Below are 144,179 nucleotides of genomic sequence, written 5' to 3' on the forward strand. Positions count from 1 at the left end.
TAATACTTCAGACATTTCTCTAAATATAAAGAGTTTTCTAACAATCTCAAAAGGTATATTTTTAAATGCCTGCCTAGTATCAGATTATTATCATAGCTACAATTGTTTTTGAGAAGTATTTATGCTTCCACATTTGTAAAATATGCTGAGTGCTTCTTATTTCTGGTGTCACTCATGCAGGCTGAAGGAGTCTCATGATATGTCATTTGGTATTCATTGATTTTAAAGGAGCTGTTGAAAAAACAAGCCAGCTCATGCCTGCTGAAGAAGTCTCATGATATGCCATTTGGCTGGGTTGTTGAAAGGAAAAAGTTCCAATGATTTTCTGTAGCATACAAAGGCCACATCAATCAAGTTCTCCAGTTCAAAGCAGTGACCAAGTACATGGAGAGCTGTCTCTATATGACCGCACCCTCTACTCTCAACACTTACATAGTTGTATAACTTGTCTAGTGCTTCACGTTTTTTTACTTGTTTTCCCATCTGTCTAAATGTGAGATATTGCAGGTAGTACAGGAAGGGCCCTGAATCCATGATTGTCAGGCCTATCCAGTTTTTCTCCTAATGGATGTCGTTGAGCATCTTCTGGACTGATTGTACCATGCATCTCATATACAAGGAGCTCAGGTATACAGCGTATTTCATGTGAATTAAAAATAACACTGCATGCAACATCTCCCTCTATCACTTCTAAAAAAGAAAGTTTATAAGCCTTTTTCAAAAACCTCTCGGTGGGCGCATGTTGCGCACGTCCGCCACACGAACACCACTGCAGCAGATCGGGATGCAGAAGCCTCTCGGTGTAGGACAACACAAATTCTGACATTTCGTATTGACTACTGCAGTACAACATGGATGCAAACTTCAATCTGCTGGAGGTGAGATCTGAGTCCAAGGAAGCCTCATACAAACGGCCAATGTCTCGTGGGGTGAGTTGGTTCCTTTGCAGACACGCGGAGGCCATCATGGTTGCAATATATTGGTATAGAAACCTTTCTGCATGCTGTATTTCTGATCTTACATTGCTTTCAGGTAGAATCTCCCGAACTCGTATGATATAGTTCCAAATTTTTGAAACGTCTTGCATATGTTTCGTCATTTCCCAATATATATCAATTATTCCGAGAATGTTAGATTGGAAACAAATGTCAACTGTTCCTAGAATATTTTCGTTCCTGGTCCTGACAGCGCTGAAACCGCCACTGATCCTCTCCCCTATCTGGTCCATTTCTATCTGGTAAACATAGTCCAAAATATTGTCTATCATGTCAGACAGAACTGTACACAAGATAGGAAACTCCCATATTTTCAGTTTTCCCACAAACAGGTCAACTCCCGAGATCGTGTAATGCGGACAGAAACGAAGTTTGAACCACCGTTGAAGAGTTTTCAAGCAATATGTATCGCACTGCAGCAGGTTACGTTCCTGCCATATATCTGGAGGATATGTCTCTATGGTGAACAGTAAAGCCGTTTTGAAATGGAACGTGCTCAGTCTGTCACCAACTATGGGTTTGAAGAAAGACTTTCGTAAGATTTTAAGAAATGTATAAACCTGTATTTGCAAAATATTGAGATCAAACATGAGCAACCTTTCACTTAGTGACGTAGTGAATCTCCATTCCAGTTTTGACTGATCACTTTCAGCGTGTCCCTGGGGGACAAGGAATATTTCACACCGATGGGCCTTTGTGAGTATTTCAGGTCTCGGCCAGTGACCAGGCTTTGGTCTTGTAAATAGGAAATTGCATTCTAACAGACGTCAACTGCATCTAAACGCGACAATGTGATCAAACTCATTGACAGAACTTCGTGACGGCCCTTGTTTTCTAAAAAATCGACCAAAGACTTGTTTCAGTACACCATCCGCCCAAGTGTTTTTCAGTAGCAACCTGCCGTTCATGTCCACCTCTGCATCCAATTGTGCTGGTGCCATGTTTAGTGTTTCAGGCAATGGACTGTCACGCTTAAGTAACTGCAGACAGCAGTGCTGTGGCGGAGAATGTTCGTTCTTTATCATCAGAAGACACATCTTCCCTGGCTACTAAAAGTGTCCTCACAGACCAGTTCATCTAGGTCTGAATTCATGCCTAGAGTTGTTGTCGCTTCCGATTGGCTACCGAAGACAAAACATTGAGACCGACAATTATCTTTTATATTGTGGACTACCCTATTCATCTTTTCCTGTATCAGAAATGTCCTTCTCCTCCGGGCGACCAGATGTCTGGTCACGCCAATGTCACTCAGAACTCTGGACAATCTCAGGGACATCACATGTTGGCCTTCAGGGTCGCGGTCCATGGTCTGAAAATAAGCCAACGCAATCCTTTCGAGTAATTAATTAAGTCCAGTGCAATGTGTTCAAGCTATTAATGATATCGGTTAATGCAATTATTAATGTGTGCCGAAACAAACTACCAGAGCGTTGGCATACACAAGTGTGTTCATCCGTTTTTTTTTTTAAATACTTGTAAACTGTCTTTCAGCAATTTTAGCCATAATAAGTGTGCCTTTAAACATGTTCGGCTCCTTAAATTGTACCCGTATGGTACCTGTGTTAGCAACTAACCATGTTCAGATATTTCGATTGTCCCTGTATTGTACATGTCATCGCAACTTACCATGTTCACATACTTCGATTGGACCGGTGTTGTACCTGGGTTATCGACTTACCACGTTCGGCTAAAAGAATTGTCCCTGTATTCTACAGCTTATCATGTTCGGCTTCTGTGATTGTCCACGTATTGTACCTGTGTTAGCAACTTACCATGTTCAGCTATTGTGATTGTCCTCGTATTGTACCTGTGCTAGCAACTTACCATGTTCAGCTATTGTGATTGTCCACGTATTGTACCTGTGTTAGAAGTTTACCATGTTCGGCTACTGGGATAGTCCAAGTATTGTACCTGTGCTAGCAACTTACCATGTTCTGCTACTGGGATTGTCCACGTATTGTACCTGTGTTAGCAACTTACCATGTTCTGCTACTGGGATTTTTTCACGTATTGTACCTGTGTTAGCAAGTTACCATGTGATGCTGCTGGGATTGTCCAAGTATTGTACCTGTGCTAGCAACTTACCATGTTCGACTACCGGGATTGTCCACGTATTGTACCTGTGTTGGCAACTAACGATGTTCGGCTGCTGTGATTTTCCTCGTATTGTACCTGTGCTAGCAAGTTACTAGGTTCAGCTATTGCGATTGTCCTCGTATTGTACCTGTGTTAGCAACTTACCATGTGATGCTACTGTGATTGCCCACGTATTGTACCTGTGTTAGCAACTTACCGTGTTCAGCTACTGTGATTGTCCACGTATTGTACCTGTGTTAGCAACCTACCATGTTCTGCTACTGTGATTGTCCACGTATTGTACCTGTGTTAGCAACTTACCATGTTCTGCTTCTGTGATTGTCCACGTATTGTACCTATGTTAGCAACTTACCGTGTTCAGCTACTGTGATTGTCCTCGTATTGTACCTGTGCTAGCAACCTACCATGTTCTGCTACTATGATTGTCCAAGTATTGTACCTGTGTTAGCAACTTACCATGTTCTGCTACTGTGATTGTCCACGTATTGTACCTGTGTTAGCAACTTACCATGTTCTGCTACTGGGATTGTCCAAGTATTGTACCTGTGTTAGCAACTAACCATGTTCGACTGGGATTGTCCAAGTATTGTACCTGTGTTAGCAAGTTACCATGTGATGCTACTGGGATTGTCCAAGTATTGTACCTGTGTTAGCAACTTACCATGTTCGGCTACTGTGTTTGTCCACGTATTGTACCTGTGTTAGCAACCTACCATGTTCTGCTACTGTGATTTTCCACGTATTGTACCTGTGTTAGCAACTTACCATGTGATGCTACTGTGATTGTCCAAGTATTGTACCCGTGTTAGCAACTTACCTAGTGATGCTACTGTGATTGTCCAAGTATTGTACCTGTGTTAGCAACTTACCATGTTCGGCTACTGGGATTTTCCACGTATTGTACCTGTGTTAGCAAGTTACCATGTGATGCTGCTCGGATTGTCCAAGTATTGTACCTATGTTAGCAACTTACCATGTTCGGCTACTGGGATTGTCCACGTATTGTACCTGTGTTAGCAACTAACCATGTTCGCCTACTGGGATTTTCCACGTAATGTACCTGTGTTAGCAAGTTACCATGTGATGCTACTGGGATTGTCCAAGTATTGTACCTGTGTTAGCAACTTACCATGTTCTGCTACTGTGTTTGTCCCCGTATTGTACCTGTGTTAGCAACCTACCATGTTCTGCTACTGTGATTTTCCACGTATTGTACCTGTGTTAGCAACTTACCATGTGATGCTACTGGGATTACACGACTGGTTTTCAATCACCAGGTACAATAATCAACAACGAAATTTCATCTTCTATATTTCTATTTTAAGCTTTATTCGTCATGGTTAGAGGCGATTGGTTTTGCATCATAACGTACGTATGTTAAATGCCGATATGTTAAATAGTAAAATTATTTTTGGAAAACCACATTCATAACATTAGCAGTGACGTGACATTTATTTCATAAAATTATTCACAAAAGGAAAATTATTAATATGCACAAGCAGCAGGTATCCATACATTGTATTACATTAACAAGAATGTAACATCACATGGACGAATCGGCTTAGCAAGTTAACCTGTTTATACAGATATTTAAACAAATGGAGGACGAGACAGTACAGAAAGTTCACCTTTTTATATCGAGCGAGTCCATAACGTACACCTGTCAGATATAATATAAGTAAATTATATTAATTGCAAATATACATACTGAGAATTAAAAATCGAGCAAAAACAAACTGATTTTTACACTTAATTTTATAAGTTTTATTTTATAAGTCATTCTTGATACTGTTAAGTCCTGTTTTTTAATTTGGTACTAATATTTTATTGCGAAATGTTTTTTGTTCACCTTTAACTCTCATTATTGTCTAACATTATTCAAAAGCATAAATGAAAATGTGAACACATAGTTTAATGTATTTAAGAATACAGCTATGGCATAAATGCATGTTTCATAATGCTGATGCTATCATTTTTTTTATTTCTGACATCATCTTATATGTTTCTTTTGTTTATGCCACCAGTGGTTTGGCGAGACATGTAATTAATTTCCTATCTGTAAGTTGAGCCCATTCTTAATGTAAAATATTCTCTGGATTTTAATTTAGCTCTGCTAATTATGCATCATTGACTACGTTACACATGTACAATTTACCCCAATTTTACCCGTGCTAAATTGACTACGTTACATATGACACAGTCACTCGATCATACAAAACTTAATTGACTACGTCACGCATGTAAAAATCCACTCAATCATACATAAATTAATAGACTACGTCAGGCATGTACAAATCCACTCAATCATACATAACTTAATTGACTACGTCAGGCATGTACAAACCGCTCGATCATACATAAGTTAATTGACTACGTCAGGCATGTACACATCCACTCAATCATAAATAATTTAAATGACTACGTCAGGCATATACAAATCCACTCAATCATGCATAACTTTATTGACTACGTCAGGCATATACAAATCCACTCAATCATGCATAACTTAATAGACTACGTCAGGCATGTACAAATCCACTCAATAATGCATAACTTAATAGACTACGTCAGGCATGTACAAATCCACTCAATCATATATATCTTAATTGACTAAGTCAGGCATGTACAAATCCACTCAATCATACATAACTAAATTGACTACGACACGCATGTACCAATCCGTACAATCATACATTACTTAATTGAATACGTCAGGCATGTACAAATCCGCTCGATCATACATGACTTAATAGACTACGTCAGGCATGTTCAAATCCGCTCGATCATACATGACTTAATTGACTACGTTAGGCATGTACAAATCCACTCAATCATACATAACTTAATTGACTACGTCACGCATGTAAAAATCCACTCAATCATACATAACTTAATAGACTACGTTACACATGTACAAATCCACTTAATCATACATAACTTAATAGACTACGTCAAGCATGTACAAATCCGCTCGATCATACATGACTTAATTGACTACGTCAGGCATGTACAAATCCACTCAATCATACATAACTTAATTGACTACGTCAGGCATGTAAAAATCCACACAATCATACATAACTTAATAGACTTCGTCAGGCATGTACAAATCCACTCAATCATACATAACTTAATTGACTACGTTACACATGTACAAATCCACTCAATCATGCATAACCTCATTCACTACGTTACACATGTACAAATCCACTCAATCATGCATAACTTAATTCACTACGTTACATATGTACAAATCCACTCAATCATACATAACATAATTGACTACGTCAGGCATGTAAAATTCCACTCAATCATGCATAACTTAATTCACTACGTTACCCATGTACAACCCACTCAATCATGCTTAACTTAATTGACTACGTTACACATGTATAAATCCACTCAATCATCCATAACTGAATTGACTACGCCAGGCATGTACAAATCCAATCAATGATGCATAACTTAATTGACTACGTTACCCATGTACAAATCCACTCAATCATGCTTAACTTAATTGACTATGTTACACATGAACAAATCCACTCAATCATCCATAACTGTATTGACTACGCCAGGCATGTACAAATCCAATCAATGATGCATAACTTAATTGACTACGTTACACATATATAGATTCACTGAAATATAATCATACACATGGACACATGTGGAATACAAACCTTCACTGTGAGGGAGCAAAAACAATCACGTGACCACAAATGCGAACGACCACGGAGAAATTGAGACAAAAAAACGTATGTTTTTGACGTTTTCTTTATTATCTTGAATCCAATTAAAACAAGACCTAGCCCATGGTACGGCACATAATTTCCGATTTCTTGTGGTATACTGTCTGATATTCTTGGTGTCGTAGTTTTTGAGAACATTCAATAACAAATTTGGAATCGAGGATGCAGACGACCACACATTTTGTATATCTTGCAAAAACAATGATAAAACTGCTAGTTTCAACTGGTTCTTTACGAAAAACACAAAACGAAAGCAATATATACCATTTAGAGTACCTTTGCAAGGGGTATTGATGTTTTGAAGGCAATATCAAAATATCAAATTTTGCGAACGACCACACTCGAGAATTTTAGGCGAACGACCACACTTTTTGAATTAAATTTGAAGGGGGTGCGAATAAAGCCTTCGTGATCTCAATTTTTTTTCGCAGGACCTTTGTATCCGCACAGGACGCACACACGTGTATAATCTTCTCGACAAATCCGACATGTCAACACCAGAATGTGACCGAGATTGTGCGGCATGCGTTTCGAGTCATTCGACCATTGTAAAGGAGATAATTGTCAAGTAAGATGCTGATAGAAGTCACTTTAGGATGTGTGTCTAGAATGAAAAGAAGTACTAGGGCAATTTTCGGATGCCAAGATCTAACGTACATTTAATAGGGCTAAAACCCACCCAAATCCCATGACACCTGTATCTCTAAGTACATGTATGTCAATCGTTAAACTTGCTAAAACACCAAATTTTGTATTGTAAGATGAAGAAAACATACATTTAATTTATCTCATCCACACAATTTCAGGGACCGTATGTTCGATATACGTTCGACGAAAAGTAAGAAGAGTGGTACAGTATGTCTGGATCGAAATTCATTACAAAAAGGGGCACTGGGTGTCAGAAGGGAAAAGGCGAGGAGAAATGATTGAAAAATGTAAGTTACATCCTAAATAGGATTCCTAAACATTCAATGTTGACTATCGATATGATCATATGGAACTTCTAATGCTACTGGGTAGTTCATTTATAGCCGGCGAATGACATGTGTAGTTATTACTCAATTACAAGTTGTTTCTGATTAAATATGTGTTGTGCCTTTATTCTTTATTGACACGTCACTTATATGGCAATAATCAGTGTTATTATATGGCAATAATAGTGAAGATTAATCAAATAAAACTGATAATTGATAACGTTTATTGTCTTTATTTTAAAACTACAAACGGATCACAGTAAACACAGAGTATAAATCACATCAATATGAAACAAAATGTCCGCATTTGTTTGTGAAACAATCGCATTTATAAGATTGATATAGCATGTAATACTGATCAGGCTGTTTACATGTAAAACTTAAACATACAAATGTAATCACAGCAAATCACAAAAAGTGAAATGAATCACCTACAATAATCTTTTATGCTAACTATCGACTCAAAATAATACAAGAATTTACTAATGAAGTTCTGAAAAAAATCATCACAAAAATAAAATTAATCACAGTGCAATGATCTTTTATAATAAGAGCTGTCACAGAGACAGCGCGCTCAACTGTTCCGTCGCTTTTAAGTTTAGATTGCAAAGTTTTGGTATATGCAAAACCTTAACCAGAATCTTTTAGTCGAATAATAAAGGGCCATAATTTATATTTTATGCAAAATGGAGCTATCTTACTTGATTAAGTAAGTCTGTTGGATAGTTGGAAACGCCTGTCTGAAGTTTCAATGCAATACATGTATTTGCTAAGATAATGACTTAAAGGTGCTTACATGCAAAACCGTAACCAAAGTTTGACGCTAGGGTAAGTAGGATAGCTCTCGTTAGTCTTCGAATAGTCGAGCTAAAAACCCATCGCCTCAAACAAAAGCAAGAATTTACTAAAACAGTTCTGAAAATGCCTTCCTGGTTATGTACTTACGGCGATTACTTTTCAAAAACAAAATATTGTTAGAAAATACAATGTTTTCTAATAATATATGTGCTGTTTCGTGCTGCCGCAGTGTTGAAATGTTCGAAAGGACCTTGCCACAATATCTGCAAACCTGAGGTTGTCGACTCTCCATCTAAAAGATATACCATACACATTAACAAATAAAGTATTTGAAGCTTTATTCACACTCTTATCAAAATTAGATTAAAAAGTGTGGTCGTTCGCCTAAAATTCTAGTGTAGTCGTTCGCATAATTTAATATTGTACGATTTCTTTCAAAAACATCATTTCGCCTTGAAAATGTATTGTAAATGGTATATATTTACTGTTTATATATCTTTTTGTAAAGAACCAGTTGAAATTAGCCGATTTATCATTGTATTTTTGCAAGATAAACAAAATGTGTGGTCGTCTGCATCGCCGATTCCAAATTGTTGTTGTATGTTCTCAAAAACTACAACATCAAGAATAACAGACAGTTTACCACATGAAAGCGGAAATCATGTGGCGTACCATGGGCTAGGTATTGTTTTAATTTGATTCAATTTAGTAAAGAAAATATACACAAACATACCTTTTGTTGTGTCAAGATCGCCGTGGTCGTACACATTTATGGTGACGTGCTCCCTCACAGTGAACCTTGGCAATTTTAATATAAAATCAGCACGTCATCAAAGTTTGACATATGGCATTTTGGAAACAAAGCACACATTCTAGTACTTATGACCAAGTATTCGTATTAAAATCTACATTTAACGCTAAAACACATCAACTATTTTGTACAATATGTTCAAATGAGTTTTCTAATATAAGGCGAATACTAATTTCTTTTTTAATGTTTTTCTCCGTGTATGCAATAAAACATCGAAACGTGGACATTACATAATCTCAAACAAACGTTGAATTACCTTTTTTAGGACTATATTATCAAAATGATTCAAGAATATTAAACCAGTTTAATAGTACAATGGAATCTGCAGGACAAGACATGGAACCTAAAACTAATGACAACGCTTACCCACAATGAACTTGCATTGTCACTGATCGCTCCAAGGCGGTAACCCGAACATTGTGTATAACGATAAATAACTGAGTTTCTTTTATCTTTTGACATTGTGTATATCATATTTGTCTATAAGGCACTGATCCTTGAGCTTTCAATTACCGTTAACATAAATGGTTGTCTGCTTTGCCTTCCCCTGTAGTCTCCTTTATTGTGTTGCAATGATTTACTACAGCTGAACGGCTTGCAAATAAACTTAAGGCAATATTTATATGAAAAACTACAGAAACAAGTCGAGTAGTCGAAAGTTTAAACATAAACCCCGTTTAATGGCATAGGGTCAATGCCTCCATGAAACCCAAATAATACATGGTTTAAAATTTGATTGGGGTATTTTGGGTTCCTCCCCTAATTTAGGCTTTCGGGATGCATTTAGTTTGAAATTGTCTATTATGTTGTGTACTTTTCATATATAACGTAGAAATAATTACGTGAGTCAACATTTAATTGTTAGGGTCTTTGGCTTGAAGGCAACATTTTGCTTAAAATAAAGACTTAAATCAAAGATAACTTTTCTTTTACAACACCATTTTAAATAAAACAAAGGGCAGTCAATGCCGCGTAAAGAGCCCCGCTTTCGTTTTATTACCGAAATTTGATAAGGTGATTAGTTTCATCAAATACTTCGACAACCCTATTTCCAAAATAATGTTTTAACTGTGCTCCGTCAGACGGCCGTATTGTGAAACGGTTTGTCAAAGTGTACACACACTGACTTTGCGTGTTAGAAAGATTAAACATACCATTCAACAAATACGAGTATGCTTAATTGAAGGCATTAAAGGCTTCCGTTCAAACTATAAGATCATTCCGTATATCATCTTGCGTGAATAGGTACGCCTTATGTTTTAGTGTGAAACACTTTCTGAAAGAATGTTTGGAGAATTTCAGGCATAGAAGATAACGGTATTTACGAGGGAACATCCAAAATAACACAGATGTTTACATCAAATCTCACATTTTGATAACTAACAAATAGTAATTTACATCAATGCTTATCGGAATCATAATGTTATCGAGTGATAAAAGTTCGAGAATAAATTGGTAAAATGAAATTAATTTATTTAAATAACCATGGTGACGCATACAGGCGCAGTCTAATTTCAAGCAGTTTTGCTTGGGTATTTTCACAAATTAAAATCACAATTCAGTATTAATGCAACGGCTCTACACTTAAATCCCACTTACAATCGATTTATAAGCGTATTCCCTAATAAATACATTACAATGTTTGTAGGAATAATACATAACATGAGAATAAAAAATTCATTTCGAAATGATTTTATTGAAAGAGAATTCTGTGAACGGAAAATTTAGGTATTAAAATAAGAATAATTATTTAAGGAATTCAGTTAATTGTATAAGAAATGAAAAACTCCATCATTTGAAAAATGATATGTGTACCATATAGATGGGTGATGATAGAAGTCGACAATTTTCTAAGCATGACATGAAAACAGAATGCTTTTAAATGCGTAATAAATTGCTGAATAAAAGCAATTAATTATGTACGAGGGATGATCGGGAAGTTCGTTGACTATTGCTCAAAAAATAAAATAAATCGCTATATACTTAGAAAGCATATATATTTTTGAAGGTTGATATAATTTGTCCACGATGTAAAAATATTAGGTAAATATATTTAAAATGAAAAAGTTACAGCAATTAACAATAACACAGTAAGGCGTACCCGGAGCACGTCAGAGTACAACAAGCGACGTCATGAAAACTTCAGAGATTCAGTCACACTTTTTCAACGTAATCACCACTGGTTTGAATGCATTTTATATGTCTTTGTAACCATTTAGTGTAGGTGTCGCTGAACCAGTCACTGTCGTATGACGAAACAACATTTTGCGTGCACATACGAAGCTTACTGGCGTCCTCAAACCGCACGCCTCGTAGCGCTGCCTTGATTTCCGGGAAAACTCTGAAATCCATAGGGGCAAGATCGGGACTGTAGGGTGGATGCTGAAGAATTTCAAAACCAAGCTGTTCCGTGTTATTGCTTGTACAGACAATCTACCTTATTTTGAACCTTCCCTCGAACATGAAGTGCCATATAAAACCTGCCTGGCAGAATGGTCGTTTTTTTTTAACTTTTCTGCACATTTTTGAAATCGCACCATAATGCTACAAGATCATGTAAAAAGAAAGATTATTCACAATATGCTTCTGCACAGCTAGTCCTACATCTTGCAGGGAAAGGTGACTGAAGGACTTATATCTGCCGGTTCTTTAACAACAGTGGAGACATTAAAATACAGTAAAAGAGCTAGGAGTAATTGCTTCCATCGATAATTGCCTGACCACGTGTTGTGTAAATGAACTTTCTTTTAGCCTTACAAACTCAAACAGCATCTAAGTAAACGAATGACTTTTAATAATTCTTTATCATTTGATGACATTATTCTTGTTTCTTTTGGACCTGGCATCTAAGGGAAACAAGAAAAAAGAACATCAAACTATATGTCATAAATCTTTTACAAACAATCAGTTTCTTATTCTATTTGTACTTATCAGACAGACATAATCATACCACTTCTCTTCTGTCTAGCATTAAGTATGGAAAGGTCATTGCAATATCGTCCTTCTTTCGAGCGGAATGTGCGAACAATGCTACACAATACATAATTCAAAGAAATAAGGAGAAGAGTATGGACGTAACTAGGCAAGACGGCGGTGAAAAATCTCAGAAACACTATAAAATTATTTAACCTCGGAGAATCATAATATATAGTTGTGATTTTTAAGCTGCATCCTCACAAATTGAGTGCTTTGACATTTGTCATCACGTTTTAGCCTGAGCATCGTCTCAGATTTTTGCACCCAATTCAGTCATATCAGATAACTACAAACATATCTCAAAACTGCCGAAAATTTAAATTTTCTGAAAGCGTTAGTAACGCTTTTAGCCATAAATATCAATGTTCGAACATAAATATGAAAAATTGCGAACTAGTATTTTGTCAGCAGTATTAAAACACTTGTTTCCAGACATTTAGGCTCAGTGCAAGACAAAATATGAAAAAAAAAGTTGTCCAAACGTTCAATCTGTGATAATGCAGCTTCAAACAATGGCTTTAAATAAAACTGTAAAAATCTCTTTGCAAGTCTTATTAGCACTCATGAATCTGTTGTCGACAATAAAGTTGAACAGATGAAGATAAACATTGCTACTTAATAAAATACTTATATCTAAAACTGAAGAGAATGTCAGTTATTTATCATCTGTATAGAAATCAAAGGTTATTAGCAATATTTATACCTTTTTCACCCTGTACAGAAGGAGGATTATTAATGAGGTTTTTTAAAACATTTGGCATTGATAATATTTTAAAAACATTAAATAACTCCTTAGTGGATTTAAAACTGAGCAAAGTTTACGTTGACAACATAAAGTTTAATGTAAATGCAAGATATGTATCGCGTTATTAATACGTTTGTGTTTCTAGTTCTTTGTCATTATGGCCGTTGCCTTAAGCCTCTTCACAGTTTACCTTTTAATGTTCGACTACTGGTTTAAATGGTCTTATTGTACTTCATGAGCAATAGGAGGTCAGATAATTTTCACTACTTATATTACGCCTTGATAAGTATGCAAACATTTCTAATAACTAGAAATATGTCATTCATTTAAATAACTTTGATTATTTGAAAGTTTGTCTTAAGCTGTTACTGTTTAGATAATGTATGTTTGCATTTTAAGTTTAAATATGATTACATTTAAGTTCATTGGTTGTCGTCACCGGCAATTCCAAAAAGACACATAGATAATTGAAATCTTTCTGGCAAGGCGTAAATAAAGATATCTATCAATTGATCTATCCATCTATATTCATATTAATTTATATTTACATTTATATTTACCCATCTGTGTTATCTATCCATGTACATGCCAGTTAATTAATGTAAAGTGTAAAGACTTGTATGAAACAAAGTACGAGCAAGTTTTAATATGTTAATAGCACTATACAAATTATTGACTTTATATGACATTGACAACGTGGAACCTACTTCCGTGCGTACCAAACATGTAGATACACGTTATATCGGTTTGCCTATATGGATACCACATTCGTGCGTACCAACCATGTATATATCAATTATATCGGTTAGCCTTTATGGAACCCATATTCGTGCGCACCAACCATGTAGATGCAAGTTATATCCGTTTGCCTATATTGAACAAACCTCCGTGCGTACCAACCATGTATGATGCTTTGTTATTGATCGTTGTGCCTTATGTAGAAAATCATATGTGTTGTTGTAACGTACCAACCATGTAATGCAAGTTATATCGCTTTGCCTATATGGAACCCACCTCCGCGCGTACCAACCATGTAAATGCAAGTTATATCGCTTTGCCTTTATGAACTCACCTCCGAGCGTACCAACCATGTAGACGCAAGTTATATCGGTTCTCCTATATGGAACTCACCTCCGTGCGTACCAACCATGTAGACGCAAGTTATATCGGTTCTCCTATATGGAACTCACCTCCGTGCGTACCAACCATGTAGATGCAAGTTATATCGGTTCTCCTATATGGAACTCACCTCCGTGCGTACCAACCCTGTAGACGCAAGTTATATCGGTTCTCCTATATGAACTCACCTCCGTGCGTACCAACCATGTAGACGCAAGTTATATCGGTTTTCCTATATGGAACTCACCTTCCGTGCGTACCAACCATGTAGATGAAGTTATATCGGTTCTCCTATATGGAACTCACCTCCGTGCGTACCAACCATGTAGACGCAAGTTATATCGGTTCTCCTATATGGAACTCACCTCCGTGCGTACCAACCATGTAGATGCAAGTTATATCGGTTCTCCTATATGGAACTCACCTCCGTGCGTACCAACCATGTAGACGCAAGTTATATCGGTTTTCCTATATGGAACTCACCGCCGTGCGTACCAACCATGTAGACGCAAGTTATATCGGTTTTCCTATATGGAACTCACCGCCGTGCGTACCAACCATGTAGACGCAAGTTATATCGGTTTTCCTATATGGAACTCAACTCCGTGTACCAACCATGTAGACGCAACTTATATCGGTTTTCCTATATGGAACTCAACTCCGTGCGTACCAACCATGTAGACGCAAGTTAATCGGTTTTCCTATATGGAACTCACTCCGTGCGTACCAACCATGTAGACGCAAGTTATATCGGTTTTTCTATATGGAACTCACTTCCGTGCGTACCAACCCTGTAGACGCAAGTTATATCGGTTCTCCTATATGGAACTCACTCCGTGCGTACCAACCATGTAGACGCAAGTTATATCGGTTTTCCTATATGGAACTCACCGCCGTGCGTACCAACCATGTAGACGCAAGTTATATCGGTTTCTCCTATATGGAACTCACCTCCGTGCGTACCAACCATGTAACGTACAACCATGTAAATGCAAGTTATATCGCTTTGCCTATATGGAACCCACCTCCGCGCGTACCAACCATGTAATGCAAGTTATATCGCTTTGCCTTATGGAACTCACCTCCGTGCGTACCAACCATGTAGACGCAAGTTATATCGGTTCTCCTATATAACACACCTCCGTGCGTACCAACCATGTAGACGCAAGTTATATCGGTTTTCCTATATGGAACTCACCGCCGTGCGTACCAACCATGTAGACGCAAGTTATATCGGTTCTCCTATATGGAACTCACCTCCGTGCGTACCAACCATGTAGACGCAAGTTATATCGGTTTCCTATATGGAACTCACCTCCGTGCGTACCAACCATGTAGATGAAAGTTATATCAGTTCTCCTATATGGAACTCACCTCCGTGCGTACCAACCATGTAGATGCAAGTTATATCGGTTCTCCTATATGGAACTCACCTTCGTGCGTACCAACCATGTATATGCAAGTTATATCGGTTCTCCTATATGGAACTCACCTCCGTGCGTACCAACCATGTAGACGCAAGTTATATCGGTTTTCCTATATGGAACTCACCGCCGTGCGTACCAACCATGTAGACGCAAGTTATATCGGTTTTCCTATATGGAACTCACCGCCGTGCGTACCAACCATGTAGATGCAAGTTATATCGGTTTTCCTATATGGAACTCAACTCCGTGCGTACCAACCAGGTAGACGCAAGTTATATCGGTTCTCCTATATGGAACTCACCTCCGTGCGTACCAACCATGTAGACGCAAGTTATATCGGTTTTCCTATATGGAACTCACTCGTGCGTACCAACCATGTAGACGCAAGTTATATCGGTTTTCCTATATGGAACTCAACTCCGTGCGTACCAACCATGTAGACGCAAGTTATATCGGTTTTCCTATATGGAACTCACCGCCGTGCGTACCAACCATGTAGACGCAAGTTATATCGGTTCTCCTATATGGAACTCAACTCCGTGCGTACCAACCATGTTGACGCAAGTTATATCGGTTTTCCTATATGGAACTCAACTCGCGTGCGTACCAACCATGTAGACGCAAGTTATATCGGTTCTCCTATATGGAACTCACTCCGTGCGTACCAACCATGTAGACGCAAGTTATATCGGTTCTCCTATATGGAACTCACTCCGTGCGTACCAACCATGTAGATGCAAGTTATATCGGTTCTCCTATATGGAACTCACCTCCGTGCGTACCAACCATGTAGACGCAAGTTATATCGGTTTTCCTATATGGAACTCACCGCCGTGCGTACCAACCATGTAGACGCAAGTTATATCGGTTTTCCTATATGGAACTCACCGCCGTGCTACCAACCATGTAGACGCAAGTTATATCGGTTTTCCTATATGGAACTCACCGCCGTGCGTACCAACCATGTAGACGCAAGTTATATCGGTTTTCCTATATGGAACTCACCTCCGTGCGTACCAACCATGTAGACAAGTTATATCGGTTCTCCTATATGGAACTCAACTCCGTGCGTACCAACCATGTAGACGCAAGTTATATCGGTTTTCCTATATGGAACTCACCGCCGTGCGTACCAACCCTGTAGACGCAAGTTATATCGGTTCTCCTATATGGAACTCAACTCCGTGCGTACCAACCATGTAGACGCAAGTTATATCGGTTTTCCTATATGGAACTCAACTCCGTGCGTACCAACCATGTAGATGCAAGTTATATCGGTTTTCTATATGGAACTCACCGCCGTGCGTACCAACCATGTAGACGCAAGTTATATCGGTTTTCCTATATGCTCACTCCGTGCGTACCAACCATGTAGATGCAAGTTATATCGGTTTTTCTATATGGAACTCACCTCCGTGCGTACCAACCCTGTAGACGCACGTTATATCGGTTTTCCTTTATGGATCTCACATCAGTCTGATTTATACTGTTGATGCAAGAATAATTACCGTGCTAGCATGTAAATCACTTCCGTCCCTACCTGTAATGTACATGCAATATTTATATGGAAAACTACAGAAGCAAGTCCAGATAACGAAAGTTTAAACGTAAACCCATTTTAATGGCTCACAGGGCAACGTTAATAACAAAGACCGCAAAACAAAGATCCACCAACCAGAAACACGACCCGCAAAACAAACATCCACCAACCAGAAACACGGACACGCAAAACAAACATCCACCAACCAGAAACACGGACCCGCAAAACAAACATCCACCAACCAGAAACACGGACCCGCAAAACAAAGATCCACAAACCAGAAACACGGACCCACAAAAAAAGATCCACAAACCAGAAACACGGACCCGCAAAACAAACATCTTCCAACCAAAAATACGGACCCGCAAAACAAACATCTTCCAACCAGAAACACGGACCCGAAAAACAAACATCCACAAACCAGAAACACGGACCCGCAAAACAAACATCCACAAACCAGAAACACGGACCCGCATAGCAAACATCCACCGACCAGAAACACGGACCCGCAAAACAAACATCCACCAACCAGAAACACGGACCCGCATAACAAACATCCACAAACCAGAAACACGGACCCGCATAACAAACATCCACCAACCAGAAACACGGAACAATAAAACAAAACTGCACAATCATCACAGTACATATTATATATATATAACTAGTTGTGTTTATCAGAAAATACTTGGTACCGCCTTAAACCGGTCAGCAAAATGCAAATTTATTGATGGTTTACACTAGTTACTGTCACAACCTTACACTTATCCAAAAAAATCAGAACAAAACGTAGATGGTCAACTTATCAAAGTATAAAAGCAGGAAAACGATTCAGAGTATCTAATGCAAACGTTTTGAATGTTTTAAGCAGTTTAAAGTTGAAACCATAAACCCCAACAAAGTAGGTAAATAAAAGATTTAAAACTGTGTTACCATAATGTTAATAATAAAAGAAAGAAAAAATCACCACTGTACCTACTCTTGGAATAAACAAGGAAAACATTATTATAAATAAAATCAAAATATTAATTTGCTAAAATGAGTATTATCATTCTGGACAGCATATTACCTACAAGGCGGATGTAAGCTGTATGGTACTCACCTCCATCCGTGATTATACCGGAAATGCAAGTTTAACACCATTACAGCATTGGGCTCTCATCGGTACGCATCTGTAATGTATATGCAATATATATAACCTCAACATCATGGATCTAACCTTCGTCCGTCCCTAAACCTTAGAATCAAGTTCTATCCATTTGGCAGCATGGGTCATCCCTCACCCCGAACATACCTTGAATGTAGATGCAAGCTATCTCACCTTGACATGATTGAACTCACTCACCTAAGATACAAGCATTTCAAGCATATGGTACAGGATCTACCGTACGCACCTTCAATGTAGATTATATTGCATTGGAATCATCTCCGTACCCTTCTTCAATGCAGAGTTAATCGATATCACCGGCACATTTCAACAAATAGTTAATTATCCATTCTAAATTGTTTTTACAGAATATATGGATGTCATTCTGAAAATTACAATAATTTTAATTAATTTGAAAATTAATTAAATTGTATGTGTGCGAATTACTAAATTCCTTTAAGTAGAAATTACCATCAAGCTTGAATCCATATAATATATTGGAACTGTTATGAGTGAATTAACATGCGTGAAATGGGCATTTATCTAAACGTTATGTGTATTGTCATTTGTCAACTTGGAGTGGAATAAGGAGAGAGTGAAAAAGTAATGAGTGTAAAAAAGATTTAGCCGAGCTTACAAACCATTGAGATATACATACAACATTTTCACCGGTTGCTTCAAACAATGAATGTTAAACAAATGCGATCTCAAAGATATAGTCAAGCTAACAAACCATTCAGATAAACATACGACATGCTCACAGGTTGCAAAAAACAGACACTATTATCGCTAAAAACATTTTCAAATTTACATTTTTTGTCAGGAAAAAATATGATATACATAAAAAAGGATAAGAAACATAGGTTTAAAAGCTGTTTTTTTGGTACTAGGTTACATAACTTTTTAAGCTACAGATTGGACAAAAACGTTTGACGAACAGACGACTGACTGCAACGTGACCCCTATGTCTGATAAATAACGACATGTAATTTAAAGTAGCATTATTTGAGAATTGGCTAGTCTAACAATATAGTTTCTGTTATAATAAATAAAATATTTTTCTGAAAAAGGCTCTTAAAAATTAATTAAATGCAAAAATACCCAAATAATTCAATACATTTAAAAAGAAGTTTATTTATACATGTCTATGTATGCTGCAGTTATAATTATGCCTAGAAGGTCAATTCTTAGAAATACATTTTACCCAGTACATTCGGAAAACAAGTAACTTGAAAAGAATAGCGTTTACTAACCAGTGTGGATATTAGAGTTTAATCATATGTTCAATAAATACCTTAAGCTCTAGCCTACCTCATGTTTAAGACTACGTGTTGTTCCTTTACTTTTTAGCCTTTATGATACATTCATCGCCATATGTTGCTGTTTCGTTCCTTGATTTGTTTCTAGTCAAATATTTGTGCATAATTAATGCAATTCGACACTCGCCCTCCCTTGGTATTATTACAATTGAGAAAGGCAGAAACATTACCCCAAAAGCACCACCCTAGGTGTCACTTTACGTTGTAACAGTTTGCAAATTATATCGCCTGTTAATGTTGTCATCAATTCCGCCGCTGTACAAAAAAATGACATGCGAGGAAATAATTACACATCTGTGCTGGCGCTTCAAGGATTATCCTGTGAAAAATGACATCTTTAAAGAACATGAGATTTCTCTAACGACATTAATTTTGATGAATAAACAAAACTTGTCATTGTTAAATAATATTTTCTTTTACGAAGAATATTAGTTGATCAGTTTCGACCATTGTACCCCTCGACAAGACAAATATATGTATGTGTGGTCCACTGTGGAGCTTCTCTTCTTTCATTTTCTGTACCAAGTACTTGACGAATACTTTACTGATTTCTCTAAGATGGAGTTACAGTCTTAACGTAGTATTTCTCTGGCCTAGAGATACATTGAGAGATACACAGTAAAATGTATCTTTGCTAAGATATTAGATAAGTTATCTAAGTTTTATATTGTATTGCCTGCTTCGACAATGCATGACCAGATTTCGTAGACACCATGGTTTCCTGAAACCCAGAGCTGCAATTATTTGAAATGATTTTACCAAAAAAAACACAATTATGACGACTTAAACATTTCCATTTCACATAATTTAAATAACCCATGACTATGTAAATTATTGCAAACATATGCATGTTGTTGCATGCACAATAACTACTGCGCTCATTAGAAATACAGACGCCCTCGATATTGACTTTTTTGCAATATTTATAACGATTGTGTGGCAATTTGTTTGTCTAATGTAGACATGTGACTAGTAAAATGTTTTCATTGGTTCAATCGTTTTTGATATTTATATACGGATAATTCGGAGTCATGTCAATTGAAATTGCAATGCAATATTTGCTTTTGACACAAGAAAAACAAAGGTTTCAAAAAATACAATATTGGTCCTATGAAGGTGTTTTTTGCTATGATAACAAGAAAGAATCTCATTCTCATATCTCTCATATACCAATAAGCTCACGAATTGTTACATACGTCCTTGAATAAGTATCCGGGCATAACACCATAAGCAATTGACTTATGATGGTAAATTGCCTGTGTTTGAAACAAAGGGCAATTGATTTTGTTCATACACGACTACCTGTGCTAGGATACAAGGAAGGCCAGCATTTCAAAATACAAGATTGGCACGGAATTCACGAATGACTGCATCGTCCCTATAATGAGATGGCTTATTTGTTCAAACTTGATACATTTACGATTGTGCGATCTGTATGTGTTTGTTAATGATTATATTTCTCGTTCAGTGAAGTTTGAGCTCTTACCAGGTTTCTCCTACAAGGGTTTGGATATGTATATTTGACTGCTGGGCCTGACTCTGTAATTTTCATCGTATTATTGGACCACAATTTATATAAAAACAATGTGAACGTCTATTAATCCAATTAAAAAAATAACAGTCGATACGTTTTCAGGAAGATCAACATACGAGTATAAGTGTTGTCACACATACATGACAAAAATACTAAAGGTGATCATAAATGCATGACATAAATACTAAGGTGATCAAATATAATTTTTTAAATACTAGAGGTGGTCACACATAAATGTTATACGTATTAAAAATGATCGAACATATATATGTCATAAATACTAAAGATTTCACTCATGTATGTCATAAATACTAGAGTTGATCACACATATATGGCATAAATACTTAAGGAGATGACACATATATGTTATCAGAACTTAAGGTGATGACACATATATGACATAAATATTAACGGTGAGAATACATAAATTGCATAAATACATAAGGTGATCACACTTAAAGTACATACATACTGTATGATCACACATATTTGACATATGTACTTACGGTGATCACACATATATGACATAAATACTTAAGGTGATCACACATATATGACATAAATACTTAAGGTGATCACACATATATGACATAAATACTTAAGGTGATCACATATATATGGTATAAATACTTAAGGTGATCACACATATATGACATAAATATTTCAGGTGATCACACAAATATGTCATAAATACTTCAGGTAATCACACATACATGACATTAGAACTTAAGGTGTTAAGGCATAGTTGACTTAAGTATTTAAGTTGATTACAAATATATGACATAAATACTTAAGTGATCATACATATTGGAAAGAATACTAGAAGTGAGTATTATTGTGATTGTATATGTTTATTTGATTTATAGAACACAAATAATATCAAAAAGCAAAGGAAGCGGATGATCATCAGTTGTTTCAGTGTTAGTTATTCATCTTTATATTGAGTGCGTTTGGGCTTACCGGTATACAAACAAAACAATTCGTTACTATAAAGTGAAAAAAATGTTGGCGTAAATAAATAATTGAGTCTACGGAAAATCAGTAATCCCAAAGAGGGTCCGTATTAGAGATAGCAAACATAAAGTCCAATGCCGTGATGTGTAGTATCAAATTATGAGAAAAAACAGCTCTCAAATACATTTTCCAATATTGTTCAAAATAAAAAGAGTGCTGCAATTATGGAAAGCAGTTTAGGTGAATTTTGCAACATGCAAAAGCGTTATTATTTATGGTAAAATTGATATGAAATGGCAGCAGAGTAGTAACGCAACACCAAAATTGAGTTTTTTTATACTTGTTTCAGATTGATCATAGCGATGGACAAATGCTCTGTCTGGGATCATGATGGCTTGCCTTGGATGAATCGTTCCATTTGTACAGAGTCATTTTCATATCCAAGACTTTTATTGTCCTGTCACACGAACGCTAGACTACCTATCATACACACATTTGCAAAAGTTTATTTTTTATTGAATGGTAACAGTTCCTATGTTAAATATAATATAGGCTGTAGTTTGAGCCTTTCTTAAAATTGAAATTGAACAGTTCCTGTGTTAAATATAATATAGGCTGTAGTTTGAGCCTTTCTTAAAATTAAAATTGAAATTGTGACTTTAAATATCTTTTTAAGAACAAATCTAATGTTTTGTTACGACAACATAGGTCATAAGCTTACAGAAAATTAAGAATGCCAAGTTTTCATACATAGATTAATGTCATAATCAAATTAAGAAAACTGAACGTGCTAATTTTATACTTTTCGTTCCAAAACAGACAAATGAAATGGCCATAATTATTTATACATATTCGTGAGTGGCTTACTGATTTACTGAATAAAATAACAGTGAATGCCAAGCTGGCTCTCTCAGCAGAAACCCTTAAATACAGACGAAATCTCAAATAAGTGATTAGAGATTTATTATTATTTTTATTTAAATGTTGTGTTCTTATGTTGTTTAAACTTAAGCTGCACTTGTACAGAATCCGACATGTTTAGGACCTAGGCTGTCAAAATATACCATCAAAACGTTTCCATCGATGGAATGTGGCCGAGGTATCTTGTCCATATAGCCGGTGTAACATACGTGTGGTAGAGGGCAAGACGGGTAGCAGGTAGCTGCAGAAAATCAGTTTTTGAGATAGTAAGAAATTGTTATTCAACATGTGTTCAATTTTGAGGGGCATCCCAACAATTGATGCACATGAAAATACCATGTTTTCATTCGCATATCATCTAATAAAGTGGACTAAGTTGAATATTCCCTTTGTAAGAATCTGCCAGTGGCATACTTTAAAAAAGACATATTCCAGTACGCAACATTTTTTGTTACGCGTTAACATAACTATCAATGGCGAACATGGTTTTCGTAAAATACTTGCAGGGGCCATATTTTGAGTCGTGCTATAAAGACATGTATGAGCAATTTTTTAAAAAAAAACTATGTCGTTTATAATGTGAGGATAAAGACTAAACTACTCTTTTGGAATAACCACCATGGTAACGCATACTCGCCGAAGTCCAATTTGAAGGTATTTTGCAAGAGTCGAAGTCGTGAACTTGATCAGCCTCAAGTGCAAGCATAATTTCATATATTAAATACACGTTTTGCCTAATACGATATGTATTGGTTTTCGATATTTTGTATCTTCCCTCGTACACAGAGTACACTATTTGAACACGCATCGCATTGTTCAGTTCTTTACATGTGCACGAAATTAACATCGCATGATAATAAAAGCTACAAGAGTTTGTACACATAATTATTATTAGCAGTTCGTCTTTATTCGGTTACAACTGGCAGAGAAGGTGTATGAAGCAATTATAAAGCAACCGGTCTTTTCACAACAGTATGACATTAAAAATATATTGAAACCATTGGGCGTCCGCTCGGTCATGATGTATTAGGACCGACGCTTACCTGACCACATGGCGGGTAAATAAACATTCATTCAACAATACTAACTCAAACAACATCTAAATAAAATAAACGCGTGCGACAATTCTCATCACGTTCTGTCTTCTTTCTTGTTTCATGCATTCCGCGCAAGCCACAACATCAAACCATATTCCATTAAGGGTTGTTTTAATAGCAGAAGGGCTATGCATTTATTCATATATATTTTCTAACAGACATAAATAAACCACATTCCCCCTGTCTAGCATAAAGTACTGTAAATCAAAACTATAATTATTCCTGAAACTTTTATACCTTAAGTATCTATTCTTGCTTGAGTTATCATTTAGAGTAGAGATTAAAGCATAAACCGCTGCCCTATAGTTAAAAATCATTTTGGAAGATCTGTCATGGCGGACGGTGCAATTTTTAGAGTTTGTTTTTCAAGTGGAGTGATTTTTCTTAGGAATGACTTGACCCCCCTTTTTATTGGCTTAAAAGGTAATTTAAAGCTTGTACTTTAAGAATATATGTGGTTATCATAGCCTGCATTCGCTCGAAATGCCTTTAAATGTTGTCTAAAAATTATAATTTTACATTGAATTATATAGGGAATAACAATGGTGGTGTGTAACCTTCAGGATTATAGCCATGATGGGTTCGGCAAAAGTTTGTGTCGACTTCCATAGCAGGCGATGGAGGAAACGTTCACTAAATACGAAATTGGCGATTCAACGGTATATGAAACATACTGCCTGTAGTAGTGTATTTTAGAATAGCAATGTTCTACTTATTAATGTTTACTGTATTTTAAATATTCACGTGTAGCCTATATTGGGTGGTTTAACCATTTAGCGGTGTTTGTTTGTGTATTATTTAAGGTGACAATTGAATGTTGTTGTTGTTGTTTTATAACTTTTATTAGGGTATTAATGTTTCTTCTGCACTATGATAATATAAAATAGACAGTTTTTCATTTGTATTTACGTGTTTTGATGTAAAAACCACGATTGTTGTAGATAGTGTTGAGAATCGGATAGAAAAATACTATCGATTTTTAAGTTTATGAAACCGATCAATGATCGATTATTGATCGATTTAATCATTATTTAATAATCCTTGGTCATCATATTAAAGGCATGTGACAAACACAGTATATTCACCAGTTTTAAGCACCAATGTTCCCTTACAATATTGTTTGAACATTTCTTTGTATAAATTACAGTATTTATTCAGAATGCAACTATTCCGTTTACAAGTTACTATTACAGAACCTGAGACAACAGGATCTATTTTTTGTCTTACATTTAGGATTGTATATATATATATGTGTAAAATAAACACAAAGAAAGATATCAATTTCTTTTTAATAATCAGTCAGTAACAAGTACAAGAAGCAGTGAATATTCTATAAGTTTTTTCAAGAACATAATTATTCAGAAAACTGAGAAAAAACTAAATCCTTACATGGTTAAAGTGAACGGTAACATGTTTTAAAAACACTTTTAAACCAAAAACATGACAAGTTGAGCAGTTAAATTACAAAGAAAATTTGTAATAAGGTACTGTAGTAACTTACTGACTTGATAAGAATATGACTAGATAACTTAACAGAGTAACACCTTAACATTTCAACATTGACTAACATTAACAAGAAAAAGAAAATTAGTCAGAAGCGGTTACGTCCCTTGTTTCTATAATCGATTGTTCAAATTTCACTATCGATTGTCGCCGACGTAGGCCTTTGCGATCAAATGTCCATTATAATCGATCATCGGCACAACACTAGTTGTAGATGTTTTGCATAAGTTCATAGACTAGAAAATTTACTACGCGAGCAGTATTTAAAGGACACAGGTTTAATCACGCGAGAAGTAATGATTGGACAGAGGGTTCAATATTTACGGCCTTGTCTGCTTTCTAAGCAGAGAAACAACATTATGCTAGATCGAATAAACACTACTATCTGGGTAGTTTCAACCCTAGGAGTAATGCATTCTGATTGAAAATTAAACTCATAGCAACGTCGTAGCAAGTGTTGGTCCATGGAGCATCGCGTTACGTACGGCCATTAAACACGGACAGCTAATACACTCGTCAACGAGGTTCAGAGAAGCTCTAATGGAGCTGAGCCGTAGAGGCTCCGAAACTCTTAGAGCATTGGCATCGACAAAACGATAATGGGGTTGCATTTGGAACGCACGCTAATGACTGTAGCAGTGGCTTGAGATCTGTTGCAGTCGATCAGGGATTGCTGTGAATGAGCTTCGTGGTAATCAAACCACAAGACAGTAAACCTTTCTGGTCTTGTGTATATATAACATAGTGTGAACTTCTGCAATTAAAGTCACAGAAACCTTACAGCCGACCGGTTTAACACCAAGATCATAGGGCTCGGCAGCTTCATGGCATAGGCGTAGCCATATGCTGTTGGCAAACATCTAAATTATAGCAGGTCTCGAAATTGCATCCTTTGTTAAGTATGATGAACTACCACACTTTAATATCGACGATAAGGCTCACCTATAAAAGTAAATAATTAATTGAAAAGTATTGCCTTTGTCTTTAATAAGCAAGCAACCTTTTATTCTTAATCCGTATGTCTAGACATTTAAAGCCACGCAAACGTATATTACAAGTTTTTGAGGCATTATCACTTTCATGATATCCGTTGTGTTGACCTTTGTGCGAATTTTAAGAAAAAGTTACGAGATATTTCATCGATTTTTAAGCTCTGCCTAACAATAAGGTTTTATCATGTCATTGTCAGCCCCGACGCAGCAGCCGCCGCCGCTGACATACTTTTCCAGGCGGTCACCGCAACATTTAGGACAGCCTATGCGATCGATGTTTATTGTTCATTGGCGTTGTTTCTCGTTGGCATTGGGCATTGTGCCTCAAAACATGGTCCTGTCGTCGTTAATGTTCTTGTCCCTGTTTTTTCTTCTATTTAACCGTTTATCAAAATGATCATTCTTTCATATTAAGTAAGCCCTCGATAATTATGACCCAAAGATGTATAAGTGAACTTTAGATAGTAACATCGAGATTATTTTGATATTAAATTTATATTGTTTAACCATTATATTATATTAGAGTATCTTGACTATATGTAAATCGATATTACATATTATTTTATATCAATAGTATCATTCACTCGTCCATAAATGGACATACAGACAGATAAGAAAGGTTGATAACCTAATTGAAGGGTCGAATAATTCGCACTGTGAGTTGGAGCTCAGGAGAGAATGAAGAAACTATTCCTCGGTATGATATATTAACTTTTTTACTCAACGAACATAAATTTCCTTTACTTGAATGTAATTATCTATTGATTGGTTCTTATGTTTGACAAAATCTTAGAATGTTCTGCATGTAAATTGTTAAATCTTTAAAATTGCTTACTGTAATGTTTGTTGGAACTGAGCATATGTTATTCAAAACATTATATTTATTTACTATTTCCTGTACAGCCTTGTTGACCATTTCGCTGGTGCAGTGGGGAGAGTCAATCGGTAATGTTAATTAATATTTGTTTGAAATATCTAAACAATAAGTAATAGTGCATGTGTTTTATTTTTGGGCGATCCACGCCACGAGGCCATACGCTCCATCCAGAATTGGATGCTAAATTATTTGGTGTTCGACTCAATTTAACTGAAAATTTAATAGGTTGTCTTAAATGGGTGCGGTTGGTGTTTACGTCATGTAACTCAACTTAAAAATAAGTGTGTAAAGCGACCGGAATCAGGTTTTCTTAAATGGGTGCGGTTGGTGTTTACGTCATGTAACTCAACTTAAAAATGAATGTGTAAAGCGACCGGAATCTTTTAGTTTTGATTCAATTCAGAATATATCCACATGATGATAGATCAATTAAAAGAAGTATCAACAGAAAATAGACGATTAAAAATAAGTGACCGTCTCCACCATAAGAATCGGTATAAACGAAATTGAGCTACAGACAATTGGAGAGTTTCTCGACTGTCATTGGCGCACAATTAAGTAGGAACACAAATGGTCAACTTAATTATCTTTTATTGGCTACTTGGGTACTGCAACAAGCTTGTGGTGCCACAATAACATTGGTAACTATGTTGAGTATATTACTATGAACAGACGGTTTCTAATAGAGGCAATAAAGAATATTAAGTTTCATTTCGGCAAGGTTTTCATTTATTCTTACTTAGCTATAGATTGGAACATAAAAAACATATTTAAACTGTTCTTGATAAATGTACATAATATAACTCCATAATTCAATATCGTGGTCCATGCCGTATATACAAATTTATTGCATGTACCTTTTCATGTATTTTGTGTACCGATTCATTGTAAAAAAACATCTTTGTTATAAGTCTTCTTTTAGAGGATTAATTAAAGATATCTATCTACCTATGTCGTGGTGATTTAGTATATTTTCTTATAATACTATCGATATAGTTAAGGTTTAAAGTTATTGCAGAAAGTATAATGTATCCTTGTAGTGCGGGCATTATATTTACCGATGCGTTTATTTTTTCATAAACAGATGCAAATGCCTGTCAGTCTAGCCCGTGTGTGCATGGCTCCTGTTTTAGCGGACCGGCTGGTTACCTGTGCGTCTGTGATCACGGCTACACTGGCATTCACTGTGATTCGAGCATAGGTAAATCGAAAAAAAACTTTGAAACATTATGTGTTATGCGCATAAGCACTTGAAAAAACATAATAAGACTGAAAAACAACAATAATCTAAATAGCAAATTTAAAATATTTATTAAAAAAGAAGAGCAATCAGTGTTTAAACACAGCAGTAGTATGTTGTAACAGGCTGCTTATACTTATGTATATCTTTGAACATACACTTCCTGGGCCGGTATTTATAAAACATCTTAAGTCTTTTCTTAACTTAAATAAATTTCTTAAAATTTTCATAGTCAAATGAAATGAGAAGTATAAGTGTTTTTAACGTATAATATGTATTTTGCATCAGATCAATGATGATTAATTATTTCAGATCGTATAAAGTAATAATATGAAAGCATAATGGAGATACTTCATGTAAGAAAATGACTGTTATGAAAAAGTTATGAAATGAAGATTTTTGAATACCGCCCCAGTATCAGATGCACTTTTACTCCCAGATAAATTTACCATAATTAATAATATTGTTATAATATTCCAAATATGATGACTAAATGTAGAAAACAATGGTGCTTATGAAGGATACCGAGTTTAATTGGAAAGAAATGAGCATAAAACATTATATTTCTACCTGATGGGACTAAAGAAGACCACAGTTAATCTTTTAGCATTGACCAATCATTTAATATTTTTGCGCCTTCTGCTTTTAAATACACGGTTACAATCTTGTAATAAGTATTTTGCATAAATGCATTATTCAGCAAGTAGTCAAAGGTCAAACAGTCAAAATTAATGTTTGTTATACACGTGTATGATTTAAGATTGTCACTTTAAATACATGTACCAACAACGGGGACAAGCGTAGGAACCTTAGATTGAACCAGGTGCTATATTCATTACAGGGCACGTTTTCATTCAGATAGACGTTACATATTAACTGATCATACTGTTTGTTAGAGCTAAGAAGCATTCCTTTTAAAGAATTTCATCTTGGAACACCTAAAAGTTGAAATGCCACCATGACCACGGTGCCTTTAAAATTCTAAAATGGCACAGTTGCTATCAAAGGTCAATATATCTTGACAAACCAGTGACCTACTTTCACCATTACGATAACACGTTCCTAAAAATAATCACCGCATTTACACACTATCTTTTACTCTAGTTTCTGAAAGTGTGCTACTGCTTATCTGCAAGCCAGGAATAACAGGGCAGTCTAGTTTATCATGATAATACACGACAGATGCCCTCCGATGTTTTAGACATACAAATGTACACATTGTTGTTAAAATGATAATTTTTACAATTTAATAAATAGACAAATCAAATTTTAACCAGTTAACTGATTAACCCTAACATGTTTCAATGCTTCATTTTAATCAAGAAGCTTGTAAAGCAAAGTAACAGTTATTTTTCAACATTTTCTCTTTCTCTGTAAAGTTCTGAAAAGCATGCCTAAATGTTTTAGTATTAAATTTGTCAGTGTCAAAGTTTATATGGTCAGTGTCACTGTTTATTATGTCAGTGTCATAGTTTGTATCCTCAGTGTCATAGTTTATATGTTCAGTGTCATAGTTTATATGGCCAGTGTCAAAGTTTATATTGCCAGTGTCATAGTTTATATGGTCAGTGTCATAGTTTATATGGTCAGAATCATAGTTTATATCGTCAGTGTCATAGTTTATATTCTCAGTATTAGAGTTTATATGGTCAGAGTCATAGATTATATAACCAGTGTCATAGTTTATATGGCTAGTGTCATAGTTAATATAGTCAGTGTCCTAGTTAATATAGTCGGTGTTACTGTTTATATTGTCAGTGTCATAGCTAATATTATCAGTGTCATAGTTAAAATGGCCAGTGTCATTGTTTATATTGTCAGTGTCCTAGTGAATATTGTCAGTGCCACTATTTATATTGTCAGTGTCGTATTAAAAATGGTCAGTGTCACTGTTTATATTGCAAGTGTCATAGTTATTATGGTCATTGTTACTCTTTATATTATCAGAGTCATAGTTTATATTCTCAGAATCATTATATTGTTAGTGTCATAGTTTAAATGGCCAGTGTCATAGTGTATATTCTCAGTAAAGTAGTTTATACGGTCATTAACATAGTTTATATGGCCAGTGTCATAGTTATTATAGTCAGTGTTATAGTATATATTGTCAGTGTCATAGTTAATATAGTCAGTGTTGTCAGTGTCATGGATAATATGGTCAGTGCCACTGTTTAAATTGTCAGTGTGACAGTTAATATAGTCAGAGTCATAGTTAATATAGTCAGTGTCATAGTTAATATGGTCAATGCCAATCTTTCTATTGTCAGTATCATAGTTTATTTAGTCAGTGTCATAGTTAATATAGTCAGTGTCATAGTTTTTATGCTCAGTGTCATTGTTTATATGGTCAGTGTCATTGTTTATATTGTCAGTTTCATTGTTTAAATTGTTAGTGTCATAGTTAATATGGTCAGTGCCACTGTTTATAATGTCAGTGTCATAGTTAATATGGCCAGTGTCACTGTTTATATTGTCAGTGTCATAGTTAATATGATCAGTGTCATAGGTAATATGTTCATTGTAACTGTTTATATGTCAATGTCATTGTTATATTGTAAGTGTCATAGCTAATATTATCAGTGTCATAGTTAATATGGTCAGTGTCATGGTTAATATGGTCAGTGTCACTATTTATATTGTCAGCGTCATAGTTAATATGGTCAGTGTCATAGTTAATATGGTCAGTATAATAGTTAATATGGTCAGTGTCATAGTTAATATGGTCACTATGAAGTTTATATTGTCAGTGTCCTAGTTAATATGGTTTATATTACCAGTGTCATAGCTAATATGGTCAGTGTCATAGTAAATATGGTCAGAATCATAGTTAATATAGTCAGTGTTGTCAGTGTCATGGTTAATATGGTCAGTGCCACTGTTTAAATTGTCAGTGTTACAGTTAATATAGTCAGAGTCATAGTTAATATAGTCAGTGTCATAGTTAATATGGTCAATGCCAATCTTTCTATTGTCAGTATCATAGTTTATTTAGTCACTGTCATAGTTAATATAGTCAGTGTCATAGTAATTATGCTCAGTGTCACTGTTTATTTGGTCAGTGTCATTGTTTATATTGTCAGTTTCATTGTTTAAATTGTTAGTGTCATAGTTAATATGGTCAGTGTCATAGTTAATATGGTCAGTGTCATGGTTAATATGGTCAGTGTGACTATTTATATTGTCAGCGTCATAGTTAATATGGTCAGTGTCATAATTAATATGGTCAGTATCATAGTTAATATGGTCAGTGTCATAGTTAATATGGTCAGTATCATGGTTAATATGGTCAGTGTCATAGTTAATATGGTCAGTATCATGGTTAATATGGTCAGTGTCACTATTTATATTGTCAGCGTCATAGTTAATATAGTCAGTGTCATAATTAATATGGTCAGAGTCATAGTTTATATTGTCAGTGTCATAGTTAATATGGTCAGTATAATAGTTTATATTGCAAGTGTCATAGTTAATATGGTTTATATTGCCAGTGTCATAGCTAATATGGTCAGTGTCATAGTAAATATGGTCAGAATCATAGTTAATATAGTCAGTGTTGTCAGTGTCATGGTTAATATGGTCAGTGCCACTGTTTAAATTGTCAGTGTTACAGGTAATATAGTCAGAGTCATAGTTATTATAGTCAGTGTCATAGTTAATATGGTCAATGCCAATCTTTCTATTGTCAGTATCATAGTTTATTTAGTCAGTGTCATAGTTAATATAGTCAGTGTCATAGTAATTATGCTCAGTGTCACTGTTTATTTGGTCAGTGTCATTGTTTATATTGTCAGTTTCATTGTTTAAATTGTTAGTGTCATAATTAATATGGTCAATGTCACTGTTAATATGGTCAGTGTCATGGTTAATATGGTCAGTGTCACTATTTATATTGTCAGCGTCATAGTTAATATGGTCAGTGTCATAATTAATATGGTCAGTATCATAGTTAATATGGTCAGTGTCATAGTTAATATGGTCAGTATCATGGTTAATATGGTCAGTGTCATAGTTAATATGGTCAGTATCATGGTTAATATGGTCAGTGTCACTATTTATATTGTCAGCGTCATAGTTAATATAGTCAGTGTCATAATTAATATGGTCAGATTCATAGTTTATATTGTCAGTGTCATAGTTAATATGGTCAGTATCATAGTTTATATTGTCAGTGTCCTAGTTAATATGGTTTATATTGCCAGTGTCATAGCTAATATGGTCAGTGTCATAGTAAATATGGTCAGAATCATAGTTTATATTGTCAGTGTCCTAGTTAATATAGTCAGTGTCACTGTTTATATTGCCAGAGTCATAGTTAATATGGTCAGTGTCACTGTTTATATTGCCAGTGTCATAGTAAGTATGGTCAGTGTTAAAGTTTATATCGTCAGAGCCATAGCTTAAATTCCCAGTTTTTTAGTTGATATCGTCAGTGTCATAGTTAATATATTCAGTGTCATAGTTTATTTCCTCAGTATCATAGTTTATATCGTCAGTGTCATAGTTTATATCGTCAGTGTCATAGTTATTATCGTCAGTGTTATAGTTTATATCGTCAGTGCCATAATTTATATCCTCAGTGTGACTGTTGTCAGTGTCATTGTTTAAAATGCCAGTTGCATAGTTTATATTGTCAGTGTCAAAGTTTATATCGTCAGTGTCATAATTAATATCGTCAGTGTCATAGTTTTTATTGTTAATGTTGTCGAGCACTTATTCACGTTGTGGAAAAATGTGTATTTTTAATGACATCTTTCATTTTCATGTTTTTTCCCATACCATCACTCACAATAACGATGAAAAGGTTACGCTATGATTAAGAAAATAATATAAAGAATGAACATATAGAGTCAACTGCGCAGGTAAACCAAAATGGAAATGAAAGTAAATGACGACTATTAGAATGAAATGTTTTATTTCATACATATCTGTGAAAGAATGAAAAATGTAGGTGAATGATAACTTGATCATTTCACTCTGGCTCGAATGAAATGATAACATTTGATCATTCCACTCTGTATAGACAGCTCGGGACTATTTTTCCATCTCTTATAAGATTTGCTTCCCTTGACTTGGAAAAGTACATGAATTTAACATGTTGAGTACATGTTTGTTGTCGTATGTCGTGCAGTAATAGACACATTGGCCAAATCGTATAGAAATGTCAAAATCAAATTATGCAATAGTTTTAATAAAACAAACAGTTTTGCGATTAATTATAACTATTAAAAAAGAATAAACTTACCAATTTATGTATGAACTATTTCATGGAACATACTGTAAAAATATACAATTAACCCGCTTGGTAGGTATCGGTTGAATATTTACTTGGCCACATGCGCTAGTCATAGAGTTGTTAGATCATTTTCATCCTACAAACTTTAACCGCGTAAATGTATGCATAAGCATTTTGAATTTGACCAATTTCTTTCAATTGTTTACCTTTCTCAGTTCAACAATTCATTTATTTTTTAAAATAATGCTCAGATTGAAACCCAACTAGCCTTACTAGGCCATGGTGTTTTCCGACATCTTGTCGAGAAACTTTTCAAAGCCTGCGCTCCATCCTTCCCAAAAGGATCTTCGGGCACATCCTCGACATTTCTCTGGGATTTTTGTAAACACAAAATTTAACGGAAACGTGACATTCAATTTTAAAAGATATGAAACTAATTCGCTGTCTCAACAACAAAACATCATTCGGCTGCACTGAGCCTGAATTCACCACGAAAAAATACCGTACGATCCAGAGTCTGAGAGCAACAGTGAATAGATAGACAGACTTCTGTTGCTTTTACGAATACATACATTTATATACTCTATATTTATGACACACATTTATTTTACTTGTGGTCACATATTTTTTTTTTTCACTCTTGTCTACGCCACTTGTGAAAATATTTTTTCACCACTCGTGAAATAAAATACGATCTTACACTGAATACAACAAATATCCTCTATATCTTTATGGTACTCATATAAAACCGAACATAAAGCGAAAAATAGCCCAGCGACATTAATACTTTAGACTTCAACCATGCACATGAATGTTCCAGGCGGCATTGAGACGTGTCTGTCGTGCCCTGCCAGACTTACGGACGTGCCGTGTACCCACGTACAGAAGTGCTCATCGGGCCAGGTAACTTTCGAACATCCCTTACATACAGTAACGAAACTGATTCGTTGATATGAAAACACATACCAAATACTTCTATTGTCATGCTTACAATAAAACTTCGTTGAACATTACTTCAATATTGCATTTTTATGTAACATATATTTTACAACCCCAATGTTTCCTGTTATGTGCAGCAATGTTTCGCGCGTATCCTGGCAACGTCTTCAGGTGACCTGCTTCACGAGTACGGCTGTAAAGACTCGCAGGTAGAGAAACACATACCGTTATACTGTAATACTCTTGTATATGTGCTCTTGAGCATAAGCCAATGTTTCACTTAAAATGGTTAACACGACTTGTGTTCCATTTCTGTATGGCAATTTTAAGTCAGAACTAGAGTAGGTCATCGAAAGCAACCTATATTCACTCGCGGGTCCAGGAGTGGGGTGGTGGGGGTCTGAGGTTGGGGCGCGAGTCAAAGGTTTACAACCCTTAGTTACGCTCTCTCTAACTTCGTTTCCTGGATCCGCCCCTGACATTGATCCAGTGGTGACAAATTCAGGAGACGTTTCCAAATGGCTGGCCGTTTTGTTGATACTTAAATAGTTGACATGCTTTGTAAATGGCTTTGAGGGCATGCGGGAAACAAGGAAACTAGAATACAATCAATTAATGGTAAAAGGTTACATAATTGTTATTTCCACTGGTTACAGCTATGTGGTGCAAGTTCGGTGAATGGTAGGAGAGAGACACCAACGTCCATGACATCCCGCCAGACACAGACTGGTTTTCCACTGTGCGAACGATGCTGCTTTGGGACAATATGCAACATGAACATGTGTGGCCAAGCTCCAAGTACGGTTGTTGTTTGAGTTCTTCAGTGCACAAGCTGCACTCTTGTCAAAGCCTGTTGTCGACGTTCATAGTTCATTGGTCTAAGCAAAAACTTCTTTAAACTGCTTATCGTAAATCTATCTTTGACCAAGGTAGGCCTAACGCAAAAAGAATGTTTACTTAAAAGTACGAAAATTATTTTTTAAAACTGCTCAAATAAATGTAATCCATTTAGACGGAATTCCATAACAGTTTTGAAAACGTCTTTTTTTGTCAGAAACAAACTCTTTTAAATCTGGCATATACATGAATACTGTATTACAGAAGTTTTTAAAGCTGTTCGATCCCGCGAAGGATGTGGGTCTACATCCGGACTGATTTGTTATCCATTTGCCATTGCATTTATGACGATGCATCGATTTCACGTGGGCAATACAATGTTTGTATATGGCAGTAAATCCATTAAACAATGCCAATAAAGTTAATGAACATGTTTAATGAGATTTAATTACTTTTTCATCTTTTAGACATTTCGGTTAGTGGTGGTCCCACCTGTTACTCCTGCTCAAATCATACCACAAAGGATTCCTGCACGGACATACAACACTGCCCGGCTGGACAGGTACTCGGACGTTTTAATTGTTTATGAGAAGCAACCTCCATGAGCTTCATAGCAAAGTATCAAAACTAGCTGCCGGCAATAGGTTTATCTCATAGAAGGAAGAATGCATAAACATAAGTAATCCTGGTTGTATTCACATGGCATGCAGAGCAATATAAATCCGTTACAATTGGAGCTATCCTCAACTGCATTATTGCTCGTGTAGATTATAGTCTGCTTAAATCCGGTACCTAACATTAAAGAAACACAAGTGCTTAAACATTGTAAAACACACGAAATGTTCCGTTGCTCGACAATTGAGGTTACACGATTTGAATTAAAGGCGTATATTACGATTTTTAGGTTTGCCAACTTGTCCCCAAAATCTCCATTGCAACCCATACATATCACTTCGAGTCGTCCTGTGCCGTGCATGCGGTAAGTCAGCTTACTTATTGCAGTCTTCGTATATTTTGTAACTCCTCGAAATGTCCCCAATAAGACAACGAAAAAAACACACCAGTAGTCGTCTTAGCAGTGTGTGTATACCAAGTGATGGATTACGTCATAAATGCTTAAAGCATAAATAACTTCACTTTTTATTCACCACGTTAATTGAACATGACACAGTATACGCCGCTTACATAGCCCATCCTTCGGTCTTTTACTACAGTTTGATTCAGGATTTAATTTCTAAAAACACTTTGACAAACCATTTCGAATAAACGGCACTGTCAAAACATTATTTTGGAAACAGGTTTAACGAAGTGTTTGAGAAAACTGATCACCCCATCATTAAACGAAGGCGCGGCTCTTTAAGCGGTATAGATCTTGTTTCATTTCAAATGGTGAAGGAAAAGAAAAGTTAACTTTGTTTTAAATCATTATTCTTAGCAAACAGGCGCATTCCGATGTAGCATTTGTGACTTAATTTATCACGAAGTATACCCACACTTAGGTTCACTGTTAAATATACGTCAAACCTTAACCATGTATGTATTTTGTCTTTAACACGGACCGTAAACACGGGGTCATTGGGATATATTCATGTACATGGAACTCATAAAAGCAATAAAGTTTGCACCAAATGAGGCGGATCAGTGGTCTAGTGGTAACACACTTGACTATCAATCAAGGGGTCGAAGGTTCGATTCCCGTCGCATCACTATAAATCCCGATCGTCTTTCGGGAGGGACGTTAAATGGGGTCCCGTGTGACAGTGCTTTACACTGGTGCACGTAAAAGAATCAGGGAAGCTCTAACCAGGGCTACATTTTGTCTGTGCACTATGCTCCAAAAACCTAAAATGACTAACAATCTTAACGGAGCACTCGCCGAATGGGCAAGGCCCAAGTGCGAATATAAAGAAGCTTACACACCACCACCACCACTACCACCACCACTACCACCACCACCAACATCACACCAAATGACATAAACATTCCTACATGTGTATGGAACAGAGTGTTTTCGCAGTCCTCACACCCATGCCTAACTGGTGAACGTCAGTAGTAATGATGTGCTACTACCAATCATTATAGATATTGTGACCAAAATGCAATCATAAATTACATGAACACATTAATTGACTTAGCTGCGATTCTAAATACCCCTATAGGCATATAGAGACTGAACCAAATGAAAAATACAAAGTTAGCACCTTAACCCTTCACTTGCCCCCTAAAAACAAACATCCCCTTAGAGGGAACATTTAAATATATATAATTAGCATAAATACCTATTGTGCCTGAGCGACATCTTGCAATGTTACAATCATGTAAAAAATGTTTTACTCCCTGGCGCATTTTCCCCCTTATTCCATAAGACATGTAATTATTTTGTAAATCCCTGGCGCATTTCCCCCTGCTCCATAACATATGTAATTGTTTTGTAAATTTCTGGCGCATTTTCCCCTGTTCCATAACACATGTAATTATTTTGTAAATTCCTGGCGCATTTTCCCCTGTTCCATAACACATGAAATTATTTTGTAAATTCCTGGCGCATTTTCCCCTGTTCCATAACACATGTAATTATTTTGTAAATTCCTGCCGCATTTTCCCCTGTTCCATAACACATGTATTTATTTTGTAAATTCCTGGCGCATTTTCCCCTGTTCCATAACACATGTTATTATTTTGTAAATTTCTGGCGTATTTCCCCCTGTTCCATAACACGTGTAATTATTTTGTAAATTCCTGGCGCATTTTCCCCTGTTCCATAACACGTGTAATTATTTTGTAAATTTCTGGCGCATTTTCCCCTGTTCCATAACACGTGTAATTATTTTGTAAATTCCTGGCGCATTTTCCCCTGTCCCATAACACGTGTAATTATTTTGTAAATTCCTGGCGCATTTTCCCCTGTTCCATAACACATGTAATTATTTTGTAAATTCCTGGCGCATTTTCCCCTGTTCCATAACACGTGTAATTATTTTGTAAATTTCTGGCGCATTTTCCCCTGTTCCATAACACATGTAATTATTTTGTAAATTTCTGGCGCATTTTCCCCTGTTCCATAACACATGTAATTATTTTGTAAATTCCTGGCGCATTTTCCCCTGTTCCATAACACATGTAATTATTTTGTAAATTCCTGGCGCATTTTCCCCTGTTCCATAACACATGCAATTATGTTGTAACTCCCCCTCCCTGTTATATAACACATGCAATTATGTTGTAACTCCCTGGCACATTTCCTGTTATATTTTAACACACGTTGTGTGGATGTTTTTCTCTTTAGCATTCCCTTGTTATGTATATATATATATATATATATATATATATATATATATATATATGCAATTTTGTTGGAACTCCTTGATGCATTTCCCCTTGTTGTTATTTAACACATAGTTTGGTTGTATTTCCTTTTAGCTTTACCCCTGTTAAATAAAATCTGTAATTTGGTTGTTACCCTTAGATGCATTTGGTTTACCAACAACAGCAAATTACAAGTCTTACTTGACCTACTTTAATACAGGACTGTGAAGCTAAAGTTGCCGCCTTAACGCAGGGAATACTGGGTAGAAAAAGAGGTAATTAAAAATCAGCATTATCTAAATTTGCTTGTATGGCTGCTAGATAAATCAACATCTGTTATCATTTCTCCCGATTGAATCACAAAGGTTAATGTAGATAAATATACATTTGTTAGTGTCCCGCGCTTTATTCCAGACATGCCTTGTTCTATGCGATGTTGTAACACAACCCTGTGTAACCAGCTATCATGCGGTCAAGTGACAACACCAGGTATGAGCATTTTATCATTCACTTATCACGTCGATATTTTACTATAGACGTATTGGTACCCGAGTTGACATACTTATACAAGTACATTTAAAATTAAATGCTTTGGAAATTGACCTTTAGTTTTGATAGTTGAAATAAAATAATTATGAAATTCATGATGGTATAGGCACTCGCTCATATTTTGTAAAATGCACTTTTAATGAAAAATAAGTTTGTAAAAACTTAGATACTGACGGGTGGAACCCTTAAAAAATGTTGAAATATGCTCAAATATTGTCTTTAAAGTGAACGGTTTTGAATAGCGTTAGTAACGCGATTTAACAAAACACCAACAAGGGTAAATTAACCATCGTTTAGGAGTCCTTCTGTGCGAGCGGTTTAATGGCATTTTCTATTTGTTCTTTACGGTATAGGCGTGGGTTCCAATTACAGTCAGTACTTTTATTTTATTGATTTTCTGCAATAACGGTATCAAAGAGTAAAATCAATACAATAGAAGTGCTTTCCAGTGCATTGCCGGGAAAAAGTTTTGGCCATAAACATAAAGCCCCTTTAAATGATAGTGAAGTCACAGTAATGTCCTTTGAAATGTGAGAGTAATTTTCCCTTGTAAAATTAAAGAATATTGTTTCGTTGGAAATACAAGGTCTCTATCTCTATATTACAGCTGGTAAAAACATATAACGCAAGAACAAACTGATAAGTTGTGCGTCGGGTTTACCTTATCATTTTTCCGAAATGCAAACAATAACTTTTTTGCGCCCGCCCCTTGAAATTTGTCGAAACTGACTATTTTGTTCGTAGTATATTTTTGAAAAGTCATCAAAATAGATGTTAAAATATAATTTCACTATTTTGATCAAAATTATTAATGTCTATTTGTAAAAAAATAGATACGCTGTTTTGAAGAGGTAAATCTTCAAATGAACCGGCAAATTTCACCATCCTGTGGAAACGGAAGTCAATTACTTGAGGCGCAATTTCACCAATTCGGAATAGGACATTGTCATGACACTACACTCTGCCACACTTGCAGTTAATAATAAAAGGGCTGATGACCCTGCATATTTTTGCATGGTTTGAACACTGTCCAATAGAGCACTTGGTAGAGCAATTCCCCTAGGGTTCTTCTTTGCAAACAGTGCCATTACCTTGGCAATGTCGATCTTACCATCTCTGTGAATACTCAAGAGGCATATTGAGGAAATTTATCTTGCCCCATGTGGCCCTCAATTATGACTTCACTAAAGTCAGTGCACTTACACTTCTTTCACATTCACAGGAGGTTACTGGAAACACATTGCAAACTGTCTGCACTGTGTGGATGTTGGGGTACATTTTCAGACTTTTTTGTAGAGTTTCAGTAGAAAATTCCACATTTTTCCACTTCTGTTGCCAGCTATGCAGTTCTGAACCCAGAGACTGTGGTGAATGCATGTCTTCCTGGAACCAGTTCAAGTCAGCAGCATTTGCCGGATTGGCACACATATGTTTGTGCATCAGGGTAAGGCCCATGGCAGCTTTCCTCTGAAGTTACCAAATCGTTCGCTCATTTGCAGTAGCAGAGTGTCAATGAAATCAGCAGTGAGGTTTTTCCGGTATCATTCCTCTGGTGTGGATGCCTCCGCATTTGCCATCTTGGTTTAGCGTCCATATGTTCTGGGCTTTGAAGGTTCAACCCCCTGTGTCTGCGCAATTCCTGCGGTAGTCGTCGATGTGGAGAGCGTACGTCCTGAAGGGTGTCGGTGACAACCTTGACATCGGACATAGCCTTGTCAACATCAACTTCCCTGCCTGAAACATCATAAACATTTTCATAGTTGGATTTAATTGAACACTTTAAAATCTTTCTATTATTGTATGATCTATCGTTTAATATCTATTAATATTTTATTGTTTTCAACCAGTACTCGACAGTTATTGCTTTTGTAAGTGACGTCTTTATCAATTTTGTGTGTTTGCGTTGACTGAAAACACTGTTGTTATGTTCTTTATTATATGTACCTCTGATAACGGATATATTCCAAATGCGCTGGGACTGATTTCTTCGTTCCAAAAGCCTATTTAGTAATTTTGCTATTTAATTATGATACTAACCATGCAAGGAAACTGTTAGAGGCTTGATATAGCTGAGGCATCGTGTGACCACAACCAGTATGCAGATGAACTGGAACGAGGTGACTGCAAAGAGGAACCCAAATATCACTGTGGATGTAGTGGCCCTCTTCTCACCAGACATAATCCTGGGACATCGCTTCAACAATATCTGGGAGAAAATCGCTGAAAATCTCCAGCGCATCTTCTCTCTCTACCCAACGTGTGCGAAAAAGCTCCTGTAAAACTTACACATATTTAATTAAATATATTTCAAAATACAAAAAAAACAAAAAGTGGTGCTAGATTACAACAGATATATTAATATGCAACCATTGCTTTGCTTCAATAGCAGCTTTATGCCTTGGCTTTTCTTTGCAAAGTATACATGTATACCTCTTTCATTAGGTGTGCATATATTTTATTTTCATATGCATCGAGTATTTTGCATATATCATTTTTGTAGTATGATTCTTATGAGCAGTAGCAAAATGTTCCTTCAATACCGAATCTCTAGCTCCAGCTCTAAATTCCAATAGAGCCTGAAAGTTTCCGCAGTTGCTGACAGCCTCATTTATGTACTTAGAATCATCACGAATTCCACGCAATGCGATACTATGGAGTGCACAAAAATAACACTGTCTTAGCTACAGACTGTATGCTGTAGCACTTCAACTTTTTCCTCTTCTCTAGCCTTCAGGGTGGTATCCACATGCTTGGCGACTGTCGTTTTGTTCGACATAGAGGCTGTAAACAGTTCAGCTGTTGTGCCTGATGCACATTTCCTCCATCTTTCTGGTTTCTTTTAGCGTCTGTGAAATGCCCGGTGAACACTTCCAATGCCAGTATCCAATTCCGGAATGGTTCAGATGCTAACTGACCACGTCGTTTGTTTGCTCACGGAAACACTACACAGTGTACGCAGTAGTCAGCATCTTCGGAAATTCTATATTCAAGTCCTAGGAATTTTGAGAGCCAACCCCTCTTAAATGACCGTTTCAGTTGGCCACTTTGTGTTTCACTGTCTGTCAAGGAGCCCTGTCGCTTAATGTACGAGCTGACATGTTCGACATCAGCCGAGAGAAATACGTTTGTTTTCAAATTACTTGATAAATGTGTTGAATCTTGAAACTTGAACTTTGTATGGACTACTACTGACTGCTGAGGTAAAATGCCGTGTAATCATCATTAGTTTTCGACCACTCAATTAACAAGTGTTAACAAGTGGCATGCTATAGAAGTAGTTTATTCGGTGTTGTAATAATGTTCAGATTACATGTCTTCGTGCCCTGTGTCTTTCCCGTAGTCTGCTGGTGTACTAGCATTTATACTTCCCTTATGACAACTTCTTTGAATGTGTAACAATGTATTAACTATAATGGTGTGACATTCAACAACACAGAAATAAGTGTTCTTTCAATTTCAAACGCGCTGTAAAATTGACTCCATGCTGTACATGTATGAAGAATGATATAATGCTTACAAAACCTGCAAAATGTGTTTGACTCAAACATGTGAAGGTAAATAATTTATACAACTTTTCACTCGTCGTTAGAATGCGTTTTTTAAAGATCGCATTAGGCCTCTTCGTTTTATCTTTGAAATCGAAAGAAATATTTTAAATATTTGTTCGCTTGTTCGCACCATTCTTTCCCCTGAAAATCGGTAGAACAGAATATTAATTTGGTGTGACCTCATACAGGATATAGATCTTAACCTAGTGATTTCTTTTATCAACTGTCACTGTATAATGGTAGCTCGTCCGTTTCGAGTAATACATATTTGATATCAACTGAAAACTGTTCTATTGGCTCGATAACTCTTAAAACGTTGAAAACGACGTGTGGTTTTTCCAACACATCACCAAGCTGTATAATGAGGTGGAAGGTTTTTCCTCTTTTTTAAAGATGTTACGTTCACTTCAGTTGCTGATCCCTGCTCATCCAATCCCTGTCAGCGAGGCACGTGCACCAGTTCGAATGGGGACTTTGAATGCCACTGTCTATCAGGCTATTCTGGGAAGACGTGTGATATGGGTAACACGTGTTTAAAATTTAAATTTTGCTGAAATGTCTAGACTTTAATCGCTAAATTATTAGCAAGCTATCTTACCCAATAATATATATACTATATGGACTACTCGAGATAACTGATATTTATAATATGCAAAACTTGGCTAGTCCATAGGTGGTAGTATCAGCCAAGTTTGTGATATAATCATATCGAGGGGTGAAAGCGAAAAGGTTCTAAGTGACATTAAATAAAGAAGCAGATAGAACCTTTTCGCTTTCACCCTCGATATACAAAAATAAAAATGGTATCGAATGTACCTTCACCCTTTTGCTAATACTAATGAGTTTGTCAAGCAGTTACACATATGTATACAGACTTATTAACACTTTTCCTAACCTCTGACTGATAATGCAACCTTTGGGCAAGTATGGCTGTTGTCTGCAAAATTGATAAAAACACGGGGGGATAGACTCGGTAACACTTCGTCGAATAATGATAAAAAATCAATGCCTTAATTCCAGTCTGTAATTACAGGACCGTTGCCTATGGACTGTAAAGACATAATCAATCGCCCCAATCTGTTCTCGAACCGAGGTGACGGTGTGTACACAATTATGTTGCCAAGGTCACGCACCATGCTGCAAGTCTTCTGTGACATGACGTACGATTCGGGAGGCTGGACCGTAAGTGTTTAAGTACCTAGTCAGTGTGAGTCCTCTGCGACATGACGCGCGATTCGGAAGTCTGGATCGTAAGTGTTAGAGTACCTAGTCTGTGTGAGTCCTCTGTGACATGATGCACGATTCGGGAGGCTGGACCATAAGTGTTAGGGTACTTATTCTGTGTGAGTCCCCTGTGACATGACGTACGATTCGGAAGGCTGGACCGTAAGTGTGTAAGTACTTAGTCTGTGCGAGTCCTCTGTGACATGACGCACGATTCGGGAGGCTGGACCGTACATGTTAGAGTACCTAGTCTGTGCGAGTCCTCTGTGACATGACGCACGATTCGGGAGGCTGGACCGTACTTGTTAGAGTACCTAGTCTGTGCGAGTCCACTGTGACATGACGCACAATTCGGGAGGCTGGACCGTTAGTGTTTAAGTACCTAGTCTGTGTGAGTTCTCTGTGACATGACGCACGATTCGCGAGGCTGGACCGTTAGTGTTTAAGTACCTACTCTGTGAGAGTCCTCTGTGACATGACGCACGATTCGGGATGCTGGACCGTACTTATTTAAGTCCCTAGTCTGTGTGAGTCCTCTGTGACATGACGCACGATTCGGGAGGCTGGACCGTAAGTGTTTAAGTACCTAGTTTGCGTGAGTCCCCTATGACATGACGCCCAATTCGGGAGGCTGGACCGTAATTGTTTAAGTACTTAGTCTGTGTGAGTCCTCAGTGACATGACGCACAATTCGGAAGGCTGGACCGTAAGTGATTCGGGAGGCTGGATCATAAGTGTTTAAGTACCTAGTCTGTGTGAGTCGTCTGTGACATGACGTACGATTCGGAAAGCTGTACTGTAAGTGTTTAAGTACCTAGTCTTTGCGAGTTCTCTTTGACATGACGCACGATTCGGGAGGCTGGACCGTAAGTGTTAGAGTAGCTAGTCTGTGCGAGTCCTCTTTGACATGACGCACGATTCCGGAGGCTGGACCGTAAGTGTTTAAGTACCTAGTCTAAGTTAGTGTTTAAGTACCTACTCTGTGCGAGCCCTCTGTGACATGACGCACGATTCGGGAGATTGGACCGTAAGTGTTTAAGTACTTAGTTTGTGCGAGTTCTCTGTGACATTACGCACGATTCGGGAGGCTGGACCGTAAGTGTTTAAGTACCTAGTCTAAGTAAGTGTTTAAGTACCTAGTCTGTGCGAGTCCTCTGTGACATGACGCACGATTCGGGAGAACGGACCGTAAGTGTTAAAGAACCTAGTTTGTGCGAGTTCTCTGTGACATTACGCACGATTCGGGAGGCTGGACCGTAAGTTATGAGCACCTAGTATTTTTTGCTATGATTAGACCGTTGAATAGTTTTTACGTCAATGGAAATAATGTAGTTAAGTGCTAATAGTATTTTATTAGACTAAGTTATAACGATAAAAATTCTTCGATGTACCAAAGGCTATACCCAATCCGTGCATTCATTCATATTTCCAATTTATGAGTCCGGAGGCCATTTCTGTATCGCGAGAAAATAAGTTATGTAACGATTATATTCGTTAATACATGAAGACAATGAACGAAAGTCATTAAGGACGTTGGCATGCGATGCTCGGTGTTATGTCTCAACCTTATAACTACTTCTAATTTCAGGTATTTCAACGCCGCGTCACGAGCAGTCAATATTTCAACAGAAACCTTGCAGAGTACGAAAAGGGCTTTGGGGACATAAATTCCGAATTTTGGATGGGTAGTACTTTTGTTGTGTTTTTTTTATATTTATTTTTGCAGCTTTTTAGTGTTTGAATGTAAACAACATTTAAATAAATCTCATTGAAAATCATAACATATATTTGCTCAACTTTAAATTAAATTAAATTTAAATATTTAAAACTGAATTTGATCTGTTTAGCTCACCTTAGCCGTAGGCTGAGGGTGAGCTTTTAGGATCGATGATTGTCCGTCGTCCGTCGTCCGTCCACACTTAGTTTGTTAACACTCTAGGGATCACATTTTTTGCCTCAATTGTCACGAAACTTGGTCAGGATGTTTGTCCCAGTACTTACTCGGACGAGTTCAAATATGGGTCATCTGGGGTCAAGAACTAGGTCACAGAGCCCAAATATGGAAATACCTTGTTAGCACTCTCGAGGTAACATTTTCAGCCCAAATATCCTGGACATTTGTCAGAAAGGTTGTTTTGATGACTTCTAGGTCAAGTTCGATCATGGGTCATCTGGGATCAAAAACTAGGTCACAGAGCCCAATTATGGAAATAGCTTGTTAACACTCTCGAGGTAACATTTTCAGCCCAAATATCCTGGACATTTGTCAGAAGAGTTGGTTTGATGATTGCTAGCTCAATTTTGAATATGGGTCATCTGGGGTCAAAAACTAGGTCACAGTGCCCAACTATTGAAATACCTTGTTAACAGTTAGAGGTAACATTTTCAGCCCAGATATCCTAGAAATTTGTCAGAAAGGTTGATTCAATAATTTCTAGCTCAAGTTCGAATATGGGTCATCTGGGGTCAAAAACTAGGTCACCGAGCCCAAATATGGAAATACCTTGTTAACACTCTAGAGGTAATCATTTCAGCGAAATATCTTGGAAATTTGTCAGAAGGGTTGTTTTGATGATTTCTAGCTCAAGTTCGAATATGGGTCATCTTGGGTCAAAAACTAGGTCACAGAACCCAAATATGTAAATACCTTGCTGACACTCTAAATGTAACATTTTCAGCCCAAATATCCTGGAAATTTGTTAGAAAGGTTGTTTCGATGATTTCAAGCTGAAGTTTGAATATGGGGCATCTGGGGTCAAAAACAAGTTACAGAGTCCAGAGTACCTTGTTAACACTCTCGAGGTAACACTTTCATACACCAGAGAAGCCAACTCCCTGTTTTTGCCCTTTAATTATCAACAAGTTTTTAGCTTTATAGTTTTACTGAGGTGAGCGATATAGGGCCATCTTGGCCCTCTTGTTTAATGTTAAGCAGCAAAATTATTCGTTTGAATACTTTCTGTAAACAATTCCACTTTCTTTAGGATTGGAGTACCTGAAGGAAATCGTAGATTTAGGACCAACTGATGAAAAGTACCACGGAGTTGTCGTTAGTGCTGACTATAGCTCCTCACTAGAATGTCATTTTTTGATGCGAATTATCTCTCTGAGTGGTGCACCATCGTTTACAATCGAGAGAGAATCGTCTAATGGAACCTATTCATGTAAAAAATGTTTTTTTTATTCGTTTTGACTTTGAGAGGCTTAAGAAAAGATTTATATTGATCTCAAGATAGCGGTTCAAGTATATATATATAAACCTACTATATTTTACATCAGTTGTAAAACAGGTCATTTCAACATTATATTAATCACTCTCGTTGGCCCGATTTTACGCGAGTGTGCGGTCTTGTGTTGTCAAGGAAACCGGAGTACCCGGAAGAAACCCATTTGTCTGGCTTGTGAACACAAACCAAAAATACTCCCAAGCCGGAAATCGAATCCAGGTTGCCTAGGTGAGATGCGAGTATGCTAACCACTGCGCTAACCGGACAACCGTATATATAGTGATAAGTGCATAATGGCCTGAAGGTTGCATTAATAACAAATTACTGAGTGATGTAAATACCGATAGCAAGATGGGTTAAACAACATGTATCCGTAATAGCATCCAAGTAGACCCCACCCCTAAAAACAGAAAGAAACCCATCACCATTTACTTAACACGTCAAGGCCGACAAGTATGTTGTCCTTTTGACCCACGCAGAATAACTTGAAAACAGTTATGGTATAAATCAGTACACCCAGTGAGTGCTGAGGAACATGCTTTTAAAACACTTGTTAGATAAAAAACTCAGCTCAACGGACGCCATTGATTATATGAGTTGTACTTTAGAATCACACATGCAAACGCTTTCTAAAAGGTGCATCCAGCGCCACGTTATAAACCATGTCGAAGGCAAAATTGGCTACTTTACATTAAAAACATGTACAACCGACAAGGACGAAACGAATTTAAACAGTACACCGAACACAAACGCTCTGTTTAAAAAATGCATACATAAATCCCAAACATATAATGAAAAGCTGAACGCAGAAACTGACCAGACATGGACATGGATGAAAAAAACGTTTTGCTGATATATACAAAATCGACATACACCCGAGCTTTGTTGATGAACAACTTTTGACTTTGACAAGATAGGTTCAAAGTCATCAAGCTTATTCTTTCATTGGATATATATATATGGTATATTAGTGGTAACGAGAAGATAAATGATGTAACATTTAGGTGACATTATAAGTATCTTCCATGGCCGAGAGTGTAAGATAGGTTCATTCCGACCCGAGCGTAGGGTCGGGATGAACCTATCTTACACGAGCGGCTATGGTAGATGCTTTTTCTCCCACCTCAGTTAAGCAAAATTAAGTAAAAATGTACTTTTTTGCTGGAACTCTTTTGTGCTTAGTGAAAATAATTGCGTATGGGTATGCGATAGCACGTGGTTGTCATGGATATGCGCGCGATGATCCTGTTAATGTTAATAGTCAAATCGGTCTTTTTAAATTGTTCTAAGGAAAATGAAGCATTATTTCTTGAATGGTGCTTGACAACTATTTTATGGTGACATTTGAGGCGAAAAATAATTAATTAGCGTTCTAAATATTACCATAAGACAAGATTTCCTTGATGCTACTGACGACAGTCTTCAACAAGGGAGGTAATTACAATGTTGTGATCATTAAAAAAGGAGTTCCATACGGGCATTTTATCTTCGCCCGTGGGCAAGATAAGAATATCTAGCATGGTTAATTATTAGATCTTCTTATCTGAGGCGGGAGAAAAAATATCTCTTAAAGCTGTACGCTCACAGAAAAACCAGTTTTACTTTTTTATTTTTTGTCTAAGAAAGCGCATTTTTTTTGCGTAAATAAATAAGTTGTGAGAAGGCAGCTTTAATAAATAAGAATGGGCGGAGTGAGGGGATTCATCTAACTGACTTATAATACGACCTCAATGGCTGACACCATGCCGTCTCAAAATCGTAAAGTTTTGACATAAGAGAAATTTCTAAAAACAACAGAAATTTACATGGTGTTTTATATTAATGTTCAAGGCATTTGATTTCGAATACTTATTCACTTAATATTCACATAAATGCTCTCTATACATGAACGTGCTCTTGTGTTGTGGCTCAGGTGGAGTGGGCTGTTACAAGGTAGGAATTGACTCGGTCATTGGATCAACCATACCTGTGTATATAACTGTCTCACCCTCAGGTATTCCTCACAACATTATCATTATTTAAAGTATGTTTTTCACTTGCGTAAACTTTTGGTTGTTTTATCTGAATGGCAAGGACAATATGGCTGAAATATATACGAATATGATGTAAATTAACCAATTTTCAATCAAACTTATGACAGATTAACTACACAATACTTTTTTACAGGTGCAGACAATCCGTTCACGAAGGCTTATAATGGACAGACAGATGTCTCGTTTCTTTTCCCACCTGTCGCCACATTCGCCACGTACGACCGGGACACTACCGGAGGCTGTGCAGCGCATATGGGAGGAGGATGGTGGTACTACGGTTGTGTACCGTCCAGCGTGTCCTTGCCAACCAACACATATACAAGCGTTAACAGTACTTGCGGGTCACCGTTCTATCCCGGTGTACACATAGATCAAGATAACAAAGTACACTGTGCCCTAATTAATTTATACTCTGACAGTCCATCGCAATTTTTTAAAATCGTTTCGATGAACATTGAAATGATGATCCGAAGGAACAATTAGTTGACAAAGGAAATATATGCATCCTGAATAAAAAAAAACATGCAGTAAGTTGCACACTATGTAAAACTCTAAATTTAATTAAATGAAATCGGTTGATTAACATAGATAATGCTTAATTTTGTTTATTGTTGGCCAGGCTAATATATGTATTTGTCTGTATGTAGTTGTTTATGTATTTCTTTTTCTGCTATATGGGTTATTATTTGTTTTATTGAAAAAAAAAATGAACACCTAAAATTCTTTTCGATAACGCTTATTTTGGGGATATGTTTATCGATGAAATAAAAGCAGTACAACAAACGATAGTATTTAATATTTATTATATCAGCAGCAATATAAAAGCAGCAGAAAAGGATTAACAACGTTAATGGAGGCTTCCCAGCATGTTAAAATCAAATTTGGTTTATTTGGACTCATTATGGATTTTCTTTCGCACAGTGCCGATTATGTCAAGTCAACTTAAGTCATGTCAAGAAACCCTAATAAATCTCTCAGGCCACTTTATGCGGTAACATGTACAACGCCTCTACAAAGAACAGTGCTCATATATAAATCACACTAGAATTTACATGATATGGCAATGAAAATTGTCGCAACCGATATTATTAACGGAACTCCGACTTATGATTTGGGGTTTTGCATGATTTGTTTGTATGTTTGTAGGACATTGGTCGCAAAGTCGATGCTGCTGGGTTTGCCCCTGTGGTTTCTATTGTTAACATATTTATTGGAATGATTTGCTTCGGGAGGGGGTGGGGGGCTAATGTTACATTTTTTTAGTATCTTTGTATTAGTCGGCCATTGAATTTTAATTCCTTTTTCAGTTTGGTCAAAGAAGGAATCGTTGCTATTGGATGATTACAATAAAATACTTTCAATTGCATTAAGAATCTGAGCCGTTGCATTTGCTTTAATTAAATATTTATTCGTGCTATATATTGTCATGCTAAATATAGGATAATTCTTTAGTGTTCGTAATATTGATTATTTTTAATATTCTAATGATAATCAATTACTGAACACACAGAAGACGTAAAGATATAGTAGTGCGGATTACATTAGCGTATAAAGGAATTAGGAAACGCGGGTAACATACATTATTATAAAGGAGATATTGGTAAACGAAGATAAAATATAATGTGTATTGTATCAGGCCTGTCATCGTATTTTCATTGTATTTTAAAGCTTTGTTTCGGTAAGTACTTTTTCAACGTTTTTTTCTAAAAACACACACAAAATTTAAGACCCCTACATGCACATGCACATTTTTATCACGGCGACAGTAATGACATATTTTTGTTTGGTGACATCAACACAGTCTGCTATTGTGAACTATATTTGACCTCTACGGTCCATTCTTCATGACCCATTCTAACCTTGTTTATTTCCATATGTTCTGCTTACTGCATTCAGCAGACTTTAAGCAGGCTAATATTAGTGACTCTTTCCAAATCATTCGGAACTCTTCGGCCATTTTTATCGAAAACAACCTCGGATGTATGCCGGTACATCAGTTGAAGTAGTTCGTAATTTTTAATTAAATCATTAATTGAATGTAGTGTTTAAGTTGTATTTATTGATCTAAGTTTAAATAGATTGTTAGTGAAGTGTATTATTGCAAACATAATCAAGGTTCCCAAGAGTTAAGTCATTAAGTTTAACTGCTTAATTAAATCACTAGGCGATCTTAAACCTGAATTTAACCAGATACCGGCACTCGTCTGTGTTGTCCCTGTCGGGACCCAGGACTGCGCCCGCAGCCCGGCAACAAACAACAAACCGTAAATAGGGTACGTCCCTAAGTTACGCCTCCTCTAATGTCGAATCCTGGGTCCGCCCCTGGACACTGTATGAATCAATAGGTCTAAAACTAAATCTATTGAGGCGAGCTATTTGCATGCATGTGTTGTATCTTTGTGAAGCTAGCACTGTTGATTCGAATGGCAGAGCAACATTAGTTGGCAATTTAATTTGGCGACACAATATTTCAAGCTATTTTAACGTCTTGATATTAGTTCCTAAAATTTTGAAGACGTTATTATATGACAAAATTGGTATTTTATGAACTGGAACACGAAAGACTCCAGTTATTTTAATTGTTATTCTATAATTCGAAACGAAATCGAGGTACTTTGGAACGCGCACAATATAGATTGATGCCAATTTTGTTTTCTATTGTATTGCATTGTTATGTTTACTCATACGAATTTAATAATATGAGAAAAAAACAAACAAAAAAACCCAACATCTGATTGTTGTACTTATAAAATAATATTAGCGACATTTTGACGCCGTTTTAACTGGGAAAATTGTGACCACGTAGCTATTAATTGGAAAACACATATATAAAAGCTAATATATATGTATTTAAGTCAAATGAGTTAAACACACTAAAGCAGTTTTTGCATCTACCTATATATTGCAATATTTAATTTTAAACGTACCTTTTATCATCTATATCATGGACCATCTTTACGAAAAATGATAATGACTAGACGTAATGTTTCTCGATTTAAGGCCATTGCAAAAAAGACTTGTGATTAGGTTTAAACAACTCACGTGTGATGAACTTCCTTAATTTAGCTTCCAAACGTGCCACCTTAAGACGACATTTGCACGTTCGTACCTAGCCAGCCATTAGGGACGTGCTTGTGAAAGGTTTAATCTCCTCTAGGCAACAAACGCTTCCTTAAAAACACTCGCTTGACATGGAAATACATCTTTTGCATACTGTAAGGCAAGCACAGGATCTCGCCGTTTGATCTGCCGATGCCTCGGGCAGCGGCGTTGAAGCAGTTTTGTAACAGCAATATAATGAGACTTGCCAGTTAAAAGCTTTTGGAAACGGGAACAGAATTGCTCCTAAATAGCGATAGAATGTTTTGGAATGGCGCTTGAAATAAAGATGATCGAAAAATCTCCGTTAGCTCACAGAAAAAGGAAGTGGAAAATACGTTTGGCATTATCCTTGCAGAACTATACTTTCAGGAATGACGTCACCATTACGTCATATGTACTTCCGTTGTGTGGAAAATTCTCAATAAAAACAATGTTCTTATGATTGATAGACATGTTTTCACATGCTCAATACACTGTAAATCAAAACTATCATTATTCCTGAAACTTTTATACCTTAAGTATCTATTCTTGCTTGAGTTATCATTTAGAGTAGAGATTAAAGCATAACCGCTGCCCTATAGTTGAAAGGTCATTTTGGAAGATCTGTCATGGCGGGACGGTGCAATTTTTAGAGTTTGTTTTTCAAGTGGAGTGATTTTTCTTAGGAATAACTTGACCCCCCTTTTTATTGGCTTAAAAGGTAATTTAAAGCTTGTACTTTAAGAATATATGTGGTTTATCATAGCCTGCATTCGCTCGAAATGCCTTTAAATGTTGTCTAAAAATTATAATTTTACATTGAATTATATAGGGAATAACAATGGTGGTGTAACCTTCAGGATTATAGCCATGATGGGTTCGGCAAAGTTTGTGTCGACCTCCATAGCAGGCGATGGAGGAAACGTTCACTAAATACGAAAATTGGCGATTCAACGGTATATGAAACATACTGCCTGTAGTGGTGTATTTTAGAATAGCAATGTTCTACTTATTATGTTTACTGTATTTTAAATATTCACGTGTAGCCTATATTGGGTGGTTTAACCATTTAGCGGTGTTTGTTTGTGTATTATTTAAGGTGACAATTGAATGTTGTTGTTTTGTTGTTATTATAACTTTTATTAGGGTATTAATGTTTCTTCTGCACTATGAATAATATAAAAATAGACAGTTTTTTCATTTGTATTTACGTGTTTTGATGTAAAAACCACGATTGTTGTAGATAGTGTTGAGAATCGGATAGAAAAATACTATCGATTTTTAAGTTTTATGAAACCGATCAATGATCGATTATTGATCGATTTAATCATTATTTAATAATCCTTGGTCATCATATTAAAGGCATGTGACAAACACAGTATATTCACCAGTTTTAAGCACCAATGTTCCCTTACAATATTGTTTGAACATTTCTTTGTATAAATTACAGTATTTATTCAGAATGTAACTATTCCGTTTACAAGTTACTATTACAGAACCTGAGACAACAGGATCTATTTTTTGTCTTACATTTAGGATTGTATATATATATATGTGTAAAATAAACACAAAGAAAGATATCAATTTCTTTTTAATAATCAGTCAGTAACAAGTACAAGAAGCAGTTGAATATTTATAAGTTTTTTTTTTTCAAGAACATAATTATTCAGAAAACTGAGAAAAAACTAAATCCTTACATGGTTAAAGTGAACGGTAACATGTTTTAAAAACACTTTTAAACCAAAAACATGACAAGTTGAGCAGTTAAATTACAAAGAAAATTTGTAATAAGGTACTGTAGTAACTTATTGACTTGATAAGAATATGACTAGATAACTTAACAGAGTAACACCTTAACATTTCAACATTGACTAACATTAACAAGAAAAAGAAAATTAGTCAGAAACGGTTACGTCCCTTGTTTCTATAATCGATTGTTCAAATTTCACTATCGATTGTCGCCGACGTAGGCCTTTGCGATCAAATGTCCATTATAATCGATCATCGGCACAACACCAGTTGTAGATATTTTGCATAAGTTCATAGACTAGAAAATTTACTACGCGAGCAGTATTTAAAGGACACAGGTTTAATCACGCGAGAAGTAATGATTGGACAGAGGGTTCAATATTTACGGCCTTGTCTGCTTTCTAAGCAGAGAAACAACATTATGCTAGATCGAATAAACACTACTATCTGGGTAGTTTCAACCATAGAAGTAATGCATTCTGATTGAAAATTAAACTCATAGCAACGTCGTAGCAAGTGTTGGTCCATGGAGCATCGCGTTACGTACGGCCATTAAACACGCACAGCTAATACACTCGTCAACGAGGTTTAGAGAAGCTCTAATGGAGCTGAGCCGTAGAGGCTCCGAAACTCTTAGAGCATTGGCATCGACAAAACGATAATGGGGTTGCAGTTGGAACGCACGCTAATGACTGTAGCAGTGGCTTGAGATCTGTTGCAGTCGATCAGGGATTGCTGTGAATGAGCTTCGTGGTAATCAAACCACAAGACAGTAAACCTTTCTGGTCTTGTGTATATATAACATAGTGTGAACTTCTGCAATTAAAGTCACAGAAACCTTACAGCCGACCGGTTTAACACCAAGATCATAGGGCTCGGCATCTTCATGGCATAGGCGTAGCCACATGCTCTTGGCAAACATCTAAATTATAGTAGGTCTCGAAATTGCATCCTTTGTTAAGTATGATGAACTACCACACTTTAATATCGACGATAAGGCTCACCTATAAAAGAAAAATAATTAATTGAAAAGTATTGCCTTTGTCTTTAATAAGCAAGCAACCTTTTATTCTTAATCCGTATGTCTAGACATTTAAAGCCACGCAAACGTATATTACAAGTTTTTGAGGCATTATCATTTTCATGATATCCGTTTTGTTGACCTTTGTGCGAATTTTAAGAAAAAGTTACGAGATATTGCATCGACTTTTAAGCTCTGTCTAACATTAAGGTTTTATCATGTCACTGGCAGCCCCGACGCAGCAGCCGCTGACATACTTTTCCAGGCGGTCACCGCAACATTTAGGACAGCCTATGCGATCGATGTTTATTGTTCATTGGCGTTGTTTGTCGTTGGCATTGGGCATTGTGCCTCAAAACACGGTCATGTCGTCGTTAATGTTCTTTACCCTGTATTTTCGATCTATTAAACCGTTTATCAAAATGATCATTCTTTCATATTAAGTAAGCTCTCGATAATTATGACCCAAAGATGTATAAGTGAACTTTAGATAGTAACATCGAGATTATTTTGATATTAAATTTATATTGATTAACCATTATATTATATTAGAGTTTCTTGACTATATGTAAATCGATATTACATATTATTTTATATCAATAGTATCATTCACTCGTCCATAAATGGACATACAGACAGATAAGAAAGGTTGATAACCTAATTTAAGGGTCGAATAATTAGCACTGTGAGTTGGAGCTCAGGAGAGAATGAAGAAACTATTCCTCGGTATGATATATTAACTTTTTTACTCAACGAACATAAATTTCCTTTACTTGAATGTAATTATCTATTGATTGGTTCTTATGTTTGACAAAATCTTAGAATGTTCTGCATGTAAATTGTAAATCTTTAAAATTGCTTACTGTAATGTTTGTTGCTAAACACTTGCTTTCTTGAAACAAGGAACTGAGCATATGTTATTCAAAACATTATATTTATTTACTATTTCCTGTACAGCCTTGTTAACCATTTCGCTGGTGCAGTGGGGAGAGTCAATCGGTAATGTTAATTAACATTTGTTTGAAATATCTAAACAATTAGTAATAGTGCATGTGTTTTATTTTTGGGCGATCCACGCCACGAGGCCATACGCTCCATCCAGAACTGGATGCTAAATTATTTGGTGTTCGACTCAATTTAACTGAAAATTTAATAGGTTGTCTTAAATGGGTGCGGTTGGTGTTTACGTCATGTAACTCAACTTAAAAATAAATGTGTAAAGCGACCGGAATCAGGTTTTCTTAAATGGGTGCGGTTGGTGTTTACGTCATGTAACTCAACTTAAAAATGAATGTGTAAAGCGACCGGAATCTTTTAGTTTTGATTCAATTCAGAATATATCCACATGATGATAGATCAATTAAAAGAAGCATCAACAGAAAATAGACGATTAAAATAAGTGACCGTCTCCACCATAAGAATCGGTATAAAACGAATTGAGCTACAGACAATTGGAGAGTTTCTCGACTGTCATTGGCGCACATTAAGTAGGAACACAAATAGTCGACTTAATTATCTTTTATTGGCTACTTGGGTACTGCAACAAGCTTGTGGTGCCACAATAACATTGGTAACTATGTTGAGTATATTACTATGAACAGACGGTTTCTAATAGAGGCAATAAAGAATATTAAGTTTCATTTCGGCAAGGTTTTCATTTATTCTTACTTAGTTATAGATTGGAACATAAAAAACATATTTAAACTGTTCTTGATAAATGTACATAATATAACTCCATAATTCAATATCGTGGTCCATGCCGTACTCCAAATATAATATATACATATGTATTGCATGTACCTTTTCATGTATTTTGTGTACCGATCATTGTAAAAAAAACATCTTTGTTATAAGTCTTCTTTTAGAGGATTAATTAAAGATATCTATCTACTATTCGTGGTGATTTAGTATATATTCTTTAATACTATCGATATAGTTAAGGTTTAAAGTTATTGCAGAAAGTATAATGTATCCTTGTAGTGCGGGCATTAGATTTACCGATGGCTTTATTTTTTCATAAACAGATGCAAATGCCTGTCAGTCTAGCCCGTGTGTGCATGGCTCCTGTTTTAGCGGACCGGCTGGTACCTGTGCGTCTGTGATCACGGCTACACTGGCATTCACTGTGATTCGAGCATAGGTAAATCGAAAAAAAACTTTGAAACATTATGTGTTTATGCGCATAAGCACTTGAAAACAAATAATACTGAAAACAAAATAATCTAAATAGCAAATTTAAAATATTTATTAAAAAAGAAGAGCAATCAGTGTTTAAACACAGCAGTAGTATGTTGTACAGGCTTATACTTATGTATATCTTTAAACATACACTTCCTGGGCCGGTATTTATAAACATCTTAAGTCTTTTCTTAACTTAAATAAATTTCTTAAAATTTTCATAGTCAAATGAAATGAGAAGTATAAGTGTTTTTAGTATAATATGTATTTTGCATCAGATCAATGATGATTAATTATTTCAGATCGTATAAAGTAATAATATGAAAGCATAATGGAGATACTTAATGTAAGAAAGACTGAAGTTATGAAATGAAGATTTTTGAATACCGCCCCAGTATCAGATGCACTTTTACTCCCAGATAAATTTACCATAATTAATAATATTTTTTTAAATATTCCAAATATGATGACTAAATGTAGAAAACAATGGTGGCTTATGAAGGATACCGAGTTTTAATTGGAAAGAAATTGAGCATAAAACATTATATTTCTACCTGATGGACTAAAGAAGACCACGTTAATCTTTTAGCATTGACCAATCATTTAATATTTTTGCGCCTTCTGCTTTTAAATACACGGTTACAATCTTGTAATAAGTATTTTGCATAAATGCATTATTCAGCAAGTAGTCAAAGGTCAAACGTCAAATTAATGTTTGTTATACACGTGTATGATTTAAGATTGTCACTTTAATACATGTACCAACAACGGGGACAAGCGTAGGAACCTTAGATTGAACCAACAACTCAGGTGCTATATTCATTACAGGGCACGTTTTCATTCAGATAGACGTTACATATTAACTGATCATACTGTTTGTTAGAGCTAAGAAGCATTCCTTTTAAAGAATTTCATCTTGGAACACCTAAAAGTTGAAATGCCACCATGACCACGGTGCCTTTAAAATTCTAAAATGGCACAGTTGCTATCAAAGGTCAATAATCTTGACAAACCAGTACCTACTTCACCATTACGATAACACGTTCCTAAAAATATCACCGCATTTTACACACTATCTTTTACTCTAGTTTCTGAAAGTGTGCTACTGCTTATCTGCAAGCCAGAATAACAGGGCAGTCTAGTTTATCATGATAATACACGGCAGATGCCCCCGATGTTTTAGACATACAAATGTACACATTGTTGTTAAATGATAATTTTTTACAATTTAATAAATAGACAAATCAAATTTTAACCAGTTAACTGATTAACCCTAACATGTTTCAATGCTTCATTTTAATCAAGAAGCTTGTAAAGCAAAGTAACAGTTATTTTTCAACATTTTCTCTTTCTCTGTAAAGTTCTGAAAAGCATGCCTAAATGTTTTAGTATTAAATTTGTCAGTGTCAAAGTTTTATATGGTCAGTGTCACTGTTTATTATGTCAGTGTCATAGTTTGTATCCTCAGTTGTCATAGTTTATATGTTCAGTGTCATAGTTTATGTGGCCAGTGTCATAGTTTATATTGCCAGTGTCATAGTTTATATGGTCAGTGTCATAGTTTATATGGTCAGAATCATAGTTTATATCGTCAGTGTCATAGTTTATATTCTCAGTATTAGAGTTTATATGGTCAGAGTCATAGATTATAACCAGTGTCATAGTTTATGTGGCCAGTGTCATAGTTTATATTGTCAGTATCATAGTTTATACGGTCAGTAACATAGTTTATATGGCTAGTGTCATAGTTAATAGAGTCAATGTCCTAGTTATATAGTCAGTGTTTCTGTTTATATTGTCAGTGTCATAGCTAATATTGTCAGTGTCATAGTTAAAATGGCCAGTGTCATTGTTTATATTGTCAGTGTCCTAGTGAATATTGTCAGTGCCACTATTTATATTGTCAGTGTCGTAGTTAAAATGGTCTGTCTCTGTTTATATTGTAAGTGTCATAGTAATTATGGTCATTGTTACTCTTTATATTATCAGAGTCATAGTTTATATTCTCAGAATCATTATATTGTTAGTGTCATAGTTTAAATGGCCAGTGTCATAGTGTATATTCTCAGTAAAGTAGTTAATACGGTCATTAACATAGTTTATATGACCAGTGTCATAGTTATTATAGTCAGTGTCATAGTATATATTGTCAGTGTCATAGTAAATATAGTCAGTGTTGTCAGGTCATGGTTAATATGGTCAGTTCCACTGTTTAAATTGTCAGTGTTACAATTAACATAGTCAGAGTCATAGATAATATAGTCAGTGTCATAGTTAATATGGTCAATGCCAATCTTTCTATTGTCAGTATCATAGTTTATTTAGTCAGTGTCATAGTTAATATAGTCAGTGTCATAGTTTTTATGTTCAGTGTCATTGTTTATATGGTCAGTGTCATTGTTTATATTGTCTATTTCATTGTTTAAATTGTTGGTGTCATAGTTAATATGGTCAGTGCCACTGTTTATATTGTCAGTGTCATAGTTAATATGGTCAGTGTCACTGTTTATATTGTCAGTGTCATAGTTAAGATGATCAGTGTCATAGTTAAGATGATGAGTGTCATAGGTAATATGTTCAGTGTAATTGTTTATATTGTCAGTGTCATAGATTATATGGTCAATGTCAATGTTCATATTGTAATGTCATAGTTAATATGGTCAATGTCATTGTTAATATGGTCAGTGTCATGGTTAATATGGTCAGTGTCACTATTTATATTGTCAGCGTCATAGTTAATATGGTCAGTGTCATAGTTAATATGGTCAGTATAATAGTTAATATGGTCAGTGTCATAGTTAATATGGTCAGTATCATGGTTAATATGGTCAGTGTCCTAGTTAATATGGTTTATATTACCAGTGTCATAGCTAATATGGTCAGTGTCATAGTAAATATGGTCAGAACATAGTTAATATGGTCAGTGCCACTGTTTGAATTGTCAGTGTTACAGTTAATATAGTCAGAGTCATAGTTAATATAGTCAGTGTCATAGTTAATATGGTCAATGCCAATCTTTCTATTGTCAGTATCATAGTTTATTTAGTCACTGTCATAGTTAATATAGTCAGTGTCATAGTTATAATGCTCAGTGTCATTGTTTATTTGGTCAGTGTCATTGTTTATATTGTCAGTTTCATTGTTTAAATTCTTAGTGTCATAGTTAATATGGTCAGTGCCACTATTTATAATGTCAGTGTCATAGTTAATATGGCCAGTGTCACTGTTTATATTGTCAGTGTCATAGTTAATATGATCGACATTTCTCTGGGAATTTCGTAAACACAAAATTTAACGGAAACGTGACATTCAATTTTAAAAGATATGAAACTAATTCGCTATCTCAACAACAAAACATCATTCGGCTGCACTGAGCCTGAATTCACCACGAAAAAAATACCGTACGATCCAGAGTCTGAGAGCGACAGTGAATAGATAGACAGACTTCTGTTGCTTTTACGAATACATACATTTATATGCTCTATATTTATGACACACATTTATTTTACTTGTGGTCACAGAATTTCACTCTTGTCTACGCCACTTGTGAAAATATTTTTTCACCACTCGTGAAATAAAATACGATCTTACACTGAATGCAACAAATGTCCTCTATATCTTTATGGTACTCATATAAAACCGAACATAAAGCAAAAAATAGCCCAGCGACAATAATACTTAAGACTTCAAACATGCACGTGAATGTTTCAGGCGGCATTGAGACGTGTCTGTCGTGCCCTGCCAGACTTACGGACGTGCCGTGTACCCACGTACAGAAGTGCTCATCGGGCCAGGTAACTTTCGAACATCCCTTACATACAGTAACGAAAACTGATTCGTTGATATGAAAACACATACTAAATACTTCTATTGTCATGCTTACAATAAAACTTCGATGAACATTACTTCAATATTGCATTTTTATGTAACATATATTTTACAACCCCAATGTTTCCTGTTATGTGCAGCAATGTTTCGCGCGTATCCTGGCAACGTCTTCAGGTGACCTGCTTCACGAGTACGGCTGTAAAGACTCGCAGGTAGAAGACACACATACCGTTATACTGTAATACTCTTGTATATGTGCTCTTGAGCATAAGCCAATATTACACATAAAAAGATTAACACGACTTATGTTCCATTTCTGTATGGCAATTTTAAGTCAGAACTAGAGTAGGTCATCGAAAGCAACCTATATTCACTCGCGGGTCCAGGAGTGAGGTGGTGGGGGTCTGAGGTTGGGGCGCGTGTCAAAGGATTACAACCCTTAGTTACGCTCTCTCTAACTTCGTTTCCTGGATCCGCCCCTGACATTGATCCAGTGGTGACAAATTCAGGAGACGTTTCCAAATGGCTGGCCGTTTTGTTGATACTTAAATAGTTGACATGCTTTGTAAATGGCTTTGAGGGCATGCGGGAAACAAGGAAACTAGAATACAATCAGTAAATGGTAAAAGGTTACATAATTGTTATTTCCACTGGTTACAGCTATGTGGTACAAGTTCGGTGAATGGTAGGAGAGAGACACCAACGTCCATGACATCCCGCCAGACACAGACTGGTTTTCCACTGTGCGAACGATGCTGCTTTGGGACAATATGCAACATGAACATGTGTGGCCAAGCTCCAAGTACGGTTGTTGTTTGAGTTCTTCAGTGCACAAGCTGCACTCTTGTCAAAGCCTGTTGTCGACGTTCATAGTTCATTGGTCTAAGCAAAAACTTCTTTAAGCTGCTTATCGTAAATATATCTTTGACCAAGGTAGGCCAAACGCAAAAAGAATGTTTACTTAAAAGTACGAAAATTATTTTTTAAAACTGCTCAAATAAATGTAATCCATTTAGACGGAATTCCAAAACATTTTTGAAAACGTTTTTTTTTTTGTCAGAAACAAACTCTTTTAAATCTGGCATATACATGAATACTGTATTACAGAAGTTTTTAAAGCTGTTCGATCCCGCGAAGGATATGGGTCTACATCCGGACTGATTTGTTATCCATTTGCCATTGTATTTATGATGATGCATCGATTTCACGTGGGCAATACAATGTTTGTATATGGCAGTAAATCCATTAAACAATGCCAATAAAGTTAATGAACATGTTTAATGAGATTTAATTACTTTTTTATCTTTTAGACATTTCGGTTAGCGGTGGTCCCACCTGTTACTCCTGCTCAAATCATACCACAAAGGATTCCTGCACGGACATACAACACTGCCCGGCTGGACAGGTACACGGACGTTTTAATTGTTTATGAGAAGCAACCTCCATGAGCTTCATAGCATAGTATCAAAACTAGCTGCCGGCAATAGGTTTATCTCATAGAAGGAAGAATGCAAAAACATAAGTAATCCTGGTTGTATTCACATGGCATGCAGAGCAATATAAATCCGTTACAATTTGAGCTATCCTCAACTGCATTATTGCTCGTGTAGATTATAGTCTGCTTAAATCCGGTACCTAACATTAAAGAAACACAAGTGCTTAAACATCTTAAAACACACGAAATGTTCCGTTGCTCGACAATTGAGGGTACACGATTTAAATTAAAGGCGTATATTACGATTTTTAGGTTTGCCAACTTGTCCCCAAAATCTCCATTGCAACCCATACATATCACTTCGAGTCGTCCTGTGCCGTGCATGCGGTAAGTCAGCTTACTTATTGCAGTCTTCGTACTTTTTGTAACTCCTCGAAATGTCCCCAATAAGACAACGAAAAAACACACCAGTAGTCGTCTTAGCAGTGTGTGTATACCAAGTGATGGATTACGTCATAAATGCTTAAAACATAAATAACTTCACTTTTTATTCACCACGTTAATTGAACATGACACAGTATACGCCGCTTACATAGCCCATCCTTCGGTCTTTTACTACAGTTTGATTCAGGATTTAATTTCTACAAACACTTTGACAAACCATTTCGAATAAGAGGCACTGTCAAAACATTATTTTGGAAACAGGTTTAACGAAGTGTTTGAGAAAACTGATCACCCCATCAATGTTCCGGTCATTAAACGAAGGCGCGGCTCTTTAAGCGGTATAGATCTTGTTTCATTTCAAATGGTGAAGGAAAAGAAAAGTTAACTTTGTTTTAAATCATTATTCTTAGCAAACAGGCGCATTCCGGGAATGTAGCATTTGTGACTTAATTTATCACGAAGTATACCCACACTTAGGTTCACTGTTAAATTTACGTCAAACCTTAACCATGTATGTATTTTATCTTTAACACGGACCGTAAACACGGGGTCATTGGGATATATTCATGTACATGAACTCATAAAAGCAATAAAGTTTGCACCAAATGAGGCGGATCAGTGGTCTAGTGGTAACACACTTGACTATCAATCAAGGGGTCGAAGGTTCGATTCTCGTCGCATCACTATAAATCCTGATCGTCTTTCGGGAGGGACGTTAAATGGGGTTCCGTGTGACAGTGCTATACACTGGTGCACGTAAAAGAACCAGGGAAGCTCTAATCCAGGGCTACATTTTGTCTGTGCACTATGCTCCAAAAACCTAAAATGACTAACAATCTTAACGGAGCACTCGCCGAATGGGCAAGGCCCAAGTGCGAGTATAAAGAAGCTTACACACCACCACTACCACCACCACCAACATCACACCAAATGACATAAACAATCTTACATGTGTATGGAACAGAGTGTCCTCGCAGTCCTCACACCACTGCCTAACTGGTGAACGTCAGTAGTAATGATGTGCTACTACCAATCATTATAGATATTGTGACCAACATGCAATCATAAATTACATGAACACATTAATTGACTTAGCTGCGATTCTAAATACCCCTATAGGCATATAGAGACTGCTGAACCAAATGAAAAATACAATATATATATATGCAATTTTGTTGGAACTCCTTGATGCATTTCCCCTTGTTGTTATTAAACACATGTAGTTTGGTTGTATTTCCTTTTAGCTTTCCACCTGTTAAATAATATCTGTAATTTGGTTGTTACCCTTAGATGCATTTGGTTTACCAACAACAGCAAATTACAAGTCTTACTTGACCTACTTTGATACAGGACTGTGAAGCTAAAGTTGCCGCCTTAACGCAGGGAATACTGGGTAGAAAAAGAGGTAATTAAAAATAACACTATCTAAATTTGCTTGTATGGCTGCTAGATAAATCAACATCTGTTATCATTTCTCCCGATTGAATCACAAAGGTTAATGTAGATAAATATACATTTGTTAGTGTCCCGCGCTTTATTCCAGACATGCCTTGTTCTATGCGATGTTGTAACACAACCCTGTGTAACCAGCTATCATGCGGTCAAGTGACAACACCAGGTATGAGCATTTTATCATTCACTTATCACGTCGATATTTAACTATAGACGTATTGGTACCCGAGTTGACATACTTATACAAGTACATTTAAAATTATATACTTTGGAAATTGACCTTTAGTTTTGATAGTTGACATAAAATAATTATGAAATTCATGATGGTATAGGCACTCGCTCATATTTTCTAACATGCACTTTTAATGAAAACAAAAATTTGTAAAAACTAAGATACTGACGGGATGGAACCCTTAAAAAAATGTTGAAATATGCTCAAATATTGTCTTTAAAGTGAACGGTTTTGAATAGCGTTAGTAACGCGATTTAACAAAACACCAAAAAGGGTAAATAAACCATCGTTTAGGAGTCCTTCCGTGCGATCGGTTTAATGGCATTTTCTATTTGTTCTTTACGGTATAGGCGTGGGTTAGCTTCCAATTACAGTCAGTACTTTTATTGTATTGATTTTCTGCAATAACGGTATCAAAGAGTAAAATCAATACAATAGAAGTGCTTTCCAATCATTGCCGGGAAAAAATGTTGGCCATAAACATAAAGCCCCTTTAAATGATAGTGAAGTAACAGTAATGTCCTTTCGAATGTGAGAGTAATTTTCCCTTGTAAAATTAAAGAATATTGTTTCGTTTGAAATACAAGGTCTCTATCTCTATATTACAGCTGGTAAAAACATATAACGCAAAAACAAACTGATAAGTTGTGCGTCGAGATTACCTTATCATTTTTCCGAAATGCAAACAAGAACTTTTTTGCGCCCGCCGCTTGAAATTTGTCGAAACTGACTATTTTGTTCGTAGTATATTTTTGAAAAGTCATCAAAATAGATGTTAAAATATGATTTCACTATTTTGATCAAAATTATTAATGTCTTTTTGTAAAAAAATAAATACGCTGTTTTGAAGAGGTAAATCTTCAAATGAACCGGTAAATTTCACCATCCTGTGGAAACGGAAGTCAATTACTTGAGGCGCAAGTTCACCAATTCGGAAAAGGACATTGTCATGACACTACACTCTGCCATACTTGCAGTTAATAATAAAAGGGCTGATGACCCTGCATATTTTTGCATGTTTTGGTTTGAACACTGTCCAATAGAGCACTTGGTAGAGCAATTCCCCTAGGGTTCTTCTTTGCAAACAGTGCCATTACCTTGGCAATGTCGATCTTTCACTAAAGTCAGTGCACTTACACTTCTTTCACATTCACAGGAGGTTACTGGAAATACACTACAAACTGTCTGCACTGTGTGGATGTTGGGGTACATCTTCAGACTTTCTTGTAGAGTTTCAGTAGGAAAATTCCACATTTTTCCACTTTTGTTGCCAGCTATGCAGTTCTGAACCCAGAGACTGTGGTGAATACATGTCTTGCAGGAACCAGTTCAAGTCAGCAGCATTTGCCGGATTGGCACAATCAACATCAGAAACATTTTCATAGTTGAATCTTATTGAACACTTTACAATCTTTCTATTATTTTATGATCTATCGTTTAATATCTATTAATATTTTATTGTTTTCAACCAGTCCTCGACAGTTATTGATTTTGTTAGTCTTAATCAATTTTGTGTGTTTGCGTACCAGTAGCGTTGACTGAAAACACTGTTGTTATGTTCTTTATTATATGTACCCCTGATGAGCGATATATTCCAAATGCGCTGGGACTGATTTCTTCGTTCCAAAAGCCTTTTTAGTAATTTTTGCTATTCAATTATTATAATAAACATGCAAGGAAACCTTTAGAGGATTGATATAGCTGAGGCATCGTGTGACCACAACCACTACCCGGATGAACTGGAACGAGGTGATTGCAAATAGGAACCCAGTTTATCACTGCGGATGTAGTGGCCCTCTTCTCGCCAGACATAATCCTGGGAAATCACTTCAACAATATCTGAGAGAAAATCGAAAAAAATCTCCAGTGCATCTTGTCTCTCTACCCAACGTGTGGGACAAAGCTTCTGTAAAATTTACACATATTTAATTAAATATATTTCAAAATACTTCAAAAATATACAAAAAGTGGTGCTAGTTAGATTATAACAGATATGGTAATATGCAACCATTGCTTTGCTTCAACAGCAGCTTTATGACATGGCTTTTCTTTGCAAAGTATACCTGTTTACCTCTTTCATTAGGTGTGCACATACTTTATTTTCATATCCATCGAGTAATTTGCATGGATCTTTTTTGTAGTATGATTCTTATGAGCACTGGCGATGTTCTTTCAACACCGAATCTCTATGTTCAACTCTAAATTCCAATAGAGCCTTAAAATTTCCGAAGTTGCTGTCAGCCTCATTTAGGTACTTAGAATCATTACGAATACCACCGTAATGCATTATTATGGAGGGCACAAAATAACACTGTCTTAACTACAGACTGTAGGCTGTAGCACTTCAACTTTTCCCCCTTCTCTCGCCTTCAGGGTGGTATCCACATGCTTGACGACTGTCATTTTCTTCGACATAGAGGCTATAAACAGTTCAGCTCGAACCTTACTGTACATATGTGCCTGATGCACATTTTTCCTATCTTTCTGGTTTCTTTTAGCGTCTGTGAAATGCCCGGTGAACACTTCCAATGCCAGTATCCCATTTCGGAATGGTTCAGATGCTAACTGACCACGTCGTTTGTTTGCTCTCCGAAACACTACACAGTGTACGCAGTAGACAGCATCTTCGGAAATTCTATATTCAAGTCCTAGGAATTTTGAGAGCCAAGCCCTCTTAAATTACCGTTTCAGTTGGCCGCTTTGTGTTTCACTGTCTGTCAAGGAGTCCTGTCGCTTAATGTACGAGCTGACATGTTCGACATCAGCCGCTGTCAATGAGCTTGGAAAAATAGAAAACATTCTTAAAAATGTTTGTACGTAATATACTAGAATAAAACATTTTTGTCATATGATATGTTTCTCTTTGTGACAAATATAATTTAAACATTTTGCTTAACGCTTGTTTGTCCATCCTCAATGTCAACTTAAACAATATTTAATACAAATTTTATGCGTAAAACACTGATTATTACTAGTAATCATATTATATCTGTCGTGTCTCACATTCAAACTTATGGCGTTATCGTTCTATATATGTATAATTGAATTCATTTTTTTGATAATGTAATAAGGAATACGTTTGTCTTCAAATTACTAGATAAATGTGTTGAATCTTGAAACTTGAATCTGTTTGTATATACTACTTCTGACTCCTGAGGAAAAATGGCGTGTAATCAACATTAGTTTTCGACCTCTCAATTAATAAGTGGCATGCTATAGAAGTAGTTTATTTGGTCTTTTAACAATGTTCAGATTACACGTCTTCGTGCCCTGTTTCTTTCCAATAGTCGGCTGGTGCAGTAGCATTTATATTTACCTTATGACAACTTCTCTGAGTATGTAACAATGTATAAACTATAATGGTGTGACATTCTGAAAACAACAACACAAAAAATAAGTGTTCTTTCAATTTCAAACGCGCTGTAAAATTACTGCTATTGCAATTTGACTCCATGCTGTACATGTATGGTGAATGATATAATGCTTACAAAACCTGCAAAATGTGTTTGACGTAAACATGTGAAGGTAAATAATTTATACAACTTTTCACTCGTCGTCAAAATACGTTTTTTAAAGATCGCATTATGCCTCTTCGTTTTATCTTTGAAATCGAAAGAATTTGTTTTAAATATTTGTTCGCTTGCTCGCACCATTCTTTCCCCTGAAAATCGGTAGAACAGACTATTAATTTGGTGTTACTTCATATAGAAAATTGATCTTAACGTAGTGATTCCCTTTATCATCTGTCACTGTATAAAGCTAGCTCGTCCGTTTCGAGTAATAGTGAAAACTGTTCTATAGGCTCAATAACTCGTTGACATTAGGAGCGATGTGTGTTTTTCCTCACCTAGCTGTATAATGAGGTGGTAGATTTTCCCCCTTATTATAAGATGTTATGCTCACTTCATTTGCTGATCCCTGCTCATCCAATCCCTGTCAGAGAGGCTCATGCACCAGTTCGAATGGGGACTTTGAATGCCACTGTCCATCAGGGTATTCTGGGAAGACGTGTGATATGGGTAACACGTGTTTAGAATTCAAATTTTGCTGAAATGTCTAGACTTTAATCGTTAGATTATAAGCAAGCTATCTTACCCATTAATATGTATACTATATGAACTACAACTGATATCTATAATATGCAAGAGTTGGCTAGTCCATAGGTGTTAGTATCAGACAAGTTTGTGATATAATTATATACCAAAATAAAAATGGTTTCGAATGCACCTTTACCCATTTAGCTAATACTACTGAGTTTGATAAGCAGTTACACGTATTAAATATGGAAGCCTTTAGTTTACATAATCTTACCCAGTGCCATTAAACCGGGTTTATGTTTAAACTGTTCTTTTAAACTGAGCTTGTTTCTGTAGCTTTTCGCATTAATATTGATATTTACAGCAGTTTTGTGAGTGCCGTGTGGAAGCTGTAAAAAGTCGCCCAGTATTTACATTTAAATTGTCATAATTTGTTGTTTTACAGAGACTGAGAACGGTAGTCTTTAGTTTACATAATCTTACCCAGTGCCATTTAACCGGGTTTATGTTTAACGTTTTTGCTACTGAGCTTGTTTCTATAGCTTTTCGCATAAATATGTATACAAACTTATTAACACTTTTCCAAACCCCTGAATGTTAATGCAAACTTTGGGCAAGTATGGCTGTTGTCTGCAAAATGGATAAAAAAAACGGACGGATAGCCTCGGTAGCTGTTTGAAAAATAAAAAAGAGGCCCATGAGGGCCTATGCTCTACTGGCATGGCTTTTGTGGTCATTTTCAATCCAGAGCATGTATATATGGATAATAGGCAAGAAATATATAGTTCACTTCTTGTGTTTGGGTTGGCTGAGAACGTTGCACGTTCAGCACCAGATGACAGAAAGTGTTGTAAGCAGATTAGTTGCATGAACTATTTTAATACGTGCCAAGTAAAGGTCATCTGAGGAAAAACAATATTTGCTTTCAAAACTGTACTTTAACTGCTGTAGCTTCAAAATTAAAAAAAAATAGGTGAAAAGGTCTCATTCAAGGTCATCCGAGGATAACATTGATATTTGTTTGAAAAACAATACACACGGTACAATTTTGTTACTGAAGCTTCAAAACTAAATAAGTAGGTCAAGAGGTCACAAACAAGGTCATCGAAGTACAATGTAAGGTCGTTGTTTACAAAACAGTAAACATGGTCAAAATGTCATGGCTGTAGCTTCCAAAATAACAAAGTAGGTCAAAAGGTCACAGTCACAGTCAAGGACACCATTGATGCTCGTTTGCAAAACTTCACACGGTCTAAATTTCATTGTTGTAGCTTCAAAAATAAGAAAATAGGTCAAAAGGTCAAAGTCAAGGTCTTCCGAGGACAACATTGAAGTTGGTTTGCAAAACTGTACACATGGTCTAAATTTCATTGTTCTAGCTTTAAAAATAAAACAGTAGGTCAAAAGGTCAGAGTCAAGGTCATACGACGACAACATTGATACTCATTTTCGGAATCATACTCATGGTCCAAATTTCATTGCTGTAGCTTTTATAAAAAGGTGGTCAAAAGGGGAGGGTCCCAGCTTTAGCCCCAGGGGCATAATTTCAACTGTTTTGCTAGACGGTCATCATATGATGCTCAACAACAAATATCAAACATATGAGCCTTTTGGTTTGAAACAAGACTATTAAAAAATATTTCTTAAATAATAAACTGGCACTGCCCTGGGGCAGTGCCAGTTTTGACCGCATAGGCATAATTTGAACAACCATGGTAGCGGACCACTGAATTATGCCTTAAATAGCTAGGGTCTGTCTAGCTGTTTTAGACAAATAGATTGATTTAAGTATACACAACCTGTGAACCCGGGGACGTTTCCAGTAATGACCACAGGGGCATAATTTAAACAAACATTCACAAGCAATTGTGTTAAAATGGATGCGCGAACGACTGACACTTATGATCTTTGGCCCATAGAGCCAAAAATGGCCTTTGGCCTATAAAACTAAAAATCAACCAGCCTCTTTTAACTAATTTTGATCTCTTTCAACAAGGGCAATGGAGAGTATGACACAAGACCAACTGCACAACCAAAGAACAGGTTGTCTCCTTTAATCCTAGACTTTGCTTTACATGTTGACTTGGCTAAAAACAACATTTGTTAATACTTTCTTATTACTACTTTCATATGGGCCATACTCTAGGCATGCATGGGAGGTTTTGGGCTGGTTTTCGAAAGGAACTTAATACTGTACAATTTTCATCGAGATACAATCAAAACTGAAGACTGTACCGTGTTCACAAGCAATTGTTTATAGACGCACTGACGCACGAACGCACGGACGCACATACGACATACGCATTACCATCAGCATAAGCTCTTCTGGCCATTGACCAGTAGAGCCAAAATCAATGCCTTAATTCCAGAGAATCTGTCGGTTTTAATTACAGGACCGTTGCCTATGGATTGTAAAGACATAATCAATCGCCCACATCTGTTCTCGAATCGAGGTGACGGTGTGTACACAATAATGTTGCCAAGGTCACACACTGTGCTGCAAGTCTTCTGCAACATGACGCACGATTCGGGAGGCTGGACCGTAAGTGTTAGAGTACTTAGTATTTTTACTATGATTAGACCGTTCAATAAATGTTACTTAAATGGAAATTATGTAGTTTATTGCTGATAATATTTAAGTAAACTTATTTATAACGGAAATAATTCTACTATGTACCAAAGACGATATCAGATCTGTGCATTCATTTATATTTCCAATTTATGAGTCTGGTTGCCATTTCCGTATTGCGAGCAAATAAATTATGTAACGATTTTATGCGTTAATACATGAAACCAATGAACGTAAGTCATAAAGGACGTTGACATGCGATGCACGTCGTTTTGCCTAATCCTTATAACTACTTATCATTTCAGGCATTTCAACGCCGCGTCACAAACAGTCCAGATTTCCACAGAAACCTGGCAGAGTACAAAAAGGGATTTGGGGACATAAATTCCAATTTCTGGATGGGTAGTGTTTTTTGTTATATTTTGTTTTTTATTTCTGCTGCTTTTCAGTGCTTGAATGTAAACAACGTTTAAATAAATCTCATTGCAAACCATAACATATACTTGCTCAACTTAGATTAAATTTAAATTTTGAAACAAATTTTCATTTTTTTATGTTTTTGTAGACAATTGCGCTTTCTTCAGGTTTGGAGAACTTGAAGGAAATCGTAGATTTAGGACCTACCGATGGGAAATTACACGGAGTTGTCGTTGGTGCCAACGATAGCTCCTTGCACGAACAATGTACCTATACCATGCGAATTATCTCTCTGAGTGGTGCTCCATCATTTACAATCGAGACGGAGGCTAATACGAATTTTTCATGTAAGAAACTTTTGTTGTATTTTTTTTTCATATTCTTTATAACGTTTCTATTGATCTCTGGATAGCAATTAAAGTTTAAATTAATATATTTTACAACAATTGTGAAGCAAGTTATTTCAAAATTATATTAATCACTCACGTTGGTACGATGTTACGCGAGAGTGTGGTCTTGTGTTGTCCGGGAGACCGGAGTACCCGGAAGAAACCCATTTGTCCGACTTGGTGACCACAAACCAAAATCACATGCGTCCAAGCCGGAATTCGAATCCAGGTTGCCTAGATAAGAAGCGACTGCGCTAACCACTGCGCTAAACCGGACAACCGTATACTATTTTTCAGTGTTCTGTTCATAATTGCATGAAAGTTACATTAATATCAAAGTACCGGGTAATGCAAATACCGGTACAAAATGGGGTGAACAATTTTTATCCGGAATAGCCTCCAAGAAGACCCCAATAAAAAACAATCACAACAAAATACAAAATCATTTACTTAGAATTTCAAGGCCGACAAGTTTGTTGTCTTTATGACCAGCACCAGTTGAATTAAGGATTGCCCATAAAGGCGCACATTTAAGCAATGTGCCGTATACCAGTATGCATAAAATACCGATTGACCATTTCGTGTTTCGACAAAGCAAAATTGTAAGTAGCAATATTTACATGGGATTGGCAGCATTGTACATTGATGTGTAGTTGGTAAACAACTTATAATTAATCTAGCTTGATGGGAAAAATCTTTGGAAAGTATTGGTAAGAGAAGGCATTATATTAATCATGTAATTTTGATGTAACTAGATTTCGCTTATTATCAGAAACAGTAGCGTATAAAGACATTGTTTATCCCATTTGGGCAATCCCTACCTACAAGTAGCCTTCCAAACCTCTGCCCGGCTACTGTCCTGACAATACCAGCACCTACCACTGTGTAAGAATAATAATTGAAAATGTAAAGTCGTAACACAGAGAAAATACTTGCCGAAAGAAAAACACAAGTAGTTGTATGTGTTCGACAGATGCTATATAAATTTGAACCACTCATAAATAGATATTAGCCCATTTTGTTTAATTGGTTATTTTTATTTAAAATTTCCACTGAAATATTTTTGGTATTTAAATACCAACAAGGATAAAATATATTCACTGAAGCATCTTATAATTCTCAAATTCTTCTTATTTCTTTTAAAGCAATAAGGTATTATTTGCACATTGAGCACAAGAGGGACCCGTCCAGGTGCGGATCAGCCTTCTAAATTCCAGGTAGTTTTGGGAGCATCTTATTTCTTTTGGAAGGCTGTTCTACACCTGACTGGCCTAAAGCGGAAAGAGTTTTTCCCATATTTAGTCATTCTTACTGATGGAACATCTACACAGTTTTCATATCTGAGATTAAAATTACATGTCATGAAAGCTACAAGGTTTTGAACATATTCTGGTGAGATACAAAAACGTAAGTTTCAATAGCAATGTATTTTACCCTGCTTAAATGTAATGTTGGCAATTGAACTATATGAAGAAGATTTTTGTAAGTTGAGGTGAAATCATTGTAATGAGTAATAACATTCTGTACTGGAAGGTACACGTTGATATCTCACGTATGTCAATTTAAGATGGCTCTCAAATTATTTTAGTTGTATCATGACGTGATTGCCAGTTCTATATCAATTATGCTGATGTTCATCTCGTACAATTTAAGTTTCTCTTCGCAATCTTTTATACAATATAAGCTTTATATGCATATCAATGAAAGTATTTGACCTACTTGCAGGTCATTTTACAGGTCGAGTGCTTAACACAATATGGTTGCAACACCTACTATGTTTATATCGAGTTACAACGTATAAACAACGTATCGACATTCTCTGAAAGTGTATTTTATCTAATTTTCAAATGTATTTTATTTCTGTTACTTATTTAATATTTCGATAAATGCTGTCCATACATGAGCATGCTCTTGTGTTGTGGCACAGGTAAGGTTGACTGTCACAAGGTAGGGTAGCAACTTTTAATCAAAATTATGACATATAAAATACACATACCATTTTACAGGTACAGGCAGTATAGTCCCGGAGGCAAATGGACAGATAGATATAGATGACGTGTCCCCACATGTCGCCACATTCGCCACGTACGACCGGGACACTACTGACAGCTGCGCGGCGCATCAAGGGGGAGGATGGTGGTACTATGGTTGTGTCCCGTCTCACGGCTCATTACCAACCAACACATATAATAACTCTATTTACTGCGGATCACATTTCTATCCCGGTCATTTAATTCCAGATGCAAATTTTCATTGTACCCCATTGAATCTTTATTCTGACCGTCCATCGCAAGAATTTGATCAGTTTTCAATGACTTACATTGATATGATGATTCGACGAAACAATTAGTTGACAAAGAAAATATATGCAGCCTGAATAATAGCAAAAATCATGCAGTGCGCTGCACACATGGTGAATAACAAACTTTAATTATATTAAGTCGGTTGAACATACATGATGCTTAAATAAGAGTTATTGTTGGTCACATGCAGGCTAATGTATTTATTTGTCTGTAGTATTTTATGTATTTCTTTTTCTGTAATCTGTGGATTTTTATTGAAGATCTTTTGGACAACTATAATTCTTTTCGATAACGCTTGTTTTGGTGATATGTTTATTGATGAAATTAAAGCAGTACAAGATACGTTAGTATTTGTTGTTTATAATAACAGCAACAATATAACAGCAACAATAATTATGATTAACAACGTCAAGGATGTCTTTCCCGCATTTTTTAAGCAAATTTAATTTCATGCGGCTCGACTCCATGTATGTTCACTAGTTTAACAAATCAATTCCTCCGACGGACTCCATTTTGTATCGTTGCTGCTGACGCCGTGTTGTGAAACTCTGGTGTTACCGGCGCGTTTAACCGGAAGATGTCTCATTATGGATTTTTTTTGCGCACTGCGCCGATTATGTCAAGTTAAGTTAAGTCATGTTTAGATGTTTCGAAATGCACCTATCTTACACGAGCGGCTATGGAAGATGCTTTTTCTCCCACCTCAGTTAAACAAAATTAGGTAAAAATGTATTTTTTTTGCTGGAACTCTTTTGTGCTTAGTGAAAATATTTGCGTATGGATATGCGATAATGCGTGGTTGTCATGGATATTCGCGCAGTGATTCCGATTATATAAATAGTCAAATATGCCTTTAAATAGTCCTAAGAAGAGTGAAGCATTATTTCTTGAATGGTGCGTGAAAACTGTTTTATGGTGACATTCGAAGCGAGAAATTAACTAGCGTTCCAAATATAGCCACACGACAAGGTTTCCATGATGCTTCAGACGACAGTCTTCAACAAGGGAGTTCCATACGGGCATTTTATCTTCGCCCGTGGGCAAGATAAGAATATCTAGCATGGTTAAATTATTGGATCTACTTATCTGAGGTTGGAGAAAAAAAACTATCTTTATGCTGAGCAAAGTGTTGAAAGGAAAATCAAATGACTCCAAATCGGATGTTACAGGCTGTATTTTATTAAATGAATGCGCTGTATGCGTTGAAAGGCTGTATGCCTGACAAGCGTGATTTTATCTTTTTTATAATTCTATTCACAGGAGAAAAAATCGAATCCAAAAACATTTTGCCTGGCCTAAAACTGTTATTGATAATGCTTGCCATAACCTATTAATAGATAATGTTAATTGACTATTTTTGAAGCCGTTAGCTAGTTTCATAACAGTAACCGATAAGCATTATATGTAATAGAATATATGATCATTGCTTTCATCTGGCAAGTTAAAAAGATCCGGATGTTAATACGGAGCAAGGAGTGCTTGTGATAACGTATCAATATTTAATAAAAGTTGAATGAAAAGGGAGAAACACGTGCTGACTTTGCATCTCTTTTGCAAAAATTGTTAGTTTCTAGTGTAAATATTTGAAAAGACCGTTACCTGTAGAAGTCTGTAAATTGGTTGTTTGTAGCCCAATAACTTCATGGCCATAGGGGTATGTACTTTTATCTTTCTATTTGTTATATACTATTATCTATTCCCCTCGGATCCTCATCAATATTAACTTAAGATTCTTCGGCTTGCTTTCAAATTCACACTAACGTTGCAATATCACGAAAGTATACTCCTACAAATAATATCTGGAAAGCAATCTAAATATTGCAAAAATAATCAGTTTCAACTAAAAATTGACATCCTAATATGCCATAATGGGTTCGTGTTTCTATGTGCATATAAACCTCCTGACTGTACCTGGTCTCAATACGAATGTGAGAAACAGTGAAGTGACTTTTCCACTGTTTCCTAAATATTTCAGCGACTAAATAACTACATGACAGTGGTATGTATCCAATTATAATATTTCTTAATATTATGAGAAATACGTAGTGATTTTAAAGCCACCGGTTCAGCTTCAGTATCGCTAATCGAAATCTGGTATCGCAATATCTACTTTTTGAGATAGCATGTTAAAGACATTAATGCGCAGAATTACACAAATGGATTGGGTATTACGGTTTAAAATATTGCGAATCACTTAATTTAAGGTTTCGTGTAAAGGCCATTCATATTTTGTTTGTCAGAGTGGAAATAACCTGCCAACATCCTTTTTTATGGTTAAACGGGGGCATCCTATCTATTTTAGGCTTATATTTTCCTATCAGCTAGTGTTGTTTTACTATTGATGAAGACGTATTTAACTTAAAAGTTTGCATTGTTCAGTATAAGGATGAACTCTTATTTTAACGTTTGTCGTATTTCTCTGATAGATATATTCATTTCGACAACAGGTGCTTAACATGAACAATCAAAACATGTACAGTAAATATACAAAACGTCACATACATGCGTATCTTTATGAGCTATGATATAAACACCAGCCCAAAGAATGACACCAAAAAAGTCCCGGAGAACGCTTATTTTCAGTATTAGGCGCATACTAACATTTTATCATTCGACTGGGCAGGATGAAGGTCTAAGTGGAGGCTCTGGGTCACCCTTTGGGGTGATACATTTTAGACATATCAATTCGACATACACACAGCCTTATTGGAACCCCTTATAACTGAGAATGACCCCTATTTTTTATCTTCTCTTGATGGTTAAACGTTTAAACGTCATTCTTGTTGTTACACAACAATTCTTGGGCATTCTTTGAATTATTTATATTTAAAAAATCACTTACACAAATATAAACACCAAAACAAAGTTACACGGCATACAAAAATGTAAACATCACAAACAAACCATACCCTCATCAAAATTGCCTTACCGTTAATTGATGGGAGTATCGCTTTAATTAGGGTAGAGTTATGATCTTCCGGTGGTATTTGAGCAATTGAAAGGTCCAACTTCCATTTATTAAACACGTGTTTCAATAAACTGCCCTACAATAGAAATGTAATGACTTATATGTAAAATGAGAGTACATAAACTGTTGATACACCGAGAAGAGATACAGGAAAAATAAGGACACCTGTAAGATCTTCCACTCTATGCTCGGCATCTTCCCAGAACTCCTCGTACATATATTCCACGGTCATTTCACAGTTGTCTCCCATGATACTTAGTAATAACTTTGCATGAATGCAATATCTTTTTTGTGTGTGCTATATTACGATTACATTGCATTGTTATTACGCTGCGCATGTGAAAGAATAATGTTACACTTTATAATTTTTTTCCACCCGATGCAGAAGCATACTCAACTACACTTGCGATATAGAAATGTGGTATAAGTTATGACGCTGACAATATCCAACACAAATGCATAATTTACTTATCATCTAAGTACTTACATTGTTAAAATAGCTATGAATACAAAGAGAGATATATTCATTCGAATTCAATGGTTAATGCGGTGTATCACAAAATGATTACACATACATAAACGGCATATTCCAAAGAATGTTGTCCGGGCAACGTTTTTCAACAGAGTACACGTGTAAACAAAACCGTTAGAACGTTCATCTGCTTACATATAGAAACGATAAATACAGTAGTGGCAAGTTTGGGTGCGTCTTAAGGTATTCCGTTATATTATGTCTAAGGTAAACTAATTCGGAGGGCACACGGATAGTGCTTTCAAGATGTTGTTAGGATCCCTAACCATTGAAGTACTTGAGGTTTAACTAGTAGTTTATTATTATCTGTTTTGTTGTGAGGTTTCCTCAAGTTAATGCATACTTTGATAAGATTTACCTTTTAGGTTTTTACTTAATTCAGGATTGTTGGGATAAGAGTGAGGTTTGTGCACGTAAACTGGTTTAAACCCCAAGTAAATTTACATATTACTGACGGTTTCAAGGCGGCACCTAACACTCCTTGATAAACACACCCAGTTTCTTATGTAGTATATATGCACTGTGTTGTTTGTACTGTTGTTCCATGTTTCTTGTTTGTGATTTTTGTTCTATGTCTTTAGGCGTTTACTTTGTGCCATTGAACAGGGTTTGTGTTTAAACTCTTTGCTACTGAGCTTGTTTCTGTAGTTGTTCATATAAATGTGTTTAAGGAATTTTGGAAATAATGTTATAGATTATAAGAGTGTATTTTTCATTTTCAGTTTCTGCTGTTACTTCAACCAAAGCAACACAAAAAGGAAACAAGCAAAACACATTGAACCACAACAACATGAATTTACGTACAGTATAACTGAAGTAGTTTCAAACAAGTAATATAAAAAATTAAATACAAATAATAAAGGATGATCTGCAAAAGTTAACAAAGTACCTAAATTTATCCTGGCATTTCTGAATGACCACATAATTAAATCCACATGAAATATATTTAACGCACTATGTGAGCATTATTCAAATCAGATAACACTTTCTGATTAATTCCCATGAAAGGTTTGAATATAATTTTACCAAAGACCCAAACAAATCAGAGAAGTATGCCAAATAAGAATGTTCCAAAAGAAAAATAATCCTCAGGAACTTTCTCAAATTCTATTAGAACCATTTTTATTAAAACACCTTCTATACATAAACACAGTTAGAATTCTAGAACAGCAATCTTGGCAAAAATGCTTAAAATATCAAAGGTGAAAACAATAAGTTTATTTTAATGCCTTTAGGTAATCATCTAAATGAAACTAGACTAGTAAACTCTTTAGTACTGAATTTAAAATATACATAAATGTAACAATTCTGATAGTATGAACATGTTTTTGGGCCATCCGATTTTCCCATAAAACAGTTAGCCTAAACGTCTTTATTATGCTGTCCTTTTATAGTGTAAATTTGCAAATAAACAACAACAACAACAACAATTAATTCGCAAGAATGACTATTAATAATTTTTACTTACATACCTTATAATATTGAATTTGTTTGCAATTATATGATTTCTTTACTTGTCCAAAGAGTTAACTAAAAGATGGTTAAATCAAAAGGCTCCTTTACTTAATAGAAGGCATCGCAAGCATATTCCTCGGAATTCTGTTCACACAATGTTTGAAAGGTTTTGATGGAACCCAACGATACATTTCATGCGGTAATCGCCTATTGTTATAAAGAGTATACATTCTATAAGGAATGCAGCAAAGGAACTAGCGCCAATTAAGAGGAATGATCTTAAATCAGATAATATATAGAAAATAGTTTGCATTAATAACACTCACATGTTAATAACTATTGTTTAGTAATATTCGTGCCTGTAAATCGGAATCATAATTGAATGGACTGTAGAAATGGGGATGAAAGGATAAACGAAGCATTTTAAAGAACCTGTGCTGACGCAACCTCGACGCGGTCCAATTTTAGGGTGTTTCACACGGGTCGAAGTCGACAATTTGATCAGCATAAATTGAAAACATATTGTTTTATATGGTTGATACATTTTTTTATTAATAGAAGCATATGTGTATGGTTGTCCTTTTTTAGATCTTCCCTCGTGCATCATGTAGCATATTTAAACCTGCACAGCATGGTGTTGATCAGTTTGGAATTAAAGTTGCATCATACTAAAGATTGTGTACAAAGACTGATTATACATCTTACATCTGGCAGGGAAGGGTTAGCAATTATAAAGCTGCTAGTTCTCTAACAACATTCGGGACATTAAACATGGCAAACTCACTGGGCGTAAGCGCGGCAAGAATTTATTGGTACTGACGCTCTTATGACCACATGATAGCAAATAAATATTCATTCAATATTACTAACTCACACACTTGAATCATTCTTATCACGTTCTACCTTCTTTCTAGTTCTAAATTGTGTTGGATTCCGTTAAAAAGAACAACATCAAACCGTATTCCACGAGAGTGTTTTATAATGACAGAAGGCTTATGCATGTATTCATCTATTACTTCGAAATACATAAAAAACCCACTTTACCCCTGTCTTGCATAAAGTATTGAACGGAAATTGCAACAATCTGCACTCTTTCATCCGGAAAATGCATAAGATGCAGGACTATCTACGTTTCAAAGATATAAGGTGAACTTATTCTGGTATGGATGCTACTAGGCGGGTTATTAACGGCGGTGCAAAGGTTGTACTTGAAGAAAATATGAACAGACGAGTTTTTCGTCTTCAATTAATGAGCTGTCCAGTTTGCCAACGTGCATTTTGTCTAATTTGCATTTACAAATAATTACATTCTCCTAGTCCTTTAAACATATAACACTTGACGTTCATACTGAATAAGAAGCAAGGTTTTTTGACGTAATTTTATATTTCAAATATTGCGCTCCGATTGGATAAGCGCGACGTTATTTAACAAATGGTGAAGGACGTTACAAATATCAGCTTTTCTCTTATACCGAACGTATGTTATCAGTTACAGTTTTTGAAGAGCAAATGCTAAATCGCAGAAGATACTGCTATTTTTTAAATCGTTATGAATAATTATTTAAAATGTAAAAATAAGTATTTATCGCATTTTTCTTGAATTTATGCTGTATGAACGCAGTAGTTCAAGCGAGGAAATTACCAAGAAGTGCTAATGCGCGACATGGAATTTGCTCGCGTGCCCTACTGCGTTCAAATTACAGCATAAACGCAAGAAGAAAATGCGATCAATCCTTAAAGGTTATCACTGACTCTTTTTGTAAGTACCTTACTACTTTTCGATTCAAAGGTTTACTTTCAGAAATGTAAATCTAGCGTTGTTTGGTTCTTTCCTATCCTATATTTGTGCTCTTGTAGGCATAATGATTTTGCATGTTAAACTATTGATGACAACTTGTTTTGATTTGAATGAAGCCATGAATTACTGCATGCGATTTTACTGTCTTATAGAGATTTTTTTGTTGGTTTCGAAAAGGCCATAACTCAAATTGAAAAAAATAATACGTGGCCAGTCTCTTTGCATGACAACAATATTCTGTAAGAATAGTGTCTTCTGAAAAAAGCGAGGATATGGGGTGATCACCGACAGAACAAGAACGCTAGAAAAAAGATCGTTACAGTTTGTTTACAATTCTTGTAGAAACCAACGTATGAATCCTGCGCATTTCCCCCCAAAAAATGGAGGTAAATCAAACTTTTAAATCAAACTATTTGATCTTAAAAAAAGACTTGTTTTTTTTTTGTAAAAGAAGCATATGCATCACTAGCGGATTACAAGGGGTGGGAGGGGCGAACCCCTTAAAATGTTCGAATGATTTTTATATCAATATCGGAGAAAACATCATAAAAAAGCAGAATGCTCTCTAACAGATTTAAAATAGCCAAATATTTCTTGAGAGAGAACTCACGAACCCCCTTACCACATTTAGATAGCATTGCTTTGTTCTAGGTTAGTTTTTATTATTTTATTCAAGTTGCGCCCCAGCATAAAAACAGCAATGGAAACAAAGAAATAAGTATACACAATCGCTTTTCTTTTCTTCGTATCTCACTTATCTAGTCGATGATTAACCCACATATAATAATTCCGCAATGGAAACAAAGTAATAAGTATACACAACGATTTTTCCTTTCTTCATATCTCACTTATCTAGTTGATATTAACCAACATATAATAATTCCTTAAAAACCAAAATATAGCACGTTTAGTTGTATCACACACACACACACACACACACACACACACACACACACACACACAAACACGCACGCACGTACGCGCGCGCACGCACGCACGCACGCACACATACAGAGTATTTTATTAATTACGAAAGTTTACTTGTTTTATGGATAATCGTTTTCAATTGTTTCCGAGTCAATTCTTCTTCATAACATTTGTATTGTGTTAAAGGTGTTCTAAGGTGTTTTATATACGGTATATATATATATATATATCTCAATACTCATACGTTTAAACATTATTTTGATAATATGTTATATTGCCATTGTCCTGATTACTCGAATCCATTAAGTAACAGATAACCATCAAGTTCGAAACGATAGTTACATATTGGAACTGCTATAACAAGATTAACTCATATGCGTGAAATTGGCCTTTATCTAATGGTTATGTGTGTTGTCTTTTTGATGTATTCAATCCACAGTGTTGGGAATTCAGCAGGGAAGAAAAAGTAATAAAACAAATACGATCCGATATACGTACAACATCCAACAGTTTGTTAACGCCCATTCATTATTAATGTATAAAACGTTTTCCAGTTTACATTGTCGACATGTTGAATAACGTTTTAATATATGAAAACGCATAAGGAATAAAGCGAAAAATGTTGCTTCCTGCGTTCGGTAAAATAACGCCTTTTGGTATTGTTTTGTTAAGGTTTCGGTATTTATTTATTGTCGCTTTGTACTGTGATCATTATTGGGGTTCGTAGAGCTAGGTTTAACATCCTTTATGTTTCTTTCTTTTTGTGAATGTCATGACAAAGATTTAATTGTATTAATAATTAATCATGTTCATAAGTCGTTATTACTGCCAACTGCTTGTCTCGCCAGGGTGCCAAAACGGGAGAACAGTGAGCGTCTGAGATACCAAATACCACGTAAGTATGTTGCTAAAAACTACCATTTGTTTATTTTTGTCAGGAATGCAATGTATTTTACTTATTGTTTTTATTTTGATATACTAGTATTAGTGGGGTACAACACATAGTGATAAATATGGTACAGTTTACCATCTATATGCTTTTGTAATGTTGTTATCATACATAACATGAAAGGGTGGTAAATAAATGTTTTGTTTATCGTTGTCCTTTTCACGTTTCTCATTAGATGTTCAAAGAGGCTCCGCTTTGTCATTTTAGTAATAAACTAATGAGTGAAGAGCATCGGAGTAGATTGTGAACTAACCCGTAACCTCGATTACTGTATTTAAGTACCATGCAACAGAGTCAATGATTGCATGACGAATGACGACAAGGAAGACTGCACCTGGCAAAAGGCTCCCTATGTGTCTGCCATATTACGGCATGCATATTTAGCCAGAGTTATTCGAGAATTGACCCGTCTAACAATATTGCCCATGTAAAATGTAATGCAGGAAGTTATATTTTATATCAAATGCATTGCATTAGTGGGCTACCAGTGCCATTATGCTATTGCATGTGACGGGCTAGCACTGCCATTATTTTATTAAACTTTCATAGACGCACAAGGGTCAATACGAATATGAACTAGAGACACAAACGTATACATATTATAAACATCAATAGAACCACCACAAACAGACCACGCGCGTTGACTGCAATCTGTTTAGTGATTAACAAACAAATAGTAATTCCTTATATCGCGCGAAAACATAGCATGTTTATTGTGTTTGACACACAAACAGAGTAACAATCATTATGATGTAAAAAATCAAACGGTTTATTATTTACGAAATTTTACTTGTTTTTCGGATACTCGTTATCCATTGATTCCGTGTAATTTGTTCATCAAAACATTTGTATTGTGTTAATCGAATGTTATGCCGTTGCCTTTAGTGCCTTTAAGTTTATACAAATAAAACTAAAGACTAAAAACAAAAGGACAGGTATAATGATAAATGTGTCTTGAGTGAAAGAAGTCTGTATAAAAGACACCGAACCTGAAGTACAATGTCGTGTTTATCAAATGATCAGAATATATTTCCCACAAAAACTTTCCAATTTTCTTCAATATAAAAGCGCGACACTCCTCGAAAGCTGATTTTGGTGAATATCGTAACATGCAAACACGTTATTATCTATGATACAATGGATGCGTTAGGGCAACAGAGTTAACACGCAACACTAAAACTGTTTGTATATTGGATTTGTTTCCGGATGATCTTAAAATTGGATCATTCCTCTGTCTGGGATATTGATGGTTCATGATGTCTTCACTGTTCCATTTGTACAGTGTTGTGTTATTATCGGAGCCTTTTACCACCCAACAAGGACTGCATATCTCTGCATATTTACAATATTCAAGGTTCTATTTAAAATGCCACCTAAATGAGCCTCTTGTGAAAGGTCGTTTAGTGGAATGAAACGAATAAAAAACTTCCTCCGAACGATGATGAAAAGCGACCTGTTGTCAACCATGGCCTATTCCACAGCCACAATTGCATGAACATAACCGTTGACCGCGTCATCAACGTGTTTGCGTTGCACAAATCTAGAGCTTTTTCATGATCACGAAAAGTCAAGTGTGTTGTAGAAAGCGACATAATATATATGACATGTGTGTGCATAAACATATGTTTAGCGTTAGTTTTGACATCAAATAGCATTAATATTCAGTGGAATTTAATTAATAAAAAATATCAATACTTTATTTTAATGACCTGCCTTCTTTAGCTTAGATACATATAACTCTAATTTAAAGTAAAACATAATGATATTGTCCGCACCATCGATGCAGATGCAAGTTATATCACAGCATTTTCTCGAGTAACAGCTTACTCTCCATTCTAAGGTGTGTTATATACGGTATATATGGATGTCAATCTTAATACTAATACGTTTAAACGTTATTTGATACTATGTTATATTGCCATTGTCCTGATTACTCGAATCCAGTAAGTAACAGATAACCATCAAGTTCGAAACGATAGTTACATATTGGAACTGCTATAACAAGATTAACTCATATGCGTGAAATTGGCCTCTATCTTATGGCTATGTGTGTTGTCTTTTTTGATGTAGTCAATCCACAGTGTTTGGAATTCAGGAGTGAGGGAAAAGTAATCAAACAAATACGATCCCAAAGATTCAGTCAAGCTTACAAATAATTTCGATGTACGTACAACATCCAACTGTTTGTTAACGTCCATTTATTATTAATTTATGAAACGTTTTCCATTTTACATTGTCGACATGCTGAATAACGTTTTATATGAAAACGCATAAGGAATATAGCGGAATATGTTGCTTCCTGCGTTCGGTACAATAACGCCTTTGATATTGTTTTGTGAAGGTTTCGGTTTAAGGTATTTATTGTCGCTTTGTAGTGTGATCATTGTTGGGTTCGTAGCGCTAGGTCTAACATCCGTTATGTTACTCTTTTTTGTGACTGTCATGACAAAGATTATATTGTATTCTTCTAATTATTAATCATGTTCATAAGTCATGATTACTGTCAACTGCTTGTCTCGCCAGGGTGCCAACACGGAAAACAGTGAGCGTCTGAGATACCAAATACCACGTGAGTTAGTTGCTAAAAACTACCATAATTTGTTGACTATTGTATATTTTTGTCAGGAATTCAATGCAAAAATAGATTGTTTATATTTTAATATACTAATATTGGTGGGGTACAACACATATTGATAAAACTTAAATGTGCTACAGTTTACCATAGATATGACTTTTTAATGTTGTTATTATACATAACATAACATAAATGAAAGGCTGGTAAACAAATGTTTTCTTTATCGTTAGCCTTTTCACGTTTCTCATTAGATGTTCAAAGAGGTTCCGCTTAAAATTTTAGTAATGAATAATCAGTAAAGAGTATCGGCGTAGATGTTGAACTTACCCGTAACATCGGTTACTGTATTTAAGTACCAGACTACAGAGTTAATGATTACATTAGCAACGTCTTTAGTTGGAGATTGGACAAGAACGTTATATAGGAATAGGACCACTGACGTAATAAAACTGGGTTCTTTTAAAGCACTGATAATACGGAACGATTGACTTTATATATACAAAGATGGGGACACATTTATGTAAGGTATAATACAGTTAAATAGGCTTTTAATTGGTCCAACAAAGAGGCAAGAAAGTAATACCATGAGAACGTAAAAGAAGTTTTGAGTAAATTACAAATATTATCCCTAGAATGTTCCCACTCAACGAAAAAATGTAGCAATTTCAGTTAAGTTTTGAGATATATTAAATTATGTGTTTGTTATTGTTTTCAGTTGCATCAAAGACAAGTCGTTTTTGATTACGTGCAGTAATGAGTACAAACCAGAAACAAGTAACAAAGAACGAGCAGTTTCTGACTGACGTCAGTATATTGATTTCAAACAAAGGAAAGTGATAATCATCTGCATTTGTTTCAGTGTAAGTAATTCATCTTGATATTTGTACTGGTGGGTTTATACACTATAAAGAAACAAAAGGTTGGCGTATATAAATAAACGAGTCTATCAAAAATAAGTTATACCAAAGAAAGTCTTTATTAAAGATTTCGAACCTAATATCTCTAAGTGTCATGACGTGTAATATCATTCTGCGAGAATATATATGTCACAAATAACTCCAAATATTCTTCAATAAAAACAGTGCTGCACTTCTAGAAAGCAGATTTTGGTGAATTTTGTAACAAGCAAAAGCCATATACTTTATTGAAAGATTGACGTGAAATGGTGACGGAGTTATGGCGCAACACCAAAATTGTTTTAATATTGAGTGGGTTTCCGATTGATCCTGGCGATGGACCATTGCTTTGTCCGGGATGATGATGGCCAGTATAAGGGACGTATTGTTATCCAAGCCTTTTATTGTCCTGTTACACGAACGCTAGACTACCTATCATACATACGTTTGCAATAAGTGTATTTATTCATTGAATGTTAACATACCCTTTGTAACATATACTTTTTGCTGTAGTTTAAACTTTTAGCGAAATAACCAAAATCAATTTTATTGACAAGTTTTATATATAGTTTGAGCATATTTCCCCACATATTAAAACTGAACTTTTCATCATAAATATAATGACCATGGCGGTATATTTAACCGGCTCTGTCCAGATAGTTTGACTTCAAATCACATTTAACGTGCAAATATTCTGATTTTATGTTATGACAGCCTAGGTCATTAGCTTTTAGAAATATGAGAATACCAAATATACATATGTTTCTTAATGTCAAGATCAAATATCGATAGACACTCGGTGAAATGTTGAAAAATAAACGTGCTTATTTTATACCTTTTATTTCAAAACAGACCAATGAGATGGACATCATACATAGTTGTAAGGATTTGAATACTGAACAAAACCACGGTGGATGACAAGCTGCGTTCTCAACAATTGCCCTTAAAGGGGCTGCACTCCGTATGATGAAATAGCGAAAAAAAGAAGATAATTGTCGAAAACTGACATAAACTTGGATGATCGATGTGTACAATGCTTTGAAACTTACTAACTGAAGTACCACATAGTTTACAATTAATATATTTTCCGCAGTTTTTCCATTAAAAAAGATTACTAGGTATGTCTACCTAATAGAATTCATTCCTTAGGCGTGATTGGCTAGTTTATGTTATCACGTGATATTTCCAAGACAGGCTTATAGCTTAAATATTCCAGTAATAAAGGGCAAGCCTTCGTTGCACAGTGAATACAACGCTGAACAGCAATTTTGGCGACACCGGTTCGAACCCGATCTCCAACACATTTTTTTTTTTACATTTTTTTGTACAAGTATGATGTCAAAGAATAAAACATATTATTAAATAATTGTCCTGAGATTTGTTACAGAAAAAAAAACATTTGTTGGTGCCAGTCTGGTGTACAGTCCCTTTAAATATAGGCCAAAAGTCCAAATATTTGCATTCACTGGTGTATATGTTTTGGAGAAAAAAACTTCTTTATTTTGAGTGAATCTTTTATACACTTGTACAGTTCCCCAAATGTTTAAGATCTATTTCATAATCTACCATTATAACTTTTTAACTAAAATGCTTTATGGTAAAAATTTACACACATTCCGACGTAGAGAGGCTGAGTATATCAATAAACCTTTCCAACATAGTGCCCAAAAGGCACACACTATAGTTTTATGCGGACTTCATTTAAAGGTTTAACTCATTTGTTTTTTTATCAAATCGAAAACAAAGCAAACTACTTGTATACAGATAAAAGGCTTTGTATATGTTTTTTTTTAATCAACAGCTACGTAGCCACAAAATCGCAATTCAAAGTCGCGCCAAAATATCGCTTATATTGTTTATACGTAAACAAATAATCATATGCGTGTTTGTTCTGATAAATAATGTCAACTCAATCAAAGAATATAATGCATAAAAATTAAAAACAACAACAACCTTTTTGCTTTAACCTTTAGTCATGGTGCGAAACAGTGGCTCCAACTCTTTTAGAAGTGTATACAAAAAGAACCAATGACACTTCCGAACTAGAGCAAAAGAACGGACATAAACTTCGGATGAAATTATATTTACCTGTAGTTTTCCAAATTTTGTCGACTGAACGCCATTTTGTGTTTGCAAGCCACAATAAAAACAAGTTCACTTAGTTCGTCCAAAGGTGTTATGTTTTAGCAAGTGCAAGATAATTTTATTATCCTACCACGCACTTGAAGGTCTGAAGTTCATATATGCTTTTTTTATATGGTTTGTGGTAGATTACAGAGGTGTTTTAGTAAAATAAAAATGATATTGCATTGTTTCAAACAATGAAGTACCGAAATAGTTTTCAGAGGTTTGAAGTTGTAACCCACTCTCCCGTCCAAATTAAACGTCAGCGAGCATAAGCTGGGAAATAATTTTGACGATGTTTTCATTAAACTAACTTAACGTTCGCATACATAAAATTTGGCGTGCTTTTCTGCAATCCATTTGAGAAAATTGTTTGTAATATTGCAACACAGCCTTTGGTGCTCACTCAGTGAAATAGATTGTTATACAGAGGCTCGCTTACTAACAAATTTCATGAACTCGTTTAATAAAATCTTGTATTAAATGACAACTCGTGTCAGATCCTATATTTGTAATATTGCAACACAGCCTTTGGTGCTCACCCAGTGAAATAGATTGTGATCTAAAGTTTAAACAAACAATTTATAGTAACATCATCAACAATATTGACAACAAAAAAGCATTTTGCTTACTTCTCTATTTTGTAAATATAAGTTTAATATTTCTTATATTTACTTTCATCAAATTGAATTCATTTGTCATTGTATGACCTTTGTGTTATCATTAAAGTAACCACTAAATACTGGTTTAGACAAATGTCCTTTTTTCTTAATTCAATGCATCTTCGCCATATCTTGCATTTATCTATTTACCCTAAAGTAGCATTCAACCAAAGATCTATCGTAAATTGATTAAGTGGAATCCAACGATGCATTAAAGTGACACTCTTATTCAAAATAAATACATACACATGTATAACAAACATAAATTTTGACTGATCAACCTTTAACTGCTTACTAAATGATGCATTTATGGAAAATATTACTAAATGATAACAAGACTGAATCGTTTGTTTGAAAGCTGAAAACGCAAAAATATTAAATGATTGGTGGGGCTATAAGGTTAACTGTGATCTACTATCGTCTCATGAGGTAGAAATACCATGTATTCTGTACCTTTCTTTCAAATTAATCTCGCTTTGATTCATAATAACCATTGTTTTTGACATTTATTCATCCTTTTTGGTATATTTAAACAATTGTGATAATTTTGGTAAATCTTATTAGGGAGTAAGATTGTATCTTTAAAGGTGCTATACGCTTATTACTTCAGCAAAGGGGATAACATCACTCACATGGAATGATCCAAGAAAGCGTGGTTATAGTAAAACTCACATGCTGATAAATATCGTATATTAATTGGCATAACCGTAAATCACAATCATAATTGTATCGACTGAAAAGAGTTTAAGGATACATGTTTGATTAAAATATATATGCTGACGCATACCCCGGCGCACTCAAATGTTTAAGTATCTCGCAAAATCGATGTCGAGAATTTGATCAGCAAAAAGTGCAAACATAATGATTTCATAGTTATACTGAATAACGTTTTTGCCTAATAATATAATTATTTGTATGGTTATTGATATTTTGGATCTTCCCTCGTACACAAAGTACAATATTTGAACCTGCATCGTGGTGTTCAGCTAACTACATGTGCAAATAATAAACATCATTATAAAATCTACTAGATGCTGTACAAAGATAGATTATACACAGTACGCCTCTATTCAGTTAGTCTTACATCTGGCAGAGGAGGGTAACTAATGCAATTATCAAGCTACGGTCCTTTCACAACAAAAGTACAATAAAAACATAGTCATACCACTGGGCGTAATTTCGGTTATGACGTATCAATACCGACGCCTACATGACCAAATAATGGATAAGTAAACATTTTATCACAATATTTTACTCAAACAACATCTGTATAAAATAATTCTTGCAATAATTCTTATAAAGTTCTCTCTTTGTTCTGGTTTCTGCACAAACAAAAACATCAAATCGTATTCCATTAATGTTGTCTTTAATGACAGAAGGCTAATGCATTTATTCATCTATTCTTTTGAAACAGACATAAACATACCACTTTCCCCTGTCTAACATAAAGTATTGAAAGAAAATTGCAACAATCTGCACTCTTTTACCGGAAAATGCATACGACGCAACACTAACTGAGATTATTCTGGTCTGGATGCTACTAGACAGATTTTATAGTCGGTTCAAATGTTATACTTAATATGAACAGACGATTGTTTTCTTCATTTAATGAGCTGTCCTGTTTGTTAGCTAAATTTTCATAGACTTTTCATCAACGAATATTGTCTTTAAATTCCCCCCTTTTGTCTGTATCTTCTTACTTTGTGCATTGCAAATGTATTATTAAAATGTGAAACAAGTTTTGTTCTTAAATGCCTAGTTTAAGGAATTTTTGGCATGATAATTCCCTGCTGTGCATGTCCTGCTAATTGCACTGGTGTCGCAGTAGGGGCCAATTATCTGTGTATTCGTTTATTGGCTCAGGGCCCATTAGGGTCCATTTCCATAATAAAACTTAAAAATGCACAGACGGATACTCAGATCGGAGATATTAACGCTCTTGTAACATTAGCTGATATGTAAAACTATTAACGGCAATGTTTTTTTTTGATTTTGTTGACCCCATAAATACCAGCAAGCGATTTCACTGTCTCATTGAAAAACATTTTCGAAATTATAAGGACAAAAAATAAGATTTGGCATGCGTTTTTCTATTTTCTGTTATAAATGTAGAATAACTATTTGTCTTAATTTCGTTTCAATTGTTCATTCGTATCCACCATGATAATGAAACTCTAATTTTTGTCTCTGAAACATTGCTAATTTCATTTAATAGCGGATAATCATAATATGTAGTTGTTTTGAAAAAGGGCCGTAATTCAAATTGACAAAAAAATCCTGACCAATCTGTTTGCTTGTCCTATCAAGCATCCACTTCAACAATATTCTTTATGAAGTGTGTATTCTTGAAACAGGCGAGGATATGGTGTGATCATCGAAAGAACAAGACAGCTTGATCGTTACAGTTTGTTTACAATTCTTGTAGAAACCAAAATATGAATCTACGTACTTTACCATAAACAATTAGGTATGCGCCTTGCATAGTGTATAAAAGCATATGTATTGTATAATTACCAATCACTATGTGATTATAAGAGGGTGTGGTGCTCGCTTAAAATTGTCCAACTTAATCCTTTATGTTATATCGGAGAAAACATCACAATAAATTGAAACAAAATGCACCATTTAAGATGAACATTTCTTGAGGGAGAACTCACAAATCCCCTAACAGCATTTTATATATTTGTTTTTGTTTTTAAGTGAGGGGGTGGCGCACATCCAAAGATGCCCCACGCCCTCCCAACTACGCCAATTACACACACACGCACATGTATACGCACGCGCACGCGAACGCGCACGCACGCACGCACTCACGCACGCACGCACGCACGCACACACACACACACACACACACACACACACACACACACACACACACACACACACAGTAATGGTCATTATGATGTAAGAAGTGAAACGGTTTATTAATCAAGATATTTTAAATGTTTTCGGGTACCTGACATATGAGTCGTTATTGAAATGCATTCACTAAAGTGAACATACTTGCATGAAACTAAGCACGAGCAGTTTCCTACTAACGTATATATCATAATACAAATTGATTAACAATATTGAAAACGGCTGACTGTTTTCCATTGTTTCCGTGTAAACTGTTCATAACATTTGTACTGAGTTGATGGTACGTATGCCGTTGCCTTTAGTGGCTTTAGAGCCTTTGTGTTTATACAAATAAAACTGCACAAACAACAAAAGGACGCTCATGATGATAAATGTGTTTTGAGTGAAAGAAGTCTGTATAAGAGATATCAAACCTCAAGTACAATGTCGTGTGTACCTAATGATGACAATATATGTCTCACGAAAACTTTGCAATTTTCTTCAATAAAAAAGCTCTTCACTCGTGGAAAGCAGATTTTGGTGAATATGGTAACATGCGAAAACGTTATTATTTATGTAAAAAAAATATGTGTAATGGCAACGGGGTTATAACGCAACACCAGAATTGTTTTTATATTGGATTTGTTTCCGGTTGAACTTGGAATTGGATCATTCTCTGTCTGGGATAGTGATTGCTCGTGTTATCGGCATTGTCCATTTGTCAGTGTCGTATTCTTATCAAAGCCTCTTCTAGGACCGCTTGACTATCATACATTTCGTATGTTTGTATTATTTTTGATGAACTCTATATGCTATAATATGAGATTTTGTAAAATTGGTGAAATTAAGTTGAATTTACTTTACTAGTTATATATTTACATAATTCGTACATATATCCCTACATAATAAAACTTACATTCGTTACGGATTTATGGTTTAACACAAATTCTACTTTATATACATTTTTGTTCTTTCAAAAATATAGTTCACAGAAAGATAAGTTGTATGCTCTATTGACGTAAAGGTTTAAGTCTCAATACTCTTTTGCTCAAAAGTTGTCACTATTGTGGGTCGAAGTATAATGGCCATGATGCTAAATTTAACCTCCACAGGCCATATGTTGTTAGTTCAAATCACATTTTTAATACAAATGCTTCGATATATTTTAATAACATCCAAGGTCAAAGCTAACAGAAAATGGAGGATGCCAAGTTGCATCCAAATATTAAGGACAAAAAAAACTGTCATTTGTTGAAATTATGAATGAAAATGCTAATTTTATACTATATGTAGCAAAACAGAAAAAATGAAATAGGCATCATACACATTCGTAATGGTCTTCAATACTAAAAACACATCCATGATGAACGCTTAGCTGGCTTCCTTACTAAAGCCATTCAATGTAGGCCAGAGTTCAAATATTTGCATTCGTCTGTTTTAACGCTGTTTTCTTGATTAAACTTCTTTATTTTGTGTGTGTGTGTTTTAACACCCAAGGCAAACCAAAAATATATACTAAACTATGTCATTTTGTACAATTGACACACTTTCTGATCTTGGGAGGCTGACTATATTCAAATAGCATTAAGCCTCTTAAAACTGAGACGGCTTTGAAGAAAAACGACCCAATCACATTAATGTCTATATACGTTCGTGTTGTTTGGTGTGTATCTTTCTTCAAAAACGATTTATATGGGTTTCATATCATTATCTATGAAAGAGAAATATAAGAGTTCTCATTATTTGTGAAGTATTTACTGTTTCAATAAAACAGAAGATGGGTCAGGACAAGCTCAAGCTATGACCATCACACACTTATTTGCGTAGTTTAAAGAGAGGATGCTTTTAAACGAAATATATATATATATATATATATATATATATATATATATATATATATATATATAAAAACAAAAACATGATAATTATTGTCGATTGAAGCAATCTCATATTCTGTAAAGCTGTTATTTAGTACAAGACCAATTTGCTAGCGCCGGCAAGGCTGTATAATTATTCCCTTGACTATACTGTATCGGTACACCGGTCGGTTAACGGGTCATATAATGCAAACAATTACCGCGTGAATTGACACCTAGTGTGGTACGGGCCCGGTAATATTCATGCGTTTCCCAAATTGTATTATGCCCAGGAAGAGCGGGTGACAAGTTACATTAAATATTCCAATGAATGACAAAGCAATAATGTAGAAGAAGGAGCAAAATCTCCAATGTATCATCAAGTTGAAAAATAGGTAAGGAACGCTTTCAGTTAAGATTGATGTACAAATTCACGCCATTAAACTCATGCATTATTGACAACGCAACATAGTATAAATTAACTGAACGCGTATGAGAAAACAATCCTCCCGTCCCACTTATCGCGTATCTAACATTCCCTTTATTATCAGCCCGAATGATGCGTTACACTTATATTTAACGCTTTTGAAAATTTGCGTCAAAAATGATAGCGTTTAAATAAATAGTTCCTATTTCATTATTGTCACATCGCCGGTTGGCATGTTATTGCATCGTTTAATTCGTTAAAACATACGTTTTTCAACTATTACATACATACGTATTCCTCTGCTAGCAAATGTTACAGTAAATGACAATTTGAAGTGTTGCGTCCGGAATTGGAAATCATACTTGAGACTGTTCGTTGTTATCATTGGCACTATACGTGAACATTGATTAAAATTGATTTTGTAACTAGATCTAAATGATAAATAAATGCCAGTGAATACAGTGTTAAGTAATAGTTACTTCACCCACAACCCGACTAAAGGAAATCATAAACGCGGGTTTCAGTGCGAGTGTATTATATTAATAACGAAGGTAGGGGTGACGTCACTGTTTTGTATCATGCTGACAACGTTCAATAACAAACATGCGATATAAGTGAATAACGCTGCAATTTATCCGAATGCGAGTTACTGAACGATATAGCTCGGCATACTTATTATCGTTCCAATAACAAAATAGTGCACAATCTAGTATATGTTAGAATTACAGCTATATAAGTCTCATTTTGTTAAGTAATACCACTTAAACAACAAATAAAGATTTGCAGTTTTGTGTTTTAAGACTCAACTAAGACATTTTTTGGATAAAGCCTTAAAATTAACCAAGATCCTTTAAAAAAAGACGACCATGAATTTCAAACAATCACAAACCAGACGAAAAAAGACTAAGCTATAAGACAACAAACATCTCGCAAATATCTTAATATCGTCCATGGTCAATATTGGGGTGACCGTCTTGGTTTTAAAGCATGTGTTAAAATATAGTTTTCCTTACCTTATAGGCAATGTGAGTTCGAACATAATCAAGTGCTATGGCGTAAATAATGCATACCGATTGTGATCGAAAGTACATAATGAAGAAAAAAGTACATAATGCTTGACTATTATTTTCCTCCTCTATGCACCACAAGCCGTACTGACTGATAACAGAGTTTATCTTATAAACACTCTATTTATAGAGCAAAGTAAGGACTTATAATAAAACTTAGCTTAAAGAAGCACAGTATAATTTTGATATAATGTGACCCATATAATGTTGGTATAATGTGACCCATATAATGTTGGTATAATGTGATCCATATAATGTTGGTATAATGTGACCCATATAATGTTGGTATAATGTGACACATATAATGTTGGTATAATGTGACCCATATAATGTTGGTATAATGTGACCCATATAATGTTGGTATAATGTGACACATATAATGTTGGTATAATGTGACCCATATAATGTTGGTATAATGTGAACCATAAAATGTTGGTATAATGTGACCCATATAATGTCGGTATAATGTGAGCCATATAATGTTGGTATAATGTGACCCATATAATGTTGGTATAATGTGACCCATATAATGTTGGTATAATGTGACCCATATAATGTTGGTATAATGTGACCCATATAATGTTGGTATAATGTGACCCATATAATGTTGGTATATTGTGACCCATATAATGTTGGTATATTGTGACCCATATAATGTTGGCATCGTTTACAAGGGTAATGCTCGATGACTACTAATACATTAATGACCGCAAAATCATCATAGATAAAAGTAGCTGAAGTAAGAGTTTTTTATCTTTATTCGAGCCGACATAGTACTTGAGATGGACTTGATTGCGTTCTTATCAGGCACGAATGCTTTATTTATTTTAATGTTTTAACATATTATTCTGTATACTTTCCCCTTTCGTACGCATTTCGTTTCATTTTAAGCCTTTAATGTCTTTTAATCCGTTTCATTATATCATTTATATCATAGTAAAACATATAATGTTGCAATCTGACGTTCGATATTTCTTAAAATACATATAATAATCTAACCCAAATTATTCTTCAGGAATATTGATAAGACTTCAGAGACGAAGTATAGTGTTGATGCTGCAATTTTATTGATACTTTTGTTTCAAATGTTTTTTTTTGTTCATAACATAGGAATTCTCTAAAGGAAGCGATGCAAACAATTACTAAGACTTTTTTTCAAAATAAAAATGTTTGTGTCTGAATCTATGTTGTGTATAAATTCTAAGGAACAAGCTAACAAATAACGCCCACCTGTAATTTAAATGCTAGGGACAAGACAATATTTTACGAAGGAAAACAGATCAGTTTAAAATTTGACTCTGAATTAGTATTCTTCATCTTTTAATATCCAGTACGAACCATAAATAATTATTGGTTATTGTTGTTTATTGAACTACTAAAATGCAATGAAGTTCAAAAAGACAAACCCTTCGCTAAATTTAATATGGATGTCTCAAACACTTCTAAAATGTAAAATGCGTTAACTCAAACACTTCTAAAAGATAAATATGTAATACTTCAGACATTTCTCTAAATATAAAGAGTTTTCTAACAATCTCAAAAGGTATATTTTTAAATGCCTGCCTAGTATCAGATTATTATCATAGCTACAATTGTTTTTGAGAAGTATTTATGCTTCCACATTTGTAAAATATGCTGAGTGCTTCTTATTTCTGGTGTCACTCATGCAGGCTGAAGGAGTCTCATGATATGTCATTTGGTATTCATTGATTTTAAAGGAGCTGTTGAAACAACAAGCCAGCTCATGCCTGCTGAAGAAGTCTCATGATATGCCATTTGGCTGGGTTGTTGAAAGGAAAAAGTTCCAATGATTTTCTGTAGCATACAAAGGCCACATCAATCAAGTTCTCCAGTTCAAAGCAGTGACCAAGTACATGGAGAGCTGTCTCTATATGACCGCACCCTCTACTCTCAACACTTACATAGTTGTATAACTTGTCTAGTGCTTCACGTTTTTTTGCTTGTTTTCCCATCTGTCTAAATGTGAGATATTGCAGGTAGTACAGGAAGGGCCTTGAATCTATGATTGTCAGGCCTATCCAGATTTCTCCTAATGGATGTCGTTGAGCATCTTTTGGACTGATTGTACCATGCATCTCATATACAAGGAGCTCAGGTATACATCGTATTTCATGTGAATTAAAAATAACACTGCATGCAAGATCTCCCTCTATCACTTCTAAAAAAGAAAGTTTATAAGCCTTTTTCAAAAACCTCTCGGTGGGCGCATGTTGCGCACGTCCGCCACACGGACACCACTGCAGCACATCGGGATGCAGAAGCCTCTCGGTGTAGGACAACACAAATTCTGACATTTCGTACTGACTACTGCAGTACAACATGGATGCAAACTTCAATCTGCTGGAGGTGAGATCTGAGTCCAATGAAGCCTCATACAAACGGCCAATGTCTCGTGGGATGAGCTGGTTCCTTTGCAGACACGCGGAGGCCATCATGGTTGCAAGATATTGGTATAGAAACCTTTCTGCATGCTGTATTTCTGATCTTACATCGCTTTCAGGTAGAATCTCCCGAACTCGTATGATATAGTTCCAAATTTTTGAAACGTCTTGCATATGTTTCGTCATTTCCCAATATATATCAATTATTCCGAGAATGTTAGATTGGAAACAAATGTCAACTGTTCCTAGAATATTTTCGTTCCTGGTCCTGACAGCGCTGAAACCGCCACTGATCCTCTCCCCTATCTGGTCCATTTCTATCTGGTAAACATAGTCCAAAATATTGTCTATCATGTCAGACAGAACTGTACACAAGATAGGAAACTCCCAAATTTTCAGTTTTCCCACAAACAGGTCAACTCCCGAGATCGTGTAATGCGGACACAAACGAAGTTTGAACCAACGTTGAAGAGTTTTCAAGTAATATGTAACGCACTGCAGAACATATTCATGCCTAGAGTTGTTGTCGCTTCCGATTGGCTACCGAAGACAAAACATTGAGACCGACAATTATCTTTTATATTGTGGACTACACTATTCATCTTTTCCTGTATCAGAAATGTCCTTCTCCTCCGGGCGACCAGATGTCTGGTCACGCCAATGTCACTCAGAACTCTGGACAATCTCAGGGACATCACATGTTGCCCTTCAGGGTCGCGGTCCATGGTCTGAAAATACGCCAACGCAATCCTTTCGAGTAATTAATTAAGTCCAGTGCAATGTGTTCAAGCTATTAATGATATCGGTTAATGCAATTATTAATGTGTGCCGAAACAAACTACCAGAGCATTGGCAAACACAAGTGTGTTCATCCGTTTTTCTTAAATACTACTTGTAAACTGTCTTTCAGCAATTTTAGCCATAATAAGTGTTCCTTTAAACATGTTCGGCTCCTTAAATTGTACCCGTATGGTACCTGTGTTAGCAACTAACCATGTTCAGATATTTCATTGTCCCTGTATTGTACATGTGTCAGCAACTTTTCATGTTCACATACTTCGATTGGACCGGTATTATACCTGTGTTATCGACTTACCACATTCGGCTAAAAGAATTGTCCCTGTATTCTACATGCGCTAACAGCTTATCATGTTCAGCTACTGTGATTGTCCACGTATTGTACCTGTGCTAGCAACTTACCATGTTCAGCTATTGTGATTGTCTTCGTATTGTACCTGTGTTAGAAGCTTACCATGTTCGGCTACTGTGATTGTCCAAGTATTGTACCTGTGCTAGCAACTTATCATGTTCGACTACCGGATTGTCCACGTATTATACCTGTGTTAGCAACTAACGATGTTCGGCTGCTGTGATTGTCCTCGTATTGTACCTGTGTTAGCAACTTACCATGTGATGCTACTGTGATAACCCACGTATTGCACCTGTGTTAGCAACTTACCGTGTTCAGCTACTGTGATTGTCCACGTATTGTACCTGTGCTAGCAACCTACCATGTTCAGCTATTGTGATTGTCCAAGTATTGTACCTGTGCTAGCAACTTATCATGTTCGACTACCGGATTGTCCACGTACTGTACCTGTGTTGGCAACTAACGATGTTCGGCTGCTGTGATTGTCCTCGTATTGTACCTGTGTTAGCAACTTACCATGTGATGCTACTGTGATAACCCACGTATTGTACCTGTGTTAGCAACTTACCGTGTTCAGCTACTGTGATTGTCCACGTATTGTACCTATGTTAGCAACCTACCATGTTCAGCTATTGTGATTGTCCAAGTATTGTACCTGTGCTAGCAACTTACCATGTTCAGCTACTGTGATTGTCCACGTATTGTACCTGTGTTAGAAGCTTACCATGTTCGGCTACTGTGATTGTCCAAGTATTGTACCTGTGCTAGCAACTTATCATGTTCGACTACCGGATTGTCCACGTATTGTACCTGTGTTAGCAACTAACGATGTTCGGCTACTGTGATTGTCCTCGTATTGTACCTGTGTTAGCAACTTACCATGTGATGCTACTGTGATAACCCACGTATTGTACCTGTGTTAGCAACTTACCGTGTTCAGCTATTGTGATTGTCCACGTATTGTACCTATGTTAGCAACCTACCATGTTCAGCTATTGTGATTGTCCAAGTATTGTACCTGTGCTAGCAACTTATCATGTTCGACTACCGGATTGTCCACGTACTGTACCTGTGTTGGCAACTAACGATGTTCGGCTGCTGTGATTGTCCTCGTATTGTACCTGTGTTAGCAACCTACCATGTGATGCTACTGTGATAACCAACGTATTGTACCTGTGTTAGCAACTTACCGTGTTCAGCTACTGGGATTGTCCACGTATTGTACCTGTGTTAGCAACCTACCATGTTCTGCTACTGTGATTGTCCACGTATTGTACCTGTGTTAGCAACCTAGCATGTTCGGCTACTGGGATTGTCCACGTATTGTACCTGTGTTAGCAACCTACCATGTTCTGCTACTGTGATTGTCCACGTATTGTACCTGTGTTAGCAACTTACCATGTTCGGCTACTGGGATTGTCCACGTATTGTACCTGTGTTAGCAACTTACCATGTTCGGCTACTGGGATTGTCCACGTATTGTACCTGTGTTAGCAACCTACCATGTTCTGCTACTGTGATTGTCCACGTATTGTACCTGTGTTAGCAACCTACCATGTTCAGCTATTGTGATTGTCCAAGTATTGTACCTGTGCTAGCAACTTATCATGTTCGACTACCGGATTGTCCACGTATTGTACCTGTGTTAGCAACTAACGATGTTCGGCTGCTGTGATTGTCCTCGTATTGTACCTGTGTTAGCAACTTACCATGTGATGCTACTGTGATAACCAACGTATTGTACCTGTGTTAGCAACTTACCGTGTTCAGCTATTGTGATTGTCCACGTATTGTACCTGTGTTAGCAACCTACCATGTTCTGCTACTGTGATTGTCCACGTATTGTACCTGTGTTAGCAACCTAGCATGTTCGGCTACTGGGATTGTCCACGTATTGTACCTGTGTTAGCAACTTACCATGTTCGGCTACTGTGATTGTCCACGTATTGTACCTGTGTTAGCAACTTACCATGTTCTGCTACTGTGATTGTCCACGTATTGTACCTGTGCTAGCAATTTGCCATGTTCTGCTACTGGAATTTCCCCGTATTGTACCTATGTTAACAACTTACCATGTTCGGCTACTGGGATTGTCCACGTATTGTACCTGTGTTAGCAACTTACCATGTTCGGCTACTGGGATTGTCCAAGTATTGTACCTGTGTTAGCAACTAACCATGTTTGGCTACTGGGATTTTCCACGTATTGTACCTGTGTTAGCTAGTTACCATGTGATGCTACTGGGATTGTCCAAGTATTGTACCTGTGTTAGCAACCTACCATGTTCGGCTACTGTGTTTGTCCACGTATTGTACCTGTGTTAGCAACCTACCATGTTCTGCTACTGTGATTTTCCACGTATTGTACCTGTGTTAGCAACTTACCATGTCGGCTACTGGGATTGTCCACGTATTGTACCTATGTTAGCAAATTACCATGTTCGGCTACTGGGATTGTCCACGTATTGTACCTGTGTTAGCAACTTAGCATGTTCGGCTACTGGGATTGTCCACGTATTGTACCTGTGTTAGCAACTTACCATGTTCGGCTACTGGGATTGTCCAAGTATTGTACCTATATATATATATAACAAATGAAGGACGAGACAGTACAGAAAGTTCACCTATTTATATCGAGTCATTTCATAACGTACACCTGTTATATATATAAACGTAAAGTATATTAAATGTAAATATATATATATATGAGAATTAAAACAATGAGCGAAAACACCTTATATATATACTTTTAAAGTTATATTTTTATAAGTCATACTAAATACGGATATAATCCTGTTGTGTTTTAATTTCGTACTAATCTTTATTTGCTAAATGTGTTTCGTTCACATTTAACTCTAATAAGTGTATAACATTATTTAAAATCATAAATGAAAAAGTGACCATATGGTTAAATGTTTTTTAAGAATACAACTGTGACATTAATGTATGTTTCATTAGGCTACGTCAGTTAATATGTAAAAAAATGCTATTATTTTATGTATTTCTGACATAATCTAATAAATTTATTTAGTTTATACCACCAGTGGGTTTGGCGAGCCATGCAATAAATTTCCTATCTGTAAGTGGAGCTCTATTCCAAATGTGCATTATACTTAGCATGATTAACTATGCTTCATTGACTGCGTTACACATGTATAATTTATCTCAAGTATACCCATGCTAAATTGACTACTTAACGCATGTTCAATTTACCTCAATTATACCCATGCTAAATTGACTACTTAACGCATGTTCAAATTATCTCAAGTATACCCATGCTAAATTGACTACTTAACGCATGTTCAAATTATCTCAAGTATACCCATGCTAAATTGACTACTTAACGCATGTTCAGTTTATCTCAAGTATACCCATGCTAAATTGACTACTTAACGCATGTTCAGTTTATCTCAAGTATACCCATGCTAAATTGACTACTTAACGCATGTTCAATTTACCTTAATTATACCCATGCTAAATTGACTACTTAACGCATGTTCAATTTACCTTAATTATACCCATGCTAAATTGACTACTTAACGCATGTTCAATTTACCTCAATTATACCCATGCTAAATTGACTACTTAATGCATGTTCAATTTACCTCAATTATACCCATGCTAAATTGACTTCTTAACGCATGTTCAATTTACCTTAATTATACCAATGTTATATTGATTACGTTACGCATGCTCAAATTCATTTAATAATACATATCTTAATTGACCACGTTACACATGTTCAAATTCACTGAAATATAATCATAAACATGGACACATGTAGAATAAAAGCCTAGGAAATTTTTATATAATAAAATTTTGATATAATATCAGCCAGCTATAAAAGTTTGACGCATTTGCGTGACATTCTGGAAACGAAGCACACATTCCAGTACTTATGGCCAAATACACATTTTTATGATCAAGATTTACCGCTTAAACATACTGATGATTAAATACAATATGTTAAAATGAGTATTTCAAATACAAGGCGAATATTAATGTTAACTTCATTTTAATTTCTTTTCCGTAGTTACAATACCATGTATCGAAACATGGACATTGCATGATCTGTAACAGAAGTTGAAATACCTTGGTTTATTCAGTACTTATAAGTCTGATTTATTTTAGCTCGATTGTGACGCAATCTGATACCGTATAAGGGTCTCTTTGGTCCGTTTCCTGGACAGAAACCAGTTCTGTGTCCTTTTTTGAGGAGCCATTAGAAAGTACCCCTAGTGGGGATCGAACCAACAACTTTTTGGGTGAGAGGTGGCCAACTATACCATTTGACCACTCTCACTTGAATTACCTAAGTTTATGACTTCATGATAAAATTAATTCTAAGAATTATCAAACCGGCTTAATAGTACAATGGAAACTGCAAAGACAAGCCATGGAACCTAAAACTAACGACAACCCTAACCCACAATGAACTTGCATTGTCACTGATCGTTCCAAGGCGGTAACCCGAACATTGTGTATAACGATAAATATCTGAGTTTATTTTATCTTTTGACATGGTGTATATCATATTTGTCTATAAGGCACTGATCCTTGAGCTTTCAATTACCGTTAACATAAATGGTTGTCTGCTTTGCCTTCCCCTGTAGTCTCTTTTGCTGTGTTGGAATGATTTACTACTGCTGAATGGCTTGCAAATCAACTTAAGGCAATATTTATATGAACAACTATACAAGTGGAGTAGTCGAAACCCTGTTGAATGGCACAGGGTCAACGCCACAATGGGTTTCTCTCCCATGAAGGCTTTCGGAATATTTTCAGTTTGAAATGGTCTATTAAGTTGCATTCCTATCATATTTTACGTAAAAATGATAACGTGAGTGTACATTTAATTGTAAGGATCTTTGGCTTGTCCGTGTCGAAGAAACACTTACAAGGAAGGGGAAATGTCAGCTTGACTATGTAATATCGTCATGAACCTCCTTTCCACAATCTGCTTAGCATCGCCACAGTTCTAAAAGTACAGATAGTTCGTGCACATTTAACATTTATCTCCAATGGTTCCAAGCAACAACTCACAGTATGTGTATACCACGTGATAAATGACGTCATATATGCAACGGAAGGCAACATTTTGCTTAAAATAAAGACTTAAATCAAAGATACACTACACCATTTTGACTAAAACAAAGGGCAGTCTATGCCACTTAAAGAGCCCCGCCTTCGTTTTATTACCGAAGTTTGATAAGGTGATTAGTTTATTCATACATTTCGACAAACCTGTTTCCAAAATAATGTTTCGACAGAGTTTCGCCAGACGGCCGTATTGTAAAACGGTTTGTCAAAGTGTAGTACTCCACACACTGACTTTGTGTGTTAGAAAGATTTTACATACCAAGCAACAAATAGAAGTATTTTTACGAGGGATGATCCAAAATAACACAAATGTTAACATCAAATCTCACATTTTGAATATTTTTTATTTATAAATCAATGCTTATCGGGATCATAATGTTATCATGTGATATAAGTTCGAAAATGTTACGATTAAATGAAATTATTTAGAAAACCGTGGTGATGCATACCGGGGCAGTCCAATTCAAGCGGGTTTGCTTGGGTATAATCACTAATTAAAATCACAATTCAGTAATGCAAAAGCTCAAGACTTATATCACACTTACAATCGATTTATTAGAGTATTCCTTAATAAATATATCACAATGTTTGTACATGAGAATAAAAGATTCATTTCGAAATGATTTTATTGAAAGATAATTCTGAGAACGGGAAACTTAGGTATCAAAACAAAAATAATTATTGATGGAATTCAGTTCATTGAATAAGAAATGAAAAACTACATCATTTAAAAAATGATATCTGTACCATATAGATGGGTGATGATAGAAGTCGACAATTTGCTAAGCATAAACTGAAAACAGAATGCTTTTAAATGCGGATATAAATTGCTAAATAAAAGCAAATAATTATAATAGAGACAATCACTATTTTGAACCCTTCTTCAAACATGAAATGCCATAAAAAACCTGCCTGGAAGAATGGGCGTTTTTTTCACTCTTCTGCACATTTTAAAATCGCACCATAATGTTACAAGATCGGGTACAAATAAAGATTATACACTATACACAGTATGCTTCTGCACAGCTCGTCCTTCGTCTTGCAGGGAAGGGTGACTGAAGGAATTATATCAGCCGGTTCTTTAACGACAGTTGAGACATTAAAATACAGTAAAAGAGCTAGGAGTAATTGCTTCCATCAATAATTGCCTGACCACGTGTTGTGTAAATGAACTTTCTTTTAGCCTTACTATCTCAAACAACATCTAAGTGAACGCATGACTTTCAATAATTCTTTATCATTTTATGACCTTATTCTTGTTTCTTTTGGATGCGGCATCCAAGGGAAACAAGAACTATACTATATCTACTGTAAATCTTTTACAAACACTCAGTCTCTTATTCAATAGTTTGTACTTATAAGACAGACAAAATCACCACCACTTCTCTTCTGTCTAGCATTAAGTATGGAAAGGACAATGCAATATCGTCATTCTTTCGAGCGGAATGTGCGACCAATGCTACACAATCCATAATTTAAAGAAATAAGGAGAAGAGTATGGACGTAACTAGGCAAGACGGCGATGCACAATCTCCAAAACACTATAAATATTAGGTAATCTCGGAAAATCATAATATATAGTTGTGATTTTAAAGTTGCACTCTCACATATTGAGAGTTTTGACATTTGTTTTCAAGTTTTGGCCTCAGCATCGTCTCAGATTTTTGCTCCCAAGTCAGTCATATCAGATAACTACGAACATCTCAAGTGTAAGAAAAACTGGCGAAAATTTAAATTTTCTTAAATCGTTAGTAACGCTTTTAGCCATAAAATATCAATGTTCGAACATTAATATGAAAAATTGCGAACTCATATTTTTTCAGCCATATTAAATCACTGGTTTCAAGACATTGAGGCTCAGTGCAAGACAAAAAAATGAATAAAAGTTGTCCAAACGTTCAATCTGTGTTAATGCAGCTTCAAACAATGGCTTTATTTGCGATTGTAAAAATCTCTTTTCTTTGCATGTCTTATTGGCACCCATGAATTTGCTGTCGACAATAAAGTTGAACAGATGAAGATAAACGTTGCGACTTAATAAAATATTTATATTTAAAACTGAAGAGATTGTCAGTTATAAATCATCTGTATAGAAATCGAAGATTATTAGCACATTTTATACCTTTTCTACTCTGTACAAAATTAGGATTATAAATGATTTTTTTTTAAAAACATGTGGCATTGAGAATATTTTAAGAAAATTAAATAACTCGTTAGTGGATTTCAAACTGAGCAAAGTAATTTTACGTTGACAATATTGTTATCAGACATAAAGCTTAATGTAAATGCAAGATATGTATCGCGTTAATAATACGTTTGTGTTCTTTGTCGTTATGGCCCTTGCCTTAAGCCTCTTCACAGTTTACCTTTTGATGTTCGACTATTGGTTTAAATGGTCTTATTGTACTTCATGAGCAATAGGAGGTCAGATAATTTTCACTACTTATATTACGCCTTGATAAGTATGCAAACATATGATAACTAGAAATATGTAATTCATTTAAATAACTTTGATTATTTGAAAGTTTGTCTTAAGCTGTTACTGTTTAGATAATGTATCTTTGCATTTTAAGTTTAAATATGATTACATTTAAGTTCATTGGTTGTCGTCACCGGCAATTCCAAAAAGACACATAGATAATTGAAATCTTTCTGGCAAGGCGTAAATAAAGATATCTATCAACTGATCTATCCATCTATATTCATATTAATCTATATTTACATTTATATTTACCCATCTGTGTTATCTATCCATGTACATGCCAGATAATTAATGTAAAGTGTAAAGACTTGTATGAAACAAAGTACGAGCAAGTTTTGTATGTTAATAGCACTATACAAATTATTGACTTTATATGACATTAACAACGTGGAACCCACCTCCGTGCGTACAACAAACATCCACCAACCAGAAACACGGGACTACCAAACAAAACTGCACAATCATCAAAGTATATATATATATAGGCTAGGAAAACTATCATTTATCATTTTGAAGTACAATAATATGTCTCCAATAGTAAAATAACTGCTTCTTAAATGTTGTTCAAATGTGGTCATCATTTGTATATTTGTTTGCAGGTACAAGAACGCTAGCAAAAAAGATATCAAATGCAGTTGGCTCAAACATCCGAAGTCAGCACCTCCAAAGACTACAGTTACAATGACTGACTTATATCCCCCAAGGCAACAAGAGTACAGGTAAAAATATTATGATTACATTATTAATATGAAATGCTAACATAAATTTTATTGATTAACTAGAACATTAAGATTAAATACCACGATTTGCAGATACTGCCTGACCCATCAGTCATGTTTGGTATGATTTGAGCACGACTGGTAAAAAACTTGCCTAATTTACAACAGCAAAGGACCAAGTTGACAAAAAAATCTTTGGTCTGGTAAAAGCTTGAAGTCTGGATCGATGTCTGTTGAAAAATATTTTTATCCAGGGCTCTTAAGAGGACTGTCACAGCAGACGACAGATCATTTCTATATAACTGCCTAGGGCAGTTAGGGCGTTTCACAGGTTGCGAAATTGTTGGAGTTAAATGTTGATTTTTGTTACTGTTTTACAGTTGGGATTGAATAATATGTCTGTTCATTGACGTTGTCATTTTTATTATTTACCATAATTTGATACTTTCATTTGTTTCTTCTGATAAAAAATGTTCTGCATTCAAAATATTTGGTCTGAACTTTGATAATATTTTCTAAAATTGCAAATGACAAATTCTGAAATTGCAAATGACAAAATAATAATGTTTAGTATAATAACTAAATTAATATTGATAAACAAGGATCTTGTAAAATAATGATGTATACCTATTCACACGATTGTGCATTGTATGCATGTTATTTATGTAATAGTTAACTTTTGCAATTTTCCTTTAATTAATGAAATTTATTATTTACTATCTACTTGTAGCTTTACACTGGATTCTGTTGGAGGAACCCAAGCCGCCACAACTTCCATTACCACTGATTGAAGATGTGTTAGTAAGCCCAGGGTACCTTTCATCACAAGATCCAAGCACATATTTTAGGCGATCACTTGTTCTGTCCCAGCAGAAGATAACCCAGATAGCCTTCATGACAACCGGGCAGAGGGAAAACTCCCTTTGGGCAGCCGCCAGAAAGCTCCGATTCACTGCCTCCAACTTTGGACAAATAATTGCTGCTTCCAAACGCAATCGGTAAAGCTATGTATGATAAACTAAGCAATAGGTCTCTTGTAAAACTATCTTTATTATTATTTTTCCCTTTTATCCAAGCATTATGATAGCAATATACTTTGTATTCAGTTATATACAACTGTTAATAACATGTGTGATGTCACTTTAGTATGATAATGTATTTACAGATTATGTGCATCCCTGAAGAAACGGCTACTGAGCGCCTACAATCTTCAGAAGAGGGCGCCTATCCAGTGGGGAATAACTCAGGAGAAAAATAGGTTAGATGCATATTGCAGAACTGGAGGGGTGACATTGGTACAAACTGGTAAATATTTTAAATGTCTTTTTTCTGATTCATGAAAAATATCCAATGATACTTATTATTGAAAATGCTTAATGCTGAAAGGTACCATAAAGTTTTGTACATTTTAATGTGATTTGGTACCTAATGACATCAACCAGTTACTGCATGTTAATATATTACACAATGCACAAATGATAATGTGATATGAATATTTAATTTCAAAATTGGATTCCTCTTCATCTGTGTTACAAAGCTCATGTCAATGTACATTTTAAGTTACAACCACTTTTCATTGACCTTCATGTATATTACATTAGTATTGAGATGAAAATGATTATAATACTGTAAATGGTGTTTGCTATATTCAAGAATCACTAGTCTATGTATTATTGCCGAGAATGTTTGATTGTAAAGTATTGAAGTGAAATATTTGTAATTTGCTGATAAATAAACAAGTAGAGATTTAGCTCTCTGTGTAATGCATCAACCTTGTTATCAAGAGGTTTGTGATTTGAGCCCCAGTATGGGTACATTCATTAATTGACCAGTGTCGTTAAATCATATTGTAGCTGATGACTGTTTACGTGTATCTAATATTGTACAGGCAATTGGCTTCATGAATCAGGCATCCTTGGGGCTTCACCTGACGGGTTTGTTCAAGGCGATTATTGTGGCCGCGTTCACCTCCAAGATAAGGAACAGCCAGTAATGTCACCAGACATCATCGAGGTGAAGTGCCCTTTCTCTGCCAAGGACATGACTATTACGGAGGCATGTCATTCAAACAAAGACTTCTACCTAGGTATTTTCACTCATTTTATTCTATAAGATGATTTTCAATATAAGTGAAAAATAATAATTTTATCTCTGTATTGTTGACACAGAAAAAGGTGGACATAAACTGTAAACACATATCACAAACTGTTAACTTGATTTATCTTATCGCTTGATGGAAGATGTTGATGCTGCTTGCTTATACCATTATGTTTCAGTTAACTATCAACTACTATTATTTATTTAACTTAAAGCTGCTCTGTCACAGATTGATTTTTTGAATTATTTTAGTTTTGTCTTGGAATGAGCCAATTTTTGCATAAATGCCAGGAAACGAGTGATGTAAGACTGCTGCCAAAAGAGCTGATCGCAGTTTTCATATTTACGTTTTCAAAATTAATGTACTATGGCTAAAAGCATTAAAATTGCTCGAAGAGAAATGAAATTTTTGGCAGTTTTCCATCCAATTGAGATCTGTTCTACAGTGAGTTACCTCTTATGACTGAATTGAAGGCATGGATTCCAAAATCTGAGACCAAAATAGAGGTCAAAACTGTCAGTCTGTTAGAGTGCAGCTTTAAGTGATCATTTTAAATGAAAATGAAACAAGCATTTTTTGTTCATAAGACATGATCAAAAGACGACTTTGTTTTTTTTCCAGACCTATCTCCAGATGGCAGGATGTGCTTGAAACGCTCACATGACTACTGGCACCAAATTCAGGGACAGCTTCATATTTCTGGCACTCAGTGTTGTGATTTGGTTGTTTGGACAACGAAAGACATGGAAATTGTTAGAATATTAAAAGACAATTCTTGGGCAATTAATATGTCTTCTATGATTGATTTTTACATGTTGACATTTTTACCATCTCTTAAATGAAGATATACTTTATTGAGTTTATTTTCTTCATGAAAATGATGAATGTACTAATGTAATAGCTGACACTGAAAATGGACCATTGTCAGAGCTTGACACTGCCATTATAAAAGATTTAGTAGTCTGTATCACATTCAATGTTAACTATCAAACACTGCTTTAACAAACTTCTGTCATCTTTGAAAACTATTTTAAAGTTTGAAAATTTGTTAATTGAATCAATTATTTTAAACAAAAGGGAAGTCCTGCGATCATTACAGAAACTCTTTTTGTATAAAAAAAGCCGGATCACATGGCGTATGCACAATTGACCTCAATTCTCGTTTTAAATTTGACCTTATGCACAGAAATTTGGTGTGTTATATTTGTTTGTCATAAATATAATACCGTTTTTTTTAAATTTCATACAGGTGGTGTTTGATTATCATGCACAGGACACAAACTGAAGTAAAAGAAAGATCTTTTCATTTAGTTGTTTACTGTTTCACTCCAAAATCTCATATTTATCAGCAATTTCCTTCAATAATGGTGCCTGAAGGTGAACCAAATAGCAACATAGTTGAAATATTTTGGTTGACAAATGTCTATACTGAGCAGGAATATGATTTAAAATATCATATTTTTTTATTCTTTCGTTTACTCTTTCAACATGGATTCTACTTCTCCCTATTTTGAAACACAATTCAGCCTCTTCCTTAGTAAAATGTCCTTTACTGGATAAAAATGGTGGAATATTTAATGAAACACCAGCTGGAAGTTTATCAAATATATTAAATCCTTTGTCTGCTAGAATTAGATCTCCAGGCTGAAGCTGGTCTAGAACATGACAATGTTCGACAATTGCAGCATCGGATGTGGAACCTGGGTATAAATCTGAACTGTAAACAAGTGCACCATTTGGAGCAACACAGGTTACAGCCTTCACAGTGTGTCTGCTTTTGTAGCTGCTATAAGACAGCGACTGACTGTTCATATCTGATGGCACATCTTGTATGATTTCTGTAGCATCAATAGCGATTCTAGCAGAGGTGAAATTTTCAAATGATTTTGGCATGGAGCCTTTGCATTTCAGCTGGCTTGGAACTCCTACTGCCTTTAAAACACCATCATGTAGTATTTCATGCAATACAGATATGTAGGTGTTTATAACGTTAGACACAGTTGCCCTGCTGGTATTGAACCGGACAGCTAAATCTAGGTCCTTACAATTCAACCTTAGTTTCATCAAAGCCATCAGAAGTTGATCCTGAATGCTAAAGCATGTGACTGTCCAACCAGCATAATAGTTGAATGGGGCCATCCTCTGAACCATGCTCGCCAGCACTTGAAAAACATCTGTTGGGAATGACGTGTACAACAGCATCTGCAAAACAGTGAAACAATACTGTCAGTTAATTCCACGCGACTGTTGTATATTATGTTACGATAAATGATCTTGTGCATTCAGTAGACATATCAATATATGAAATCTGAGTATCTGTCATAAAGTGAAAATGCTTATCACCAATGTAAACAACACAATTGTTTTGACAATAAGAGGTATTTTAAGTACTTTAAAGGCAATATATGTATTCATACTATTTATATATTTATCACTTGGTAAATGTCATTTTGACCATATGATAAAAACAATTGTTTTGTTTCATCGAGATATTAATCTTAATTCATATTGTCAACACAAACATTTCCCATTTTCTCTTGTGAAAATATTACTTTAGATGTTCATTTGATTAATTAATTCAATATGTCACTGAACAAATCCTCTTGAAGTAAACAAACTTACTTTATTTGTATCATGAATTATATCTTGCAGCGTCAGTCTTGGTTTCGACAGTTTAAGAGTTTTGATTTCATTCTCTAACTCTGCAATCTGCTCCTCCAGCTGTGGAACTGAAACATTTTGTATGACAAAAGTAACTAAAACTGCCTATGACACCTGGGAGTAAAATGTTGTTTGTCCAATATGCCCCTGGAATGGCAAGAAATAAGAAAAACGAATATTAATTACAAATTGGAACATTCTGTATAAAACAAATTCATTAAAATATACTTGTAAATGGTGGACAAAGTAAAGGGCAACATAGAAGTAAAACAATGCAGGGATTGATCTTTGAATTTTGTTGTGACATTTCACATGAAATAATATATTCAGCAAAAATAAGTTTGTCTTCATGTATGTTCAAATGGTTCACCACATAGAACTGGTCAGAGAGTATGAAACTTATTGAGCTCAGTTAGCTCAGTTTGTAAGAGCATCTGTATTGCAAGGGGATCTTGGGTCTGATCTCTGGATTGACCGCGTTCTTTTTTGTGTCTATAATTTTTGTATGAATACTAAAAAATGTACCAGATTTTGAACACGCTGTAGAACCTTCCATATCATCCATTTCTGACAATGGCTGCTTTATGTAGCTATGGTCATGGTTGCTGCCAGTGACTGTATCAGGGACGTCAATTTCTGGTTCCACAGCCTCTTCCACCTTGCGTTATTTACGTCTGGATAAAAATAAATAAAGAAAGAAAATGTATAAATATCATTTCAAATAACAATTACAGACCTTGTTGCAGTTTAGTAACTGTAGTCTTATTATTTTAATCATACTGAAACTACTAAAGAGCACATTATGATTGTGATATTAATCACAGTGACTATGATTTTATAAGGATATTGGACAACAAATAGTGTTATTATCGTATGAGGAAGTTCTATCTAGCATAAGCTGTGAAAAGTTTTAAAACAATAACACTACACAACATATTCATTAAATTTACCTTGTTGGGGTTGGCAGGTCTGGAAAGCTGCCAACATCTTTACTGAAGCTGAAAATGGTTGGACCATTCTCCTTCTTCCCATCAACAAAATGACAGCTACATATCCGGTCGTTGCTGTTATATGGCCTGTCTGCCCTTCTGAAATATTGTCATGAATACGTTTATAATCATAATATTGAAAATACTGGGACAATCCAAGCAGTTGAACATTTAAACAGTGATAAGGCGTACTTGTAAGAACAATTATTTAAATATGTAGATATACAATAGTAAGACATAAACTGCTCAGGTTATCCAACTCAACCAGTACTGTCACTACATCAATACAGTACATGACGTGTGGAGTTTATGCCATACACATTTAGGTACAATTGGGTATCTCACTTCTGTCAGTAACTTTTTAATGTTTGTTAATACAATTAAGTAAAGTAACTGAATCAAGTAACAAAATGTACTTTTCAATGAAAATTTATAAAATCTTGCCACCATACTGTACATTACAAATATATGAACGTGTCTCTTTAATTGAGATGGGTGGGGTAATGATATAATAGATAGACGACGGTTCTGTTTAATTAGTTTTACCTTCGTTATCTCGTAGTATTCACACCATTGGTGAATCAGCATGGAAAAAGTACACAACATATCGTGTATCTTAAATTCAACTGTTGATGAACAGTGATAAATAGCAAAGGTCATTTATGTCAGCAACATCGTCTGATCGACTGACAAAATGAACATTATTTAGTCACAATTAGTATTTGTAGACTAAAATGTTGCAATTACGTGCATCTGTTAATCCATTTCTTTCTGTCCTTGTCATTAGTCGGAAGCCTGTAGAGTCCACAAGCCTGTCTGCCCCCTGTGCGATGCGTACAGCCAAAAGCATAACAATACACCATTTTCATAAATGGCGGTGATGTACCCGGAAGTCCGAAACCGAAAGTGAAAGTTAAACGAGACTTACGCGCCCTATTGGTAGCTAAAGAAGTTAGTGGTTGCTTAGGAATTAGTTGGTTGTTAAGTCACTAATGGTTACCATGGAAGTTATTGTTTGAAAAGGGGATAATATATGGATTAAGACAGTTATAATTGGTTGCTAAGAAAATCATTGGTTGCTAAGATATTCATTGGTTGTTAAGAAAGTCATTAGTTGCTCTGGTTGAAGGTTGTTGGTAAACGAGTAATTGGTTGCTTAGGACGTTCTTAGTACAAAAAAGTGCATAATTCGGAAATAAGAAAGATATCGATTGGTAAGGAAATCATTGATTGCTATAGATGTAGGTATTTGCAAAATTGTAATTGGTTTATTAGGAAGGCATTGATGCTTAGAAAGACATTGGTTGCTAAAGCAATCCTTGGTCATTTATGAATAAATGGGTGCTATGGAATTATATGGCCATTGGTTGCTATGAATAAAGGTAGTTGCTAAGGTTGTCATTTGCAGCTAAGGAAGTCTTTGGTTGCTAAGAAAGTCATCAGTTGTTTCGGTAGTAGTTGGCTTCGAAGATAGGGAAGGAAATCTTTGTTGGATTGGAAGTCACTGCTTTGTATGGTATGGATGAAGGTAGTTGCTTCTTAAGGAAGTGGTTGCTCAGGAAATCTTTGTTGGATTAGAAGTCACTGCTTTGTATGGATGACGATAGTTGCTTTTTAAGGAAGTGGTTGCTCAGGAAATCATTGGTTGCTAAGAAAGGCATTGCTTGCTATAGATTGTCACACATCTTGTTTTTAAATCAGCATTTCTTTTTGTTATGTATTTTTTGTTTAATTACTATGGAACCTTTTATTTTAGCACGATCTAAAGTGAATTTAAATCACTCGTTATTACTGTTTTGGTAGAGAGATTTATTCACCGATTTAATTATTTGCATGGCTGACCACTATACCACTATACTTATATAGGTATCACTGCGCGACCAACTAGAGAGAACTGTTTGATTGGTCTGTTTGACTAATACACAGTAAACAATATGCAAGTAACGGATAACAGGTTTTAGAAGGAGAACTACGTAGTTGAACGGACAAGTTGTTGGGCGGCTGGTACAGCGCATGTTTTTGTAAAGTGGGATGGGCTGTAAAGTAATTATTTAAAATGTTATATAACCCCTGACACAACGGTTAGTACAATGTGTTTTATAACATTTTTATTTTGTTGAGCTATCAATGCTGAGCGTCGCAAAAATGTTTAAAAAGAACATTTTTTAAGGTAATTCAATACTTAATTTTATTAGCTGTTATTAATAAATAGTTATAATTTAGGGTATTTGAATACTTCATTTTGTTAATAACTATTGATTAATTGTTATAATTTGGTGTATTTGTTTTGCATTGAAATGTATTTCAAAGTTTTGGTTGATTCTTCTAGACTTTTCCGTTACCTTCACATCATGTCTTTCATAAGAATCGTACCATTGTACATAATAGCATACATGTAACGTTAAAATATTTGGCAAGGTCATTATAGATTGCAATATGTTTATGTTTTTGTCAATTATATGTCTTTAATATTAGGGACAAAATTAAAATTTTCCTCTAAATAATCCGTGTGAGCGAGTGTCAGCGTAGAGCGTAACGTTGATGTTTGAGGTATTTTGTCATGGTGCACAGATGCAGTTGATGCTGTGTGGTCGTCGGTTTGAAAGCCTAATATGGAATTATTGGGAGTAAAAGTTTATTATTTATATTCGGATATTTAACTATCATTTCTTTGATATTTAAGTATAACATTATATAACTTCCTATAAATCATCGGGTTACTTTAGATTACTATTGGGGATGTTTGTATACGGCGAGCAGGGACGTAGCAAGCACTATTGGGAGTTCGTACTTCCAGTCTGTGTCGGAGGGCGTCAGCTTAGAGCGTAACGTTGATGTTAATATTTTCTGGCAGGTGACGCTGTTATGTCGTCGGTTAAGCCATTATCAATGGACGGCAGCATCGATTGACGTCGAAAGAGGTGTATAGCGGAGCCCGTGACGTTGTGTGAACGCCATTGGTCGATTTGGCTTCCGTGGGCGTCGACATTCGTGTGACAACGGAGAATGGGAATAGGGGAAGCTGTGTGATCGTCATTGGTTTGTTTGTTGACGTCAGAGTGTTAAGATTCTTGATGGTTTCTTATGCCTGTGACGGAATTACATGCTGCTTGTTAAATGTACCAGGATTGATCATATTAAGTACTTAAGAACTGACTAGAATTACATTTCTACACCGAAAGCATATTGTTAAACAAATGGAAGCATTTCGTTTTAAAGACAGTAACATTCCAATTAGTTTTTTTTATTTGTATAACACATGTACATTATTGTATAATATACTATTTTAGTAATAATTTCATTGAAAATGTAGAGAAAGTATACATTACATTATCGATTCTTGTGACCTAGTGGATGTGTGGGGATGACCCAATCCTTCCAAATTGCGACACACGTGGCATTCAAGCAGCAAACCACATATTGATTGCCGACTTGATTGATTTGGTTTTATCAAAAAATCTATTAAACTGCACAAAATAAACTGTACAATAAAACCAGGATAAAAAACGGACCATTCAATTGCAGCCTTTACAGTCAATATTTTAAAGGTAGAACACGGTGCAGGATATTTTAAACTAAATAACTCTTAATTGATTGAAAATGAGTATCAGCCTAAAATACAAGAATGTATCAATGAAACATAAGAATTCTGTAAACATGCAAATCCAAAACATTTTGGGGAATTAATAAAAGATTCAGTTCAAAATATAACGATAAAATATGCATCTCATAGAAAATTACTGTTTAAATCAGATGGAAAAAACTACTTGATGAAACTAAAGCCATCGAGATTCAGCTTGTCAAAACCACTAACAAAATACTAATAATATAATGGAAACCTTATTGCACAAAAAACAAATGCTTGACGAAATTCGCACTAAAACTATCAGTGAACATATCCTAAAATCAAAAGCAATACATGTTGAAAACAGTGATATTTTTTTATAAAAAGCTTTATAGAAAAGATATACATTTAAACAAAATGGTAAGAGAATCATGTTAGAAGTCAAAGGAAAGTGATGCTTGTGAAGGTATTCTGCTATTTATGAATGCAGAAACGCACTAAAAGACATGAATAATAGCAAAAGTCCCGGTTCAGATGGCCTTACGACATACTTTTATAAAATATTTTGGAACTACATCAAAATGACTTTTAATTAACTCACTTTACTATTTTATTCCAAATTGGACATGGAACAGCACTACCAAGACAAGGCATAATCACGTTAATACCAAAACCTGATAAAGATTTAGAAAAAACTCAAACTGGTGACCCATAAGATTACTTAATATCGATTATAAAATAGCGACGAAAAGAATTGGAAACCGAATAAAAAATAACTACCTCCAATAATTGATTCCGATCAAACAGGATTTATAAATGGTAGTTTCATTGGGTAAAACGTTCGATTGTTTATAGAAGTAGAGCAATATCTAGAGGAAAAACTGACTTTTTTTATTCTTTGCCGACTTTAAAAATCATTCGACAGCATTGATCTCTTCTTCATATTAGATAGTTTAAAACCGTTTAACTTCAGCTCAGATATCATGCTATGAATATTTTTTGTACCGATATACAACGTTTCATCATAAACAATCAACACTTATCAGATGCATTTACCATCGAAAAGGGGGAACAACAGGGTTGTCCACTGTCTTCGATATCATTTATCATTTGCCTGCAAATACTATCAGGCCATATAATTCAAAACTCAGATATAGGAGGGATAACGGTTTGCAACACAGAAATCAATCAATCACTGTTTGCTTATGACGCAACCTACTTTAATAACGGTTCAGATAAATAATTTGAATCTTTAATTAACACATCAAAATGTTCTGGTCTAAACCTCAACATGAACAAGTCAATACTTATGAGAGTGTGTATATTATAAAAACACAACATTGAAATTGTGCAAAAATAAATCTTTAATTACGACTTCAAAATTTTCCACAGCTTTAGGTATAACCGTTTATAATAATTGACAAAACCAAATAGATGAGATTATTCATAGATCGAATAATTCTATAAAAAACTAAAACAATGGGAACACAGAATACTTACGGTCACGGGTAAAGTAATTCTTACATATCCATTTACATTCTTATTAAATCCAAGTAAAGTTATAGTTGATAGTATTAAAAAGAGACATTTTCATTTCCCTTTGGGACGGAAATGCACACATGATCAAAAGAGAAATATTATACCAAAACTTGAAAATGGTGGACAAAAGTTAACAAATATTTAAAATTACTTGTGTTTGGTTGAAAATATATTTAGAATTAATCTTCGAATGTGAAATAGATCAAACACTTATAAATAAAAATTTCTAAGAATACTTTATTTTTAAACGAAGTCCTTAAAGCTTTGAGTAATATTAAAAATGTATGTTATAAATAATAATCTAAATGCAAAAACAAGTTATGGAACCGTTAAAATATTTGAAGCAGAATCCTAACCTGATTCTATAACAAATGGTTTGAAAAGGGCATTATATATCTTGAACATATATTTGACTATAGAACAAACAAATTTTATGACTACAATTAAATGAGGTTCCTTTACGATATAAATGGTAATACTTTAACAAAATGTCAAACTCTTATTCGTTCAGTGCATCAACATATAAAGATGCAATTAATCAAAGACCTCATCACCCTTACAGAAAACATAACACTCAAATGAAAAGTTACAAAATCATAACAAACAAGCAAATTTCTTTACTCAATACTGACCCAAACATCTATCCGTCCAACCTCAGAAATGAAATGAACCGAACACAAGAAATCGAAAATGAGCAATTAGATTGGAACAAAATCTACGGTGATATATACAAATCAACAATAGATACAATCTTGTGTAGTTTTCATTTTAAATTTCTGATGAGAATTATACCCACAAACAAATTACTCTATACATTAATACTTGTAGAGTCAATTAATAATTTATATTGAGAATGTAGTAGGGTACAACAATTATGGAACAAATTGTGTAAATTTATTGCATCAACGACATTAAATATAAACATAGGTAAACGCGAGGCGTTACTGGGAATAGAAGTAACAATCACACACACAAATGTTTGTACCTTTCTAATTATATTAATGACTTTTAACAAAGTTATCAGCAAAATGTAACAATAGAATATTGTCGTTTGATGCATACTTGTTAAACCTTAAGCTAAAAATAAAAATAGAAGAACAAATAGCATTTATTCATGACAAATATGAGGCCCACAAACAAAAATGGAGAGTACTTGATATCTTATATGATTGATTTAAGAAATGACATGAGTAGCCGCAACAATAACAATCAAAAAGATCTTTTTATAATAATTAAAAAAAATCATGAAAAAAGAGACATCACTCTATAGGTGTGTAAATACGTGTGTATGAGTTTGTGTGTGCGCGCGCGTGTGTGTGTGCGTGTGTGTGCGCGCGCGTGCGTTCGTGCGTGCGCACGTGTGTGTCTGTCTGGGCGTCTGTGTTTGTTTTTGTAAAATATATTCAACATTGTAATGATTGCAAAATATCATATTTGTTTCTTTTTTATATAAACATCCTATGTAGAAAATTAATGAGAAAAAACACATTTCATTGTTTGAAAACATTTTTGTTACTTTTATTGTGTTTCTTCACAATTGATTTGACTTAGACCCGCTCTGAGCTATTCCTGACCTTTTGGCGTAGATGTGAGTAGTTGCTAGGAAGTAATTGGTTACCAAGGTAGTATATGGATGATCGTGAATTATATATATATTATTGCCAACTAAGCCATTTGTCACTAGGTATACTATGTTCTAATGTAGGTATATGCTAAGGTTCTCATTTGTAGGAAAGAACGTCATTGTGTACTAAGAAAGTCATAGGTTGCTATGGTTTTAGGTAGTTGCTAAGGAAGACAGTTGTTGCTAAGGAAGTCAGTGGTTCCTTATAGGGTTGCTTGATGCTAAAGAAGTAAGTGGCCGCTAAGTTTGTCAATGGTTGGTAAGGAAATAATAGGTTGTTTAGTAAGTAAGGCGTTGTTAAGGAAATCACTAGTTGTTCTGAGGATAAAGTGGTTGTTAGAAAGCCATCAGTTGGTGTAAATGAAGCGTATATGGGTGTATATAATCAATAGTGTAGATATAACCGAAATTGTATCCAACGTTTAGAAAGATTCTGTTTTAACTCAAAAGAGAAGTCTTGTTCCATTTTATATATGTTTGTCCATGCTTTGACAATAATGGAAGAACAAATATAAAAACAATATTTCACAAGATTACTGTATTACTAATTGGGCACACTGTGGTATACTCTGATTTGGTAATTGTTTTATTATCATGAGTGGAATTTCCTCTTTTTTCATCTCACCATGAGGCGATCTGGCTTAAGGCTCAACTTTCTTTATTTTGTTTATTTTTCTGTGAATTACCTCTGCATTTAAATAAACCAGGGAACGTTATCAAAACAATTATACCAATAAAAACAAGAATACACGTAGTTACAGGAATACCCTTTGGATCAACACAAACGGGCACAGTGTGTCCTGTTAGACCATATTTTGTCTGCGATTCGTCTTTGTTAGATGCTTCTTGTAAATCATCCATACAAATAATTGCATTTTCATTTGAACAATTTTCTGTCTCCATATAAATGGTTCCTTTGAATTGTGTGATTGATAAACATGCCCAAGAGTCATTGCTTTTGCCATCATCTGCTATGGCTTTGAAAGCCCGAAAACTGCCAAGCATTACTGAATAAGACACTGATATGCCTGAAATAAACGGTATCAGGGTTCCATTGTATAGCCAACACTTTCGGTAATGCTCAAGGAGTGTATTTTTTTCTTCGTTTAAACAAAATTTGTCAAGCCTTAGTTGACATTTGTTACTTAGATCACTATCAACACGTTGTGTGCATATGCCATATAACGGAGATGCACATTTAGTGTTATAGTACGATGGATTTCCACTTTCAGGAAACGAAGCCGCAAGGCAGTTGAAATTTTCTGATTTTGAATGGACATTGAAATGCATGTTCCCAATCATTCTAAAAACGATTATCCTATTGTATGTGTCCATGAAGTCATTGTCTAGACACTCCGGTGTATGTGGAAATCTGAATGAAAAATACATGCAAAAACATGAATATTTGTAAATGCCTACATATCCCGTCGAGTGTAAAATATTATTACAGAACACGCTGCATTCGTATAGGATGTTAGAATGAAATGTCCTGATCCCTGCAAACATGTGTTTATGCTGGTTGGTAAGCTTCATGCAAGTATGGAGAGCTATATATGGTCCAGTTTGAGCCTGTCCTTGTACCCATACAGATTCCCCGTCCTTTAACACATCGTTGTCTACATAAAGTTCACCGGTTGTATTGAATAATCCATTGAATTTAAGCATTTTCTGTGTAATAAGACCTCCGCGTTCGTGGCAACTCACAATTGAATTTGAGTAATTGCTGAAATGTTCATTGTCCCCTCGAACAATACTCACTGAAGCCAGAATTATAATGAACAGAAACATTTTACGCGGGTTCACGAACATATTGCAATACTAGGTAGGGTTTCTTTTTTAAACAGTTATGGAGGCATTCATTATCTCATTTCCAGTCGGCAAGTGGCAGAATGATATTCGAAATCGTCATGAAACTCCACTTGAAGCTGCAGTCAATCTGAAATAAGAAAGTACCATTTTCAATTTCCCTATGCTGTGAATTCGCTGAGAATAAAGGCATTAATCGTGGTTGTGGTGATGGCAAATAAATATAACTAAGGGTGAAGAATTCCCTACGAATCTACATAAATGTTTTATTCCCATCACAGCCCGGTTTAAGGCAGTTCACTTCTGAATTGGTGTAGTTGATTTAATTGTTACTTAAAATGCAATTTCAACTACACCATTGCATAATCTACTGGTAATCATTTGTAAGGGTTTTAAATCATACAAATTTCTAACCCAATAATCATAGAGAGTTTGGGTTTATAGCTGGGACACAATAAAATGCGCACACAATAAAAACTGAAATAATCCAGGAAAACACTTAAAACTAGAATACGGAAACCTCGCAACAGCTATAGATATATACACAATATTAACACAATAAACACTCGATTAATCCAATAAAACACTTTGAAGCAGAAAACACAAACAACACAAGCACTAAATAGCAATACAAAATAATCACCTGTACCACAATATACTATAATTCAAAATATGAATATATATAAATTCAGTAAATAAACACTTCAATCTAATTGAAGGCAACTCTTTAACCCAACAACTATAAATATATTTATTCTTATGAAGTCCAGTTGATTGTTTTCACTTATTTAGACCACTTACATCAATCAATAGCTTTATTTGAATTGCTTTAAATACAGAATCATGTATTTAGTTAAATATTTAGCAGTTTGTTACCTAGTTGAAGATTGATGTAACAAGACACAAAGTGAGATGTAACTGGACACAATTTGTGTAACAGGACACCAAAAACTGCACAAATTGTGTAACAGGACACCAAAAACTGCACAAATTGTGTAACAGGACACCAAAATCCACACTGGTGTCTTTGTTATGCACAAACAAAGTTGGAGTAATCACAATGCATCTCATCTATTTTATTATAAATTGTTTTCCATTCAAAAGTATATATAGATTCACTTATGCAAACACATTAATTTTGCGTATACATCATCTATATCGCCGTAGACGGTTGTCATATGCAATGGACGTAATACGGGACACGACTTTCTTCAGTCAATACTAAATAAAAGGTTATTTCTGTTGAATTAAATAATTGTAAAGGGTTTCCATACATCACTGATCACTTTGCTAAATAAAAGGACGTATTATGATACATTCTTGGCGACCAGTGAATGCCGCGATTTGTTGCCGACGTAATTTTTTTTTTGAAGTCTTTCCTCGTTCATATTTGAGGTTGCCATGCTCGTCTTGTACCGTAAAAAGGCAACGAAAATACCGAAAATTGGTGAAACAGTTATGGATGTCGTAAACAGAACTGATAAAACCGCGTTTCCGTAGTGTTGCACTAAGTATTTGTTACTAATATAAAAATAATGCGACGTAACAAAAAAGACACAACTTTCGCACCCGATAGTTGACTTCCCTGTCATTATAATCCGACGTTTTCCAGAACCACCAGTTTACGACATTATCAAAGTTCACGATCGATCACGTTGTTATCATGCTGCGCGAAGATGCATCGATGTCAAGGTCATGAGTTATAATGCTTTTTTTCTGTGACGTAACAAGGTGGACACATTTGGTTACGTCGCATTACATGGTTTTATTTTGGAAAATAATAGTATTACCGCTGCTGAAATAAAACTGAAATTAGTAAATACAAATAAAATGTCCACGTTTTTATTTCACACAAATAAGCCTACAAGGATTACATAAAAAGAAATCACATTTAGTTTGTATTTTGAACAACCCCTCCTGAAAATGTCCGCACAGGACACCTGGAAAATGGATGATAAATGTATGATTTGAATGATTACTTTAATAATCAATATTCCGCTAGTACATAACATTAAATACATGTAATGAAACCAATGGCTTCAACATCTACGTTCTTTAATCGTGCCATAAAGATTTTTCCATATCTTTTATAATATATAACACCATTGACCGGATCGATATTACAATGATTTGCAGAAGCAGTAGTTGGAAATCTTGATTTAGATTTTACAACTTTAAAGTCCCTGAAAGAGCAAACATTTCTTTTTATCTAAATACATCGACATGTTTGATCAGAGATTCTAATTTTACCTAGCATTTCCATATGAATGCGGAAAATCATCACCGATTATGTATCTAGCTTAACCGACTTCATAAAACAGCCTGCGAAATATGTTTGTTTTACATCCAACTTCCTAGCAGGCACCCGACGTCGGTTTGACGTCTATTCCTGGTATCAAGTCGACGTTAGCACAGGACCGACCAAAGTCCCACGTCTTACTAACGTCTGTGTCTGACGTCGTATGGACGTTGCAATTCGTCGTATTGAGTCGGTTGATTTCCAGTTTGGTCTAAGTATTTGAATTTAAACATACTGATAGCAGAAACGAATACAAACATCACAAACAGTGACATATTGAACACGATGATTACTAGATACTGGTTTGAAATAATGCCTTAGACAATATAAAATATATAATGATAACTGTATGTATCAATATAATTGTAAATTTGTTCCATCGATTTTTTTTCTTCATAAAACGCTAACTCTTACCGTAACGGAAGTAATTTACTCAAGATACATACAGAATTATCAAAAATATGGTCTGACAAGTAATTTACAAGACGAGTTTTGAGGCAAGACACCAAAGACGCGGCTGAATAGATTTAAGTGTGAATATATAAGTTTCAGCATAATTCGAATGAGGATAAACATGCATAAGTTTTAACACTTAATGAACATTGTATATACGTGATTGAAAAAAGCAGGCATGACATGCGTCATATTGTCAGAAACACATTCAAGAGTAAACAATAAAGCCATGTGACAATATATACAATTGTTAACATTCCGAATAAACACGGACATAGCCGAACAATGACGGTTTAATCAACTTTCTAAATCGTAGTTACTCGGTCGTCTCCGGCATGCGTTAATTATTTAGACTGGTACCTTGCATTATCACCGATAAAATTATTGGTGTCGGGTCGATTCGGCCGAGATATCATTTCGGCCTGATCCTTTTCGGCCTTCTTTTATTCATTAATGTTTGTTTTAAATCGTGTGAATTAAGCTTTGTACTTTCATTTTATATCACTTAAATTTATAATAGTCAATTAATGTCGTGTTAAGGCACTTATATTTGTTATCAAATGCATAATTTAAACTATTATTCACAATATGCACGTAAATTCTCACATGCTTATTTACTACCACAGCGTGTATATAAATCGTTTTCACAGAAATTAAATTTCTAAAATAACGAACTCGTATGACCGGCGACCAGTCAATACAAAAACACAGAGAATAACTTTTTTTAATTTCCTGTTTTAGACATTAGGTTATTGACCACACATTTTAAGTAAAGTTGAATAAGAGTTGATATCATTCACAAATCCTTTTTTTTTCATAACTAAAATATATCCGTATACACTTCCCCATTGACAATTGCAAACATGTACCCCTATACAGGCCGCGTCTAACAAGGATACATCAAAAGTGCATTCTTTCCTAGAAAAAAAAAACACTCATGACCAAAACATTTACCCAAACAACATTATGTTAAACAACACCGTGTCCGAGCGTCATAACAGCAGGATGTTGGTGCAATAATAGAACGAATATGTGGAACCGTGAACGCAGTAAGATAAGTAAAATATAAACTGCCGTATACTGCAAAGAAGTAAACGTTGCTGCAGCCATCTGCAGTCCGTAAGACAATGAACTGCTTTAAACTAAAGCAATCCAAATTGGTGCTTGGACCATGCGTGTCTATAGACACCAGAATAGTTGGCTTTCTCCAACAAAATATGTTGTGAAGGAACTTAATATGGAGTTATAAGAGTTCATGTGCACTTTCTAATGGTAAGGTGATATAAATAATCAGTCAAACAAAATAGATATGATTTTTGCAAAAATATGTTTTAAGATTGCAAATTATTTATTGCGTACATTTCCTAGTTTTTGTGAGGATACTGGACATAAAACATTTTTATTACATCAATAAGTGTGAGTTTGTTCAAGTATACAGTACAACTTAACCGCATTGAAACACTTCTATAAATAATTTGTTCTGCTTTTTGGACGTTCAGCGTTTACGTTGGACGTATTTGATCCAATCTGTGGCTCAGTGGATTTTTTTTTTGTTTTTATAAGTTTGACTTAACAACAATCTAAATATATCGACTGTCCTGTCCACATCTACTGACCAAATTTTTGAGCAGCAGTGCAAACAATTACAAAATTATCGATAGGTGAACTATGATTAACTGTTCAACACCTATCTAGTAACTTTAATTACAAACAATACTAACCAACATGTACCAATTAATTAGAACATTAACATGATACTTGTTACATCTGATGAACCTTTGATCAAAATAACATTTTGATGGCATAGACAATTTTAATATCATTCATAACTGTTTTGAATTAAATAACTTAGTCCATTGTTTTTAATACAGATCTAAAATATAAAAGATATCTTTACAATGGCCGTGCATGTAATTAAATAACCAGTCCGGCGTGTTATCATTATGGCGGTCGACGTGCTAATAATTAACCTGGGAAAAGTAATGCCCTTGCATTTTAACTATTAAATAATCAGAGTACCCGGTTGCACGTAATAATATCTATATTAGCGGAGTTTTATGATTTACAAAGATCAAATACACAGGCTGAAACATACATGCATGTATATAGCGCTGTATTATTGTTACACATGTTTCAAACTTTAGGAGTGTCACAATAATGCCTGATTGCTGGTTTCAACAGCAAATATTACGTTTGATTACAAAACGCACAATTTTGTGCCGCGTAGGTGCCGGCAGTTATTTTAAAAGAATATGCAACTTAACAGATCGGACGATTTCCGAAGCAATATTTATCATGGCACTGCTAACGCAGTGAATACCAAAACATATCAAAGCGCGTAAAGCGTTGAAAGGCCTGCTATGTTTATTGTAAGCATAGTTTGTTTATAATACAAATTATGTACTGTTTTTGCTGTAAGAAATGTTGAATTTAGACAAAAAACAACATTATATGTATTTATTTGTCCCAAAGTATGTTTATTCATTGTAATAATATTGGAACATCTATAAGAAAATGCCATTTTTATGGGCATTTTTATTTCAAATTAATTATTTCCTCATTTCCCATATGTCACTTAAATCTCGCTATTCTATAACATAAGACGTATCGAAATACCAGGATCGCGTCACTAACACTGTTCAAAATTCTTAATTCTGAGGAAGTTTAAACTTGCCTGATGAAATAAACATAAGGATATCATTTCTTTTAAACATCGACAACCCGCTATATACAGCGGTCGTGTGTTAACCCCGTATCGTCAGTTTTATTTCTGCGTAAATAATAACAAGATAAGACATACGGTTAAGTGGAAGAAACTTCTTAAGGCAAGTATAAATCCATTCGTTTCTAATTTTGTTAAAGTTTTCTTCAAAATTTATTCATTTAAATTCATAATTGATACTAAATGAAATATACAGAAAGATGATCACCAAGCAATACTACCTTATGATTGGGGATGATTTAAATAGTACATCAAGGTATTGATATAACACACCCAATCAATCTACTTGAATAACCATATGGAAATCGTGGGGATTAAAGACTTTCATTTATCGGAAAGTCTTCTTTTTTATTCAAACGTATACAAAACAATTCAAACAGCTAAACTTGAAGTACATTGGTATTATATATCAATTGTATATTTCGCGTAAAGATGTACAAAAAGAAAAAAAGGATAACAGAAATGAAGGCCTATAAACCGATTTTTTGGAGAAACAGACTGGCTTTCTTAAAATGTATTATATATCTGATATTTATGATAGAAAACCCCATTTTCGTAAACGAACATTAAGTTTATTTTTCATAATAGCTATTTCACGTTCAATATTGATATAAAAAAATTAGGCATTTTTTTCAAAATTGCAGAAGTCTGTATTTTAGACAGAAAATGTAGTATTTTAGGAATATTACTATAATGTTAATACTATAATTTCTTACAACGTTTATTTCTAATAAAATAGTTATTAAACTTAGTTCAATCTCAAAACCTTTCGGTTTGAAAAATAACTTCAAGTTATTCCACAGGTTTTGTATGATGTAACACTCAGACACACATGTGGTTTATTGTATCCTCATAACTAAAACACAAGTTGCATAAACTAGAATTCGATAGTTTGCATTTGAATAGATATTTGCTCTGTTGATTAGTTTAAACTGAAAGGCTCGTAAACATGTATTTATTGTTGCTTTAAAAGGCAGTGCATATATTTCCTTTTTATTTAGTGTTTCATTTAATGAATTATTTTTTCTTTATTTCAATGGTAATATTTTGAAAATGTTTGTTATACAGAAATTGTGTAATCTTTTGTTTTACTTATATTTTTCCAACATCGAGTTTTGTTCAGACTGTACTGTAATATCTGATATTTTTCATGTATTACTGTATATCATTGTTAGTTCTACATATATAAAATATTCACTATTAGGGCATGTTATAAAATGAATAGAATTTCTTACTTCTAAAGTCGAAAATATGTTCGAGATAGAATACTCCCCTTTCGTGCCTTTGTTTATAATATACTGTATCATTATAACCATTTACAGTTTGGAGTTGTTTCAGATTATGACTTTTCTTATGAGTTTGTTGGCTTATTTATCTTTTTATCTAGATTGATTTAAAAGTTCCATAAATATTCTTGAATTTGAAACACAGTCCTCAATTTTCAAGGGAAAGGTATAACGTTCCTGTTCTCTTTTGATTTTAATAGGTTTGTTAACCCAAAAGCAACAATATTTTTTTTTCATTCTTTTAGTTGACCAGGAGGATTTGGGAACAGAGTGAAAGAAATAAAATAGTTCGGAAAGGGCGAACATTTTGGCAACATTAACTTTTCCAAGCAAGGTTACTATTCACTCTTTTTTTCATTTAAACTACTTACTTGAAGTTCTATTGTTGGAATCTGATTTACCATTTCGTTTGTGAATCGAAGGACTAAACACAGTGTCGAAGTCACTTTAACCTATTACTTGTAACATTCCTTTCATTATTGCTAGCAAAAAATAATTATACAGTGTTGAATACAAATGTATTGTTATCGTTTGGTCAATTAACATTAACTAGTGTGATATATTGGTTATTAATTTTTATATCGAGTTTATATAATGAGATAGTTGTAAGCGTTTTAATTTATAACGAAATCCTTAATTGATTAAGTTACAAAAATTTGTACTAAAAATATTTACATATATTTACATGTAAATTATTTCGAAATGACCAGCTATCCCTCACAAAAGTTATTACCATAATTGCCATTGTTTCCGAGCAAAATTATAGAACATTTAAAGATATGAATATAAAAGGTTTTCTAAAGCGCTAGATTCAAGTTAAAAACGATGGTGCATAACATGGCGCATAACACTAGTATATATTTATTTGAAATTGTTCAGCATTGAATCATTTTATGTTTTCATAATTAAATCTATACATACGGGTTCGATTTACGAAAACGTGTCAAACATGCTTAATTCAGTCCATTATAGAAAAACAACATACCAATATCATGAACGACATATCCGCATTGTATGAAACGATCATTTAACACAATTTCATTTTATTTCAAAGGTACGTTCTAGATGCAAATTATCATGAGGTAGAATTCTGCTACAAAAAAACAACAAAGTTGATTCATTGCTACCTAGAAGAGCATTTAGATATGTTTGGAAGTCTCATACACATTGTAAAATATTATATTTATGTCAATATTGAGGGTTCAATATTTCTCAGATAAACTATATCTCTCCTGACCAAATAATCAGCCACTAACACACAGAGCACATATCTTCTTAGTAAAGGGCCCTAGAAATCCTTGTCGAGTGTGCTTCCACTTTCTTAGATTTGACACCATATGCCATTTGTATGACTGTAACAATCCATTTACTAATTGTCTGTATTGACAATTTCATATATGGCCTGTTTTTTCCTGATATCAATTCTGTATTAATCATTCTTTTACAGATACCAGTACAAAGTCATTTTGGGTGAAATAGTTTGTTTTTCTTTAATACCGGCATACGTATATCTCCTGAGATATGATAAGGCCTGTCCAGTTAACTTAAACCATGTCTAAGGAATGTCACTCCTTTCGCCTGGACTGATGCCGCTCCTTCGCCCAACCGCACGGATTGTTGATCCTCTGTCCTCAAAAACATGATGATTGTTGTAAGAAAAACAGTAATGTGTCAATTGTAAAATTCACCCTATGTTTCGACAAAGGTTTAAATGGCGGTAATAAGGAATATATTATAGATATAAAACCTGCTATACGATACTGTTGACCCATATGAAACAGATGAGCTAAAATGTTAGGTTTGAGGTTAAGATGTTGTTAAGGTAGCTATTTCCCGTTCACTACACAAGCTACAAAATCGCCTGTATAACTTTGCAATGTAATCTTTGTGTGTCCCATACCTCCTACTAGATTTGAGTATTTTTCAAGCCCGATTAGAAAATCCCTCTATTCATGAATATATGTCGATCGAAATCACGCAGTGAGATTGAATACTTGTGGGTTGTAATGAAATACTTGTGTCTTGGGCTGGTAACACAAATTTATTACAATTGGTATGTGGGATGGGACTGCTACTGATAGTTGTAGTATTTCTGGGAACAAAGTCGTCTCCACTATTTCAGGGCTATCAGATTGATTTTTCAATGAAACATTTTCATATACTGAATGACCCTTGGAATCAGATACTATTTGGGAAACCGAAAACCATATGCGAACATCCTTTCTCATGGAATTGCCAAGACAACCAGTGCTAAGCCTTTTTGATGTGGAATCCATTAACAAAATATTGGGACTTGTTTGTTCAAATGAGAGGCAAATAGATTTATCAATTATAAGTTGACCACATTTCAAGAATATCTGGTGTGTGATTGACATGTCTAGTGTTAATTCTGCTGGACTTATCATTGTCCTATACAATTGTTCTGGCAATATGTTGAGCTTGCCCCCAATATCAGCTGCTTTCAGGAATGTATTGTGTTGAATTGCTTATGACAGATTTATAATTTTTTGTAGACAGAGAAATGGGGACGGGTTTACACACTGTTTGTTCAGGTATTGTTCAGGTATTGTACTACATGTGTGTTGTCTGAATGAATCAGAACTCTATAATTCTCCATTTATGGTAGACAATGGTCTAGAGAATTGTATCCTGCTTCCAGACATAATTGAATCGGTCTCATTCAGAGTCTAGCATGAGGTATCCATTCTATGTTTGAAGCTTATAGGTTAAATAAATGCAACTATTGATTTATTGACTTGATTGCACTTATATTGTTTCGGCTGCTAGACGAATATTTATCAGTTTGTCAGATGTCCTAAAACCTATCCCTTTTTGAAAGTCACATCATACAACAAAAACTACTGACTATGGTAAAAGGAAAACTCTGGTTTCTTAACTCCTTGGAATCGGTGAGTCCCGAGTCTGTGCTAGAGGCTTTACTCCGCACTAAATGATACAAAACCCCTGACGTAGCAACCTGGTCGAGATATTTTGAATTTATGGCAAAATCTTCACAGCACTTACAATATTGCATTGTTTGTATGTGAGTCTAAAAAAATAAATTACCAAATAATTGTTGCATGTAGACATTGATGACAAAACTCATTCTGGCAGCATGTTGCCCTTGATATGAAATTGTCTTTAAATCTTAAACTGTCATTGTTTGAAAACACAGAGATTGCGATTTTACTACAAAATATTGTCCCTATTTCGTCAACACTAAATTTCCAACGATGCCGTCAATACTTGTAACTGCTAATATATTTTCTTCTGATCTGTCTGATATAGGAAATACTAACCTGTATCTGTATTTGTAAGCCGTCACATTTGATTGTTTCTCTGTTATCCAGGACTCGTTTAATAAGGATATTTGGCTGTCAAGAGAAATATTATTGTTGTTCTGGTCCGATAAGGTTGTGGCATCTGCGCCAAACATTCATTGCAAAACACTTCACATTTTGGAACTGTACTTTCAAAACAAACATTATAATTTTCGTCACTGTCAGAGTCAATTTTAACTGTGTGTTATTTACGACTGTTGGTCTACGATGCGGCAGCCTCGCCTAACGAATGCGCAGGTCTTCTTTGACCAAGCATCAAAGATGACGTCCATCATCAACAATATGTGTAAAAACAGTGTCTTGTATCGTTGAGAAGGGAATGTGCACCATTATGCCAACCCTCAGTGGTTTTGTGCTATCAGTCACTGTGCAAGTACTAGCACTGGTTACTGGTCTCTGACTGGCCAAACAAGCAGTATCCATCCTACTGAAGTAAATGCTCTCGAAGCGTGACTTTTTTAGTGTGTTTTTAGTATATATGCACTTGTTTCTTGTTTGTGATCTTTTGTTTTTGTGTTCTTTGTCTTTGGCGTTTACCCAGAGCCATTTAACCGGGTTTATGTTAACAATTTTGGCTACTGAGCTTGTTTCTGTAGTTTTTCAAATAAGCATTTACATCATCTCGCAAAGAATGAAGCCCTTTCTTGCTTTCTCGCGACGAAGTACACGACGTTTTCTTTTGCGAAACATGTAACCGACCGGACTCAGTGTCAAACTTGTTAGCGTCCTTTTCTACTTATGACCTGCTGTCTTTCTCAACACTGTGGTTGCCTTACCACGCGTTGGCTATAATACTCCAGTAAAATCTAACGAATACTCGAAAGCTATAAAATAATTGTTCAAACGCAACGAAAACATAAATAATGTTGATACTGTAACGCTGAAAATAAAACTGACGATACGGGTTTACAAGTGGTTATATAGAGAGCTTTAATCACGTGACCATGGTCATTGTCAAGTGTATTTCATCAGACAAGTATAGATCATATATTGAAATCGCCGACTTCCAAGGCAAAATTTGTACACATGTCAACAAAATACACAAATGGGTTTAAAATTCATTTCGGGCTGCACAGCTGCGTTAAAACATGTTGATTTTGAATCATATACAAATATCTGAACTCTACCATTTGGAGTCCATTTTTTTATCACGCCACGTATAATGTATGTCAAGTTTAACCTGTATACTTGTTAAACTAAAATTTAACGATAAACCAGCAACTATTAATCAATAATAATCTATAAATGCATAAAATCATATGTACTCACATGGATGAATGGAGGAAATGCCCAAGGATAACACCATTTAAGCTGAGACCTCGAGAGCGTTTTGTATCTATAACTCAGTCCGTCTGGCCAAAACACGGAATGTTTAAATAAAGATCAATATTTAATGGGGTCAAAACAGGCGCGATAAGCTGACTGTACGAGTATGTAATTACGCAGTTGCGTCATGAAATTGTGACAGGTAGATTTATTTGTCATACAAAGGATAAATAAAATTCAGGGGGGAGGGGGGTGACGGGGTCATTACGTCAATCGATCTGCGGTATACAAAATTGGTCCTATCAACGCCCCCTGATCATGCTTCATTATAAAAATAAGGGAGAGTACAAAAGTAAAGATCTCAAAGTAACTTTCTGTTTGGGATACAAAGATGACATTACACTTGCAGGACCCGTGTTCCTACCTCAAAGGTTATACTTATTGTTTGATTTCTATGGAATGCTGCGTTTAATGACATATATCCGTTAGTATATTAGTTCATGTCCGGATTTTATCTTTCACATGTATGGACATTTCGAATTTTTTGGCACATATGTTTAGTATACTTAGGGCATGTGTTACGTACAAGATTTGTGTTCCTACCTACAAGGTCAAGGTCACACTTTGTGTTTGATCATTATAGATTTTTCAATATACATATATTGAGTATAGCTGGTCATATCCTGGCTGTAACCTTGTAATGTATGGACAGACTTTAAAATAACTGTGCACATCTGTTAGCCACATAAAGACAGCATGTTATGACATGTTTCCTTTTGTCAAAGATCCAGGTCACAATTGTCTATGTTTTAAAATTTTAAAATGATCTTACAACTCCTGAAACCTATGTTTGTGAACATAAGACAAATAGTTTAATATCTCACGGCTTTGTGACATGGCAGATTTGCGCGTGGTATAGAATTTCGATACATTTCAGATGCTGTTAAAGATGATCATACAGTAGCAGATACTACAGAGGTCACAGAAACATCTGAAGATGCCCTCGGTGAATCAGCAGAAGTCTTGAAACATGCGCATCATGGTAAACTGGATCTTTTGATCATGTGTGCATTTCCGTCCCAAAGGGAAATGAAAATGTCTCTTTTTAATACTATCAACTATAACTTTACTTGGATTTAATAAGAATGTAAATGGATATGTAAGAATTACTTTACCCGTGACCGTAAGTATTCTGTGTTCCCATTGTTTTAGTTTTTTATAGAATTATTCGATCTATGAATAATCTCATCTATTTGGTTTTGTCAATTATTATAAACGGTTATACCTAAAGCTGTGGAAAATTTTGAAGTCGTAATTAAAGATTAATTTTTGCACAATTTCAATGTTGTGTTTTTATAATATACACACTCTCATAAGTATTGACTTGTTCATGTTGAGGTTTAGACCAGAACATTTTGATGTGCTAATTAAAGATTCAAATTATTTATCTGAACCGTTATTAAAGTAGGTTGCGTCATAAGCAAACAGTGATTGAATGATTTCTGTGTTGCAAACCGTTATCCCTCCTATATCTGAGTTTTGAATTATATGGCCTGATAGTATTTGCAGGCAAATGATAAATGATATCGAAGACAGTGGACAACCCTGTTGTTCCCCCTTTTCGATGGTAAATGCATCTGATAAGTTTTGATTGTTTATGATGAAACGTTGTATATCGGTACAAAAAATATTCATAGCATGATATCTGAGCTGAAGTTAAACGGTTTTAAACTATCTAATATGAAGAAGAGATCAATGCTGTCGAATGATTTTTAAAGTCGGCAAAGAATAAAAAAAGTCAGTTTTTCCTCTAGATATTGCTCTACTTCTATAAACAATCGAACGTTTTACCCAATGAAACTACCATTTATAAATCCTATTTGATCGGAATCAATTATTGGAGGTAGTTATTTTTTATTCGGTTTCCAATTCTTTTCGTCGCTATTTTATAATCGATATTAAGTAATCTTATGGGTCACCAGTTTGAGTTTTTTTCTAAATCTTTATCAGGTTTTGGTATTAACGTAATTATGCCTTGTCTTGGTAGTGCTGTTCCATGTCCAATTTGGAATAAAATAGTAAAGTGAGTTAATTAAAAGTCATTTTGATGTAGTTCCAAAATATTTTATAAAAGTATGTCGTAAGGCCATCTGAACCGGGACTTTTGCTATTATTCATGTCTTTTAGTGCGTTTCTGCATTCATAAATAGCAGAATACCTTCACAAGCATCGCTTTCCTTTGACTTCTGAAATGAATCTCTTACCATTTTGTTTAAATGTATATCTTTAAACTGTTAATGTTAATAACTTAAAGACTGTTTTTCTGTGATGAGGTACCTCATAAAGTAGACATAATGCTTGTAAAGACATGTATCTGGATGAAGTATGCTTTAAGTCTGTGTTTTTTCCACTTTCAAGGGATTCGTGGCGGGGCCCTTTGATAGGTGAATATAGCGTCGTTTTGGAAAAAAGCGGAAACAACTGTAACATTATTCATGTAATGTTCAACTTGTTTTCAAACCTATTATTCATCTAACCTATCTACATATTCATGAATGACACTGATTTGCTACATTTCCATAATGTTTAGGGATCAATGCTCCTTTTAAAATAAAAAGGTTGTTTTTTACCGGGGTAGGGAAAAATTTATACTTTTTCAGGGGAATGGTGCCGAATTACGGCCCCAAAACGGGAAAAACAAACACTTGAAAGGAAATGATATAATATGTGTGTTGCAATAAAGAACCTTTGTGTAAACTAGGTCATCTTTTGTCAAATTACTGAATACGAAGATCACATACGCAAAAGCGTTATTTTACTCACCTGACCATTTTAAACCTTTCTTGATGAAGCTTGAAAAAATATTTACATTGAATTTTTGACAACTTTGATACTTGTTTTCCATAAGGAAATGGACATGTACTATGCTTAGACCATCAGCTATACTGCGGTTTGATAACCTCACAAAGTATGCTAAAAGCTTGTAAAGATTTGTATGTTGCTCACCTGTTATGTGTTTATAATTGTACCTGAGAATGTTTGTATGTAACTTAAAATTTTAGGACTTTTAAAACATGTTGGTGAACATACAAACCTATCAGTTTTTTGCATGACTGTTTTTTTTCAGAAATATCATCGCCCTGGTGTCTCGTCAGTGGCAGGAAGTGTGCAAAAACTTAACAAAACGTCACAACTCAAAAACAGTTTGAAGAAATTTCAATGAGATTTTGTATACATGTTGCAAGTGATGATAATTACTTAATTAACTGTGACCTTGACATTGTCTTTGAGGGCAATTACACTCAGGTGAGCACTTTGGACCATCGTGGCCCTCTTGTTAAAAATATAAGCTTATATTCTTGGTTTAAACATAGGTTATTATTTCATAATGAACCAAGGGGATGAACACCAGACAATATCTGAAGAGAATGATGAAACAGACAGTTTATACTAATTAATGGCAGCTCAATGTTAAGACTGTTGAGGTCTTGTTTCCTACACCGGTAAAACCAGAATGTGTCTGTTTTAAAAGAAAGATGTATATATATCCCTGATGGGCATCGAACCCACAACTGTTTGAGTGAAATACCTGCACAAAGACCAGATTATTCACCTTGCTATCAAGTTATCTTGTTTTGTCATTTCATTGTATTTATTAAATATGTGTTCAATAGACGTATTATGTATAAATATAAGTTTCTTTCATGTACTACTATATACTACAAAAACATTGGTGCCTGCTTCCTCAATAGAAAGGGCTACAACAGACACTATACCATGGAATTGTGAAACACTTTATTTGACAGCAGCTATAGGTGACTTGTGCTAACATTTACTTATTCGGTATATACAACAATGTTATGTACCAAGCATACTTTGTAGTTCTAAAGCAATTGATTATTTTCTTGATATAATTATGAAAATTATATAGTCTTTTACTTTAAAATATATTTTACGCCCCAACACCAGGAGGGTTAAATAATAGTCCATAGTGGAGTGAAATTATTGTTGATTTCTATTTCAGTACCTGGACTATCTGCTGAGGGTTCGCCTTCCAGAAATGCTTGTGAAGATCCATATGGACATACAACATACCAGCCATGCGGCCAGTGAACGGATTCTGGCCCATAACTTTCACTCAAGTCTCTATAATACAGGTATATGATATAGACTAAAGCCAGAAGGTTGCAGTTTGAAAAACTTATGTTTTTGAACAACACACTACCCTAATCCTTATTGGGTTGAATTATCTGTCCGCATTTCAAAGCAGAGGGAGAAATAATATTTTGGGCCCCTCAAGTCAAGTCAATATTTGATTATATGGAATCCGACAATAAACAAATATTGACTTGATTTGAAGGGCCGCCTGAAGGTCAATTAATGTTTGAATGATGCTTACGAATGTAGACTTATCTTGTTTCCCATTAAAAGTGTTGACTCAAAAATAAGATATTTCTTTTATAATCCAATAGCTTTGCCACACTCTGGCTGTCTGTTATATCGATGGATGAAGTATGCTTCCAGTTATTAATGAAATGTGTTTGTTGAAGTTAAGTACCTCTGTATGCACTGGATTATCTTTTATCGAAAAACTAAGTTGTAAGGTCTCTTAAAAAACCCTGTTATACTCTAGAGACCATTTTGGCCTTGTCTTCATAAACTATGGTCATAATGGTATCCTTGACAAATTATTGGACAACTTTGATAATTGTTTTCCATAATTGTAATACTCCTGAGATTGACCATTGTTTAGACCACACAGCTCAAATGCAATCATATTTGTTTTAAAAGCCTTCAAAAGACAAGCCTCTATGGTTGTTTTACCTCTAAATGTCTGCCAAAAGCTTGTTCAGATTTGTTTGTCACTGTGTGTTAAAATTGTACCTCTGAATGCTTGTATGCAACTTATAATTGTGTACATGAGGCAAATATTTTATATGTCATAAATGATGTTACAATCATTAAATGTTATATTTATGCCCCACAAAAGGGGAGAGGGGGGCATATATAATATGCTCATTGAGTTTTTTTTAGTCCTGTTATACTTTTCCTTCAATTTTAATACCTCTTCTCTATTGGTATGTTTCAGATTCTGTGGATGCTAGTGGTTCCCTGGATGCATCCACAGAAGTCCCAGATTCTTTTGAAGATTCTGATGATTCATCCAAAGAAATATCAGTACTTGATGATAACAGCCTCATTGATTCTGACTATGATCCTGAGCATGATGAATCTTCTGACTACTCTGAAATTGAAACACTATTCAACTATGTAGATGGAAGAAACAAAACTGATTCCGAAACTGAATCTGAACAGACTGAAAGCTCTGGAATAATACCAGTTTTGAACCATATGGATTCTGACCAAGATCTTTTGCAGCTTCTGAATGCCCTGAAATAAATTTCAAAAACGTAGATGGAAGAAATGAGAACTCTTGTCATGTCAAACATAGATGGAAGGAACAACAGCGATATGTCAGTACAGAAATCCAACAATGACCGAGATAGACACTGGGATAAAATACACTTTTGTCTATACTGTGGGAAGTGCTCAACCAATATCCTGACTCATTATTTAGGACCACACAAGAATGAAGAAGATGTTAAAAAGATATCAGACCTGGAAATAGGGTCAGACAAAAGGGAGCTGGAAATAATGACACTAAGAAACGCAGGAGACTATCAGCACAACATGGGTGTTCTTAGCTCAGGAGAAAGTACTTTAGTAACATATACAAGACGAAATTATACGAAAGCAGATGATTATCTACCATGTAAAGACTGTTTAGCCTTTTTCCTAAAAGGCAACTTATGGCGGCACAGAAAATCATGTCCATTAAAAACGGACAGAACTAGATTCCGCAAAGTACAAGCTCAAGCAACATTATTGCTGCCGTCTTCATTGCACATAAGTGAAGGCCTTAAAGAAAGAGTAATTAAAAAAAATGTTGCAAGAACTCACCTGATAATCGTAAAGAGCGGAGAAAATCTGTTTCAGAAACATGGACATAATTCCAATATGACTTCTTTTATAAGTCAGAAAATGAGAGAACTAGCAAGGTTTCTGATTGCTGTCTGGAAAGAAGATACAGATATAAAATGCTTAAGTAATGTTATTGATCCGACAAAATTCCAGGTTGCAATTAAATCCACAAGAATGCTCTGTGGATTCAGTGAAGTTGAAAATAATTTTCTAAATTCCTCGCTAGCTCTTACAATTGGACAGCAGTTGAAAAAATGTGCAAAAATTAAGAAATCAGAAGCAATTATATGACTTTTACCTGGAAAAGGACAGCAGGCAGATGACTTCATGATTTTGTGTGAGAATGACTGGACACATAGCATCTCGAGCTCTGCACTGCAGACCATTGTCAAAATAAAAATGAACAAGGCACAAATGCTGCCTTTGGCAGATGATATTAAGAAGTTGCAGACCTACTTGGAAAACACTGCTGATGAATGCATCTCAACTTTAGACTCGGACTTTAATAAATCAGACTGGGAAATGCTCAACAAACTTACCTTATCCCGTCTAGTAATGTTCAACAAGAAAAGAGGTGGTGAAGTAGAAAGGATGAAAGTTTTTGATTATAAGTCTAGGAAGGCTACAAGTAAACCCTTGAAAGAAATTGAGAGTGTACTCAGTCCAGTAGAAAGGATGCTTTGTGCCCGATTTGGCCAGGTGGAGATTAGGGGAAAAAGGGCAGAACCGTGCCAGTCCTCCAGAAATACAGGAGAGAAGCAGGTGTACACCTTCCTATTTGCTAGGCCAAATTATGACTCTTAAAATCCGGTTCGAATGTGTGATACACTTAGACATTTTCGATCAAATCTGAATTTAACAGCAGAAGAGCTGCTCATCAACACCAGACTGAGAAAACATGTGGCGACAGTGTCTCAAATTTTGAATTTTAGTAATCATGAGGTGCTTGCGGACTTCATGGGGCATGATATTGAGGTCCATAGGTCATTTTATCGACTCCCCCAAGATACCATTCAGGTTGCCAAATGGGCAAACTTCTGACAGCGTTCAACAATGGAATTATTGGCAAATACAGTGGCAAGTCTCTTGATGGGATCTCGTTGGATGAAGGTGAAACCTCATCACTATTTAGTGTAGATGCCAGTAGAGGTTTACTCATGTAAACAAATAACATAATTTGTTGTTCAATGTGTATAAGATGCAAACCATGCTTTTGCATTGCCAAATGAATTGAAGTCCTATTACATTTTCAAGAAAATCCTATAGTTTACAAATATAATTTCCTCTCATCGAAATCTCATACATGAATCTGCATCATGCATGTATGATCTTTTTACTGGGGTAAATCAGCTCTTAAACTTTAGAATTCTTCCCTTAGTATGAATACCTTTATAGGAATACCTATATTTCTGAAATAGAATATTTTCATGGAATAACTTGAATTTTCAATGACATAAGGCAATGATATTTGATCTAGCAAGCTTTTGATATATTGCATCAAGGTTTAAGTGACTATGAAATAATAAGACATCCACTGTATAACTGCCGTATTAAATAGCATACATTACTACCGTTGAGAACCTGCTGTTTCGTGATATTGTTTGGAATGTTTTGGTTTATTGTGTTTTTCAGAGCTAAGCAGTGATGAGGAAGCTGAAGATGATGACCAGGTGATGGACAGCAGTTCAGCCTCAGCTGCGACAGATGTCACTGTTTCTACAGGCCTGCTCTAGTGATGCATTCTAATGAACGTAAAAGGTCAGCATTGGAAATAGAGAGTCACATGTCGTCGAAGATGCCAGCTCTCGAGGCAGCGAATGAATGTAAAGAATTCGGGACAGAAGGTATTTATTCATTCTAGTGTGATGCTTACATCTAATGCAGTTATTATCTTAGTGTACAAAATTATATAGTGCAGCACCAATGTATAGATGAATGTGTATGTAAAAGAAAATTCTCAGTGAAATAAAATCTGTTGGGTTTTACCATTTTCATTTGAGCCATGATTTGCATAGTCCCAGAGGTCAAAATGTTCAATCTTTGATGCCTGGTGACATATGTTTTGAGTGTATTTTGAAAGGGGTTTGTTATCTGATTAAGAAAGTAAAAGTAAAATGGCTGAAATTACACACCAATGTATGTTTTTTGCATTTGATATTGTTACTCTATTCTACTCTATCAATTGCAGTTGAATAATAAACAATCAATTTTGCAACCTTTCAGCACCAAAATATTCACCTTTAAATACTTTTTATAGTAATGTGTTATACTGGGAAAGAACAACAATTACTTATTTTACTGTTTAAATTATACCAAATGTATACTAGTATATATTGTCAACAGGCATCCGAACGATGGCATGATTACCTTAAAATATGAATGTTTCTTAGCTCCCTATAACATAAAAGATTGGGTTTTATCTTATTTTAAAATTAATTTAAGGTGATTGTCCAGGACCCAGTTCTGCAAGACCTGAGACTGAAAGGAAATCATCCAAGGGTCCAAAGCAAGGTTAGACAATAATATTACGGCTATGACATTATGATTTTAGTGGGCAACTGTTGCATATATTGCTTAATCATAGATTAAACAGCATTTTGCCACTTTTGTGTTTTTTTTTACTCCACTTGTGGAATGGTGAGGCTAACATTCACATGATCATTTTGAAATCAAACACTAGTTCCAATTTCCTCAAACCACCTTGCACATATCTTCGAACTCTTCTGCTGCCAACAAAAACCTGCATTGTTCATAACATCAGTAGGTAGAAACATGATCGAAAGTAAATCGCTGTTCCTGGCTTGGTGATTAATTCATGTTATTATTTAATCTTTATCTTATGTCCAGTTTAAATCCTCTCTTGCATTTCAGCCAGGAAGGTTCAGCGTTTTACAGAGGAGCAAAGCCAACTCCTAAGAAAACTGTTTGAAGTGAACATTACTATGAGACGGGAACTGAAGATGATAGACTGTATTAATACAATCAAAAGCCACAAGTGTTTGAATTCTCTGAAGTGGATTAAAATAAAACAATACATAATACACGATTGGATAATGACAGAGAAACGCACACTAAAACAATGATAAGTGTTCAAAGTGCTCGTACAGCTTTAACGTAGTGTCACCGTGTTCAAGCATGTCTCTGTTAGCATTTGGTTCTCTGTTTATGAAGTTAACGAGAAGAATTTTGTAATTTAGTTTTGTTTTTTCATTTATATCTTAAAGCGGATTGCAACCAAAGACAGAGAAAAACGTGTTGATTCTTATCCGTATTTTGAAGAAAATAAAAATGAGGCTGATGGGCGTATTTTATTTTTTATATTGGGATGACAATCTAAAAAAAATCTCTGGCCTATAGCTTTATCCTTAGTATGTATCTATGTTAACATCATGATGGAGTCATTGTTACTATTCATTATTAAAAAAAGATTGAAACATCTTAGATTGCCCGAGGTTTTGAATAGCACATTTATCACAGGTATCTCACATTTTACACAAATATGTTCACATAAATGAGGTTGAGTGTTGCATTACCCAGCCTTTTTTATCAAAAGTTGCTCTTACTTAATGAAAATTGTTTCAGAGAATCATTATATTGTCTCAATCGATATTTATTGATATCATTAGGGGTTTTTAAGAGTTTATTTTAGCATGACAGTAATGGGCCTTGAAAACTTCTAAATGGCTTTGAAGGCTTGTCCAAGCACTTTATTTTGACTTGCAGTGTATATCATCAAGGTTAATTAACATATTTTTAATTGATGTTGAAGAACGTTTACAATAATTTCAATAATTAACCTATTTTCAAACAGTTTTGTCTTCCATTACCATGAATTTATATTTTGTCACAACTAAGACTGGTTCCAAGGTCAAACGCCTTGTAAAGGAAAAATAGGAGATATGCGTTGAGAAACGCTCAACCAACAATTTAACAAAATGGGTGTGTCATCTACTACACTGAGTTATGTAGATACAATGTGTCAATATAATTTTTTGGCATATATAAATTTTGAGAGTTGTCAATTGTTTTATTCAAACAGTTATTTCTTGTTTGTATTTAAGGAAGAAGTGGGGGGTTTTATACACATTAACAGTTATTGTGTTATTTTATGGTGTCAGTCATTGGTTTGCCTTTACATGTTCTGCGGTTCATATTACTTTGTCCAATAGTAGTTTCACTCTTGTATTTTGTGACATATTCTTGGCATGTAAAGATTGCAAAATTTTGTGCCCATTAGTTTTTTTTTTACAAATCTGATGTTGATGTATGTGAGGGATTAACATTGTTCATTGCACAATGTATTAACATATGTGTCTGTTAACCTCGTTAACTGTTTTATTTCCCTCTGCATGTAACCAAAAATGACTTGAAAAGGTTGTTTATAAAATTTCCATAATTTATTAAAATTGCATAGTCATGGCAACTCGACTCTGTAATATTCAAGTGTAGATCAATGGGCAAACCCCTGGCATTATTAATTATAAAAATATTTTATTAATATTCGTTTTAGACTTCGAAAATAGGCGAGGGCTCGCCCCACATTGCTCTTTGTTTTGTTTTTATTTTAAACTAGTTTTGCTCTGAAGCAAAATGCTAACCATCAATTCTTCTGTTTATATTTGCAAATCAAATAGCTAAAATTCATGTATAATACGTGAAATAAATTTGCCTTAAATATGATGCCTTGTTTAACACTGATGGAGGAGATACAAAAAAATCCTGCACGGAGTTCCATCTGCAGAATGGAATTTATACAATGTATTGAACGATCTA

The 144,179-nt window shown here is 35.1% G+C and overlaps 4 protein-coding genes, 1 long non-coding RNA gene and 3 pseudogenes across 5 annotated transcripts; 6 read left to right on the top strand and 2 right to left on the bottom strand.

The window, feature by feature from the left end:
* The window catches only part of LOC128237693 (copine-9-like), a 33,321-nt pseudogene extending 33,000 nt beyond the window's left edge, over positions 1-321 (top strand).
* Positions 322-36,317: 35,996 nt separating this feature from the next.
* Positions 36,318-39,408, top strand: LOC128236957 (uncharacterized). Its single transcript, XR_008261468.1, has 3 exons — positions 36,318-36,389; positions 36,732-36,806; positions 39,354-39,408. It is a non-coding gene; the product is annotated as an uncharacterized LOC128236957 (long non-coding RNA).
* A 1,763-nt stretch (positions 39,409-41,171) lies between these two features.
* Positions 41,172-42,458, bottom strand: LOC128237694 (uncharacterized; annotated as a pseudogene).
* Positions 42,459-62,277: 19,819 nt separating this feature from the next.
* LOC128237695 (uncharacterized) lies at positions 62,278-67,703 on the top strand. The gene is made up of 5 exons (XM_052953279.1): positions 62,278-62,373; positions 62,882-62,976; positions 63,319-63,393; positions 64,801-64,855; positions 67,633-67,703. Exons 1-5 carry the CDS (start codon positions 62,280-62,282, stop codon positions 67,701-67,703), a joined length of 390 nt encoding a protein of 129 aa, XP_052809239.1. The 5' UTR covers positions 62,278-62,279.
* Positions 67,704-69,045: 1,342 nt separating this feature from the next.
* On the top strand, positions 69,046-75,108 carry LOC128236956 (ficolin-2-like). The gene is made up of 5 exons (XM_052952098.1): positions 69,046-69,153; positions 71,565-71,713; positions 72,046-72,142; positions 72,325-72,504; positions 74,553-75,108. The coding sequence occupies exons 1-5, from the start codon at positions 69,150-69,152 to the stop codon at positions 74,894-74,896; spliced, it is 774 nt and encodes a 257-aa protein (XP_052808058.1). The 5' UTR covers positions 69,046-69,149; the 3' UTR covers positions 74,897-75,108.
* A 23,836-nt stretch (positions 75,109-98,944) lies between these two features.
* Positions 98,945-111,235, top strand: LOC128237696 (uncharacterized). Its single transcript, XM_052953282.1, has 7 exons — positions 98,945-99,051; positions 107,656-107,775; positions 108,030-108,106; positions 108,506-108,773; positions 108,941-109,080; positions 109,664-109,861; positions 110,495-111,235. The coding sequence occupies exons 1-7, from the start codon at positions 98,945-98,947 to the stop codon at positions 110,713-110,715; spliced, it is 1,131 nt and encodes a 376-aa protein (XP_052809242.1). The 3' UTR covers positions 110,716-111,235.
* On the bottom strand, positions 111,197-114,386 carry LOC128237697 (uncharacterized). Its single transcript, XM_052953283.1, has 6 exons — positions 114,271-114,386; positions 113,520-113,622; positions 113,060-113,192; positions 112,496-112,602; positions 111,353-112,075; positions 111,197-111,244 (listed from the first exon to the last, which is right to left on the bottom strand). The coding sequence occupies exons 1-6, from the start codon at positions 114,384-114,386 to the stop codon at positions 111,197-111,199; spliced, it is 1,230 nt and encodes a 409-aa protein (XP_052809243.1).
* A 25,836-nt stretch (positions 114,387-140,222) lies between these two features.
* On the top strand, positions 140,223-141,210 carry LOC128237698 (uncharacterized; annotated as a pseudogene).
* The last annotated feature ends 2,969 nt before the right edge of the window (positions 141,211-144,179 follow it).

The sequence above is a fragment of the Mya arenaria genome, chromosome 6 (genome assembly GCF_026914265.1).
Source record: "Mya arenaria isolate MELC-2E11 chromosome 6, ASM2691426v1".
Classification (NCBI taxonomy): Eukaryota; Metazoa; Mollusca; class Bivalvia; order Myida; family Myidae; genus Mya; species Mya arenaria.

Bases quoted from the DNA above. Each gene is read 5' to 3' on its own strand.
- LOC128237695 (XM_052953279.1), top strand. From the start codon at position 62,280: ATGACATCCCGCCAGACACAGACTGGTTTTCCACTGTGCGAACGATGC. The intron at 63,394-64,800 runs GTAAGTCAGCTT...ACTTTGATACAG, and splicing joins CGTCCTGTGCCGTGCATGCG to GACTGTGAAGCTAAAGTTGC. The intron at 64,856-67,632 runs GTAATTAAAAAT...GGTTTCTTTTAG, and splicing joins AATACTGGGTAGAAAAAGAG to CGTCTGTGAAATGCCCGGTG.
- LOC128236956 (XM_052952098.1), top strand. The intron at 71,714-72,045 runs GTAAGTGTTAGA...TTATCATTTCAG, and splicing joins ACGATTCGGGAGGCTGGACC to GCATTTCAACGCCGCGTCAC. The intron at 72,505-74,552 runs GTAAGAAACTTT...ACCATTTTACAG, and splicing joins GGCTAATACGAATTTTTCAT to GTACAGGCAGTATAGTCCCG.
- LOC128237696 (XM_052953282.1), top strand. From the start codon at position 98,945: ATGTCCTTCTCCTCCGGGCGACCAGATGTCTGGTCACGCCAATGTCAC. The intron at 107,776-108,029 runs GTAAAAATATTA...ATTTTTATCCAG, and splicing joins CCAAGGCAACAAGAGTACAG to GGCTCTTAAGAGGACTGTCA. The intron at 109,862-110,494 runs GTATTTTCACTC...TTTTTTTTCCAG, and splicing joins AAACAAAGACTTCTACCTAG to ACCTATCTCCAGATGGCAGG.
- LOC128237697 (XM_052953283.1), bottom strand. From the start codon at position 114,386: ATGGTGTATTGTTATGCTTTTGGCTGTACGCATCGCACAGGGGGCAGA. The intron at 112,603-113,059 runs GTACATTTTTTA...AAAATGTTTCAG, and splicing joins TACAGCGTGTTCAAAATCTG to TTCCACAGCTGGAGGAGCAG. The intron at 111,245-111,352 runs GTAAACGAAAGA...GTTCACCTTCAG, and splicing joins GTAGAATCCATGTTGAAAGA to GCACCATTATTGAAGGAAAT.